The sequence below is a fragment of the Melanerpes formicivorus genome, unplaced genomic scaffold (genome assembly GCF_026170545.1).
Source record: "Melanerpes formicivorus ecotype bairdi unplaced genomic scaffold, bMelFor1.0.p_v2 SCAF_3, whole genome shotgun sequence".
NCBI classification, from domain to species: domain Eukaryota; kingdom Metazoa; phylum Chordata; class Aves; order Piciformes; family Picidae; genus Melanerpes; species Melanerpes formicivorus.
In genome coordinates, this window is record NW_027142355.1 from 7,622,443 (window position 1) to 7,766,621 (window position 144,179).

At 39.4% G+C, this 144,179-nt stretch overlaps 3 protein-coding genes across 12 annotated transcripts; 2 read left to right on the forward strand and 1 right to left on the reverse strand.

Moving 5' to 3' along the window:
* Positions 1-17,007: 17,007 nt before the first annotated feature.
* MOV10L1 (Mov10 like RNA helicase 1) lies at positions 17,008-52,488 on the reverse strand. 6 transcript variants are annotated; one of them, XM_068165999.1, is made up of 29 exons: positions 52,393-52,488; positions 49,805-49,989; positions 49,013-49,169; positions 48,466-48,578; positions 47,492-47,682; positions 43,895-44,032; positions 42,753-42,994; positions 42,440-42,635; positions 40,379-40,573; positions 39,624-39,735; positions 38,363-38,540; positions 37,769-37,839; positions 36,876-36,967; positions 35,633-35,691; positions 35,092-35,204; positions 33,459-33,555; positions 32,186-32,364; positions 31,548-31,694; positions 30,828-30,949; positions 29,933-30,032; positions 29,349-29,513; positions 27,345-27,518; positions 26,546-26,695; positions 24,934-25,041; positions 23,149-23,286; positions 22,273-22,364; positions 21,715-21,799; positions 19,919-21,282; positions 17,008-19,238 (listed from the first exon to the last, which is right to left on the reverse strand). In XM_068165999.1, exons 1-27 carry the CDS (start codon positions 52,475-52,477, stop codon positions 21,790-21,792), a joined length of 3,609 nt encoding a protein of 1,202 aa, XP_068022100.1. In that variant the 5' UTR covers positions 52,478-52,488; the 3' UTR covers positions 17,008-19,238; positions 19,919-21,282; positions 21,715-21,789. The 6 variants fall into 6 exon arrangements, with proteins under 6 accessions (XP_068022100.1, XP_068022117.1, XP_068022091.1 ...); XM_068166016.1 differs by having other exon boundaries at positions 19,919-21,799; positions 33,495-33,555; XM_068165990.1 differs by having other exon boundaries at positions 19,919-21,799.
* Positions 52,489-57,408: 4,920 nt separating this feature from the next.
* On the forward strand, positions 57,409-77,727 carry MLC1 (modulator of VRAC current 1). 3 transcript variants are annotated; one of them, XM_068166045.1, is made up of 13 exons: positions 57,409-57,488; positions 58,008-58,145; positions 58,850-59,033; positions 61,173-61,262; positions 63,288-63,341; positions 63,430-63,531; positions 68,952-69,053; positions 69,905-69,976; positions 70,410-70,526; positions 71,426-71,482; positions 72,516-72,638; positions 74,411-74,578; positions 76,283-77,727. In XM_068166045.1, the coding sequence occupies exons 3-13, from the start codon at positions 58,854-58,856 to the stop codon at positions 76,355-76,357; spliced, it is 1,140 nt and encodes a 379-aa protein (XP_068022146.1). In that variant the 5' UTR covers positions 57,409-57,488; positions 58,008-58,145; positions 58,850-58,853; the 3' UTR covers positions 76,358-77,727. The 3 variants fall into 3 exon arrangements, with proteins under 3 accessions (XP_068022146.1, XP_068022162.1, XP_068022155.1); XM_068166061.1 differs by having other exon boundaries at positions 74,462-74,578; XM_068166054.1 differs by having other exon boundaries at positions 57,487-57,524.
* Positions 77,728-83,421: 5,694 nt separating this feature from the next.
* IL17REL (interleukin 17 receptor E like) lies at positions 83,422-133,669 on the forward strand. Of its 3 annotated transcripts, none has more exons than XM_068164307.1 (17): positions 83,422-83,543; positions 102,221-102,248; positions 107,270-107,419; positions 108,051-108,160; positions 109,925-110,039; positions 111,459-111,503; positions 112,334-112,473; positions 112,638-112,709; positions 115,221-115,275; positions 118,704-118,867; positions 121,111-121,158; positions 121,807-121,864; positions 122,370-122,515; positions 127,637-127,696; positions 128,723-128,780; positions 131,031-131,085; positions 132,756-133,669. In XM_068164307.1, exons 1-17 carry the CDS (start codon positions 83,442-83,444, stop codon positions 132,781-132,783), a joined length of 1,434 nt encoding a protein of 477 aa, XP_068020408.1. In that variant the 5' UTR covers positions 83,422-83,441; the 3' UTR covers positions 132,784-133,669. The 3 variants fall into 3 exon arrangements, with proteins under 3 accessions (XP_068020408.1, XP_068020391.1, XP_068020398.1); XM_068164290.1 differs by lacking the exon at positions 132,756-133,669 and adding an exon at positions 132,382-132,506; XM_068164297.1 differs by lacking the exon at positions 132,756-133,669 and adding an exon at positions 132,382-132,506 and having other exon boundaries at positions 121,114-121,158.
* The last annotated feature ends 10,510 nt before the right edge of the window (positions 133,670-144,179 follow it).

The window sequence follows — 144,179 nt, forward strand, 5'->3', positions numbered from 1 at the left end:
GACTAAACCTGAAGTCATCAACATCAAATGATGGATTTGTTTTCACTGCTCTGCACCCTCCATAGGCCCTGGCTTGTCAATTCAACATTCAGTTGGCCTCATGGCTAGAACATGGAAAAGCTGTGCCATCTTCTTGCCCCCTTGCCCAGATACAATGGGTATTTGCAATGCAGTGCAGCAGAGATTTTGTGGTCACCAGCTGTGTCCAAGGGAGGAGGGCATGCAGAGCAGCAAGTGGTGTACAGTTGTGTAGGAATGGAGTACAGGTTGTGTTGTTCCCACACATGAGGAGGGGAAGTTACTAAGTTGCTATGATGAGGGATAGATACACTGAATTCTCTTGCCATAGGTATATTTCGGGTATTCATGTATTTTATCAGCCCCTAATATACAGGATTTCCATTCCAACAACAACAACTGAAATTCCTTACACACTTGTTGCTACGATGACACTGAGCAAGGTGAACTGACAGCCTGACTACAGCTCATCTGCAAAATTTGTGCACAGACTTTCAACATTGTAATCATTTCACTATGCCCTTCCTGCTGTTAACAGCTTGTCCTCATTGAGAATGTGGCTGAAAGACCATTTTCCTAATCCTGAGTTTGTTGTCTCCTTTTTGAATCCTCCCTTTTGCCCATCCAATTACTTAATTCAGAACAAGCTGCCTTTTTTGGGGGGTTGTTTTCAGATGCTTCCTGTGGTATTTCTCCTATCTTTGCTGCCTAAGCCCTTACCTCTTGTCTGCTATATAGGTGCTGACTCTAGGTGCTTCCTCAGGTTTTCCCACGAGGAAATAATGCTAGCCTCCAGTATCCATTTCTGAGGATACTGTAAGGTGTAAACATCTAGAAATGTTAAGAACACAGGAGCAGCCATCTCCTGTCCATCTAGTTCCTTGTTAACTCTCCGAGAGTGGCTGTAACTGGACAATTAGGGAAATATAAATGAAGCACCCCGCACTGCTGCCTTTTCCCTAACAATGTCCCAGCTTCCAACCATGTTCAGTGAATTTCCTGAGTCTGTGATGATGTAATACCCCCAAAAGGTCTCTTCTCAGAGTATTTTTTCTGATCTCCTGTAGAGACAGTGTAAATTTCTGGTATCCACAGCTGCTTCTTTTAAGAAATTCCACAGGTTTGCAGCCTGTCATGTCAAAACCTCCTAGTTCTGTTTGTTTCAAATATAATTAAATTTGATGAGCCCCCCTCTTACCTACCTCCTAAATTGTGTCTAGCTCCATACTTAATATAGAAAGAATCCTACTGGCATAGAAAAATAACCATAAATCAGACACTGTGAAATAAATATGACATTCACAGGTAATTTAAATTTCTCTTTTGAAGCTTGCTTCATTATGATACCATTATTGATTTAATTATATCAATTCTGTAATCTTGTTTGGCAAGATTCTGTCTGTATAGCAAGCCAAACAGACAGTCAAGATGTAGCAGTGCTGCCAGACCAAAATGTGGATAAATAGAAACCTGTAGCAGGGCAGAGGCTGGAATCTGGAAAATTTCTATCATAATTTACAGACCAACACCACTACCAGGTTTCTCAGCTATAGCATGCTGTCATGTATGCTGCTGGATAACGTAGACAATAATCAGGCTGTGATAATAATCCTGTGCTAATAAATATTTCACAAGCTGCTGGTAGGGTCGGAAATTAACTTACAGATCAAAGTGGAAAGTCATGTTATTAAATTCTAATTACCTCTAACAAAAGATAAAGAAAGGAGTATTATTTTTAGACAGTTTGAATAAATAACGTGGTATTATATGAAATATATAGATTCTTGAAGGTAAAGTGTGTGTCTTTTAAATGCCTTGTTTTCTGAGATTCTGGAAGTTTGGAAATTTAAAATCAACATAGTGAGAGATTGATTGCAGAATCGAGAGATTGACTGCAAAATCTGTCAGGGAGGCCTGTAACACCAGGAATTTGCCTTCTAAGCTGAGGGTTCACTATTCAAGATGCACAGTGAGTTTTTTCTGTTCAAACATGAAAGCATTTGGGTTAGATATTGCTGAGCACTATTCCTGAATCATGTAGGAGGAGAAATAACTAAATGTTACAGTGTACCAAATGCCGATATCCACTTCAAAATGAGATAAATCATTTCCACATTGTAGGTGTCCAAAGTTTAACACATGCATCCCACGCACTGTCTCCTACGTTAGAGCTTGTCCTAGTTTAGCCTTTTCCACAAGGGTGACTGTCACTTGCTAGTCACTTGGGAATTGCTGCCTTTTTTTCATCTAGCGGTTTATCGTCAGTCACACTACCATGAATTCTTCATGCAGTGCTCCCCCCCGAGGCTTTTATAGAAAGGATGCAGCTTCCCTGATAACATCGTGGAGGAGCAAAAGGCTGGTAAGCAGCTGTGGGGTGTTTCTTGCCTTCAGCCAAAGCTGTGACACTAATCCACCTAATCTTTACCTTATTAGCCCACCTTGGGAGCCACATCACTCACCAAGTGGTGGTGCAGGGGGCAGTGTGGCCCTTGTGCAGAAGCTACTCCATGGTTGCACAGACGCTCTTGCTAGGCTAGGTCTGCAGTTAATGCAGTCACAGCTCTGCAGGTACTACAGGTCTCTGTGAGCAGCAGTCATCCTTTTGGTAAGCATAGTCATGCCTTTGCAGATGCACTCAGTGAGATGAGATTGTATAGGGTTGGCAATGGCAAATGGCAGATGGCAGTGAGCTGTGACAGTGGATCTTACAACTGAGGTTAGGGTTTTGGCAGTAAAGTGAAGTGAGATGCCAGATGATAGTGAAAAGTGGCAGCTGACAATGCAGCCTGGCTATGGCTACTGGCACCGAGATGAGGCTTCGGCAGAAGAGGCTTTATGCTCCCTGTCAAGAAAAAGTGATTCTGAACAGCAAGATTTGATACTCTTGCTCACATTGGTGAATTTTTTTTTTTTTTCAGAAGTACATGTCTCCTTTCTAATGGATCTCTTCTGGGATTGTTTAGAACAGACTATCAAGTGGATAGAACTACAATGACCATGTAGTCCAAACTGCCTGACCAATTCAGGGCTGATCAAACACTAAAGTATATTATGAAGGGCATTATCAAAATGCTTCTTAAACACTACAGGTTTGGGGCATTGACCACCTCTCTAAGAAGCCTGTTCCGGTGTTTGACCACTCTCTCAGTAAGGAAATGCTTCCTAGTGTCTAGTCTAAACCTTTCTTGTCACAGCTTTGAGTCATTCCCATATGTCCTGTCGCTGGAGGACAAGACAGAAGAGAATCAGGGAAATTCTGTCAGGGAGAAGAGATCAGCACCTTGCTTTCCCTTTCCCGTGCTCAGGAAGCTGTCGAGAGCAGTGGAATCAACCCTCAGCCTCCTCCTCTCCAAACTGAACAGCCACCAAGTCCGTAGCCACTCCTCACAGGACATTCCTTTCAGCAACTTTGTTGCCATTTTCTGGATGCATTCAGGGACATTCACACTCTTCTTAAATTGTGGGGCCCAGAACTGCAAACAGTGCCACAGCTGGTGAGGCTGCACGAACACTGAATACAATGACATGATCTCCTCTTGACTGGCTGGTCATGCTGGGATTTGCCCTCTTGGCTGCCAGGGCACACATGCTTAACTGCTTTGCTCAGCAGAGATTGCAGTCAGCAAGGTTTTTTCAAATTCCACTCTCAAGCTTGCAAAGTAAAGGCTTCATCCTGCCAGGCAGTGGTATTAAGGATCACATGGAAAGCCATCATAATTCCAGTTCAGTGTAGCAAAAAGCATTTAAAGTTCAAGTAAACTTGTCACGCAAATGACTAAGGAAGTACAGATGAGACAATAATGCTTTCCCCCTCCCCCTTTTTTTTCATTAAACCCTAAGCAAAGGGGTGTAAAAGCCCCATTTTCTGCTGCTAGTCTTGCTTGAGTATCACAAGATAAAATACATAAATATCATGTGGAGCAAGGAACAGAACTCTCCAGGACTCATAAACCACTGAGTCTTCATCTTGCTGTGCTACACACCAGTGTCCTATTGCTTGTCCCCTCTCCGTGGTCCGATGAATCTTGCACTCTCTGCTGCATATTGGCTCTGCTTCAGCATGATGGATGGAGAACACCACTGCTGTAGCCTATTTTGTAGCATGATTAGGCATTTATTGAGAAGTACAGATTTAGGTTCTTCAGGCTAAAGTGGGCCTAAAGCTCAGATTTTTCACTTCCCAGGGAAGTGTTCTAACCCCTAGGTTATCACATTATCTACTTTGCTACAGGATGTCAGAATTTTCTTCAATGAAAAATAAAGGAACACTAATGTTGTAATTTTACAATGGCACAGAGCAATCAGTTATGCTCAGTTATCGTCTTGCTGTTTCTGTGCATCAGCCTTCAAACAGAGGGCATATTAAGAGGAAGCTGTACAGAAGAAGCACTGGAGGCATTCCTTTTCTTGGATGTTTGCTAAGGAATTGTAGCTGGTTGGGCTCTGCACAGAGCTCTGAGATCTGGAAGATAAGCTGTGCTGCCAGAAAGCTGAGCATACTTCTGCTGCCCTGCTGTGAGTTTAGGAAGAGAGCTGTGGAAGATGCTGCTGCAGTGGCAAGAGAGGCCACGCAAAAAAACAAACATGCAGGAGGAACAGAGCAGAGAACTTCATGCAGTTTTGCAGAAAAAGAAGGAAAGAGTCTGATGTGAGGGACAGCAACGCTGGTTCACAACCACCGTAAGGAACTTCCAGCATGTTTTCTTGTGGGTCTGTGATTCTGCACAGGGCTATGAGTATACAGCTGTCCTCTCCCTGCAGCATGGGTCAGACCTCTGTCTTGTTCCAGAGCAATGCTCATGCCTTTCACTGCAGATGATTCATATGGAGTTAACCTGGTCTTTCCAATTTTGCTACTGTACAGTGAAGACAATTCCAGGGAAATGAACAGCTCAAGCAAATGAAGGGGAGAAACAGTTCTCATCCAGGTAGTCTCTGCCTAGCCCTACATTACATGTCCAAGTAAACACATGAAAAGGAAAAGAGATGAGGAGAGGAGGTAAGTGAAACTCCTGCATTTTTATCAGTTTCTGTTCGTTCAGGTTGCAGTCTTTTTGATAGGGATAGTTTATTAGTGTTTTGAATCAGCTATTCTAACTTTGCAACTATTTTACCTTCTTGCATACATTGATAAAATTAATACAGGCCATAATTTTTTTAACACTTGTTTTTGTCTGTTTAATTGTAAAGAAATGAGAAGGAGCAGCTGTGCTAACATACTATTATTAATGTATCTGAAAACAGTGAGTAATCTACACAGTTCAATTATAGGGATCCCCATGTCTCCAAGCCAGCAATCAGAAAGATTTACATTTTAATAGGTATTTTATTCTGTAAAGGAAAATAAAAGCCCTCAGCTACCTAAGTCCTTACAATTAATTAGACACAAAATACTCCATAAAGATTGGCAGTGCCCTCATCCCAGGAGCACTAAGAAACCCCAACCCCAAATGAAAAAAGATGCTCTTTAAATAAAATCAGTACACATGTAACAACAGCTCACAATCCACAAAGCAGCCCACGCATTTGCAGGAAGTAATTACTCATTAGAACTGTCAGGCGTGGCTTGAATTTAAGCACATATGGCATCTTTAATTTCCACTGCCTGCTTTACCCTCAAGTCTATAGTTCTTAGGAGGGCACATTGTTTGGTTAAAGGATCCATCGGTATGTAGGCTCTGCCCCACAAAACCAAACCAAACCAACAACAAAAAAAATCGCCTCTAGTTTTCCAGTTAGAGACTGTGACAAAAGCAAGTCATAATGTGTTTTTGCAGTCTTAACATCCATAAGATTTTCAAGTCGTTGACATTTTGGTTTTGTGTTCCACATACACAGGTGAAGCCTACCCTGAATCTTTTAAATGTACTGGACTGCGCAGTAAAATTGCTGAAAGCAGTGAATGGATTTTTTCAGTCATGGGCCATGGCCCTAAAAGACTGAAGTACTTGCCTTACAGCCATGGCATCCTCCAGACACTGTGGAGCCATTACTGTTCATCCCATTTCACCAAGGCAGTAAAATCCCACCTACCAAGCTGTCTCTTGTTCTGCTGCTCCTTAAGTGCTGATCGATGGGAATGCAGCAGATTTATCATATTCTCTGTGTTCAGTCTCCATACTCAATTCCTTCACAGAATGATGAACTGTCTCTCTGATCTAGTGTTCCAAACCACAATTGCCAGTAAAGACAGAACCAAACAGTGTGCAGGCCCTGCAAAGTCATATGCCTTGGAAGACTAGCATAACTTCTGCCCTTGAGCTCAAGAAAATCCAGTCTCACAATGCACCACAGGGAAATGTGCTGGGAACAGCTCTGCATTCCCATGCAAAGTGTGGATTTGCCCCTATGAACTGCCGTAAGACTGTTAGGCACAGCATGAGCACCATTAACATTTGATTTGGGCCTGTCAGGCAAGACAGCATGCACCGCAGTGATGGGATTTTGTCTCAAGCCCAGCATACGTGTGGTGCAGATGTGTGGCTACTTCCCAAAATGCACCTGCTTCATGAGGTCAATTATTTTTTGCATATTCAGTTACAGAGTCTGGCTGTCTTTGTCACAACTTTTGGCAGATAACGCTAGGTATGAACTTGGGCATTGTCCTTGAGAGATATTCCAGCGTAAACTGAACCTGATAATGGAAAGACCTAGTGTCCAGATTATTTTAGCTGGTGACATTCTTCATTGTTAGAAGAAAACATCACAGAGAAATATAATGCAGAAGTAGAATATGATCTTCATTGGCATTTTCTGTCTAATGTTTGCAAATGGGCACATATAAATGGGAGATTTTCTGGCATTTACTTCTAGTTGTAAGCATATTTTCTCATGGATGCCAGAACATAAATTTTGAAACAACATTGTATACAGCCTCTGAATAAAACCAGTACTTTGCTTAGTTAATAATAAAGCTGGCTTTAATAATAATATAGCAACAAAGAGAATGAGTAAAAATAGAAAAATCATCTGCTTTTACTATGCAAGAACTCATAATCATATTTTTCCTTTTGAATAAGCTTTGACTATTGCCTATACAGGAATATTTTATCTAAGTTTCAGTTCAGAGATTCAGAAGTGACTGAAGTGAAGAGCGGAGGAAGGAAACTTCTTCCATCATTTCTCAAAAAAATTAGAATCCAGAAATGTGAGAAATTGAGTCAGTCCTCCACAGCAATGATCAGCGTTGATGTCACAGACACCACCTTAGGTAACACAGTGAAAACACCCATCAGGACCAGCCTGAGTCCAGCAGCAGCTGGCAGCACCTACCTTGCACCCTGCGGTAGGACTGCTGTGTTCCAGTGGTTGCCCTGACAGGAGTGCATGAAATCTGGCACAGATGAGACTCCTCACAACTTGTGTATGCACACTGTGCCTATTACCTCCCATGTCCTGTGTAAGCCAGGTTTACTATGGGCTAGCAGGCTGTCCCTGCACCACAGCACAGTGTTTGCACCTGTAGACTCAGTGTTCCCAGTTGCAGATCTGATCTGCATGTGTCTTCCTCAGGATGTCCAGCAGCTGGATCTGAACTATTGCTGCAACCAAACTGCCATCACTTAGAAGTAAGCCACAAACAGTGAAGTCCTTTGTAGTGGTTTGAGCCTTAACTGAGAGTTAAAAGCTCAAATGGGGAAAAGGCTGAGAATTTCTTCCCCACTCCCCACCTCCTCCCTCCAAACAGGGAGAGGAAAAAAAAGGGTAAGGAGCAAATCCACTAAACAACAACCTGGAGTCAGCTTAGAAGTAGAGAGGCAAATAATTTTTTTCTTCAAATTATATATATAGCAATAACAGGGGAAAAAAAAGGGTTCACAAGGGCAAGGAACAAGAATGGATGGGAGGGGGACAGAAAAGAATAATACAAAACCAGTCTTTCTCTGAGGAGGTGCAGAGGCAGCAGGGAGAAGGATCAGGTCCGGCCACGTGGCTGAGGAGCAGGAGGGCAGCTGCAGTAGCTCTCATCCAGCAGAGGCAGGAGCCAAAAAGGAGATCCCACAGCTATGATGTCCTGCTTTTTATACCCTAGCTGGGCAGGGAGGGGGAAGTGGAACAGACTCAGCTTTCCCAGGGGGGAAACGCCCTGCAGGGAGTGTAAAGTACCCGCAAGCCCTCCACCCTGCTTTCTTCTTTTGTTTTCAGAAAAAGGCGTTAACCCACCACATCCTTCTAGCCCATGCAGCGGACTTGTCCCAGCTCTGCACTGGTGTGGTAGTAGTTCATGTGTAGTGTGGAACAAAGGCAAAAAACCTGCCTGGGTTGAGGAAGCACAGGAACTACATTCCAAGGAATTTGGGGGTGATGGGCAATGCCACACAGGGCATGCAGTGCCTTGCTGTCTGCATCTCTAGTATCTAGATTCTGGGGCTATCTGTAGTATCCTAACCTCTTAGGCCCCCAAACTAATCAACACTAGAGTTGAAAATCTGAATATTAAATATATTGTCTGTAATTTACATCCTCTGAGTAGTTTTATTGGCAATGTAAAAATGGTGTGCAAATTTGATGCCTAATAGTATCACAAAGCAAACTGAACTGTTAAAGGTTTGAAGTAATACTGATTCCGTCCTGTTCCAGAGGTAAATCAGTAGTTATCAGTCCTCTTGTAAAGCACAGAATTGCTGCCAGGTTGTAAGGAATTGCTGCTTTCTTTGGATAGTCCAGGAAAAAGTATTTGGCTTTATTTATGTGATTATCAAATAAACATTCTTTTCACCTTCCTATGAGAAGGACACAAGTTTGAACAATAGAAATTCTAATTAGGTGTGAGAAAAAAAGTTGCTGTAACAATGGTCAAACACTGGGACGTGTTGTCCAGAGAAACTCTGGACTCTGTGTACTGGAGCTCTTAAAAACCCAGGTATACATAGTTTCATAGTTTCATTCAGGGTTGGAAGGGACCACAAGGATCATCTAGTTCTAACCCCCCTGCCATGGGCAGGGACACCCCACACTAGATCAGGCTGGCCAGAGCCTCATCCAGCCTGCTCTTAAACACCCCCAGGGATGGAGCCTCGACCACCTCCCTGGACAATCCATTCCAGGGTTTCACCACTCTCATGGTGAAGAACCTCCTCCTCACATCCAGCCTGAATCTCCCCACCTCCAGCTTCATTCCATTCCCCCTAGTCCTATCACTACCTGATATCCTGAGAAGTCCTTCCCCAGCCTTCCTGTAGGCCCCCTTCAGATACTGGAAGGCCACAATAAGGTCACCTTGGAGCCTTCTCTTCTGCAGACTGAACAGCCCCAACTCCTTCAGTCTGTCCTCATAGGAGAGGTGCTCCAGCCCTCTGATCATCCTTGTGGCCCTTCTCTGGACACCTTCCAGCACCTCCACATCCCTCTTGTAATAGGGGCTCCAGAACTGGACACAGTACTCCAGGTGGGGCCTCACCAGGGCTGAGTAGAGGGGGAGGATCACCTCCCTCGACCTGCTAGCCACACTTCTCCTGATGCAGCCCAGGATCTGATTGGCTTTGCGGGCTGCAAGTGCACACTGAGAGCTCATGTTGAGCTTTTTGTCCACCAGCACCCCCAAGTCTTTCTCCTCAGGGCTACTTTCCAGCCAGTCACTGCCCAGCCTGTATTTGTGCCTGGGATTGCCTCAACCCAGATGCAGGACCCTGCACTTGCTCTTATTGAACTTCATGAGGTTGGCCTGTGCCCACCTCTCCAGCCTGTCAAGGTCCCTCTGGATGGCCTCCCTTCCCTCCAGCGTGTCTGCTGCACCACACAGCTTGGTGTCATCAGCAAACTTGCTGAGGGTGCACTCAATGCCACTGTCCATGTCACCCACAAAGATGTTGAAAAAGACAGGTCCCAGGACTGATCCCTGAGGGACTCCACTTGTCACTGACCTCCACTGGGACATGGAGCCATTGACAGCCACTCTTTGGGTGCGGCCATCAAGCCAGTTCCTTATCCATCTAGTGGTCCACCCATCAAACCCATGTGTCACCAGTTTGGAGACCAGGATGTGGTGCAGGACAGTGTCGAAGGCTTTGCTCAGGTCCAGGTAAATTACATCAGTTGCTCGCCCCTCATCTATTAATTTTGTCACCTGCTCATAGAAGTCAACCAGGTTGGTCAGGCAGGATTTGCCCTTGGCAAAGCCATGCTGACTGTTCCCAATCACCTCTTCACTATTCTTTTGAGCGAGTAGTGACTCCAGGTCATGGTCATGGTCCTGAGCAAGCTGACCCTGGATGGGCTCAAAGCAAGGAGAATAGACTAGATGATCTCCAGGGATTGCTTCTAAGCTAAACCTATTTTATAACCTTATGTTACATTTGTAGCATATTATGTCTCTGTTGCATCTGGAAAAATGGCCAAAACTAGAAATAAAATAGGCCTTTGAGAGCTACTACAGTGTTAGTGCTGTGTAGTTGCTGCAAATCATGTCCCTACATTCCTGGCTGCAAATATTTTGTTTGTAAGTGATATTACCCCTAGGAGCTATTAAGGTAGGATTACATCTCCTGAAGAGCTGGATTCTCATCTATCAACATAACATGGTTTTCTTGTAATCCTCCAAATGTAACTGATGTAGCCTTGAGCACAAAAAATTTAATTCTTGTGCTATTGTTAGTTTTGGCAAACCTGCACGTACTGCTGGCCATGTCCCTGGTTCTGTAAACCCTGACACACTTCCTTTATTTTACTGCCCTACAGCCATGCTGAAAAAAAGTGAAAATATTCACTTCAGTAAGGTTGAGGCACTGCACATGTGAGCAAATAGTCTGCATTTGGACATCATCATCAGGCCAGTCGCATCCTGGGCTGCATCCAAAGATGTGCAGCCAGCAGATTGAGTGAGGTGATTCTGCCACATTACTCTGCCCTGGTGAGACCTCACCTGGAGCACTGCATCCAGGTTTGGAGCCCTCAGTACAGGAAGAGGTTCTTTACCATGAAGGTAGTGGAACACTAGAACGGGTTGCCCAGGGGGGTGGTTGAGGCCCCATCTCTGGAGATACTCCAAGTGAGGCTTGACAGAGTTCTGGGCAACCTGGTCTACTTGAGGATGCCCCTGCTTACTGCAGAGGGGGTTGGACTAGATAACCTTTGGAGGTCTCTTCCAAGCCAGACCATTCTATGACTCTATGATCATTTGGCACAAGTGGGCTCCAGTCTGGCTGAGCTCTTGCTGGGTGCTGTTGTCATCTAGGTGTAATAATGTAGAGGTCTCCAACAGCAGCTTGACTGTACTGAGCTATTTACTTTTGAGTAGAGTATCAATGGTTGAGTATTTCCCCATTATACATTATGTATACATAATGTATACATTATACATTATGCCTAAAATTATCAGCTACCATTATTGATCAAACCCCTTTTGCTCGTTGAGATAAAGACAACTGGTGAAGTTCCTTATACAAACTTGAAAGATATGAAACCCTAACAGCCAAGCACATGAGAGTGGGCAGGGAGGGTAAAGCTGTTAGACATAATGCAGAAAATGGATTTACACTAAATTAGAATTTCTTTGGAAGGCAGAAAGGTCAACAAGGGGGGAATGTTTTATATTCCATAGTTACCTACTGGACCTTGTTAAAAGTAACCACTCATGTGAAAAAAACACCAAATTACAGTATTAAGGGTATTAATCTCTATACAGTTTATTGAGGAATTAAAAATAATCTGAATAGTTCTAAACTTAAACAACTGCTTGAACCCTCAGAAAATTCTATTTAGTCTGAAAAAACCCTGTAATTTTACCCATAGGTAAAATGGGTGACTGCCCTAGCATGGGGAACTGCAGGCATGTTGTCTGCCCTGAGGGCAAATTGTAGAGAACATGCTGTATACAGTGTCATCACTAATGCCAACCAAGAAGATGAGGGCAGGCACTACCCAGTATGGAGGCTGTGGAATGGATGTGGCTTCTTCCTAACCCTACCAATATCAGATCATGGAATATTTTCTGCTGACAGGATCCAGTGGCTCTGCACAGTGCCATATTGTCTCTGTAGCTTCTTCTAACTGATGGATTTTGCTGAGAAGCCAAATAGAGCAGGTGTTACAGTGGGAACTCCAAACCCCACGTCTGAAGCAACTTGTATCAAATGCAGTTGGATAAGGTTACAAATTTGATTTATAAACTGAAATACCTGCTTGATGTAATGGACTTTTTGAAGGCATGTAGAAGGCAGAAAATATGTACTATCTTTTTTTGGTACCAAAAATTACAGCATATTAATAACTGTCATGCTGATTCACAAGCTGCTAGACATAGCACAACAACAACAACATCGGATGGAAAAAGTTTATAGGCTTAGGTTATTCAATAAAACTTCTGCTGGAGCAGAATTAAATCAGTATATAATAACCATTTCACAATAGAAGAAAAAGTCAAGCAAAAAACAGTCACATCAAGCCAGACAGGTAATATCTGCAGAAAATCTTATGCTGCCCTTTGGGCATGCAGCTTGAGTATCTGTGGGCTGTAGTCATGATCCTAAAGCCACAAAAGGAAAGGTAGTCTTTGCAATATTAGATCATGATGCATTTTCTTATCTGAATGCAATATAAACACACTTTTTAAAATAAGAAAGTGGAAAAAAATATTAAAGAAATGTCATAGTGGCAACCATCTTTAAGAATTACCCTGATTAAACCTTCAAAGACCTGACAGTTACCTGAAGAAAGAAACAAGGTGCTTGTGTAACCCTTGCTCTGCATCACACAGTGGAAAGCAGAAGTGACTCTGCCCAAGTGTGAAATACATGACATGGCTGTGGGAGTCAAATCAGGCTGCCACGGATTCGATCAGTCTGAGGCACTGCAGTCTGTGGGGCAATGTCTTACTTTGCTAGAGAAAGGGAGGTTAAGTGCCTCCCCAGGCACTGCTGATGCAGATGATGTCAGTGAGGTGTAAGAATTGCTGAGGAACCTGCCTCATTCTGCCTGTGCTAATGGAAGCACGCGGCCATTAACACATTATTACACTGCACACAAAAAATGCAGGCAGCTGTTCAAAAATTCACCATCAGTCTGTAATATTCTGCCAAAAGGGGGAAGAGATTTGATGAGTACCTGACCACGAGTCACCATTTAAAGGTTTTCAGCCCCATGCATACAAATACACACTGATGTGCATACAATGCACTTTCTGAAAAAATAATATACAAAATTCTTTTTAAATTATATTACCCCCCGGAGTCATTCATGGGATTATTCCTTTGCAGTCAGTGGAGAGAGGACAATGTCCTTATGCAGAGACTGTATCTGCACTAAAGCAGTTGTTTTTCAGAGCATCAAAAACGCTAAGAACTTTACTTTCCAGCTGCAAATAGTACACAGACACTTGGGGGGGGAAGTAATGGTTGGGGTAGCTCTTAGCTGGAAACTGGGATGATTTAATTTCTCTTGCTCTGATGCTCAGTTCTGCAATTCACAGTGTTTAGAATGAGTTAAGCAAATCAGCAGTCCCACAGGCAGGACTAGCTACACTGAAGCTGTGGGTTTATTCACAGTTGGCATACCATTAGTTGCCTAGATTCAGAGACACCCAGCACTGAGTCTTCCACAAATATCCCTAACCTACAGCACAAAAAAAAAAAAGGGGGGGGGGGGGGGGGGGGGGGGGAAGGGAAGGAAACTGTAAATAGATATTCAGTTGCCCTTTGCTTCTCAAATCAGTTTCAAAAAGCCTGAAGTCCATGAGGTTACTCACAACCTTAAGTTACATTAGTCTTTGGGAATAGAGTGCCTGAACTTCAATGACATGAGTGAATTATCTTCACAGAATCAACTAGGTTGGAAAAGACCTCTGAGATCATGAAGTCCAACCTATTACCTAACTCCATCTAATCAACTAAACCATGGCTCTAAGTGCCACATCCAGTCTTTTTTTAAACACTTCCAGGGACGGTGACTCCACCACCTCCCTGGGCAGCCCATTCCAATGGCCAATCACCCCTTCTGTGAATGTTTTTATCCTAACATCAAGCCTAAACTTCCATTGGTGCAGCTTGAGACTGTCCCCCTTCAAATCCATCACTGCTTGCCTGGGAGAAGAGACCAATCCCCACCTTCTTTGGGTTGGGGCCCTATCTTCCGATGATACTAGGTAATCCCTTGAGGAGTTAGTTTGACAGTCAACTGAAGGCTTGCTGACACAAACTTTATTTGGAACTTTGTCTGAATACAGATACCTGCTACCTCAGGCACTTGAGATTAACAGAATAAAAGCAAGAATGTACTTTTAAAGCACTCAATTTTCTTAGATGTTTAAGCCTACCAATGTGGGAGGTGAGAGTTCATTGCCAGCTGATTCTTTGTCTCCAACATTTTAACGGTAAGTTATTCAACATGGTCTCAAACATGTTCCTTTTGTAAATTAAGATGCAGTTCAAAGTGCTGCCACCAGACTGTTCACTTCATCATGGTGCATGCAGAGCCAGTTTTGTTCATCATGTGTTAGGGTTTTTTTCAGTATGTTCTGACTAAAGGTAGCAGCACTTGCTCTTGCTCAGCTAAATAGAGCAGTGCAAACACTATGAGGGTGGAGGGGGACCAGGAGGAAAAGCTATCTTGAACCTATAACTTCCTCTCATGCTGAGCAAACATGTTTCAGGCTGTCTCTACAGACAGGCCACAGGACACTAGAGATTGGCTTTGAGGTCCAGACCAAATCTTGTTAACTTCAATCCAAGGCAGATCTGTAGTTTAATCTGGATAAAGATTACCCAGCAATTTACAAATGACAGCATTAATCTGCCTGTAATGAGCATACTTTTATTTCTACTATTAATAAATTATGCCAAAATTGTGGTGATTTATGATAATCTCTTTATTCCAGGTGCACTTCTGCAGTGAGTCACTTAACCCCATCCTTTCAATTTTCTCTTGCTAGATTTTTCTGTGGTGGTAGCAATGACTCCACACACAAATGAGGTTGATGTACAGGACACTACCACAAAAGGCACACATGCTTACAGCGTATGACCACTTTGAAGACTTAATTTTAGGACATTCTGAAATACAGAGGGTGGTAGCATTACAGTTACCATTTTTAGTGCAAATGAGACAGTAACACTCACCTAGAATGTAATTAGGATGCCTTATAATGTAGTTAGAAATGCCTAGTACAACACACTTAAACAACAGCCTGATCATATTATACTGGATGAAGAAATCTGACTGAAGACACTGGCAAACAAGTTGCTTTAAAACATAATGACAAAGTTAATTGCATGCTATTTTATTAGTCTATTTAGCAATTCTGTAGATCTGGATCTTCACATCTTAAAAACATCAAGTCCTAAGACAGGTCACTCCAGCACAACCTGAAGACTACAGATATCTGGAAGAGTCAAGAGCTGCATCACTTGCTAGCATAATAGCAGTGCTGCATGTGCTGAACTTGCCTGCCCCAGCTGATGCCAGCACCTGCCCCTTCCAGCATGGGCTGTTGGGTCAGTGGCTGAAGTAAGGGGCCTGTGAAAACCAGCATGCTGTTTTAAGGATGGTAATACACCTCTAGAGAGTTACAGAGCTGATAATCACTGTCCTTTTCTATAGTAAGACCTAAACAGTCTTCAGAGAGCTGTCCCTAGTACAGAAACAATAGAGGTGAACACACCTTTTGGTTGCTGCCCTGTTCTGCACAAAGAATGTCTTCATTTCAGGCACTCTACAAGGAATGTTTACACTGGCTTTCTTCTTTTGCCTCACTTATCCCATGTGTGCTCTTTGCTCATTAATTTAAGGGAAGGCAAAAGGGGAAATTCTCACTACCCTTCTGTCCTTGCTGTCTTGTCCTCTTCACTGCCCCAGGGCATGGCTGTTAGCAACAGAATGGAAACCACCACAAGGCCCTTGAGTTTCTAAAATGTATTTTCAGCAAACTGCCAAAAGCTGACAATATGCATATTTTTGTGCTCATCTTGTCCACCCCTGCTGCTGCCAGGGATTTATATAGGCAATGCTCTGCTTTTCTGCCCCAGATGGCCTGGTGCACCTGCTCTGGACTGAGGGCAGGCACTTAAGTGCAGCAGGAACTGCACCTTGTTCAGGCAATGCTGCTCTGCCAGGCTGTGCTGTGGGCTGCTGCTCAACCACAGTCCCTCACCCTTGGACCACCCTGAAGAAGACCAGCTGACATAAAGGTTGCAGCATTAGCACTTCTCCTTCAGAGCAGATTTCTGTGTTATGGTTGTCATGGATTGAAATGAACCTGCTGCTGTTATTCATACCATGCTACAGTCATGCCAGCTTCAAAAATGAAAGTGCTGACTGGAGGAAAATAGTATGGGGCTTGAAGTTCAGACTGCAACACAAGAAGCTTCCTATTCTGGTTGCTGCTTCCATGTTCCGTGTTTTTTTGGTGGCTCCCTTTTCTACTGGGATGGCAGCAGGACAAGGAGGGATGGGGGAGCAGTTTTCTGGCTTGGGCTTTTGGCTCGCTTGCTTCTGCTTGCTGCTTTGTGCCATGCTGCTTCTGAAAATATGCTTAGGTAATTATGCATTTTGTACCATATTCTCTATTCTTCTCTTTTTGTCTCAAGCCCAAGTTTTTGAGTGTTACTTCTCCCTCAGGGAAAACAGACAAGTTTGACCTGTTTTGTTCTGATTCAAACCATTACACCAGTATATGTGGTTGCATAGAATAGAATAGACCAGGTTGGAAGAGACCTTCAAGATCATGTCCAATCTATTATCCAACACCACCCAACCAACTAAACTATGCAACCAAGCACCCTATCAAGTCTCCTCCTGAACACCTCCAGCGATGGCGACTCCACCACCTCCCTGGGCAGCCCATTTCAATGGGCAATCACTCTCTCTGTGTAAAACTTCCTCCTGACCTCCAGCCTGAATCTCCCCTGGTGCAGCCTGAGACTCTGTCCTCTTGTTCTGGTGCTGGCTGCCTGGGAGAAGAGACCAACCTCTGCCTGTCTACAACCCCCCTTCAGGTAGTTGTAGACAGCAATAAGGTCACCCCTCACTATTAGGGCCAAGTCTACTTTCCATTTGTCCCCCCTATGACCCCTCTAAACACATCAGAATATCGTGCTAGCAATCACCAGCCAGGCTGAGAGTAACTGGGATCATCTTCCTTGTATTCAACAGGGATGCATTTTGTGGCTTTTGAGCTGTATAATTAGGAATCCATGGATCTCTTAGAGAAATGCACTTCTGCTATGCTTCACTGCACTAAAAGGTGCACAAAAGGAAAGGTTTCTAATCACCAAAACCACACCCAAACACTCCAGCTTTTACTGAAGCAATGCTTTTTTTTTCATCCTAGCTTTGTGCTACTGAAGACATGGCCAAATCTGTTAAAACTTGACAAAAAGGATACATTTTACTAACTTCTCCCTGTGTTATCACCTGTATGGTTTTATGACACAACTGAGAATCCACAAAGCACTACACATCCACTCCCTCAGATTCAACGCTACTGCCAGCCATCCATGGTAGCCACATTTTTCTTCTCTTTGAGTGTATGAATGATTTCTTTATTACTCATCTCCATTATTCATTTCTGCCACCTCTGACTTCCCCGTTTCTCAACTTCCCTGACTTTGATACTATTTGGATGCACTTTTTCCCAGCTGAAAGAACTACAAGGAATGAAGCATGAACCAGAGGAAGTATTTACATACTTTTACTATTTACATTGTGCATCCTCCAAGATGCAAAAAGAAAAGCAGCAGTATTTCCTTTCAAGAGTTCTATCACATTGAAGTATATGAAGAGAAAATGAAGAAGGATCCAAGTTCTGTCCAGGAACTGTCTACAGTTCCTTCCCCTCAGGAACAGTATACATTTGAACAAATGCTGAACTCCCCATGTTTAGTTTGCATCACAACCACTTTAAACTGTTTATTAATTTTAAAGCAATCCTAAGTAACTCATGCAAGTCTCCCAGACTTGCAGTATAGGTCCTGTTGTTTGACGAGTGCTGCCATAATGAATAGCTTTCGCCACTTAGCAATACATCAAGGTCTTTGGAACTAGGCTTCTGTAAATTAAGTTTATCCATAAGCCTAGTAAGACTGCACCGAAACAGGCCTTATTTTATATGTGATCACTTGTGAGACTAATTTAATACCCATGGCATGTAACACCTCACATTAACATACTTTGTCATGTTATGATGTTCTGAGCTCTTTTATTAATGAAGCTTTTCAGTAGTTAGTAATCACCAAAGCATTTCATTTTGTGCTACTGTATTCCACAGATGTGAATCAGTTTACCTTCACAGCAGACACTCACTTTCTCAGCAAGAGAAAAAACAGTAGAATTCCAGTTGTATCATTTTCTCAAACACTGTCGTATTCCCTCTTGGGTACACTGCTTTCCAGTAACTTATAGAAGGGCTGTGTTCTGTGCTTCCAGGACAAGGATACAAACACCTATGGCACATTTTCCCTTGGCCAAGTTGAGTTACCCCAAACTTGTGTCAGTTTCTAGGCTTCCTCTCCAGTCAGGGCAAAGTGTATTTTAAACATGGATGAATAAAACCTCCCTTCAGAGTCAGTTCTCTCCATCAGCCTGAGAGGCAGCCTACAGAACTGAAACAAAACTCAGGCATTTATACTGTCAGCTGCATTTGCACCAGATGACAGAGGTAACTTCAGTTCTAGCACTTCTGTGTCATCTGCACCTTACAGTGAGGCAAGATGAAGAAATCATGAAAAGCACTGGAGAGAAACAAGGTTAGAAAAGTGACTAATACTCATTTTCTCCTTTTTTTGTGTATGTGTGCTTACGTTTAACTGAAAATTGTTTCCCCTTTTTTCCTTTGTTGACTGTATTCTTTCATTACCTAGGGTCTCTTTGTGATCCTATTTTTTTTCTTACTTGTCATTAGTAGTCTGTAGAAGCTCTAGACTAGAACTACTCACTTCTATCTTTTGGTAGAAGTCTTTCTAAACTTAACTTTTCAACAGCACTTTGTTCTCTATTTACACAGAGTTGTTCATTCCAAGGTCTCCAGTCTGACTTCTGTCCTTCCACAGCACACTGCCTCCTCACTTGAGACACAGAATGTTAAGGGTTGGAAGGGACCTCCAGAGATGGAGTCCAAAGCACCCTGCCAAAGTAGGATCATGTAGGCCAGGCAGTACAGGAACGCATTCAGGAGGGTTTTGAAATTCTCCAGAGGAGACTCCACAACCTCTCTGGGCAGCCTCTTCCAGTACTCTGTCACCCAGACGACTTTCTTTTGCTTTCATGGAGCAATACTCAGGAAGCTGGTTCTGAAATATCATTAAAGAGATACCAAATGACACTGTCTGTAAGTACACTTAAGCAGTTTAAAAGGATTATTACACTCCAACTCATCACCACATACTGGAAAAAACACCCCTCACAGCTCAGAGGCATACTGCATTTTCCTTACCACTGCTGTTAAAAAAGTTCAATTGTTTAAATAATCAGAGCATATAAATTTCTGCAAGCCTGGTAAAACCAGGAAGAATTGTTTCTGAATATGTGAATAAATGGTAATGTTCTGTCTTAGCTGAAAAAAGAGAAGAGTCTGTTTCTAATTAAGATTGAGATTACACATTATTCTGGTATTAGAGCTTGCAAATGCACAGCACAATGCTCCCTGACACCTCAAAGCTATTTCATTTGAGGAAGAAAAGCATACTGAACTTTCCTAACCTTGTCAAATCAAGGTTGCAGAAGACAGTAAATGGCAGGTGTAGTTGCCTGCACACTGTGAATTCTATTTCTTGCCCTGAGCTGGTGTCCCTACTGGGGTAATGGGTCTTATAGACAAAAAACATGGTCACACAAGGTCCTGAATACAGGTTGTAGCCACAGCCTCTTCTTTTTCTTTTATTTTTTCCCCCCCCTTTTCTCCTTTAAGGGGGATGAAAAATAGGAAGGATTAACAGAGCTCCCATTATATGCAAAAATACACATAGCATACCTGTGAAGTCTGGTCTGTGTGGCACTGGGCAGCATCCGGCCACACACGCATCTTGGACTATTGAACTGCTATGACTTTAATTAGGCTCACATCATAGGCTCACAGTTTGACCTTCAGAATATTGCTATGTAGTTGGTAGGGACATAACTTCTTTTTTTTAAAAGCACAGTTAAACAGCTGTTTGGAAAGATATATGGAACTAGTAAAAATAACAAATGAAACAAATACACTTGCCCAGCAACTCCTGCATCAAACAGTGACAGTGTGACCTGATCTACATTGCACCAGCATGGACAGTAACAGCAATTTAAGGGAACTTAAGCATTACAAATAGTCAATGGAAAACTGTAATAAGCAGGATGACACTAGTAAAGCCTTCATATTCTAAAATACTATTAGAAGGGCATACTTTTACTTCTATTTGTAATCTAAATGCAGCCACCTATGAGTTAAGCTACTTCTCTCAAAAAGCAAAGACCATCCACCAAGTGAACTCTCGCTGCCACAGCACAGGATTATGCTGCTGAGACCACCACAACGCAGAACATACTTCAGAGCTCTGCTGCAGTTTGAAACACTGGTGCAGTACCACATGCTTTGATTCTGGCAAGGAAATCCCTGGGCTCTTCCAATGGCTTGACAAGTCTTTTGAAGGTATTTAAACTCTTAAGTGCTTATGTTAAATTGGCTCAGGAATCGTCTGCTTTACAGAATTCCTCTTTCTCAGTCTCTTGCTTTTCTGAAGATGGCTATGTCTAATAAAATATTTGGAGAGAAGCTGGGGAAGAGAAATTTGTAACAGTGTTCCTGTGTTCATGTACCTCTGGTGTGCTCCTCAAGATAGTGCTTGTTTTGTAGTTTCTTAGTAAGGCAAACAACTAATAAATCAGAAACAGCCATGGCAACAGTTCACTTAATTTTTTAATTCCTGTAAACAGAACTAGGTAACTGCAACATGTTTTTCACACAAAATAAGACTTAATTTGCATTTCTCTTAAAGACACTCTCCAGTGACTCTCCGTTGCACCCAGCAGCTGATCCCTTTTTTTTTTAAAGCATATCCAAAAAGAAATTTATGAAAATTTTCGTCACTGTAAAAATGAAAAATTATTTTAACCATGAGTAAGAACTCAATCTGGTTTCTCCCCTCTTCCTAATTCTAGCTCATCAGCCCATATGTCTTCATGAAACTAGAGTATTGAAGCTAACACCTCTGGGACAACCAACTCTGCCTGCACATCAAGCTGCCAGAAGAAATTGTTCTAAGTTAAGAACACTGTTTAATCCTGTACAATTCCAATGGGTAGGTCTCTCTTCAAACAAGGTTTTTAGTAGCAGCTGGGTAAGCAGAAAGATGAGAAACACTGCAAGAGAAGGAAGACAAAGTTGTTTTGTATCACAGTTCACCTTCTCAGTCATTAATAGGCAGCAGCACCCATGGTGAAGTGAAAGGGTTAGAAAAACACAAAAATAGTATTAAATGCCTAACAATAGAAGCAGGAAAAGAAATCCCCCTTCTTCCTGTTCTTCAACATAAAGACAGTTTAAACTTGCTCTGTGCAGCCATCTCACTGAGGCAAACACTCCTCTGGAAGCACTTAAAGCACTGCTCTCTTCTGTTTCTCCATTAGCAATTTTCTTCCCTCAAAAATGTTTACTTGCCCTTTAAATTAAGAACTCTTTCAGAAAAATAAATGGCATGTATGACAATAAGCATTTATAACAAAATTACAAAATACTTGGTACAGTCCAGTTTTAGGAGGCCTTTCCCCAAGAACAAAAGGTGCTGGATTTACTTAGGACTGAATTTCTCTCAAGTATTCATAGTTTCAACACAGATGAGGACTGAATGCATCTTTAACACTGGAAAACTAGTCACACCTGTCAAATAAAAGAAATGAGATAAAAATTTTGCTTACCTTTCCTTGAACAACAATTTTGATTAAAAAGTTTCATCTAGTAGGTAATACCCATTTAACAATGCATTACATGTTACTAGAAGGAACATGTTCAAACCCATCAAGTAAACTTGCTTAATTACAGTAAAGTCACCATAAACTTTTCCCCTGCTCTTACCCCACCTCCCCAATTATTGTCAAATGCATAATGCATTATTTAGGGATATATGAAATACCAAAGTCATCAACAGTTCTTATTTAACACTCACTCTTCTTATGGGATGGGAGAAAATATGGTTACACTACATGTTATGTTTACAATACTCAAAGTAAAAATCAAATCTACTGTGATATCGCAAGTCATTGTATTTGTCATTCTTTCAAGTGATACTTGCTTTGGAACTGTTGTTAACTGATCCGTATCTACCAACATTAAAATGAAGACCACATACTCACTCCTGCAGGTGTTGCAGTTCTGAAGGTAAGTCACAACCCACATAAACTCTGTTCATCACACTGTATTCTAACAGTGCACAGAAACAGGGATCCTGCAAAAGAAAGATGCTTAGTTTAAATCATGCTGCTCTGTGAAGTGAATTTTCAAGTAAATTAACACAGCGCATGAATTCAAGAGATCTTTTCCAAAACCAGAACAAATGGTGAAAGCGTGGTGTGACACAGGAAGAAGGTATCTATAGCTGATCTAAGTTACACTTGCTGCACACAGATGTAAGGAGACTAAGCTTTCTAGTCAGACAATTTCTGGAATATTGCTTTCCTTCTCAACCAGAAAGACAGACATCTTCGCTGGTTTAACAACTCAACCCATGACACATCTTATTAAATATTGAGAAAAACTCACCTTATTCTTATAGCAGGAACTTGTATGGGGTGAAAAGGAGACCACCTCACTGGCAGGCTGTTGTATTTATTAAGAACAATCACTTCCACTATCCTCTATTTAAAAAGGGGCAACTGCATTTTGTGAAGAATCTGATTGCATAAGGTTATTCAGGACATGCTTATGGGACTTACAGGCCTCCGAATTTCAGCACTGAGGTTCTGACCCCTTCTAGAGAAAAAGGAGGCAGGACCCTGTATGCACAGATAATCATTACAATTTTCTCTGTGCTTGAAAGTCTGCTGTGTGGGTGCCTGAACTGTCCATGTTCATAGGAACATATGGAGTTCAGATACTCCCAAATGCAGACTGAGGACAGCATACCAATTATTAACATTCTAATCTGATGTTCCCTCACATCAGATAACCCTCCAAACCATTAATTTACTGTGGCAAATGCCACTTGCCACAGATCCAAACCCATAACTTACTTTCACAAGAACATGAGGATTTCCCACAACAATCAGCAAAGCTTTTGCTCTAGTAATTGCTACGTTAAATCTCTTAGGGTTAGAGAGAAATCCCAAACAGTGTCTGTCATCACCAAATAAACCTCCCTGAGATCGCACCTAAAAATAAACAAATCAATGAGTAATTTTAGAAACAAAATAAGAAAGCAACATACCAAGTGTAACTAACAGGGTATTTGCTTACTGCAGTAATCCATAGCTCAGTGTCAGCAATTGCAAAAGTTAGCTTCATAATCCAGATGTCAGATAGCTAGTTATTTCCCCACCAGTCTTACACAGGCTCGCTCTATACTGTACATTCTTGAACAGTCACCTCAGGAACTCCATGTTCTCAACACTCAAATCTTTTACTTAGAGACTTACTGCACTAAAATCACATTAACACTGGAAAATGTGAGTATATGCAGACTTTTGCATTCTGAACTGGATTCCATACTGTAGAAATACAGCTGTGTAGAGCCCACAATGCCCATGAAGGAAAGCCTAAATCCTCAGACTCAACTGTGTATACTGAACTGGTATCACTTGTAGATGTTCAAATGATGAACAGTTAGCCTTTCTCTAAAGCTTCCCAACTGTCTTTTTCACTATTCCAGCACAGATTTTTACTCCCATCCAGGAATTTAGTGTGCCTACAATGGTGTATTTGATGGATGTTGTCTCAGAACATGAAGGATTAGTATCACATATTCTGTTAGCAAGATGCCATTTGCAATAAGCCTCAGTAGCTATCAGCTGACTTACACTTCTCAACTCCACATTGATTCCTCCTTAGAAGCACAAAGAAAAATCCCATCAAGAGCCCTAGACAATATTCTTACATGCCTGAGAAAAAGGGGACATAAAGAAGCTGTTATGGTTTTTGCCTTTATGGGACTTTGAAGTGAATTCAAACACAAGGGATGTGTGTGTACACTGGAACAGTATCTAGCACTTGAGAGGCAACTGGCATACACCAGCATCTAATCTCTGCATCTTCAGAAGCATGATGAATCAGCTGCTAGAGATGGAATTCCATACTCTAGTCAACTTTCTGAAAACTATGACTACATCTTTGTCTCATCTGCAGATGATGTTTCATTAAAATCTAGACATCTGCTGAAGCATATTGGTTATCAAGTTTGCAAAAAGGTGAGAGACGAGGGCTGCCAGCTTCCAAATAATAACAGCAACTCCTTCCCAGTACTTTGTGACATAACCCTTTTTCCCCTTTGTCAAATGCAAAGGATGGGCTCCACAAAAACCTACAGACATCTTGTCAAACACCTGCATCTTCCCATATTTCCTGAATGCTACCTGTTGTCAGTACTTTTCTGAAAGAACCGCTCATTACAAAACGTGAACCTAAACACCTCTGCGTGATTATCTACAAAGCTCTAGAGATGCGGTTTGTGCTCTTATACCTTCACATTCACATATGTACTCAACCAAAACCAGCTTTAAAGCAAGTTAAAATGATGGCCTGTGACTAGTGCACTGCTGCAGCAGAAAAATTAGTATGGATTTTTCCTTTCCCCCAGCCCCTGTTTTTTCAATGTGTTCATAGCTCCAGATCCAAACAGATAGCACCTAGAAAAGACTTAACAATATTCCTATAATATAGCCAGCACAGTAGTGAAAGTCACCATTGTCACAGAAGTATCAACAAAGCTCTTTATTTTTTATTTTTAAAAGCCCTATGTCAAAAAGGAAACAGAATTATACATATACAAAAACTTCTTAAAGGACCAAACTAAACATACATACTGTTGATAAGATGGTAACTGTGTACTCCTGTCCTTGAAACATTTCTACTGTGCCAACTTTAATGTCTGCCAAATCAATACTTCTCAGGAGAAATTTAATTTTTTCCACCTAGCAAAAGAAAAAGTTTGAAGGAATTTATATTTGAGTGAATTATGTCAAAACTGAAAATGTACTACATTGACAAGTATGTGATTTAACACGGATGCCTACAGCAAGGTTAGCCATCATCTACTAGTCGTATTTTAAAACAGAGCTGTAACTTTCTCAGAATAGTATCCCACTTATTACACATTCAAAAGGAAATCAGATTTTTAATAATCCAGATCTTAGTAGTATCCTCTTTTTCCAATGTGCACTGTATTCAAAATCATGATCACCACATACGGCAGGGCAAGCAGCTATCCCTAGCCCCTCAGCAAGTCTCTGCATAGATTCTACCTCTGTTTGCCAGCTGTATCATGCTGAGTGGAAGGCAGAGGTGAGATGTGGCCTCAAGTACCCTCCCCAAAAGAGAAAGAAGTGTTCGTCTCTCACACTACATGCAGGATCAGCATATTACCACGTGCTAAATGCTGCCTGGAGACTGTACCTTAAGTGCTCTTAAGAATCTACTGAGAAATCATGCCTGGCTAAGCTGAGGATTACAGTCAGTGACTACTTTCTAATCAGCATTCCTGCAATACCAGTTGACTTTCTTGAAGCAGACATTATCTGTCTTACATGATAGGCTCATCATACCAAATACTGTGAAGTGTTTAGGGAGTATAAGAGGTTCAATCACATCAATACTGCATATAGTATTTGGAAAAATAAACATGTAACTAAACATGGGCAGGTGCATACATCTGACCAATAGGATAGGTAAAGGCAGATCTCTAATTTGCAAGTGAGATTTAATCAAAAGGGGTTGGTCTTTCCCACACACCTCTGTTTCCCCTAACTCAAGCATCCAATGTAATGATTACTGAGGTATGAGTATCAAGAAAACCAATATGCACACTGTTCAGAGCATCCTCTGGAAAGGAAAGATTTAATCTTCTGTTTAAAATGAATGCAGACATCTCATATGTAACCATTCTATGGTAGTTTTAAAAACAAAGCATGACATTTGAAGTCAACATTCAACATCCTCTAGAGGTTTAAATAGCAGCACAAACTGTCTGACTACACAACAGCTAAGGAGTCCCAATTCCTCCAGTTTCCTCAAAGCCATAACAAGGTGACACAAGACCTAGTTCACTACACTTCCCTTTTGTTCCACTCCTCAGTTCAGAAAGTGACAGAATCAGATTGTTGTTGGATAATAAATTCTTAACTTGCATCCTTTACTTCCAATGACTAAAAAATCTGCTTCCATCTCCAAAGCTGCAAGCAGATCTCTCTTTTAATAATCTGATTTTTAAAACAAACAAACAAAAAGAGTAGGATGCCATTAGTGCTGTCTTTTTCTAGATTTCAACGGAAACATCATTAATAATTGATAATCCACCATGCAATATATCACGTAACAGTGAAGTTTGGAGATATGCCTCCCTGCCTAACACCACAGCCACAATATAAAAATGACAAGATGACATACAGCAACTTTGAAGTTCTTAGACACCAGTTATACCTGTTTGTGATATGGTGTAATCACTCCAATATCAGCCACTGACACTGCAGCACTTTCATTTTTAGCAAGGTGGCAACAGTACCGCATTACCTGAACTGCTTCAGTTGCATTAAACCATGAGGGACTCTGACCTTCGCGTGCTTCCCTGCCCTGTATGAGAAGAAAGAAACAAGACAATGAAGACCACGTGCAGAAGAGACTACATATTAATACATTGCATCCTAAATACAAAAACACCTTGATTTTATATAATTTATTTATTATATACCCTGATTAAAAAAAGCATTGCCTAACTTTTTCTTTCTAAACTGCAGAATTTGTATGACAATAGTACTTTAAGTGTGCAAAGGAGGTTAATCAGAGTTGAGATTTAGAAGTGTTAGGCAAGTCAGTATCTTGCTTTTGTGCAAGGTAGGAGAGTTGAAAAGCAAGCCTCCCCAAGAGCTGGGTATTACCACTTTTTGCTGTCTTGAAAAGTGTAGAAACTTTCTTCCTTGAGTGCAATTTTCCCCCTACCTACTTTAAACCTCAGTAATTCCCTTAGTGGCTTGTGTTCATTCTAATGCAGCAAGCTCAAAAGCAATCTAAAAGCAGGTGACTGTAGCTCCATCTTGGTCAATCTGCTATGAATTTAAATTTCTATCAAAATGGCTCCACAACACACTTCATTGGGCAGCTGCTCAAGTAGTTGGTTTCTAACACTAGATGATTTTTCATATCCTTTAACTCACCTACATCATCAGCAAACTTCTGTAAGTCCTCCCTATTCATACTTTCACTGCATGAACATTTTACATACCCTTATTCCATGAAAAATTAATGGAAATCCCTTCCGGGGCAATTTGCTCCAACGCAACAGAGAAGTTACTACTGAATCATCTGCACAAACTTCTAGTTCCTTATCATAAAATAATTTAGATGGCAAGGCAAGCAGTGCAGAATGGGACCTGTAGTTCTTTGTGAGTTTTGTGATCTGGAAAGACAAAAACCAAAACATGTAACTGAAACAAGTAATTATGCATCACACTTCACAGTACGCAGCTCCCAAGTGATACTATCTTATCGTTCTCTAGCACTTTTCCAAAAGTTGCTGAAGAACTGTTTGAGGCAAAAACTGCAAGTGTGATGATAAATACTAAATAAAAGCAGTTATTGAAGGACCATGTCTTTCCCTTCCAAAGGATAAAAGAAAGAAAAACAGAACTGAATGTACACAATAGATGAGAAACATTTTATCTATAAGCACTTTAAGAGAGTCAGATTCTATTCATGGGGTTTCCATAGATGTAACTTATTTTGAGAAAATATTGACAGGTGGAAAGAGAGCAGCAGAAAGGCTGATAGTAGACAGCCTTAGGAATCAGAAGTGTATTTGTCTTTAAATAAAATAATGGCTTTAATGGGAGCATTCCAGTAAGTAATAACCAGCTCAAAAGAGAAACACCCGATACTCAACTCCAATGTGTTAACTGTTTAACGGGGAACTTTAGCCTAGTTCCTGATTGCAGACTGAAAGTAAAATAAATTACCACTGGATACAAATGAAAAATAATGATAAGGTTTATATAATTCATTGGATTGCTAACAGGATATAGAGAAGAGGCATAAACAGTTTGCTCACTTTTCTTCTGTCGCTTCTGCTTGCAACTTTTCTCTCTCCCTCTTTTCTGTGGCCTTGCCAAGGTATCTCTGTTTTGGTTGCAGTGTGAGAGGTAACCAGAGGAAGGAGGGAGTGGAAAAGGAAGTGAGTGGGTCCCCTGGATGAATCCAGGGGGGTCTTAGGAGTTTCCATGTTGTTTATAAATAGTAAATCTCTCTTTATATATATATTTAAAATAATGTTTTGTACATATTCATTGCATTTTGTTTTTCCAGATTGTAGTTTGCTTGTAAATATAGTTTCATTATCTTCCATCCCAAACTGAGCTAGTCTGGCAATTTTATTTTGGGGCTATTTTCTCCAAATTAGCTGGGGGCTAATTTCAACCCTCCACACTTAAAGGCTTAAAGCCCTCATACTTCCCACCCTCAGTATGCCAATTCTCTTTAAGCACTGCATAAAGATGAAATAATTAAAGTTTGCTGTAACAGATTTTAGGAGTAAACACAGCAGGTTGAACTCAACCTAAAGCCTAATCCCAAACACCCATAACTCCCTGCCTTCCCTGGTCATCTAGTCATCTTAGTAAGTTTACCTGTAGCCCTATATTTCAGATTCAGCCAAAACTTAAAGAAGATGAAACATCTGTGTTTATGTACTAATATTTATGTACTATGCTATCCCTGCCACTTTACACAGACATAACAAGAGTTTTGGGAAGCTATCCTTCAGGGGAAGGGGTGATAAAGAAACAAACCATTCATTTTTCCCTTCCCAAACCATGTTTGCAAAATTAATCTTTTGTTTAAATACAAGGCTTTGTCTGTCTTATTTTAAAAGCAAAAGTTGTTCTTGTTTATTTGTGGAAAATTAAATTATAAAGTTATGGTAAACGTGGGCAGAGAGAGAAGGGAATTTTAAGCCATTATTTAGAACTCTGTGCATCACATTCCATTTTTTCTGCTTAAGAATAGAAACCCCCTTCAAAGAGGGTATTTAACATACTGTAGGGCTCAGCATCCTTATTATTCAGAGTATATATTCAAAATAATCAAGCCTTCCTGGAGAACTAATGCTCAAGCTAAACTTATCACTAAGCATCAGGAAACAAAAAGGTAGTAAGGAAACTGAAGGAACCACAATCCTTTTTGGCACAGATGAAAACAAACAAACAAAAAACCCCAAAGAAACTGTTCTACTCACCACCAAAGGATTATATGCTCCAGAGGTACTAAAAGCATCCTCATCTCTCAGATATATCTCTCTTGATGTCAGTCTTTCCAGCAAGGATATATTTAATCCAAAAGCTAGTGCAATTTGAGATTTAATTACAGGCCCTAACTGCTTTGGATCTCCGACAAGAATTATCTGCATATGCAGTTAAAAATAAATAAATACATATTCTGTTAAAACAGTTATTAAAAAAAAAAAGTAGTTTCAGTAACATACACACTTCATAATTCAAAGGGCAATTTATATCAAGTATTCCTCTTTCCTAGAAACATGTAATCTGTTTGCAAATGAGGGACAGACCCAGGACAGAAGTACATTGTTGTCTTAAATGCTTTTTTGACATCTCCCACACACCAAATTGTGTCCTACCAGTGCAGACTTCTTTAAGATGCAAAACAATTTATGGGAAATGGATGTTGTGTATGAGTAAGACTACAAGTACACAGAATTTCATACACATTTGCAGGGAATGGCTGCATGCATTCTACACCACTCACAAAAACAATGAACAACATTAAACAAAAACATTTTTCCTATCAGTAAATGGTAACTACCTGTCCATTAGCTTCTGAAATCAATCCAATGGGAATCAGGCTTTCTGGTTCACTTGCTTGCCCTGCCTCATCCAAAATCACATGAGAGAAGTGCCCAAGCCTAGAATAAAGTAACATGAACCCAAAACAGGGCTGTTTGCAGATTAGTTCATTCTGCCACCCTGTGGTTGACCTCAGCAATTCTGTTAAATTCCTTGCCAACTGTACCAGGCACCCTCACATGAACAAAGGCAGGTGTTCTCAACACAATACAGAAAAAAGCCCACAGTAACTTTAATTTGTAATCTTTGATTTTGCTTACATACTCTGACATACAATATTACTGGTTGCCTTAAAGCATTGTTTATACTAAGGTTAAGACAGTGAGAAAAGCTTTCCTTGTTCTCAATTTGAGCTATTTAATGAGAACAATACACTGAGTAGCAGACACAGTCCCCAGGCTTTTCTTCTCACAAACAACTCAGGCTTCAGTGTCCTTTTACAAAGTTAAAACCAGAGGAATCTTTAGGTAACTGCACTGGACACAGCATTTGCTCACAGTTAGTAAAGGTGACTGGAAAAAAGCCAAATACAATGTCAATTTTTAGTGTGACAATCATTAGGAGCCAAAGTGACAGTCAATGACATATAATTAGCAAGGCTACTATTGGTAATGGAGAATAAGTTAGTGTCAATTTTTTAAACATTATTCAAGATAATTCTTAAATTTACCACTTAGAGTGTCTAAGCATTATCAAACCCAAGAGGTTTGCTAGGAAGACAATTTCAAAACAGATGCAGCATATGCAACAAACTGTATTAAACCAGCTTAAGCTACAGCACTAAGGGTATCCAAAAGCTCCAGATTTTGTAGCACCCAGCTATCTCTGTGATAGGAATATCTATAATATTCTACCTTATTCCTGTTTGATAAAACATCCCTGCACTGCTGCATGTGACAACTATTATTCTGAACCACAATGCTTTCTGAATATCTTCACCATCTCTGCAGTAAGGTTTCACTAGGTCATCAATTTGCTGCAAGGGAAAAAAAATCTTTTGTAAAACAAACCCCTTTCTGTTCAAACACTTCAGTGGGCATTTTAAAAAAGCCCACTGAAAACCATTTCAGAAGCTTAGTGAAACATTTGATACACCAAAATGAACTGTTTGCCTAAACAAAGTAGTCCATATGTAAGACATCTGTTTTCTCTTTGTTGTAAGGATCAAAACTGAATATATGGATGTTTCATATACATATATAAATCTATACATATACATGAAAGGCCCACAAAATGCCTGTGCTGCATAAGGAGGACAAACCTACTTGCTTACTTTACTGTGTTGGAGATAAAATGCCTGACTTCAGTAACACATGTTAAGATTGCTTTGTAAGAGAAAGCATTTTACCACAGAGTTAAACACTGCAGGGGAGAGGTTAAGGCTCATACAATCAAATTGAGGACCATGATCAGTATTTTCCGGTTCATCTCTTGGAAAGGTTGAAATAGTATGTTTGTACTTTGGATCCTAAAGGTAGCTAACTACACCAATAGCCACTGACAGTTACATTATTAAATCAGTACTTTTAAGATCAAAATGGAAGTTTTAACTGGTAGGTATCTGTAATATTTACCTCTGTTGACCTGAAGCTAGCATTAACTCGGACCATAGCTCCTGGCTCTAACATATTGCTTTCGTGCAGACGCAAGCAAATCAGATCTGTTGCAGCATTTGATGGTGCACAAACCAAAATTCGACTATCTGGTAGAGCATAATGTATCTACATTAAAAATGGACATAAAAAAAAAGTTGTTTAGAGAAGCAGCAATAGCTCAAACATGCCCATTTTATTTCATTGAACATGGAATCTGAAGAGTTTAGCATACACATAACATTCATTCATCCTTTTGTAGCTCAAGACCACCAGTCTTGGAAGTCATGGCTAAGTAGCCTGAAACCGAGTGTAGGGACAGCAGCATTTATTCATGGTTATCCCATTAATGTGTGTCTGTGCTTCACCAGTTTGTATTATGCACTGTTGCAATCACACATTAGATACTAAAGCTTTAAAGACAAAAATATTTGTAAAGAAACCATTCACCAGTTCTGTTAAATCAATAAAATTTTTTCCTCTTTCATGGAGCTACAAAAACTTATCTCAGAATATTTTGAAAACTCCTTGGGAAGAAGATGTGACAATGCTTGCAGAATTACTCTAAGTGTTCCAACACTGAAAAGATTAGAGATGACAGATTTGTCATCCACCATTACCTGTAAAATAGCTTCAATTACTGTTACTGTCTTCCCAGTTCCTGGTGGTCCAAAGAGAATGTAAGGTATTGGACGACATTCACCACTTAAGATTCTTTTCACTGCCAGTTTCTGTTGCTCATTCAACATAGGATTGAAAAATGCACTCTCTCTCTGTTTAAGTGTCACAGTTTCACCAACTAGAATCAAGATAAGCATATACTAAAACCTCCACTTAAATATTTACCATACATAGAGTAAAGCAATTCCAATTCACATAAAATCATTCTCTGTGGCAACAACTAATGAATTCTCAGAAATTCCAGTTTCATAGACTAGCATGTGGAAAATACACCATTAACATCTCAGAACTGTACTGGCTCTGTAATAAAACTGAAGGCCAGAAAAGGCCTGATTACATAGTCAATCAATCTGTAAAAACTGTATTCAAAAATTTTAGCATCAAGCTCACTTGTTTTCCCATAGGATAGCAAAGTTTCAGTAACTTCCAGTAACTGCTATCTCAAGGATCATACCAGTATGAGATGAACAGTGGTAAATTACAGCTACTAACATTTCTTAATTCTGTCTGAATTAATCTAGCCTCAGCATTCCACAACAGTTTATTAACCCTTGGACAGAAGTGCATTCTAGGTAATGCACTCTAAAGCGGTAGGATTCTGTAGTAGGTTGAAAGATACACAAAGTGACAAAAATCACCTTCTTTGGCCATTAGGTAAACTAATATTTGAAGTCATACTTTTCACAAAAGCATAGGAATGACCTGAGCTTTCTGCAAACTATTCTAAGTTTTGGAATCTTTGGCGGAGTAGCTGTCCCAAGGATGAGATGCAGCATCCCAGCTACAAACTGGTAACTTCGAACATGACCAAAGATTTACAAAAGTAAAGGACTAAGAAATTATAATTTCTTGAGCCCAAAACATATCACTAGATGTTTGCTGGCCTCTCCTTGCAAGTGTTTTGAAACCAGGCTAGATGGTGCTTTGAGCAACCTGATCTACCAGAAGGTGTCCCTGTCCATGATAGGGGCATTGGAACGAGATGATTTTCAAAGGTCCCTTCCAACCCAAACCATCCTATTATTCTGTGACCTAGAGATGTTTAAATAGTCTACAAAGAAATCTCCAATGAATATTTGCCAGTACTTTTCTAGAATTTGTCTTTAGAAGACAGCATGAGGACATTTAAAAGGTATCTTGCTCAGCCCTGGCTTACTGAAGTGATTGCAATCTTGAACTGTTTATGCTTGAATGTAAAGTACAGAAGTATACCAGGTGGGTTTCTTTGTGCAGCTACTTTTGTCACACCGGCTATGTCCACGTCCCTTGATGCTCTGCCTTTTGCCTGTTTGCTCTGCATTTTTTTGACCTGAAAATGGCAAGTGAAGATAAATGCATTTACAACCTTAAAGCATTAATGAAGATAGTTCTGTAATTTTTGAAGTTGCTAGGTTTAAATTTTTCACATTAAATAGCATTATCCCATTTAACAAAGTATCTGCTGTGAAAGGCAGAAAGACTGGTAGAAGAATGTGCTAGGAATTCTCACCTTAAATTTAAGATTTCTAAAAGTTTGGGTTTTGTGAATAGTAAACCTTTATTTTCCCAATATTTTGCAGGCTCAGATGATGATTATGAGGATTTTGAAGCCATGGCTAAATAACTTTTTCTTTCCACAAATGCTAACATTCAGACTCTATCTCACTAGGCAAGATGATGCCTGTATCACATTGCAGTATGGGAGAAAACTGCTTGTAAGGAACGTTGTGCCTGCAAGGTTCTGGACCAGATGCTTCAATCATCTTAATACTGATCTTAATCCAGTGAAGTGGTGTTAGATGTTGATTACTCCTTGTGCAGGACAGAGGTATCATCCAGAGATGTTTGCTGCTTCCCCAGTGCCATGACATCACAGAAGGTCTACAAGACTCATTCAGTCCTTCTGAATACTTCCTTTGCTGCTTACTCATGGGTGTATTTTTGATACCTCGAATAGATCAAGGGGAGGATCATATAGCTCTGGGTAAGCATGAGGGGTACAAGTATTGAACCTGCACTATCCTTCTAGTCAAACAGAAAGGCCACAGTAGAAGCAGGCATCTTGCAGAACAGTAACTAGCTATGCTGCTGCTCCCACCAGCACAGTGGCCTGTAACAGATCTCCACCAGAAGGAAGACCACCTTATGACTGGAAAATAAGAGTGACTAGGAATAGTCAACACTGCTAATCCAAGATGTTTCATGACTAACCTGATTTTATTCTGTGATGAAGACACTACTATGTGAACAGACTGTTATGTAGACAAAAGAAAAGCCATCATTGTAGCACTCCTTGACTTCAGCAAGGCTTTCAAAATAGTTTACTTACCACGTCCTAGGGCTACAAATAAGAATGATATTAGCTAGATCAACACATGTTTATACAAGGTGAAAACTGACTGAATTACTTGGGTCAAAGATTATTAAATCAAGAGTTTGATACTAAACTGGAAGTTGGTTAAAAAGCAAAGAATTCCAAGGTTGTTGCTGGGATCAATATTATTCATTATCTTCTACAATAAATTTATCTTGCTAGAGTGAGGGACTTATGTCTCTATTATTAAGGACTTATGTAGCAATGAAAACTAATCTAAGGCAAATCTGACAATTCCAGTTATAATGATACAGGATTGATGTTGTGTTTTTTCTTTTAGTATTTCCCATTGAGTGTTAGCTTAATAAAATCAGTTATCATATTGTATCATCATACTAGGCAAACAAAATCATGTAAGAAAGCAGCAGCATACAACTTTGATTCTCTGATATTCCATAAAGCAATTCCTTTCTAACAACAGCTGTACAGGCCATGTTTGTTACCAATCTGTGTGGTACTCAGCATTTTAAGGAACATTTACAGAATAAATACCTTACTTTCTTGCTGGGAGCATTGTTGAAGGTCATCAGCACCACAATACTTAGCAGTATTCTGGGTCTTGACAGCTTGTGGTGATTTTAAGACAAGCTTTTCTGGAAATAACACTTAGAATTTAGAGGAGAAAGAGAAAGTAGGTATCACCAAAACCGGTTTATTAGAATGTAAAAGTGGCAAATACCTGTGAAGTTCATAAACCAGGAAATCAGTGGCTTTTAATAAACTGAGGTAACAAAACACGACACGTCACTTTCTGTTAGTTTAACAGCACAGATTTTACAGTTCTACTGGCTCAAGCAGTGCACACAAGTTTGTTTCCACTCCTGTCCCCTGTGATCGCCAAATGAAGTAATTCTCATGACACCCAGCTTAGACTTACTAAAAAAACCCAACAAACCAACCCAAAACCAACACAGGAAACTCCTCTAAGAACAAGCTGCAACACATTCTTCTCCGTATATTCTGATGTGAAAGCAACATAAAACACAAGATTCCTCACAAATTCTCCAGACAGCTGAAGTCTACTAAAGTGTACCTTTTTCACCCAGGTGGATAGCTTGCTCAACTGCCATGTGGCATCTTCTGCTAGGAAGCCTGTTGTCAGAATACAGATTTGTAGGTTGAAGGTCAAGCTTACATTTCCATAAACTACAGCAGCACACACCTACAATCTATCTGGTATCTTTTACTGTGTGTCAGTGTATATAAAATAATATAGGAGTATTGTATCAAACCTACTCAACTCTAAGGAAGCATCTATTCAGAAATATGCTGCAGAAGTGTCAAACAACAGCTTTGCTGTTCTCTTGTTCTTCATTGAGACAAAGACGACCTGTTGTTCCAGACTTAAGTCTTTCACAGAATCACAGAATGATAGGGATTGGAAGGGATCTCTGGAGATCATCCAGTCCAACTCCCACTGTTCAATAGGTTCACCTAGAGTAGGTTGCACAGGATCAAGGCAGGTTCTGAATGACTCTAAAGACTGAGACTCCACCACCCTCAAAGTAAAGCTCCTTCTCATGTTTAGAGGGAACTTCCTATGTTCAAGTTTTGCATTACCTCTTTTCCTGTTGCTTGGCACCCCTGAAAACACACTGGCCCCATCCTCCTCATACCCACCCATTAAGTGTTTATAACCATTGGTAAGATCTTCCCCGAATCTTCTCTTCTTTAGGCTAAAAAGCCCCAAGCTTCTCAGCTTTTCGTTACAAGACAGATGTTCTAACCCCCTAATAATCTTTGCAGCCCTTTGTTGTATCCTCTCAAGCAGTTCCCTGTGCTACCTGAACCAGAGAACCCAGAACTGGACACAGTATCAAAATAAGGCCTCATCAGAACCTCCCTCAACCTGCTTGCCACATTCTTCTTGATGCGCCCCAGGATGCCACTGGCTTTTTTAGCCACAAGGGCACACTGCTGGCTCATGGTCATCGTCTTGTCCTCCAGGACTCCCACAAGAAAAAAAACACAAAAGGAAAACACCTCATCATCTCTCCCCCCTCCTCCCACAATTTCACTGCCTGGCATTTATGTAATCATCTCGAGAGGCTTAGAAGAATTCTTTGTACATAGTGACTACAGTTGCAGTCTTTTACCAATAAATGTGGTGGCAAAAATGTATTGATGGAAATAGGTTAAACAATTGGCAAGAGCTTAAATAGTTATCCTTCTAGCTGTATCCACCTAGGTAACCAGCTGACACTCAAGTATATTGAAAAAGCCACTTTACTAGAGGAATCATTAAATGCTGCTTTTTGGAAACTAACAAAAAATACCTGCTATGAACAAATTCTACATCCATTGGTTCCGAACTGTAAGTCTCTTCAAAGTCTGCATTAAACATAAGAGTAACGTCCTCATTACATATCTGTTGCAAAGATTAAAAGAAAAAAGAATTTAGTTTAAGTGATGAAGGTTTAACACTTTAAATACAAAGCATCATCTCTGAAAGCATCAAGCTCCCCCATCATCTACAAAAAGAACATCTACATTTATCTGCTATCAACATATTACTGAAATGGTTTAGCACGAGGGCGAAACTCCCTACTTCCACAACACAAAAGTGACGGGAAAAGTAACACAAAATTCAGGGTTGAGATAAAGAGATAAGAGTTTAATGTAACATGAGATATCATAATCATAATGCATAATTAATTAGATTATTAGCTAAGGTAATTTAACAATACAATTACTTTAGCTTAGCCTATTTGTAGAAGCAGCACAGTGAAATACAGGAAAAAAAAACCACAGCAGCTACCCAACTCCGACTTGTTTCACCACCCTGCCTGCAGAAAGACCCCAACACCCAATAACCCAGAACAGGAAGCCTCCCATGTTGCAATCTGAACTTCAAGCCCCATAAGGCTTTGCTCCAGTTAACACTTTCATTTTTTTAAACTAGCATGACTGCAGCATGGTATGAGTAACAGCAGCAGGTTCAACTCAGTCCATGACAATTACATACCTAGAATGAGTGCTTTCAGATCAAGTAAGGATTATGATCTAGCAAAGCCTAAGTCTTAAAATTTTAGAAGCAAAAGTCTTCAAAAGTCAGAAATACTAGCAAATACAAATCCACCACTCAGTATAGGTAAAATGAATCTCGCTTCTGAAGAGCCAGGTAATCTGCGGACCACAGTGTTTTCAATAGGAGATACACCTTGCTTACCTCAGTAACATAGCCAATGTACTCTATTACATGCTCAGAGTAGACCTGACTTTTCAGTATCACCTTATCACCTAATTACAAAGTCAAAAGACAACATACTGTTAAAAGGAATAGCACAATTCTCGTGGCAGCACTTATTTGTGATTAAACTAGGAATCTGCAGGATGATAGATGTTAACTGGCATCACTAGTTGCTGTAGCCCGAGAACCTGTTCTGAAATGCCACATGCAGTTGCATACTGCATTTTAAAAGGCAGCTACTATTGACACTGTAAGGCAACAGTATCTTGCACACTGAGTTTTTGAATTTCGTTTTAACTACTTTCCTAGATTGTCTGATAAACCTATTGTGTTGTATCACTACCTTGCAGAGATTATTTTTGCTGAAGCCTCGATTACGGGAACATGTAAAAGGACAGACACATGCAATGCTCCTTGAGACAGCAGCCAGTAAGACTCACACTGAGCTACTAAGTGCACTTCACCTGTTTAGTAGCCTACAATAACAACTTCTTTAAACAAATGAACAACGTTGTATTGCACTGAAAATATTGATCAACGTGCTATTTAGCTTTATCTCACATTAATTACTACCTGTAACCAGGCGAGGTCTGCCCTCTTCCACTCCTGGCACTTCCAACACCAATAAGTTTCCATTCCTTTTCAGAGTAACCCCACTCATGTTAAAATCTTTTATTTCCATTTCTGCATGGATCTCTTCAAGCCACAAGAGTGTAGAAAATTTGGGCTTGTAATTCTCTAGATTAAGATGCTGAAAAACAGAACAGTACACATTATTGTAGCTTTCACACTAAGGTACAGAATCCACTCTTTTTAACACTATACAAAACACCTTTTAAGACAGACTGCACAGCAACTAGGTTGCCAATTAATGCACCTAAATACACAGATCTATACACTAGCTAGTATTTTATACTCCTCCAGCAGTCAAAGCAGAATTAGCATCATCCCTGGGGCTCAGACAATAGCTAGTCAGCTGAAGAGTTAACTACCTCTGTTCCTACTCCAGTGACAGGTTTCAACATTTGAATTCAGGGCCACTCCACAAACTCAATTCTATCCTAAGCAATCCCAGAAAGCATAAAATCTATATACACTGGGCAGAGAGGTGGAGAGAGTTGTCAGTCATTGCCCTGGATGATGATTATGCAACTTATGGCAAGCTGAAAGAACTAGAACCTTTTCCCTCCAAGATTAATGCATCTCTCTGAAGAGGCATTCTCCAACAGTACAAAGGTCTATCTAAATAATGACTGCTAGAACCAAATGCTTTCTATTTGACACCTCACTTAAGGCAAATAAGCAGTGCTTTCTGTACCAGGCAGAGCAAGGTATCGTTAAAAAAGGCTGCCATTAATGACAGCCTATCAGTATAAAATTTCAGCTACTACAGAGTATTCTCATTTCATTTTTGAAAGAGGATCGCTTAATCTGCTAGCTTAATGCTGTGACCTCAGGCTTTGTGTGAGCTGTTTAGAAAGCAAATTTCTCAAAAATGCAAAAAATATCAGCCCTTAAAAATCTATGTGGGAAAAAAACCCAACCATTCCAATGATGCCTAGAAAGTGAGAATAAAGAATACGTTTTGCTTAGCTTCTGTAATACCCCCCCAGCAGTATATTTCTACTCCCTTTTCAATTGTTCATTTACACTTTCATGCTCTTGTAAGCTTGGATCCTGTGACATACAGACCAAACTCTTAAGTCTACTTGGTAACAGAAACACATCATCTTCTGTTACACTAAGGGCTATATATTTTTGTTAAATTAAGGTCATCTTGAACAAACATGCATACTTAAAATGTATTTTCTCATACAAACCTACACTTGCATACCTCTGCTAGGAGGGGCTGAAAGGTCAGGATGTCTAAACTCTGCTCCACACATTTTCTTAACTCATCTGGTATGGTATAATATGGCAGGAAACTTGGCAACTTTCTGGAAGTTCTGAAAGAAAAGTGCATGACATGCAATTTGAGAAAGCTGAATGACATGTGAAAACCAGGTACTTAACATGCTGCATCACCAAGGCTGTAAAACCAAAACACACAAAACAAGACAGACCCAACAATTTATTGAAAGTGACAACTAAGAAATTTGCTATACTGGGAAGAAAGATAAAGCACTCCAGTCACAGATTATTTCAAAACATTGTGTTTCACTGCATTTTCAGTTTAGGGTGATTTTCCTAACTAAGGAAATACTGTAAGTATAATGGAAGCTTATTTGCAAAAGGGATAGTTCTGAATGAAAGATGGGAAACATTGGTATCTTTTAGAAGTTGCTTAAGGAGCTAATACACTAACTCTCAGGAAACAATTTTTGTGTTTCCAATTTTTTCTTAATTACACAGTTGTTTCTTGTAGATTACTATGAAAGTGTTAGTCTCACTTATCACATTATACAAATTTGCAAAGAAATCAAGCAGTTCATTACTAAAACAATCTCTTCTATCAGTAACGTTCACAATTATCTTGTTTACAACATACATGTATGGTCTCCCATTTTTACAGTCTCTCTCAGCATTACATTGATATAAATATCAAACACAGCATTATTAGGTGTTATTTTCTGCTCTAATTCACAGTACCTTTTGTATTTAGGGGCAATCACTGTTGTCTTCTTTGGCTGAGGTTCAGGAGTATTTTTAGGCCTCCTCAGAGAAAATGGTTCCACAGGTGCTATTAGTAATTCTTCTTCATTTGTTACAGTGGCTTCAATACAGTGTCCAACAGTAACATCAGGAAAACCAAGCAACAGGAGTTCTTTACTGTACCCAAGGTTTCTTCAAGTAAGCAGAGATTGTTCTTAAAACCATCATGTTCACACTTGATTTTCCACACCCATAATTATTTTTTTTATAAATAAAACTGTAGATTATTTCAGTAACATATGAGAAATGGTAACCTAGGGCAACTCCACACATCTACTCTCCACCTAGAGTTCAATTAAGGTATAAATAATTTAAATCAACAGAACAACCAACCAAGACACATTCAAAAAAACAAACAGATGACAAAAACCCCGAACACTCAAATTTCATCAAAAGCTTGGGTAAAGAGCAAGATCCAACCCCTGTATGATACCAGGTGCAGAATGAATACTTCCACCACATTGAGTACCTTGGAATTACTGTTACTGTAGAAGATCAGCCAAATATTTCCTGAGGAGCCTGAAGCATATCCCTTCACTGCCTGCAGCAACAGCTTTGCTCCACCTTGCCTAAGGCTACACAGAACTGAACACTAACTATAAATACATCAAGTAGAGAAACTAGGAAAGATCCTTTATTTCTGAAAAATGGACTACATATGTAAGCAGTGTTGGGGAGTGACAGAGGGAAAGAAAAAACAATTCAGAGGGAACAATTTCTTCAGATTTCAGATATCTAATAAACACTCTGCTCTGAAATCACAAAAAATGAACTCATCTCAGCAGTACCCACAGCCCAATTGTCTCCTCGGCACTAACTACATGGTCCAACATTTGTTACTACGGGCCTGAAACAAGCACTTCCCAGAAGGATTCCAGTTTACTTTCTCTCTGTGAGGAGTACCGCTTTTTCATGTCAGGTTAAAGCTATAGCTTAGATTTCTATGATACACAAATTCAGTACAGACACTGAACTGTCCAGAATTACATCCTAAATTTGGAGTCTCTGTGGTCTCCTAAGAGGCCAGCAAGCATGTTAGCTTCATGCTGCAGCCTGCCACAGAGTTTCCCATGGAATGGTCTGTATTAGATTTTCAGATGTTATGGCATTTATAGGTCTCCACTGAAATATAAATTGTTCTACATTTAAAATTCTCCACAAAGGCATGCAACTTATCCTTCTAATTGCAGCTAAATTATCATGCTAAAAAATTTCTACCCCCTGCCTCACTATTTAAAAGAGTAACAGAATTAGTGTGAAAGTTAATGCAGTCTTACTTTCATGAACAAAGTAATTTGACCCTGTTTTCTCCCATTCAACTTTCAAATTATGATCAGCAGCTGTAGAGCTACAGCTCAAAGTAACAGAAAAGTACATGAAAGTGAGGATCCTACATGAAAGTGAGGATCCTACATGAATTCTGAAGGAGTTCACAAAAAGTCGTTTTATTTTTAACTGAATCCATAAAGTAATTTGTACAAAGGATTTTTGGTTTACAAGGTTCTTCTAAGATCCACAAACCACTTCCTCCGTAAGTTAAACCCTCAAGGGAGAAAAGCTTTTTTCTTTATTCTTTCAGCATACATAACCTGTATTTAATGTATCGGGAAGTGTGAGGTGCTTGAGATCAAGACATGTAGCAATATGAATGTGACATCAAGGTACCAAGACTGGAAGAAACATACAGATTTCCTGGAAGTTTTTGTCTGATACTAGCTCTATAGTTCATGGAGCAATGAGTTCTGGAATTTAGAGAAGTCATTTACTCCCTCTGTATTTCTTCATTTGCTACTACCATCTTCTTTCAGTAAAAATCAGAATCAAGCATTAAAAGCTAACCTTTTTCAAGGTCTAATGTTCCCATGTAATTTGCTATTATGTACTAGCTTTTATCTTCCTACACTAGAAAAAAACAACTGTGCCCACAGTAAGTGAACTAAGTCAATTTTTATGACTCATTTTCATTATGTTGGTCAGAACCAATGGTAAGATACTTACACAGCTGTGCATATGATCACTATGGGTATCTTTCCACCTGGTGGTACAACAATTTCTCCAGTAATATCAACATGCTTTACTGGCTGTTCCACATCACCTCGTTGCTCATTTTTTTCATTATGTAGATTTTCACATTTCACCACAGGAAAGTTTTCTTTTGCCCCTGATAAATGTGTGTCCTGATAATTAATTCCTTCTGTAGTAAATATTATAAAAATTTGTTACCACAATTGCTTCACTAACATAAATCTTCTCAAACAACCTTATGGGTGCAAACTTACACTTAGCTTCAAATGGTAACATTTCACTGTACCTGCAATGACTCCATTCTTCATAATGGATGCATTATTCAATGACTCATATGTTGCTTTTCCACTGTCATTACATGAATTAATTGCAGCTTTTGAAAGGGCTTCGTGATTTATTGGAAAGGATGACAGACAGGCCTCTGGTCTGTTCTCATGTTTTTGAGGAATCTGAAAACTGAATTGCTTGTGTTTCACCCATCCAGCTAATCTGCAGCTGATTAAGGACTGTGGAATAGTCCCTTTATTCCTAGAAGTAGTTATATGATAAATTACATAATTAAATGCATAGTTAATGTTCTTGTGAGGTTTAATTCCACTTCAGTCAAATACAACTGTGTGTATCAGGTTAGTTCATCACTATTTCATAACTGGTATCAGAAAGAAACTGCTACTGATTCTAATTCACAAAGACTAGGTCTGCTAAGCATTAGTATTTCTAGGATATATCAATTACCATATGAAGCATACAGAAATACAGCTAAAGTAACCTAAAATCTATCAAGTAACTAACTCTTAGAGCCTACAGCAACAAATAGAGATGTCACTTCACTTCAGTATCTATACCCAGATGTGAACCGCCCCCTTGCCCCCGCCACAACAAAACCACCTGAAAACCAAGATAAAGCTACCACCACAAGAAGCCTCCAGGATACACAAACATAGTTCTTCAACATCCATGCTAAATCAAAACAAAACCAAAACCCCCAATAAAAATAAAAAAAACAAACCCCACCAAAAAACCCTCAAGGCAATTAAAAGCAACTAGAAAAAAAATCTGGTCTGCTTTTAACACAGGGGTATGTAACAGTCCTCTTGTTCTAAAATTTTAAAGATGACAGCATATCTGTGGCTTAAATTAAATATGCTTAAAAGTAAAAACATTTAATTCTCATTTCAGAATGGATTTTATTGTGATTGAAAACAGATACTGGAATGGGGAGTCTCTAAGCACATAGATGCTCCATAAAAAGACTATCCTAAAAATATTAAACTCAATATGAAACTCTTTAATCCCACAGTATTTGAGGATTACTTGAAGACTATGAACTAAAAAACTCTACTATGAGAGGCTTCTTTACTGGAGACAGATTTACATACCATGGAGTGACAGAAAGAAAGCAAGCTTAGAAAAATCAGAAAGGCTTACTCTATCCAAATGATCATTCTTTTAGATTCCCCCTGCTTCAGAGTTCCAAAATCAGTTATTCTTGATACTTCCAATCTTTTGTCTCTCATTAAGATTTCATAGGACTCATCCAGATCGACTCCATTAGAGTGAGATTTTCTGTAAAATCAATTTGAGCTAGCAATTTTGAAAGACAGACTTCAGTTCAGCACAAATTTATGTAACAGTATACCAACACACAGTCACAGTATTTAGGAAGAACCAGGTAAGAAGGTTCATCTTTTTCTCAGCCATTTATATTTCCAAGGCAATTAGATTACCTTTACTAACTTAAACAACAAATTAAAACCAAGACTTTGTCATCAGCACAATAAACCATAAAAAACTGAAACTTTGGAGCAAAGATTAAAATTATCAAGAAGCTAGTTAATCTGTGCTGAAGAGCTGAATCAAATGGTGACTAAAGATGTCATGGATCTCTTTGGGAACTGATCCAAGATGCAACGGAGAGTAGCTCTTTATCAAGAGACTTGATCAGCACTGGAGCTTAAAAGATACACTGGAAGTGTTTCCAACATGCACCAAGCACTTGTGTTCTTACTGATACAATCTGAAAGCAGGAAACTGAGGAGAAACTTTAAGAAGCTGAAAGACAAAAAGCACCCTTAAAACTCCTATTATACATCCTACTGATGAAAAACGTCTATTAAAACTAAACAAAGTGCTCTTCCCTATCAGAGACAGTGACTAGAGCACCAAGCCTCTCAGTGTCAGCTACCTGTAGAAACCATTTGAAAAAATGGTTTCCATTCTACACTTTAGAAAATACTCAGTTAAACTCACATGAAAATATTTTCAGAATCTTTTTAATATTTACACATCTTAAGTATCTTAAGATTAGTTATCTAATAAAGTAGAAAATGACTGCAGCTGTTCTTTATCAGCTGCCTCAATTTCCTAACAAAGCCCACTAGATGTCTCCCAGTACAGCTGAAGCTGACTCAATTTTTTGATATGGTAGGAAATATGCTAAAAAAGTGAGACATCAACTCCAAGACCTGTTTTTGTAACGTGGCTTCTGTAATAATCTTCTGTATAAAATTAATGACTAAAAATAGGTCCAACTGAAAAAATAAGGAAACAAAATAAGTGAACAAATTGTACTAAATGGGCCGGTTGGATGAACCAGGGAATTATAGGCCTCTCAGCCTGACCTCAGTGCCAGGCAAGATCATGGAACAGGTCATCTTGAGTGCAATCACACAGCACTTAGAGGATGGCCAAGGGATCAGGCCCAGCCAGCATGGATTTAGGAAGGGCAGGTCCTGCCTGAGCAACCTGATCTCCTTCTATGATCAGGTGATCCACCTGGTGGATGTGGGGAGGTCTGTGGATGTGGTCTACCTGAACTTCAGCAAGGCCTTTGACACCGTCCCCCATAGCAAACTCCTTGCCAAGCTGTCAGCCCATGGCTTGGACGGGAGCACACTGCACTGGGTTAGGAACTGGCTGGAGGGCTGAGCCCAGAGAGTGGTGGTGAATGGTGCCACATCCAGCTGGCAGCCAGTCACTGGTGGTGTGCCCCAAGGATCAGTGCTGGGCCCTGTGCTCTTTAACATCTGTATTGATGATCTGGATGAGGGCATTGAGTCCATCATCAGTAAATTTGCTGATGATACCAAGCTGGGGACAGGAGTTGATCTGCTGGAGGGTAGAGAGGCTTTGCAGAGGGACCTCGACAGGCTGGACAGATGGGCAGAGTCCAGCATCATGAGATTGAGCACATCCAAGTGCCGGGTTCTGCACATTGGCCACAACAACCCCATGCAGAGCTACAGGCTGGGGTCAGAGTGGCTGGAGAGCAGCCAGGCAGAGAGGGATCTGGGGGTACTGGTTGATGGTAGGCTGAATATGAGCCTGCAGTGTGCCCAGGCAGCCAAGAGGGCCAATGGCATCCTGGCCTGCATCAGGAACAGTGTGGCCAGCAGGAGCAGGGAGGTCATTCTGCCCCTGTACACTGCACTGGTTAGGCCACACCTCGAGTCCTGTGTCCAGTTCTGGGCCCCTCAGTTTAGGAAGGATGTTGACTTGCTGGAACAAGTCCAGAGAAGGGCAACGAAGTTGGTGAGGGGTCTGGAACACAGGCCCTGTGAGGAGAGACTGAGGGACCTGGGGTTGCTTAGCCTGGAGAGGAGGAGACTCAGGGGTGACCTTATTGATGTCTACAACTACCTGAAGGGAAGTTCTACACAGGCGGATGATGGTCTCTTCTCCCAGGCAGCCAGTACCAGAACAAGAGGACACAGTCTCAGGCTGCACCAGAGGAGGTTTAGGTTGGATGTTAGGAAGAAGTCCTATACAGAGAGAGTGATTGCCCATTGGAATGGGCTGCCTGGGGAGGTGGTGGAGTCACCATCATTGGAGGTGTTCAGGAGGAGACTTGATGGGGTGCTTGGTGCCATGGTTTAGTTGTTTAGGTCGATTGGACACAAGGATCTTGAAGGTCTCTTCCAACCTGGTTTGTTTATTGTTAAGTTGTACTGTTGTGCAAAGTGATGTAAACTAAGGTTTCATCTAGCTACAATTTCAACCTATTACATATGTTACCTCCAGTGCAAACAAGATTATTTAATTTGTCACAGTTCCTCTGATGATATATGTACTATCCTTAACTATATTTCCTAGAGATGACACAAGGCAAGCTCTCCCAAAGACAGTAGTTGAGAGGTATTCAAAAGGCTCTTTTTGTTCTCCTTTGGACCTTCCAATTACTCAACAGTTTATACTTTGACCTGCAGAATCAGACTTGGTAATCCTAGCCCTGCTAGCACCAAGCCTCCCATGAAATATACAAATATAGCCCCAAAGTATATAAAGAGGCTATTATCTGTAAATTCTGTCACTCTCAGTGCTTAAGTCTGAGAATGTCACTCAGGTTGAACTCCATGTCCTTGCAGAACTGCTACTGCTTATTTTACATTTGAGTAGTTATTTACTTCACAAAATTTTGCTTCTTCACCATTCTGCATTATCATTTACTTTTCCCCACCTTTTCTGCAATCTCTTCAGATCTTCCTCTCACATGACACATACCATCTAAAATGCCTGCAGAACTTCCCAGTTTGATATTTGTAAGCCCAATGAATCTCTGCTATTAAGATCATTAAATCACTGTTTAGGACATATCTGAGGAATCACTACAATTTAAGCAAAAATGGATTAAAATCCCATCCATTTTACATCAGTTTTGCTGAGTATAGTTTTCAATCAGTGAAGTCCTCACTAAAAGAACATATATTAGAGGAAGTAAGGCAAGAACGGGAGCTTGGCATTTTTCTAAGAAAACCATTTTCTAAGAAATTCCTTCCTTGCCTAGTGATAACCCTGTGCTCAGCTGCTATTAGTTTTGCTTCTTTAGTAAACACAGATATCCCCACCGTATGGAAAGGAAGAACAAGCAAGGGATAAGCCAAATCACACAGTGATTTTCCAAATGATCCATCAAAATTTCTAGTCAACTAGTGATGAATTCACAGTATTTCTTACTTATGACATAACAAAATGTAAGCTGCAACAATTCATTTTTAGTTGTAAGTGGAAAGAATCAAAGAATATTACCCATTCTGGTTGACTGGCACCAGGCAAAGAGCTCTCCAAATATAACATGACTGATTGCTCTCCACCACAACAGCGTTCACTAGATCATGTCTACAAGGTGAATAGCCATCAGGAAGTTCCAGTGAATCCAAAGTAAAAAATATACTCTCATCTACTGTACCACTTCTTCCCCAGATCCCAGAAATGCGAACCTGTAACAGTTGGTTATCCAGTATTACTTGATATTAAGTTAACACACATAATACCATTACACAGTTTCCCCCTGCAAAAGTCATTCTAGCATTAACAGAGCTGAATTCTGAAGGTTCAGTTGTTCATAAAATAAGCATACAGCTCTAAGCTAAAACTACCCTGCTTGTCTCCAGATTTGGAAGCATAAAGAAACACAGGTACTTTAGGTAAGTATTAGGTTCCACTTAAGTGCATATTACAATATATACATTTGATTTAATCGTGTTTTGTGACTCACCAACTTATCTAATTTATACTTCAGTACTAGCACTCACAAGTTAAATTTTTTCCTGTATTTGACATGCAAATATTATTCAATCTATGCAGTTAAGGCAAATACAACATATCACAAACCTAATACAGGTATTTCTAGAGGTAACAAATTATTTTCACTAAAATAAAGGACAATGTTTGTTTTTAAACCAACCCAGATAAAATAATAAATTCTACACACATTAATTCATAAAAAGATTTTGAAAATCCACACATCCTCATAACAACCAGTAAACATCTAGTAGTAGGCGTTATCAATCCACAATCCAGTAAGTTAATTACTCTTCCTGTTCTAACCAAAATGCATCTGCTTTTTTAAAAGCTTTGGTATTTTAGAAAGAATCCTATGAAAGGATGACTTCATATATGTTGTAATAGAAGATCTACCAGTATTAGCAACTTAAAACCACCTCCAAAACATTACCTCACACAAGATTCCTCTTGCTAAAAACTATGAGCAGAACATTTACCTTGTCTACTTGCTTGTATCTCAAAGGCTTTACAGCAACTGCTTCACTGTTCCATGTTGTTGGGTTAATAAAATATTTTGCTTGCACCCAGTCACCTTCATAAGGTTTGAAGCCTAAGTGAAACAGAACATGTCTGAACTTTAATTGCTACTGATGAAACCTGCATTACTATCATACAGAAGTTATATAAAATGACCAGCCAGAACCATGCATTATTCAGATCCACTGAGTTCAAATTTCCCTTTGCAGTTCTTTCTTCAGTAGGCTATGACAAGCTATGTAAGAAATACTTGGGCAGACAGGTTCAACTACATAAGAGATGCTTGCTTACAGATAACAACTTACAAATAGTCATGTAAGCATAAATTCAGTGAGAATGAACTGGTAGCTTTCTTCACCCAAATCCCTATGTTTGCTTCACTACATATACTCTACTGGAACTTACATGGGGTGCTGATTGCAAGTTTATCAGAAGGTGCTTCTATCATAAATACAAAAAATAAAATAAAATAAAATAAAAAGAGCAAAGAAGAAAGCCCCTACACACCTTCACAGACGTTTTCCATTGCAAAAAAAGTATTCCGATTAATATAGCCACCATCCTTAGAGAGGGAGGTAATACTGCCGATTAATATTTTCATATTTAGTTCAGAAGCCTCACAAGTAGGAGTGGAGCTTTCCCATGTATTCTGGACAGCATCTACCTATTAACACAAACCCACATTGAAACAGCTGAGTCTTAGAATCTCCAGTTAAATAGCTATTCCTACCACAAATACCAGAATTTCAACTGTTTCTGGAAGTTAAACACCTCATCAGACAACTCTACACTGACTGTACCTCCTCATTTTTGTACACGGAAAACATGAGAAACAACAGCAAGTAACTTCTCTTTTAAGAGGTCTGCTGTATGCTGCAACACTGGCAGCTTCTAAATTACATGTTGATTTGTCAAATCTTTCTCATGCTTCCCTTACTTTAGGTCTACTTAAGACTTCATATAGACAAGAGGATGCCCTCACCCAGCAACCAGATTGTACACAACTGGAAATAGAACATCACCATTTCATAAAGCAAAACAATGCTATTTATAAACACTATGTGTTTCAGACTGCCTCTTAGTCATTCACTAATAATTAGATTAAAATAACACTAAGGAGATACTTTTTACAGACTTTACATATCACCCCAAATGCAAGTTTCCTTGCTTAAAGAGCCCTCTGCAAACCCAAGAATTTGTGTTGTAGAATTTGAGAGGCTAAACTATATTAACCTCCAAAAGGTGGTCTGATAGGATTTACAGACAATATTTGGACTACCATTTATTTTCACAGCTTACCCTCAAGGCCTTCAAGCCACCTGATGTTTTATCCTCTTCAACAGTGGCAGTAACTTCCTGCCCAACAGTCAGCAGCTTATTTTTTGAAACAGCATCCCTGGTGAAGATGATCATGTCATCTATCATCCCATAATCATGGCAAAATCTAGTCACTACTCCTTGCACAGTTTTTAATGCTTTATCACCTGTATCCAGAGGAAAAGTTTTGCACAAACAAATAATTTGTTTAAATAATTCTGTAACAAGAAATTAATGCTACTGAAAGTGCTATCCTTCCTCTCTAAAAGTCATTCTCTTATTCCACTACAATAACCAACAGTTGCCAATTAATTAATTACACATTTAAGACATTCTTTGGACACACTCCAGCACCTCAATGTCTTTCTTGGGCCGAAAAACTAAACACAATATTCAAGGTGCAGCCTCACCAGTGCCAAGTGCAGGGGAATAATTACTTCCCTAGTTCTACTGCTACATGACTTCCAACACAAACCAGGATGCTGTTGGCCACACCTGGCCACACTGCTGGCTCATGTTTACCTGGCTGCTGACCAAAGCCCCCAGATGCTTTTCTACTGGGAAGTTTTCCAGCCACTCTTCCCCAAGTGCATGCAGTTATTGTGATCCAAGTGTAGGATCTAGCACTCTGTCTCATTAAACCTCATACAACTAGACTCAGCTCATCTGTCCAGTCTGTCCAGAATACCCTGTAGAGCCTTCCTACCTTCAAGCAGATCAACACTCCCTCCGAGGTTGGTGTAAACTGCAACATTGAGTGTACACCCAATGCCCTCATCCAGATCATCGATAAAGAGAACTGGCCCCAATACTGAGTCCCAGGGTGCACCACTTGTGACAGTCACTCCATTCATAAACTGTGCCTTTGGCCCTGCCCTCCATCCAGTTTTTTTAGCCAGTGAAGAGTACCTCTGTTCAAACCATTAGCAGCCAATTTTCTGTGTGCAACGGTGCCAAAAGGTTTAGTAAAGTACATGAACAGCCCTCCCCTGATCTACTAAATAGGTTCATGTTGTCATAAAAGATAAAATTGGTCAAACAGTACCTGCCTTCCTTAAGTCTATGCTGACTGAGCCCAATCACATGGTTGCCCTGTAGGTACTGTATGACAGCTCTCCAAGATAACCTGTTCCATAACCTTCCCTGGCACTGAGGTCACATGGAGAAGTCTGTACTTGGTTAGCCAGGACTGCTGATAAATAATGGAAAGTGGCTTGGTGAGTACTTCTGCCGTCTTTCTCAGTACTCTGGGATGGACTGCATCTGGCCCCATGGACTTGGGTGTGTCTAAATGGTGTAGTACATCAGTAATCATCTCCCCTGGGATTATGGAGGTTTCATTCTCCGCACTGTCCCTGTTTTCCAGATCAGAGCCCTGGGTACCCAGCAAACACCCAATCTTACTATTAAAAAGAGTGAGGTAGAGCAGGCATTAAGTACCGCAGCCTTTTTCTCAATCTTTGTTATTGTATTTCTCCCCTCATCCCATAAAGGGTGAAGATTTTCCTTAACCCTCCTTTTGTTGTTGATGCATTTATTAAAAAAACACAATTTAAATGTATTTTACAGCAGCAGCCAGATTAAGTTCTACTTGGGCTTTGGGTCTTCTAATTTTCTCCATGCATAACCTCACAACATACTTGCAGTCGTCCTGAGTTGCCTGCTACTTCTTCCAAAGCTCATAAACTCTCTTTTACTGAGTTTCAGTCAAAGCTCTCTGTTCAGCCAGGCCAGGCCACTGCAGGTGCAGAATCCAGCACTTGACTATATATATTTAAATACCTTGAAAAACTTGAGATTGGAAATACCTGCAAGCTAAGCAGCTTCTCCCAAAAGCTGTTTTCCAGAAAACTCTCAGCACTGATTTCATGGAGAATCTAACACAGTTCAGATTTTCACATTAAGTTGCAGAAGTAAAGAAACTAGAACTAATTCTTCATGTTTGCAGAGATGTGGTGTTCCTTCTTCTGCTGAACCAGGCATTTGGAGTCTTTTTGATTAGAAGCAGGCTCCACTTACGTAGCACACATACTTTATTCAACAGTGAAGCAGTGCAACTTCAGGCTTAAGGATGCTAGCTAAAATTTCTAACACATTAGCTACACTCGCAATCAAGATTATTACTAGTGAAAGTAATTTTTCTTGTACTCTGTATTAAAAAACATAAGCCACACTTTTTGATACAGTGAATAATGGTACTGAAAGAATCTTGAATGTACACCATTCTGGAGTCTCACAATATCAGAACTACACTGTTATGTCCATTCCAAAGCCTAAGAAAGATGAAGACAGCAGAAGGCCCAAAGCATTCATCATCCCCCCCCAGCTCTTCTCTTGCATCTTACTTCCTACTCTTAAGAAGCAACAGTACAGCAAAATAGTACTGCTAGATACACTCCCACGTGCTCTGCAGTCAAAATGTCATCTTCTTTTCCTGATTTCCGTAAGGAAATAGGCCTTCACGCAGCCATGCTCGTGGAGAATGAAACCCCCAACACCTTCAGGGCTCTGAAGCTACACACAAGCACTGCACCTGGCACTGCAAACCCACGACGGGCCCAGGAACCTACCTGAGTCTGCCCATCTCTCCTCTTCTCCTTCGTCATCTGCACGCCTCCAGAAATAGGAGAGCGCCTTAGAGAAGAGTCCGAGCATGGTGCAACAGCAACGACACTGCACTCGGCAAACTACCAGATGCGCCCCTGATGCCCTCTTACAGCCGCGCTTCAAGCTCCTACGCACCAGTCCCGCTCCTCGCTTCTGGTCATGCGACAGAGCCGTAGCCGCGCGGCACGGCGAGGGGGCGTCGTTAAGAGCTGATAGATTTTTGCTCAGGTTTTGGGTCCGGTAGGGAGCGAAGGAGAGCACAGCGCCCCCTGTGCTGGCTGGGGAAGACGCGCCCTGGCGTGGCGTCGAGCGGAGTCTGCTCGCTGTTTCCCTCCGGCTTAGCTGCTCTTCGGCTTTTCCCGGGTGCAAGGCGCTCCAGCTGCGGAGCTGCCTGACCACAGCCCGGCCGTGAAGGAGCCGCTTTCCCGCTGGCCCCGGCCCTGTCCCGGCCCCGGCCCTGTCCCCGGTCCTCTGTGAGGAGATGGACCTCTGAGGTGTCTGTGGACCGAGGTGTAGTCAGCTCCGCAGCCCTGGTGGCGGGCGCGCTGTCAGCACACGTGGCACAGGTCCCTCTCCTGATTGTGCCAAGTGTCGGCACCTTTGGCAGAAAGGGTGCGAATGACCTCCTTCACTGGCTTTTAAGGGCGGTAGGGATTGAAGAGACATTAAAGGTGGTATTATGTGTGGTCACCACAAAACGCTTAAAGCAAAGGGGTGCAAGCAGCTGTTTGGTTGCTGGTGATGCTATCTGCAGTTGTGGCCATAACGTATGAAAGGTTTTCCATGTTTCTGAAAGGGAGGGGTCCTCAGAAGGCAAACCCACAGGCAGGCTGCCATCTTACCTGGGCTGAGGGCTCTCAGTGCACTTGTGTGGCAGTAGGAATAAATCTGACAGGGAGTGTAGCATGGTAAAATGTAGTATGCACATGCAGATGTCATAATGTTAAATTGCTACTACCTCAGTAGCTGCCTGCTTCAAAATCATAGAATAAACTAGAACATTGTGAACTTGTCTAACAGCAAAAATAAGTTGTGGGGATTTTTGTTTGAGTGTTCTTTTTATGTATTTATGTATGTATGTATTTATTTTTTTTTTTGCCTTAATACCAAATACCATTAATATAGGAGCTGCTATGGTTCTGGAGGAAATAAAATCTTCCTAACTGTTGCTTGCTTTTTCAATAGTGGATATAATATTGCCAGTACTCTTCACACAATACAGTTTGGTTATCTTGTATAACCATTTTAAAATTTTTGTTTAGCAAGTCTCTTTTAAACACTTCAGAATACAGACTTAACCAGGTTGGAAAAGACCTTTGAGATCATCAAGTCCAACCTATCACCCAACACCATCTAATCAACTAAACCATGGCACCAAGCACCTCATCCAGGCTCTTTTTAAACACTTCCTGTGATGGCAATTCCAGCACCTCCCTGGGCAGCCCATTTCAATGGCCAATCTCTCTTTCTGTGAAGAATTTCTTCCTAACATCCAGCCTGAACCTCCCCTGGTGCAGCTTAAGACTGTGCTCTCTTATTCTGTCACAGGTTGCCTGGGAGAAAAGATTGATCCCCACCCTTCAGGTAGTTGTAGACCCCAATAAGGTCTTCCCTGAGCCTCTTCTCCAGGCTAAACAACACCAGCTCCCTCAGCCTCTCCTCATAGCCTTGTGCTCCAAACCCCTCACCAGCTTTGTTATCCTTCACCGGACATGTTCGAGCAACTCAGCATCTTTCTTAAACTGAGGGGCTAAGAACTGGACACAATACTCAAGCTGTGGCCTAACCAGTGTTGACTACAGGGGCAGAATGACCTCCCTGCTCCTGCTGGCCAGACTATTCTTGATGCAGGCCAGGATGCCATTGGCCTTCTTGGCCACCTGGGCACACTCCTGGCTCATGTTCAGCTGGCTGTCCACCAGTACCCCCAGGTCCCTTTCTGCCTGGCTGCTCCCTAGACACTCTGTCCCCAGCCTATAGCACTGCATGGGGTTGTTGTGGCCAAAGTACAGAACCCGGCACTTAGATGTGTTAAATCTCATGCCACTGGACTCTGCCCATCTGTGCAGCCTGTTGAGGTCCCTCTGCAAAGCTCTCTTACCCACTAACAGATCAACACCTGCTCCCAACTTGGTGTCATCTGCAAATAATACTGATGATGGACTTAATCCCCTCATCCAGGTAATCAATAAAGATACTGAACAAGATTGGGCCCAACACTGATTCCTGGGGAACACCACTACAGCACAATTTGTTGATGGGCTCAGTATTCCAGTAAATTCAATGGGAACTACCACATAAGACTGATGGAGGATATGACTTCAGGAAGTTGGGCAGAGCAGTACATAATTTTATGGGAAACTATTTTATGACTATTAGAGAAAGACAGTGTAGTCTGTGATTAAATTGAGACTAGCAGTTGTCTTCAGCAACCTTTTCTACTCATGGTTACTACATTCAGGCAAAGAAGGAGTACACTGGAGATTGTTAACACTTCTATAGAGTTCTGTACAATTTCTAGACCAGAAGAAATTCTGATTGCCAGGAATTACACTAGTGTCTTGTTGTGAAGTAATTGAGGTGATGCTGTTGGGAGGAGAAATATATGATAGTTGTCTGTGGTCAGTGATGATTTTAGAAAAAATGCCAAGGAAGTGATAGCCTCCACTGTTAGATACATTGATTTAAAACAGCATTTGATTTTTCCCTAAGGGTCTTGTTGAGTGTTGACAAAGAAATGTTGGTGGGTATAAATGTGACAGGTAAAGAAATTGTTTTTCTAGAGGAGGGGAATGGTTACACATGCATAAATTCCTGTATGAAGATCTTGTAATTTATAATAGCCTTCAAGGCTGTGCTTCTAGGGAATCTTGCTGCAAAAAAAATTGCCAAGGCAGAAAAGATCAGTGTTAAATCTGGATGTCCTTTAAAATCTTAACATGATGTCTTATGAATAAAATTAGAAGTGTTTTTTAATAGTATTTAATACTGTATATACTGATCAAAGCTGTTTAAACTCTTCAGATGGTGGTTCATATGAAGGGCTAAAATAAAAAAAAAGGTTATATTATACTAGGAGAGCAAGACATATCTTTGAAGATATTTGACCTACATTTTGCTCTTGGTTTAGTACATGGCTCAAAACATAAGTTGGGAAATGAGATTTGAGGATCCAGGTAAATAAAGTGCTTCAAAGAGCTGATTTTAAAAGAGATGAAAATATTGAACAAGGAATGCATATATTGAATGAAAATAGTGTAATTAAATATTGTTTGAAAAAATATATAGGTAGTGTAGCTAGTAAAAATCTGAGGAAGGGTTGATCAGCATGGTAAACAAAACTTTTGCCAGAGCTTCAGATGCTTTTTGTGTTTAGATTTGGGAATATCTAAGGCATGAGCCTGGGTTCAGTGCTAGGGACACTGGTCCAGGAAAAAAAAACCATTTTTAAAATTAATTACTGATACAGAAGAAGCTTTATTCAAGTTTATACACCTTTTTATTGTATCATGCCTTGGCAGATCCCTTATAATTGTCAATCTGTTTTATATCTTTGCTGCTTACTAGGGGGCCATGCTTGCACGGCACTGCCATGGCAAATTACCTAGCACCTGCTATAGCTGCTTCAGGCAGTCTGAACTTGTTCAGTGATCATTTTAGTGGTAGGAGTAAGTAGTTCTTCATAGCCTTTCATGATTTGATGTGATTTGTCACCCCATGACATCTTTTGGCCAAGCTTAGAGTACAGCCAATTGATTTGTAAATTTGTAAATATGGAAGCCTTTAATGTTCCCTTGATGCTATTTTGTTTCCTGTAGTCTTTGTAGAGAGTTCCAATACACTCTTTAAAATTGGTAGGAATGTTTGTACTTCAGCTTTGTACTTGAGCTAGCATCATAAGGTCCTGGTCTGTGAATTGGACTCTGTCTGCCAGATCTTGCCTTGTGGTATACACAAAAATGCCTCAAGACTTTTTATGGAATCAGAAATGTGAAATGAAGTGCCCTTGAAAGTTTTTAGAATGAAAATTGAACTGTGGCTGTTGAGGGTTTTGTTGATGCGAATGCCAAATACAGAGGATACAGGAACTGTGTGGTGAACCTCTGTACAAAAAGCAAAAAGGCAAATACTGAGAATGCACCACAGGGGGGGCAGAAGAAATTTCAGCATAACTGGAGAAAACACTGTGTGTAGTTCCACACTTGAAAGGGGGAGCTTTCAGGTGCAATACTGGCTGAAGCACTTGGAATTGTGAATAAAAGTTTGTAGGGTTTGAACCCTGCTTTGTTTAGTGCTGTAGGATTTAATAAAGTAAATGCCTGAATATATAATCAGTTTTATGTAAAAGTTAAGCTAATCTCCATAAATTGGTGAAAAGGGATAAAATATGATTCTGTTTTATATCTATGGTATTTTGTATTAGAGCAAACTGGTACCTAGCATTCACTGAAAGAGATGTGAAGTGTTGCCTATTTCACATTAAATCCTAGTCTTTGAAACATTACACATAATGTATTTGCATAGCATTTCTTTGAATAGAGGAACAGAAGGGCTTAATTACTTAAGGCCATTTTGCTTGGTTGCACAGTTGCTTTTTTTCTGCCTTTCTTAACACAGTTTACAGATATGTCTAGCACTGTTTATGGTGTATTAATTTCCATGTCTCAGTCTGTTAAAACAACTGTAACATTTTAATATTTTTTCAGTATTGGCCAACATTGTGAGAAGAACAGAATCTACAGTCTCTGCAAACCGAGAAGTATTGCTGTTCTAAATTTTTTCTAGCATGCTTTAAAGGTGATGCCCTTCAAAGTACTGAAGATTTAATTGTGTTTTGATTACAAGAGTATTTAAAGTTTAGACAAAAGACCCTGTCATTGCTGTAGCTGTCAAGGTGCCAACATCTTCAAGATAAAAGCATTCTTTTTCCTTTTTTTTTTTTTTTTTTTTTTTTTTGTCACTGCTTAATAAGCAGGAGGTCTGGAGCCAATGTACGCTGCCCATTGTGTGTCACTGCTGCCTGCTAGATTTAAAATATGTTTAGTCATCGTGGTGTTCTGTAAGTATGAATGTCAGCGTGATCGCAGTGTACAAGGTTTGTCTGAACACTCTAGAAAACTAGGATTTGTAGGAAAAGATAATGAACAGTTCTACAGTGAAGATAATTTTCTTTATATATTTCTAACCTCTAACTTTCTAACCTCCCAGTTTGTTGGGGTACTTGAATACTTGATTTTTTATCTGTAGTTTTTTTTTCTAGTGGGATACTGCATTATAAGGAGATTTTGCTTTTGTGAAACAAAAAATAGATTGTCAAATACTGTTATCATTGGCTGTTATAATAACTAATGCTGATAAACTATGAGGAAGGTTTTAAGATGCCAAGTAAGGAGTAGTACTCAAATGAGAAAGAGGTTTGAAACTTTTTTAATTTGTTGGTCTGATTTGGAAGCGGCCGTATGAGAATGTAGTACAGTCATTTTCTAGTGTGTTCTGTTAATTAAAATTCAGGAGGCATTTTCCTGTTCCCTTGGCTTAACTGAAGTTTTTGCTGTGCTTTTGTTCTGTATCTGAATAGATGTTGTTGAAAGCCAAAGTGTAAGGGAGAACTTTTCAAAGACAGCATGACTCACTGAACGGTGAGAATATCACAAAGTGTACAGGCAGCTGTGTTCACAAGACTGTTTTAAACTGACAGTTAACTTTTCAGTTGAAGGTAAGCATGAAAGTTTTTAATTGTTGAAAAATCTGCAGTAACTTAATTCTAATATAAGATACTCCTCAAGGTATTCAAACAGATTGGCAAGCAGTGAGATGAACAAAAATAGGGCTAAGTGAACAAGACAAATGATTGATACTGGGTAAATTAGAAACAGTTTGCTATGGCTGGAGTTATTGTGAGTTTATGAGTTCATTGCACTCTACTGAAGACTGTCATTTTAGATACCTGATAAAAAGTGTTAAAATCAAGTGGAAGTTAATGTCTAAAAATGTTTAAATATGTTTTCTCTCTTACACTTAAAAAAAAAGCAAAGCAGAAAAAAAACAGAGCAGAGCTTTGATTATAACCTTACCATCAAACTAAACAACTTCACAACGATTCTTAGATCTTGAAATAAAAGACTATTGAAGTATCATAGATGTGAACATTTCCATTTTGTTAATATTTATATTGTAGTATTATGAACTGTGGCTAGAGGATGTAATTTACTTATGGTATACCAGGAAGTTCTTAAAATGCTTGCACAGTTTGGAATGTATTTACAGTTCATAACTAAATACTGCTTTTATTTATTTTATCTTATATAGACAAAATACTGCTCTAGTACTGATCTAAGCATATTAAGGAACTAAGTTACACATTTGATCTTTCTTCATCATTTACAATTTCACTGTTATTATTTAATTGCCATTGTAAAGTGTTATGACCAGGGAAGACAGTTACAGAGAAGAGTTCAGCTATGATAGGATGCCAACTTTGGAACGGGGAAAACAAGAGAATGGAAATTATATGCCAGATACCAAATCCAGTGACCTTCAGCTGTCAAAGAGGCTACATCCTTGCTTTAGTTACAGAACATGGATCTTTTCATTGCTGATGGGAGTAAGTACTTTTAAAGTAATTGATGAAGTAAATGGTACAAAATTAGAAAATGCAGGTGAGGTCTTAGTGCCCAGTAACCTGTTTTGTTTCACATAATTTGAGGACTCAGAATTTCATCCTTGAAGTATTGAATATAAATATTTGTACAGAAAGCATTATATTTAGAAAATATAGAATGTAACAATTAATTTACTAATGCTATTCTTTGGATAATTCTGTACTCAACAATCAAAGATGCTATGTGAAGGCTGATTTTTATCTTTAATATTAATCATGTAGCATAAATAGAGACTGAGAGGTAGAGGTAAATACCAACCCATACGTATGGATAAACAGTGCCTTTTGGTAAAGGACATGGAGTATCCTGATCATACATGTTCTTTTAACGTGCATTAGTACATGTATAGCATATATTTTATATTATGCATTACTTTAACATAGTTAACATGGTACTTAACTGCCAAATTTAACTTTCAGGGTTCAATAGTCATGTAGTTAATTTGGTAGAATCTTTACATGATGAGGTATATACTTGTGTTTCGCACATGAATGCCCCAGTGATTTGTCTTTTTGTGTCACTACTAGAATTATAAGACATCTTTTGCATGCACTTCATATGCTTCTTCCAGTTCTGAGCCAAACTGATTAGAGTTTATTCAAGCAATTAGAATTTGATCTTCTTCTGTCAGCTTGTGTGGTTTTAGGACCAATTTTTATTAAGAACTAAAAACACTTCACTGTTAAAATGGTCTTGGTTTTGCACGGTGAATAGAAGTATTGCCTTATTTTCATGGAAACTGCTGAACATACTTTTTCATTTCTGGCTATATGCAGAACCTGGATTTCTTTTTAAGTGTACTATAATATAAAAAGAGAGCACAAGAAGAGCTGTCTCTCTGTGCATTAAAGTTTCTCAAACTTAATTGTCAAAAGGGCAATTGTCTTTAATTAGATCTTTCCGTTTTCTGAGTTGTTGTGAATGATTTGAACTACTAAAGTTTAATGATCATTTGCTGAAGCCATATCATCAAGAAGCACAAATTTTCTTGATAAATGAAAATGCAATTTTATTACTTATCTAATCCGAGGCATTCCATTCAGATTTTCCTCCCAAGTATTAAGTGGTTAAGCTCTCTCAGCTGTTCTGAAAGACAACCTCTGTATGCTGAGCAATCGAAGTTACAGTGAAGAGAACCATCTGCTTCAGGGAGCAGTTGCAAACTGTGACAGAGTGACATCAAAGCAGCAGCTAGTATGAGCTGTTCTTTAGGGGGAACAATTCAATGTGATTCAAGCACAGTTTCAAGTTGTGTTCTATAAATAACTGTTTTACAAGTTTGCCAGAATTTGCTGTGTCTGTGCTTACAAACATATGTATGCTATCCTTATTTTCTGTTATTTTTTGACAAGGACTTTTTAAAGGCCCCCATAATTTTGTAATATGAAAAAACCCCAGCCAAATAAAATGAGTCATTCTGTCTCTCATTCTTCCCAGCTGCTTCCAAGAAATGCCTACTGAGAGAGATTGCAAGCAAAAAGAAAACATTTTAGTAGATATGGTAATAGTTTATTGCAGAGAGTGTGACTTGGATAATTATGAAGAAACGAAATAGTTAGCAAAGGAGTAGGAGGAGCTGAACATTTACGTATGTGCCACTGGACCAAAGCAGGAAGAGGGTTTGGAGGGAGGCAGGAATCTAGGTGGAAGAATCTTCATCAGTTTATCCTAATACTACTTTTACTTTGTTCTACTTTGCGATTGCCCTTCTTTCCATATGCATAATGAATGTTAGTGGAACCAAGTAGAGAATACAAAGTAGAGGCTTAGTTGAGGTTTCTGAAACATTTTTATCATGGAACTCTAATTACCTTTAGAGCATTTTATTAAATATTTGTCAAGTCAAAGCACAATGCTTGATTCAGATATAAATATATTGTTCAATATTAGGCTTGAAAATGAGCAAAACAACTTCAGAGCTCAGAACGTTTATACATTTTTCTTCAAAATTATTAACACAAACCCCCCATTTTGAAATGTTCATCAGTAGTTTAATTTGCAAGGAATTACTGGTTTCAGTCTGATTAGTAGTTGCTTTTAAAATAGTTTTATTCATACAAATTTATCTTGTTGCTTTGCAGACTTGCCTCCTTATTACTTCTGGATTTTCACTATATCTGGGAAATATTTTTCCATCTGAAATGGATTATTTACGTTGTGCAGCAGGTTCAGTAAGCATTCTTAATTATTTGATGTAGAAGTTTGACAGCAAAATCAATAGTAAATGTTTGTGGGTTTATTCTGTCTCTCATGCAAAAATTAATTCTGTTAACAGTTCATTAAGTGGGTTTTTAACCCATGTTCATTCTTGTTAAGGGAATAACAGTTGTCATAAAGACAAGTGGTTTGTGCTGCCATTTTTATTCACTGCTTGCATGCAGTAGTTATCTGCTTGAACAGTTTTTCTGTGCCTGATTTAATGAAAATTTGCATTGTTATGTATTTGGAGAATTTGCTGACTAAATGCTATTAAAATATATTTCAGGTTATACTTCACACTATTACTTTTTTGGTTTATTTTGCTGTATCTTTGCACCAAAGCAGACTAAAGTTCACTGGAATATGATTATTTTGTTAGTAAAACATACATTAAAGAATCTGACATTTTCCAGAGTCCAATATTTTTTACTATATTTTGAGGATATATTTTTTTTTTTCCTACTGTAGTGTATATTGTTAACTTACACTTTAAATATACATGTGTAAAAAGAGTCTGATGTTCCTGCTTTGTTCACTGCAGAATTCTGTTCTGTCACTGTAATTTTCACAACTTGACTTGCAGATTTAACTTAAGTGCAAGACTAATGTTTTACTTTAACCAAACATGTCCCAGAAGTTGCTCTGTGAATAAGTTGCCACCTTGGTTTCTTCTAGAAGGGTTAGAATGATGTTGAAGCAGCTTTTGAAGTTAATATCTTCACACTGATGTGTTTTTCTCTGCAACAGTAGCATGAATTACTGAGATGTTTCTTTTTGTGTCCCCATTCTTTCCTCCTTCAACTTTGTATTTGTTGAGAATTTCCAAAGATCAGGTAGATGGAAAATGTTATCACATTGGATTTGAATGGCTTGCTGTAATTGAAGATGTGCTCATTTGGTTGTCTCTATGTGAGCGAGGTGTTGCAGCTCCTACTACAGATAATAGTCAGTATAGTTGGAAAAGCCTAGAGAGTTATAAAGCCAACTGACAACCAGGTGTCTAGTTTAGCATGAGCTGAATTGCTCTAGACCTTTTTAACCATCTTGTGTAGTAGTAGGATTTAGTGGCCTAAACGTTCTTCTAGGGTATCAGGACATAAAAGGATTCTTTAATTATGTTAAATACAGGTCATTCAAATGTTAAGGAAATGCTGCCAAGAATTTAAAACATCCCTATTAAATGGCTCCATTGTTAAGCTATCAGTGCTCAGATGTGTGAAAAGATACTTACTAAAGAAATGCAGTGTTTGTTATGTGACTTATTACTTGAATAATCCATAAACATTTTTACTAATTTTAGTAGAGTGTGTTTTTTAGTTATTTATTAGTATGCTGTAACATTAGGTATTTGTGTTAGAGTTGAATCTGTAGTGGTACCATATCCATTGTGTTGGGGAGCAGCTAAGGGATAGAGAAGTTACTTTGTGAGACTTTTCACTTACGCATATTTTTTCCATTTACGCCTGCCCTGAAGTATAGAAAACTAGTTCCTGATGAACATAGTGGAGATCCCTGGCACAATTCTTCAAGCGTAATTTGGCTCAACGGATCAATTTTTACAAAATTCTTCAGGACTATGTGGAGACTAGCCAAATTTTAGCTTACACAACCATGACTCTGTCTGTCTAAAGGAATGTGGAGGCCCAGTTTGGGAGTAGCACTTTTTCTACTCAAGGATCTCAGGCCTTCTAATTCAAACTAACAAAGGCATCAAATGCCTTATGAAAAGGCTTACTCTCATTCCTTTACTCATCACATTGTGCTGAGTAACTACTCAAAACTATGAGATGTGGAAGGCATTTAAACCTCTTGTAATCCTCAGGTACCAGTTGCAATTTATGAGCTCAGACAACAGTAACTTCCTCAGAGCTCCTGATCTTCTGCTTGTCTAAGTTAACTGAAATGTGAATTCAGACCAAATAAAAGACATGTATAGAAATATATATAAAATTATTCATGCAGAATATCCCACTAGTCTTCTCTTTTAATTTTCCCAGTGTATTCCTTCAGCAGTTGTGAGCTTTGCTATAGCCAGGAATAAAATTAATGTGGTAAGTATAACATTTTATTGGTAATTACTACTTTTTCTCCCCATGTGATTGAAATGAGAAATAAACCCATTTCAAAACTGTTTTTCAGATACCAAATTTTCAGATTCTGTTTGTTTCTACATTTGCTGTTACAACAACATGTTTAGTTTGGTTTGGATGCAAACTTGTCCTGAATCCATCAGCTATAAATGTAAGTTCCTAAACCAGTTACTAACTAATGCTACACTTACCTTTGTTTAAAAAAAAATAAAGAGGGTGAGTTTGATGGAGATCATCTGTAATTACATTGTTGTCTATACCTCTGCATTACTACTTTGTGTGTGAGGGTCTTTGATGTGAGATCATCTATCAGTAACTTTTCTGAGTAAGACAAGACTGGAAGATTGACATAGGAGATGAAAACATATGGCTGAAAGATGTATGGTACTGCTAATTCAGAGGAGAAAATTGAACATGAGTTAGCTAATTTGTAGATTAGACAGTTTGTAGGATCTTTTTTAATGTTCAAATTTTGTTGAACATTTTTTTTGTGTGTCATCAACAAAGAGAACACAGCAAGTGCTCCCTGGATTTGATCCATAACCTTTTTTAACATCCACCTTTGATGGGCTGAGCCAAACAAAAATATAAGGTAGTTTGTTTTTTTTTCCAGTTGTTGCAGGAGCAGGGAAGTCATTGTGCCCCTGTACTCAGCACTGGTTAGGCTACACCTTGAGTACTGTGTCCAGTTCTGGGCTCCTCAGTTTCGGAAAGATGTTGAGTTGCTGGAAGGTGTCCAGAGAAGGGCACCAAGGCTGGTGAGAGGCCTCGAGCACAAGCCCTATGAGGAGAGGCTGAGAGAACTGGGGTTGTTTAGCCTGGAGAAGAGGAGGCTCAGGGGAGACCTTATTGCTCTCTACAACTACCTGAAGGGTGGTTGTGACCAAGAGGGGGTTGGTCTCTTCTTCCAGGCAACCAGTGGCAGAACAAGAGGACACAGTCTCAAGCTGCGCCAGGGGATTTAGGCTCAAGGTGAGGTGAAAGTGCTTCACAGAGAGAGTTATTGGCCATTGGAATGTGCTGCCCAGGAAGGTGGTGGAGTCACCAGCCCTGGAGGTGTTCAAGAGGGGATTGGATGTGGCCCTTGGTGCCATGGTTTACTAGTCCTGAGGTCTTGGGTGACAGGTTGGACTTGATGATCTTTGAGGTCTCTTCCAACCTTATTGATTCTATGTTTGTTGCCTTTTATTTTTAAACTACAGTATAATGTTATGAGACCTCTATATTACATGAGTATTAAACATGAATAAATGACATAGCAATAGGTATTATCATTACCATTGATGATTAATAATAACAGGCTGTCACAGAGTAGCAGTACTCAATACAGCACATTTTGTGTGAAGGTTAATGGCTGCTATCATGTGCTACTGTTCAGTTCTTCTCCCACTATCTTATCAGCTATTGTGATACTAATAGCTCAGCAGTAGCAATGGCTCCATATAATAATATAGCAAATCTGAATTAGTGTTATTAATAAAAGACTTTTCTAGAAGAAAAATAGGTAGATGGAGTTTGCTTTGGAGTTATCCATGCTGTTTTAGTAACACCTGGTTAGCTCCAAATTTCAGTATTGCAGAGTTTCTAAATGAACTGTTTACTTCCCCTTAGGAAATCCAGTGTACTAGGCAAATATTTACAAATCAACTTTTTAAATAGGTAGCAAAGCCTAGTTTCACATTTCTCTGACGCTTTCTTCACTGCAGTCAGAGCTGTGGAAACTTAGTACTCTGGACAGTCAGATCTCTTGAATTCAATCACTACTGGTTTTAAATGTGAGCAGCTTTGCCCTGTATTTGAGGGGATAATGTCATGCCCCCTAGGCTTCTGTGTGGATCTCAGATCCATTTACACCAGTCAGTTCTTTGCACAGCCTTTGCTATCTTAACTGGTAGTGTAGCAGATCTCTCATGTATTGACTGCTGAAGTGTCTCATGCAGTTGAGGCTGGTGGTACAACCTCTGCATTTCCTTTCCCTGGTAGGCAGGATGACAGCACTGTCAGGCCAGAGAAGGGCTACGTCTGCCCAGGAAGGGTGGGCCCAGGAGTCTCATCTTGTCACCATAATAAATAGTTGTTTTGTTGTGAACTCCGGTGTGACAAAATCAATTTTATTATGCTCTTGAGAAGCTTTGAGATGGTCCTGTGTCTAAGAGCTTAGATTTAGTTACTTTTTAAATGCAGAGTTTTTATTTTCCATAAAATTTTACCTTTTATTAAATGTTAACAGCTTTTCAAGGCAGATCAAACCATTTGAAAAGAGATTATATGAGACTAGAGAAATATAAGTGACAAATGCTAAATTTATAACAAAGCAGATTCTCTCTTTGCCAGTTGTTAGTTATCCACAATAATATCCACAGGACATCTTGGTTATGTGGTTTTAATTCTTTTCACTTGCCTGTTGTGTACTTATTTTGTGTTGTAGCTCACTGCATAAAGATAGGATTAACTGTGTGCAGAGCTGGCTCTGAAGCTTTTTTGAACCTTTCTATCATAAGCAATTATCATGGTGCTGACTTGCTTTCCCCTCTTTCAGTGAGACAGTCTCACTGGTAGCTCACTGCCAGCTGTTTTCAATTACTCAAGTGGTACAAGGGAAAGACCATCTCTTTAACTGTTTGTTCATTGTCACATTTATTTTTCCTCCCCATGGGAAACTGCACAAGAAAATAATACTAGGTCTGTCAAGAAATCACTGCTGGTAGTTTAAAAGCAATAAGACTCATAAAAAGGATAAGTTTATCCAGTTAAGACAATATTTGACACCCCCACTTCCCCTTCCTCCCCCCCAGTCCCCTCTAGAAAGGACTAAATTAAATAGATAACTGGAATACAAGATACAAGCCATGTCTTAGACTTTGGTGGTGTGACACCACTCCAGAAGGGGTAGTTCTGTAGTTAGTGTGCTATCAACATGAAGGATGTAATATGTGAAGGATGCAAGCTGCTGTTTCTGGCACCCTGTTTATTCTCAGCTCTCAGAGTAAGAAGGCTGATGAACAAAAATGAGTAGAACCCTGTGCATGCTGACCACTGCAGTTCAGGCCTGAACTTAGACACCTCCTTTTTTGAAAGTGCTGTGAGATATTCTGCCCAACTGCTGCTTTTACTGTGCATGGGTGAGAGTCCCAGTCCTGTGTCGTACATCCCATTCATGCAGGCAAGTTCAGTATGCCTGAGTATTTCAAGTGACAGTAGTAGCCAGTGTGATTGAACCACACCTCTATAGATTGATTGGCCTAGTTGCTTTTGGGGTTCCTTCTCTTGACTTTATAGAGTAGGTCTCCACTAATATTCGTGAAAGCATAGGCAATATGGGCACACACACATACGGCAAGGTAGTAGCTTGATTTGCTTGCCTAATCATAAGCACATGTCTCCAGTATGCTGGCTTGCCCTGCCTTTGTCCAGCTGCTGGTCCAAGCCCTCTTGGACCTCATCAGTCATCTTTACGTTCTCTGTCATTATTTGTTAGACCTGTGCAGGTGTCTTGAAACATCTGTAGAATATCTTAAACCATGTTAAAAATATGCATCTAAACAACTGTATTGAACTTTATATTGTTTAATTTTGAAATTAATTAAACTCTTTCATAAAGCTTCAGCGAACTGCATTTTAGTAGCTGGTGCAGGTTCAAGAGCAAATTGAGTTAAGGTTGTGCTAATCTTCTACTTTCTATCAGTTGTATTTGTGTGTTCCTTAGTCACAGAAGAAGACACAGCTTACTTGGTTCTGTACATCTGGTGATAGATTTTATGTGCAGTAGTAGTTGTAGAGATAATTTTCTTTAGTGCTTAGAAATCTACTACTGACTTTCCCGTTGTTAGAGATGGTATTAGGAGGTACTTACTTCTAGCTTTACCTGGATTTCAGTTTAAAAAGTAAAAACAGCAAAGCTAACTTAGCTCCCAAAACTGGAGATAAGATTTTTTTTTTTTTTTTCCCTTTGGTATAGAGTTGAACTAATTTTATGAGTGGAGGGCTCTATCAAATATTCTAGACATGTCATATTGGATAAAAATACTGAAAAATAAAAGGTTAAATTAAAAAAAAAAATCTAATTTATTTACTGTTACTGTTTGAATTCCTGTTATTTACTTCTTATACCTCACACAATGAGCTAGTCCATCAGTGTAATTGCCGTGCTTCTGGTCTCAGACTTGTATATCCAGTCAGCACTGCACTGTATAGTGTGGCCTTGCCAGCCCATGTCGGTGCCAGCGCTGTGTCAAAACATGTCCAAATCATGGGAGTTTACAGGTGGGATTAAATTGTTCTGTAGGCTATATGTTTGGCATCTCTTCTTTTGCCAATAATGTATTTATTCTTCCTGATTTCACTTTCCCTAGAAGCTTACCACTATGACATTTATTGCTGTTTGTGGCTCTAGTATAACTGTACAGTCCATTTGGTACTGCAAGGCACAGAGTTCCAGTTAATGATTTTCTGAGGAGGATGAATTTCAGTGCTCAAAAAAGTCTCTCAAATCTGCTTCTTATCATCTTTTTCAAAATACATGTGCTGAGAGATATGTGCTAGAGAAAAACTGATATTTGATCATCTAGAAAACAGGTCTGAGGTGAAAGAACAAATTAATTCTGTTATAAGTTATTGTATAGAGGTTTGCTATAATTGATTATGTTCTGAATGGAGTCAGTTGTCCCTAAACTTTTGATGCTTTGCCAATGGCCTAACCTAAGCACCAAATGTTTTCTTGGGATGCCTGTGATAAAACATGGTGCTTTTGAAGACAAGTGAGGGAGATCCACTCTGCCCAATCTGTGTGCCCCTAGAAAATGATTCACCCCATGCGTGGTAGGTATCTACCTCTTTTTATGAGGTAATACATAACCAAAAAGAAATATTAAGTATTGCATTCACTTATCTGTCTCTTGAAGATGAACAGTGGCAGGAGGAATTGCAGCATCCATGTTTTTGCACAATAATGTAGTCTGTTAGACTTGAAAGAGTTATGAAACAACACAGGCTGTTCATCAGTGCTCTACTAGCACTGGGTAGAGCACAGAGCTAGGATTCTCAGCCCAATTCTTTGGAGTGTCTTTTCATTCAGCATTAGACATTGTATCACACCATTTGGATTGCAGCGTAGGGGTTGGGTGCCTGGGACCCTCCTTCCCCCAGTAGTAGCTTCTTTTAGCTCCTGGAGTAGTCAGGCTTGCTTTTATTTGTCTTCCTTCTATTCCTGTGAATATTCCATGATTTGCTGCATCATTGTTTCACATGGGAGGTCCTGCAAACTTCAAACATACCGGGTGATTATCCCTTTTGTCATTTACTGCTCCTCTGGAAGACAGTGATAAAAATACTCAGGCAGATGTTTCCCATAAGTGAAATAAATGTTTCTTTCTTATGTTAGGAATTCTCAGCCTACTATGTAGACAGGTAAGCATTATCTTAGAACTCCATAGAGAACCAAAGCAGTTAACAAGGTGTGTAATTAATAGATATGCCTTAAGTTTCACAAAAATTAGCCTGTTAGATCCTGCCCCATCCTTTATTTTTATTATGGAAGATCTAACTAATTTATGTCTGGGATTTTACTGGCAGATAAATTTCAACTTGATTCTACTTATTTTGCTGGAAATCTTCATGGCAACTACTGTGATCATTTCAGCTAGATCTACTGAAGACTGCTGTACGAGAAAGAAAGTAGGTACCCTTAAGGATTGAAACTGCCATTTTTGTGTGAAATGTTCATTTTTTTCCTGTATTATATATATATTAAGAAGTTACTGGCAACGCCAAGATACAACTTCACACTACAAGGTAAACCAATTTGAATAATAAATACAAATACTGTAATAAACAGTAATAGCCTCTTTTAAGAGTGCAGTGAGCCCTCTGTAAAATAACCTGTTGCAATCATACAGCATAAGGTTATTTGAATATCTTATGAACAGGCAAATGTTCTACCTCTGTTTTGCAGGACAAAACTAAAAGACATATGAAACATTACAATACTGTGACCTGCATGTATGTTAGCAATGTGTGTCAAGCCTGTGTGGAGAAAGTATTTGTCATTTTGATGATATCTGGACTCTTGATTTCAGGCTTTGCCACTATAGATAAAATTCTCTTTAGTCACAAGTACTCTCCCAAATCCTACACTCATTTTTTCACAGGAGTATTTCTTTTAGGTAGCAGTGAAGTAAATGTGTTGTGCCATTTTGTGTTATAGAGGAAGTGCTGCTTGCTAGATATAGTGTACTGTCCTCAGGTACTGCATACCCTCATAAATAAAATCTGAAAGGTTAGGAAGAATGTATGTGGAAAAGGGAAACGAGATGACCACATGTTAAATGGTGATTGTGTAACAGCTGATCTGAGACTACCTCACTGTTTTTTTAGTGTGATTGATACGGTCTGGCACTGGTGAAAGCTGTAATGTGTCACTGTGAGTCCTGACAGCCCAACCAAACACTGTGTGCCACTATTAGAATCTGTAACAGGTTGTGTATTGCTTTGTGTTATTTTTTTGATCATGATTTTTTATTCTTTAGAATGCTGCATATGACAGTAGTGTCATTTTGAGCAATATCAGCTTTCCTACTCGAATTCTAAAGTCATATTCGGTAAGAAAAGTGTTGTTTCCTTTCATTACATCAATTTGTTAAAGCCGGGGAGAGATCAGTGTAGGTGAGAGTTGGAAGAATAAAGACAGAAATAAAGGATGTATCTTAAAATGTTTCCTTTTAGAATATTGCAGGATGAATGATAACTTCCATATAGAATACGAAAGAGACTACTTAATGATAAATGGTGTAAACTGAACTGTTGTTCAGTGGAGCTAATAAAGGAGAGCATAAATCTGTATAATGAAGCTGATCTTGTTTTCACTTAAGCCAGCTGGAGTTTTGCCAAATTTTAGATCTGAAAAATATTGATTTCATGCATAGCTAATAGCATAAATATATTTTTTTCCTTGCAGTGAGTTCCTGTCTCTATACAGATAAGAAGTTTGGTGTTTAGCTGCACTATTAATAACATGATTGCTCTTTGTTTTAGGTAATTGAGGTGATTATTGGAATTTCATCAGTATTTGGTGGAATAATTGCTTTGAATATGGATGTTCTAGTCTCAGGTCCATATCTTTCAGTAACATTCTTTTGGATCTTAGTTGCTGTAAGTAGTGCAAAATGAAGGTACTCATTGAAAACAATGTATTTGACTTAGACATATATAATAACAATAAATTATTTTAAAAAAATTTCCATCCCTACTGGAATACTCATTTGGCACTAATACTAATAACAGTTCTGGCTTGGCAAATGAATTAGGGCTTCAACATACTTAATATATTTGTGCAATATGTTGTTCTAATTTGAATTACAATGCTTTGGTTCTTATGAAATGTTCTGATACATTTTCAGGCCTCAGTTCCATAAAATGGAAACGAGTAATAAAGGTACTAGAAGTGAATTGCTTTGTAAAATAAGTCCTAGGTTTTAGAGTGTTTTGGACTGCAAAACCAAATGTTGAGTTTAGCAACTGCATGGTAGAATCCTTAGAATATCATCTTTAGTCTGTTAGCCTCAACTGTCTTGAGAGAGCCTGAAACAGTAACTGATAACTCCTGTGTCTGGTAACACTGTACCTAGGAGCAGTGGTTTTCTGTGCTAGACGGTTTTCTGTGCTACCCTTGCTTACCACAAATGGAACCAGCTGAGAGAGAAGACAATGAGCATTATATTTATGTATGGCTCCCATGTCTGAAAAATCCTTCACCATGAGTTTTTCAGCATTTGGAATTACCAAAGATCAGTAGGGTCCATTAGGTTTTTATGTAGAAGTGTCAAGTTTTGAGGATAATCATATTTCAGTGTGTGTAAGTTTAATACACACTACTGATTGAATGCAAATTAAATGAAGATAAGTTTTATCTCCTTTTGACTAGTTGATTCCTAACCTTTTAAGAACAGTCAGGATGTGTTCTGTGACTAGTGGGAATCACTGTAACTCAGCTGTAATTTTTGTAATTTTGAAGTAGGTCAATATTTATTTTGTTCTGCTTTTTTGTTTAGTGCTTTCCAAGTGCTATTGCAAGTCATGTAGCTGCTGAATATCCAAGTAAATGTCTGGTAAGTGTGTAAAATTCTTGGATTTTGTCATTAGAGTAGAATAATGCTAGGAAAGTGTGCCTATGGTACTTGGTACTACTCATATTTACTTTTATTTAGTTAATTGCTGCAAAATGTGACAGAAATATGAAGCAAAATTTTAGGCTGATATTCCTGAAAGGAAATCCAGTTTTAGAAAATAATTGAGAGTTGTTTGTTGGGTTTTTCGTTTTGGGTCTTTGGGAATCAATATTACTATAGGAAAATAACTTGTCTCATATGGTATGCCCAGAACTGCTTTCATAATACTGAGCTAAGGTCCTTTCCATTTTTTCTCCTTTCATTATGAGCTGTGGCTTTTGAAAAAGGAAAATTAGATGTGTAGGCTGCACTGGACCTGGAGCCAATTTTAACCAAATTCCTGATTGCATGACTCGCAACAAGGACTAAGAATATTCAGTAGAGTGCATTTATTCCTTGACTGTCCCAGACGTGTACTTAAGGCTTCTTAAAACATCTGTTCTGCGTTATGGTCAGGCAACCATATTTAAGTCTGTAATGATGCATGACCACAACTGAAGTCAGAAGTTGATCCTGTAGGGATGATATTTGAATGAAAACTTGGCTGCTATTGTATGATAATAAATTCTCCTCAAAGCACTAATATTTATTTGCATAGTTATTTTAGGTTGTAAGCCTGCAGTATCTGCTGGTCGCTCTTGTTATTGCCTACAAACTAAAGAATAAGTGATAGTTCTGAAGTAACTCTCTAAATTGAGTATTGGTTCCTCTAACTGCATATGAAAAGCACTTTTAAAGTCAGACAAAATCCCCAGCATCCATATTAAATGGAAAATCGATTACAAACCAGTATTTTGGACAGGAAACAACTTATTAAAGCTTTTGCAGTGTGGATGGCTCTTAATATTTTGTCTCGTGTACGTAATCTTAAACACTTTTACACACTTTTTATGTTTGCTTCAGGGGGTAGAGCTCACAAACCAGTGTTGCAGGATTTTTTTTTCTTATTCAACTCTTTTTTTTTTTAATATAGGTTGAGGTCCTGATTGCCATTAGCAGTGTTACCTCTCCATTGTTGTTCACTGCTTCTGCATACTTATCCTTCAGTATCATGCAAGTTGTTGACATCTTCAAAAACTACCCACCTGCTGTTAAAGTATGTATGTTCATGCAAATGAGAAGTTAAGATCTATCTATTATGCTAGCAACACAAGAATGAGTTAGTAAGTGTAAGAAGACCAGCTGCTGCATTATTAAGCAATGTTAATAAAATGTGACAGAAATTATTTAAAAACTCTTACTAAACTTAAGATAGAATTTAAAATGTGTTAAATCTATTGCCACCTTAGAATTTTAGTTTTAAAAAAATCACAGAATCACAGAATGTTAGGGGTTGGAAGTGATCTCAAAAGGTCGAGTCCAACCCACCTGCCAGAGCAGGATCACCTAGAATAGGTCACACAGGAATGCATCCAGGCAGGTTTTGAATATGTCCATAGAATGCGACTGCACAACCTCTCTGGGCAGCCTATTCTGGTGTTCTATCACCCCCACAGTGGAAAATTGGATGTTATTCCAAATAGTAAAAATAATATGTAATATGCTGGACTTTTTTGTTTTAATAAATCTGTAGTATATAAATTAAAGATCCTAGGTTTACTTGAAGAGTATGTTGCCTGTTTCTTAGGATTTCTACCAACAGTTGGGATTGTAAGATTACACCTGGATTCATTCAAAGCCTGGATTCATTCAAAGCCTGGATTCAGGCAGAGAAGAAAAGGGTTTGCAGATCTTAGATTATTTCAATATGAAGAGTTTATCAGTGCATTGCTGAAGAGCTTTCTAGGGCTTTACAGTCCCAAGTGTTCAGCAATCTGTGATGATGCTCAAATGACCATTTATGGTGATTAAAATCAAGCTTTTGGGTGTGAGTTCCTGTTCTGATCTGGAGGAGCATAATAGTTGTTGCACCTCCGGAATTGGTCACAGCTTACATGTACTCTTTACATATCATCTCCTGTCACACAGACAGGAGCCTGGACTGTACATAGACAGTTGGTGTGACACTGCAGAGTGTTTCTTATATTTTTATGCTCCTGTGTGTCTGGACACAGCAAGAGTGGGTTGCTCTGCAGAGGAGGGTGAACAATGTAGTAGAAGAAGTTTAGACTCGAGGTGAGGAGAAAGTTCTTCACCGAGCGAGTTGTTCATCATTGGAATGTGCTGCCCAGGGAGGTGGTGGAGTCACCGTCCCTGGAGGCATTCAAGAGGAGATTGGATGTGGCACTTGGTGCCATGGTTTAGTCCTGAGATCTGTGTCGATAGGTTGGACTCAATGATTCTCGAGGTCTCTTCCAACCTTAGTTACACTGTGATACTGTGATACTGTGAAGGTGGCAGCAAGGCAGACAGTGTCCTCATTGGCAAGGAGAGCAGTACTACAGTATCACAAAAAAAAGGCAGGTCTGGCCATGGTAACCAGGTTCAGCCAATAGTTCCGTGGTTGCCAGACAAGTCCATAATAGTGAGGCAGATTCAAGGTCAGCCAGGAATTCAGGTCAGCAGGGCAAGGTCAGAATCAGCAAGGCAGAGGGCCAGATGCAGGCATAGCTATGACATGGCTCAGGTCAGAACCAGCAGTGAGGATCTGTATTTTAAAGGATAGTGTCCTCAATTCTTTTCTATTTCTAGAGGAAAAGATAATTTGTGAAATGAGCATTTTGTTTAAAATTACTGATTTGTTCTACATTGAGGAAACTCAAGCACTGAAATTTTAATTCAAATTTTAATTCAAGCTTCATGCTGATGTAAACACTAAATTGTAATTTGAGTTAAAAAGAAATCTAGATACAAATCCCAAGATTATGGGGGCAGGAACTGCAGAAAATATTCAAGTAGTTAACAATGTATTAACATCTGCATTTTCAGCAATCTTATGATGTACTCCTATTGCTTCTGATGTTGATGCTACTAATTCAGGCATGCCTTACTATTGGAACTGTAATACAGTGTGTAAATTACAAGACAAAAATGAAACTACATGATTCATCATGGGCAGCATCACAGGTTAAAAAGCAGGAATACAGAACAACAGAGGTATGTATTTATACCCAGTATAAAATTTTTAAATCTATATTTTAAAAGATTTTTTTGGTTAATGTTTCATGTTACTTGATTTAGATTACAATTAAAAACTGCTCTGTATAACTGTGAAGAGGTTAAGGCACTGATGAATTTTGTAAGAGATAATATTTTGCGGGTTAAATGGTAACTGGGGCATAACAAATACAGTATCTATAAATCTGACATGTCCTGTTAAGAGTTGTGAGGTTGAAGTCGTCTCTGGTTTTATTTGTAGCATGGGCTCTCCATCACAGGCAAGGTCCAGCATTGTGCTAAGATAAAATGATATACCACAGGATGCTAATCGCTGTTTATATGTTTGAAGTTATAGAAATGGTAAATTAATTTACTAAGCTGAATTAATCCTCTGAAGTTCCCTAAACTTTGCATGGGAAGAGTTAAGAGCCTGAAGTGCAGTAACAGCACTGGGCAAGCTGAGTGGGTACCTGTGCTGGACAGTGTGATGTAGTGTGAAGAGGAGGGTGCCTGGAACCCCAGGTCTCTCCACGTCCTAACTACACTACCAAAGTTGGTGATAAAGATCAGAATTGGTATTTCTCTCCTACTCTTACACATTCAAGCTATCCTCTCAGATACCGATTTGGCACATACTTTTTTAGAGCATGTTGATGCCATTATTACTAAGAGCACTTTTCATATAGTCATTCAGGGCTAGAGTGCTATTTCAGGGTCTGCATTGGTTAACTACATTGATCTGCTATCACAGCCCTGTAGTCCTTAGGCTTTCCTCACCTCTCTGTATAGAGCAAAGTCCTGTATCCTTAAAAATAATGAGAGAGTAGTTTAGATTAGCTGGATTTAGGCCCTGCTCTAGAAAGAGCATATGCATTGAAATAGCACTGGGAGCAGGGACTGAAATTTGGTCAAGTGATTATGTCCCCTCAGGCTGCTGAGGGTACTTGGCTTAGGTTGGTTGCTTTCTGACTCTAGGTCTTTAGAGTTACATTCCATGCAAATAATAAAGTACAGCAGCACTTCACTCTGGCAAGTCACATTTTGGAGCATAGGTCACAGCATGGCTGAACAGATCTGTTCCAGTGATTGACCTTTTTCTTTTTCTTTTTTTTTTTTTTTCACATTGGTATTCCTAGTTTGTGCGTCTCTGAGAAACTGAGTGAGTTAAATGGTAAAAAGCAGCACTTTGTCCAGCAAAGCAACTCCTTTTGGCATACTTTATTTGAACACACAAATAATATTACAGGTGAAGTTGTAGGTCCCTTTGGATTCTTGGAAGTCTGTGTCCCTAGGAAAGACCTTAGTTGGCTTGAGTGTATGTGGACAAGTCTTGCTTCAGTTGCCCTGTAGGGGCCTACTTCTGCCTTAGAGATTTAGGCACTAAGGTTTTCCGTTGCATTTTAGCAAAAACCTTGAAAAAATATCCTAAGTAACATGTTTAAAATGAGAATTTGGCCAAGTTTCTTTGACTTGTATGTCAAGTGTTGCACAACTTAAACTATTTTTTTTCATATCATAAATGTGTACTATTCAATATACAAACCCATACAATTTACAGAATAGAATGTTTTAATAGCTCTGACTGTAATTATTCATATTCATGTTCTCTTACATTTTCTCAGATATGTATTTGCTTGAACCTAATTTTTTAACCAAAACATTGTTTCACGTTTCCGTTGTCTGAATTTTGTTTACTTTTAGGTTTCCAATAACACCTTAAAGGATTTTGACAAAGACAAGGCCTGGAAAGCAGTTGTGGTACAGATGGCTCAGTAGTTTGGATTATGCAAACACAGCCAATACAGTAAATCAACTGTTTGAACTAAGGCTTAAAAACTGTTCAGTTTATAAACAGCAATATAGAAGGAGCTGAGGAGTAACAGAGTAAATAATGTGTCTTTCTAACACTTTTGAAGTATACTAATAATATTTTAACATGTCTATCTTTTCTTTTGGTATCTCTATTCTGGTGTTGCTTTAGAAGAAACCTTCAGAAAAAAAGTTAATGAGTCACATGGATTTATGCTGATAGCAAAGTAAAATATGACAATATGTAGTAGGCTTCATGTATTTGCAGGAGATTGTTGTAACTGCAGTTATGCAGTCAGTGTAACCGAGAAATGCTTTTGTAAAGTTATGAGTACAAGTCATAATTGATATTTTTGCTTATACTTCACTTTTGTAGGAGTTGTAAAGTTGTTTTGTGTCTTATTGCTTTTATATAAATAAAAGTCTTTATTATGTGGAAACTCAAGAATATGGATTAATATCCTAATTGGAGAGGTGAAAGTAGAATATTCTTTCCCATTAAGCTTCCATTTCTGGGGCTGTTAAAGGGGGAAGGGGCTTTTTTTTTTTGAGTGTGGAGGTCATTCTGCCCCTTTACTCTGCTCAGCTAAGACTTGGAGCAATACATCCAGCTCTGTTGCCCTCAACACATGAAGGACATGGACCTTGGTGAAGCCATGTTGGCTGTCTTGAATCACCTCCCTGTCTTCCATGTGTTCCAGTGTAGCTTCCTGGAGGATCTGTTCCATGATCTTCCCAGGGATGGAGGTGAAGCTGACAGGATGGTAGTTTCCAGGGTCCTCCTTTTCACCCTTTTAAAAGCTGGCTGTAATATTTCCTGCCATGTATCCAGCAGCTGCAGAGGAAGATTTTTATAAGGTGAATGAGCTGATTTAACTCAATTGTGAAAGGGATTGTCTCCTCTGGCCTGTCTCCTTGTGCTACCTGTTACTGGTATCTGATTAAACTGGCAGAAAATGTATCTGTTACAACAAATGAATAGTTTCATGATGATTAACCAGATTAACACACTGCAAACTTATAGTGGTCCTCTCAAATAATTTCATACCAACTGGAGGCAGAATTGGATTTCTGCCAGATTGGGCATAGACCGACAGAGGACAGTACTTGTCTTTCATTAGTACTTCCTTTGTCCTTTACCATCAATTTCCTTGCCTATATTTTGGGTCTTATTCCCTTTCTCATCTTCATTCCTTGGTTGAAAAAGTGCACTTCTACATGGTCTGTGCCAGGATTTACAACTTCAGACTGACCACGTTATCAGTTGGTTTATGTGTAGATCGCTGTCAATTATAGTTGGAGTTAAATGAGTTTCTCAAATAAAAAACTGAGTGTTTTGTGATCTGAGTCTTTTGTTTCTGAAGAGTCCATGAGATCAAAATAATAAGATCTAAATTAGTTGCAGAAGCTGGAGTAGTCAGTCTTCCCTGGCAACTGATTTGGTTTTATAATGTTTTCCTATTTTTTTTTTTCAAGTGATAGAAGTACTTTTGTTTGTTTCTGAGTGGGAAGTCCCTCAGGGAGAAAGTGACAGAAGAAAATGTTAGTGCCATCCATTTTATGAATAGTAGTATCTTAGGCAGAGTATCTTCAGAAGTTGAGAGTTGGATTATTTTTCTCTTCCTTTATCCTGTGTTATCTGTCTAATACTAATATGAGGTATTTTACAGTAAACCGTTTTTCTGCCCCTGTATTTATAGGAAAAATAGCCAAGGAGTGAAGTAACAATAATATATCTGAGTGTGTTGTGATGAATCAGATTCATGTGAGGGGAAACCACATCTGCTAGATTTAAGCAGTGAAGAAAGGGATGTCCATGAAAACAGGTTCTGTTGGCCAGTTGGTTTTAATCCGTGTTTTGGCAATATCAAGTTATGACCATCAAATATAAGCAAAGATTGCTTTTCATACTTTTTCAAGAAAAGAAAGGTGTACAGGTATAAAACACCCTCACATGATACTTATGGGAGTTCTTCTTGTACTCTTTTTTTTTTGTTTTGACATTTATTTTCTACATAACATTTCTGTTTCATTTTTTCAAAAAAATAATCCCTTTAGTGAACAGGTTATGATTATTCCTTTTTGACCAGTAAACATAAACTGTTTCTGGAGAAAAAATGTAAAACAGAAAACAATTTAATTTTTTAGAAACTATTTTCCCCCTAACTTACTCAGTTTTTAAAATCTGATGTATCTCCCAATCCAAGATACGCTTTTATATAGATTCTTGGTAGTAGCTGTTTCTTTGAAGGGCAAAGTGTTTAGGCTTAAAGAAGCCTTGTTCTTTTCTGCTCTGCTGCTTGTGACCCATGGAGGGTGAGATCCAGATGTGCAAAGTTTGTTAGGGTTCTTACCACCTCTATGTTCTTGAAGGGAAAAATAAGAATGTTAAAACACCGTATGCGTTAGATGATTTTCTTTTATATTGCATATTGCATAGTCTTGTGATTTATGCCATCAGACTTAAAGCATCAAGAAGGAACTTGGAAATGTGTTCTGTATTACCAGCTCTGCTTCCCAGCAACTGCAAGATGCCAAGTGCTTCTGCGAGGGCTGGGTTGCTAGAGGGTGCGCCGACATGGCTTGTTTTCAGAAGTTCCACTAGAAGGGAGATACCTATGGAGTGTCTCCTACCTCTATACCTCTATGCTATGTGTATAGGGTGTAGCTTCACTTTTCCTAGTGGCCTCTATTGACAGTGCAAGGATCCTGACTGCTTCTTGACTGGTCCCAGGCTTGTCATTTAACAAATAACCAGGATTAATAACAACTACTCCACTCTTATTTTTCTAGGCAGAGGCCTTGACTCACTCAGGCTGAGTTCTCAGGATATGTTCTCTTTGCCAACAGTCGTGGTTTAAATTATGCATCATGTTTGCTGCTTGTTAACCCATTTCCATTGAAGTCTGTGGAGTCTCACTTATTTCAATATGGTTAATCTTAAATTTGTTTCTTTTTGTATTTATGTTCTGTCCAACATCTGATCTATATAAAAAGTTATATAAAATCAGAATGATTTTATCTGCACTGTATAAACACTGAAGTTCAAGATTGTAAAGAGAAGTTAAAAAAAGATCATTAAAACTGCAGCCTACTCCATACTGTCTGCTACTGCACTGATTTCCATTAGGACACCTGTGATACTTCAGAATGATCTGCCTAAAAAACTCCAAGTCACACAAAATTTCTCTTTGCTCTGAAAAAGTTTTAAAGCATTACTTTTTAAAATTCAGTTTAAAATGTGGGTACACATGTTCAGCTGAAGGATTGAGATGGTACAGTACAGGACAGCAGATATGTTATCTTAACAGTGCTGGTGTTACTGCTACTTATAACATTTTCAAAACTTTTTTTGAGGGCTACATAGCATCACTTTATTCATTGTAAAGACTGGCACTGTGGCAACTAACTTCCCACTTCACTGTCATCTGCTGGTTCATGCTTTTCAAGGAAATGGTTTTCCTAGACATGGTCTCTCCAGAGTGGAGTAGAGGGGGAGAATCACCTCCCTCAGCCTGCTTGCTATACTTCTCTTGATGCAGCCCAGGATACGATTGGCTTTCTGGGCTGCAAGTGCACACTGGTGGCTCATGTTGAGCTCTCATCCACCAGCACCCCGAAGTCCTTTTCTTCAGGGCTGCTCTCAAGCCAGTCACTGCCCAATCTATATCAGTGCTTGGGATTTCCCCGACCCAGATTCAGGACCTTTCATTTGGTCTTGTTGAACCTCATGAGGTTGTCATGGGCCCACCTCTCCAGCCTGCCAGGGTCCCTCCAGTGGGAATTTCCTGAGGATGAACTCAATGCCACTGTTCACGTCACCAACAAAGATGTTGAACAAAATTGGTCACAGTACTGATCCCTGAGGGGCTCCACTTGTCAATGGCCTCCACTAGGACTTGATACTTAGCTGTTTTTTCTTTTAAAGTATGAGAAATACCTTACAGTAAGAAGCACCTTGTGTTACCAATTCATGTGGCATTCACGATTTAATGGTAAGGTTGTATACCTGTTGGTTTTCTATTTTGAAGTGTATGGTTTTTACTTGTAATATCTGTCATGACAACTCTCTTTAATTTTCTCCCTCTTGTAAAAGTGTTGTGTTTTTTTACTATACAGTCACAATGGGCCAAATTTTCACTAAGTCGTAGAATTGTTTCAGCTGGAAAAGACCTTTAAGATCCTTCAGTCAACCCACCACCACCAAGGACATTAAACCGGGTGCCTTTTTGGAATACTTCCAGGGATGGTGACTCCACCACCTCCCTGGGCAATTTATTCTAACACCTGACCACTCTATTAGTTAAGAAATGTTTTCTAATATCCAGTTTTGCTGAGATGAGGCTATCAGATTGGTGAATCCATATATACCACTCCTGAAAACCTTCTTTTCCTCTGTGTGCTTAGAGGATATAATTTGTACATGGTTTCGTCTTAATTATTATTAATGACAAATGCCTTGCTTTGTTTTTGTTTTACTTCCCAGTGCTCCTAAGGTGCTACTTACTTTTTAGATTTTGGCTGGTTTATATCATAGAATCATAGAATCAATAAGGTTGGAAGAGACCTCAAAGATCATGAAGTCCAACCTGTCACCCAAGACCTCATGACTACTAAACCATGTCACCAAGTGCCACATCCAGGCCCCTCTTGAACACCTCCAAGAATGGTGACTCCACCACCTCACTGGGCAGCCCATTTCAACAGCTAACGACTGTCTCTGTGAAGAACTTTCTCCTCACCTCGAGCCTAAACTTCCCCTGGTACAGCTTGAGACTGTGTCTTCTTTTTCTGGTGCTGGTTGCCTAGGAGAAGAGACCAACCGCCTCCTGGCTAGAATCACCTTTCAGATTGTTGTAGAGAGCAATAAGGTCTCCCCTGAACCTCCTCCAGGCTAAACAACCCCAGGTCCCTCAGCCTTTCCTTGTAGGGCTTGTGCTCGAGGCCTCTCACCAGCCTTGTTGCCCTTCTCTGGACACGTTCAAGAGTCTCAATGTCCTTCTTAAATTGAGGAGCCCAGAACTGGACACAGTACTCAAGGTGTGGCCTAAGTCTTATATCCATATATACTTGACCAGTGCACTAATAAAGCTTTAAAGTGCAAAAGGTCTATATTGCAAACGTATAAAAGGAAGTACTTCCTATTATTTTTTTTTTTCTTTTCCCCTATAAGATGGAGGGAACACTGGGAGAAGCAGGACAGTACATAATTTGTCATCATCTGTTCTTCAAGAATGAAGTAATAAAAACATCAAACACAAGACAAATATTGCTTAAAACATAGGTAAGGTGTTGTGAGGAACAATAAATAATAAAAATTTGTTATCAAGAAATTATTTCCAGTAATTATTATCAAGAATTAGAGTCCTATTTGAGCAGGGAGCCTAAGAGCTACATTTCCTATGCATAGATGATAGTTCTCAAAACATATGGCATGGGGTTATTATACTGCCCAGCTTTTAGTGGGTATATCAACCTAATGGGGGTTCTCTAAATTGACATAATAGAATAAATTCCAGGATATAAATCATGTAGGAATAGAAAAGTAGGTTGTGCTTGTTTACGCATGATTTTAAAAAAAGCTTATTGTCAAATAAAGTAAATAACAATAAAGTTGTTTAATTGTGTATCTCATTACTACAATAAGTTTTGAAAACCAAAATTAAATAGGTGCACAGAGTTGCACAAGTTCAGGTAAGAAAGGTCCAGAAACAGATGTTAAAACCAGTGATGTGCACATGCTTTTTAATTCAGAAAATCATTAAGATACATGCTATTGGAACGTGGCAGCATATAGGTTAAAAATAACTCACAGAAATAGCCTATTTAAATGATTTAATATTTTTCTTAAGCATATACTACTGATTCTGTTAGGCATGAGAGAGTGGACTGGGTAGACCTTTGATCTGGTGTACTTTTATTTATAGATGAAAAAAAATGGTTAAAAATTAGCAATCAGCAAGTTCAGTACCATGATTGATACTACTCTATATGTTCTGACAGTAAAGTCTTATAACTGGACTCACAAGTAAGTATCTTAAAATACAGATATAGTAGATACAGTGGTAGAGCAGACATTGTCTATTTGGTAAAGCCACATCCTAGCAGGTGGTGTGTTCCCTACTTTAGTTGACGTGAAAGGTTTTGTGAGGGCTTTGGGGAATTCAGTTCTGACACTGTCCTACTGAAAGATATCCCTGAGTTGTGAGCAAGACCTCTCTATGAAGGACTAACTCCCTATTTCACCTATACACACCACAGATACTCCGTAGTTCATATGGAGGCTGTTTTTTGGAATACTTGCTCCTTGTGATGGATAGTGGGACGATGTAAGGTAGCACCCAGGAAGGTGTTCCTGGGCATTTTGTTATGGTAACATGATGATTTGTTGTGACTCACTGGTACCCTGCTTTCAGATCAGGTGATGTACAGCTTATTTAGCAAAGTGTGAAGACTTCCCAAGTGTGTTTAAAATCCCCAAACTGGAGGTAGCCTACAGAACCAGAGGCTTCCATTGATAGAAACAAATAAGTGAATTAAGTTCAAGGCACAGATTCCTGCTCATGATAAACAAGAAACCAGTAATCCAAGACACCCACCCCAGCAAAGCTGATTTTATTCAATGCATTAGAAAGCCAGGAAAATAAGTAGGCATAAGAATGCATTTGGATTGCAGTGAACCTTCTTGCTGCATCATTGTAGAAACAGTTCCCACGTATACATAGAATTTAAAGACAAGAAATTTGCTAAAACTGTTCTAAAACTGACATGAAATCCAGAAGAAAAAGGCTTTTAACTGTGTTTGTCAAAAATTCACATTTCTCATTTTTCACTGTGAAACATAAGAAATTAGTTGAACATGCATTATGTTTGTTTCCCACAACTAACAATTTTCAGTCCTTGGAAAGTTTTAGAGGGAGGAGCTCAGAGGTGCTGTGGGAGGGACTAAAATTCACATTAAAGTTTTGGCACAAGAGGGAGAATTGTCAGAGCAGAAGGTTTCTTCCGAGCTTTTCCCTTTCCTTTTTTTTTTTTTTTTTTTTTAATTAGGATGATAAGTATTCATGTTCAGATTCTGCTAATAATTCTTTTTTGGCATTCTGATTGTCACATTATTCCCAGGATTGAAGAATGTGGGCTTTCATGTTCTCAGGTAATCTTATACTTGTTCCTATTTGCTATCTATTAATACAGTAGTTGTATGCTGGCAAAGTAATTGCCAGAAGAGTAAGAAAGCAACGATGGAAAAATATTTCAGCTGTTCTAAACATTATATTCCTGTCATTCTGAATTAAGTATCCAAAGCAGCAAAGATTCCTGTTAGGAATGGAGTGAGAAAATGCATCTTCCATAATTTTCAGCTGCTATTGTTAGTACCTTTTTAGATCAATCTTTTGCATTTGAAAGAAAAAAACCCACCACTTCAGTTAATATTCAATACTTTAGAGAGTCAGTTTTCACAACAGCAGCAGTGTTTCACAACTGCAGAGGAGGGAGGAAGGGAGGTTTGAAATTGCAAATTGTGGTAGGAATATACAAAGTACTGACTTTCCCTGTTAATAAATGAATTAAGCTTGAGAAAGAGTAAAACCTGTCTCTCATTTTGTGGGCTGAATGCAACTGCAATATTACATTTAATGACTTAGGTATGTGCATAAAAGTGGAATGTGAACCATACCATCTCTTTAATAGCTCTGAATTTTGTGTGTTTCCAAATATACCCACAAAGGGGCACTATGGAGATATGCTGCTTCTGCTGGCATTCAGAAAAGGTAAGAATAAAATGAAAGATAAAGAAAAAAAGGTTAAAATAATAGGGAATCTGACTTGCAGTCTTAGTAGAGGGTAACTATGTGTTTGCTAGGGAGGAGTGGAACTGGTGGCATGAAAGTGTCTGTACAGACTTCTGCTTGAAGATGTCAGTGTTGAGGACAGGCAATGAGACATACTAAAGATTGTCTAGATGTGGTGGTGCTACCCAGATATAAGTTAGTACCTAAATTGCAGTAATTTATTCTATATTTTATATATGTAACTTAGAAAATATCAGGAATAAAGATATTTATAAAATACTAGATTGAAGGAGAAATATCTCCTCTATATTTAAAGTTGTTTAATATTCCCACATTAAATTCTGTAGTCTATCCACTTAGATAACGTTTTTAGAATAATAAAATAAATAGCCATAAAAGATTAACCTCTAGATGTACTTTCCTGAGAACTTTTCAAGAATTTTCACGTGCTCATGTTTATGAATGCCAGCACAGGTGTGTTAAAAAAAAAAAATGCTTCTTGGTCTGCTGCAGTGAGAGTTTAAAATCGAGATTATTTACTGTTCTAATTTATCCCTCCAAAGAGTCTATGACTATCAGACTCAGCATGTAAAAAAAAACAATATCAAGGTTTTTGTTTTTTTCAGTGGGATCCAGTCTAGGGTAGAATTTACCTCTGGACAACTTAAAGGACACTTTTCTCTGTCACATCTTAAGTATATATCTAAAGAAGACGGATTCATAGGATGCCTAAAATATAGACAAACCCCTGAGGTTTGGTGGACTGGCTCCCATTCTTACAGTTTCTCCAACACTTAAGGTTGGATTACTGGGAGTTCTTTCTTTCTTTACTGATTGATTTATTTTTAGTTTACATGGGAAAGACATTTCCAGTATAATGGAATCAATCAATCAATCATTTGTGATGGGAAAGATGGGATTCAGTTCATGTTTTCTATGTAATGCTGCTTCTAGTTGTATTCAGTGAAATCTTGAATGCATTAATGACTTTTTAGGACAAAAATGTTTTCTCACTGGGAACACTAATGATCTCAACAGGAAAAATTACTGCCAGCAGAGCATTTTCAGTTTAGTGCAAATCATTGTAGCTGCATGAACTTTAGAGTCTCATGACTAGCTTGTCAGAGAAAACTTCTTCCTTTTCCTTTGGAAGTACCTTCAGTTTCCCTACGTAATTGACCAGAATTTCTGGCCTCAACCCCATTCTTCCATAAGTTATTTTAAAATGGAGAAGTTTATCTTCTCCATTATTTGTATCTCAGTGACCTAAATTTATAGGGGCACTAAGCAAATGTTACAGTTTGTCTATGTGCAATACAGGTGTGCTGCCCTTGGCAATAGCATTTCGAATCACGAAGTAAAGAATGAATATAGGAGTTTTCCCCTAGCAATTTTCTTAATGTGCTAATGAGATATTCTAATTTGTGAATTATAAGAAGTTTTCTGTAGCTCCTATTGTTTCTTTGTTTATGAATTTCTCCTGTAAGTTTTTATAGCAGATTTCTCTTCTGCCAAGTCAGCCCTGAAATTATGAAATTATGTGGTTCTTTCTAAAGCAATATGGGAATAAAGCAATGAACTTGCCTTGGTTTTTTTTTGTTTCCTCCTCCCCCCCCCCACCCCTGCCCCCGAAACTGTTGAGTTTGAGCAGCAAACTAGATATTAAGGTGGCTATGTCCCCTGAATATTTTTAAGTAGTGTTGACCTCCTTTGGTACTCCTTATCAGAGCATTGGTTGTACTTAAGAGGGAAATAGTGAAATGAATGTTTTGAGATATGTAACTTAAAAGCTCTTCACACTGACCTGTTTAGATTTTGGAACTTACTTCAGCTTTACATATCATTCTTACTTTACTGGGAGTATTCAGCAAGACCTCGCTGCATTGCTTTGTATAAGGCCATATCCAAGCTTCATTATTGTATACAAACTCTACTTTTGTTCAGTACAGGAAAAGAAAAAAGCCCAAACATTAGATGCTTATGAAAGTACTACAAAAAAATTCAAACAGCATGAAAATATACTATTGCAGGCTGAGTGATGGTGAAGGAACAACCAAGCCTTTTAATGTAATATGATTTAGTTCTTCTTCCTTATTTTAATGACTTGGCTTTGCAGCTTGTGTGATATTCTGGTATGTCATGGTTGAATACAATGGGCTTGGTCTCCATGCCTCACCCAATAGCAAATATGGTTATCAACCAAGTTTCCCTGCAAAAGCCTAGGGGAATCCCAGCCCTACTCATTTTACAATCGACATTGTTTGCAGACTATACACAAAAGAAAAAGCTTACGCTAAATTTGACTCAACAGCTGGTAAAGACCAAGAGCACTACATTAAAAAAAAACAAAGCAAAACAACATACAACCCAGAAACTATGAAATTGTATTTGTATTGTCTACCGTTAAATGTAGTAACATTTTCAAAGTCCATTGATAAAGAAGGAAACCCTAAACTGAATCTGGGGTTTCCCTGCAATTATGAGAGTTATTGGCAGCAAACTCTTGATATAGCTGCTGCCTGTTCATGCTATGTACAGTTAAAGTATGTGGTGTTTCTATACTGGATATTTATGCCATAGATCAGTCCATTGTTACTGAATACTACACCAGAGGTAGAATACAGCCCTTAGGCCACTGACTCAGCTGACATTGATTGGCATTCTTTGTTCATTGTTAAGGTGATCAATTTGTATCATAAAAGTGATTTCCAGCCTCTAAAAAATGGTCATAGTAATCTAGGTGAAATTAATTTCTACTCTAAGATCTGTTTAAAAAACTAGTTTTAGACGGGAAAATGTCATGAGATTGATCAGAGACCTGGATTTCTTGAGTGAGAGAGAGAAATAGTGTGAAGTCTTGACACAGAAAGATGATTCACCACACACTTTCTTGTGTCTACATTGATATACCCGGTGACTGGAAGAGATGAATAAAAATAGAAAACACACCTTTTGCTAATATTTGCTGAGATGCAATACAATCCATGAGACCATGCCCTAGACAGAAGGCCTGGGGTTTGCATCCCTACATGTCATTGACTCGCTTGTGTGGCCCTATTCAAGTAATTTCCTTTCTTCCGTTTTCACAAGTACAAAATTGTGCTGACCTTTCTGTATTATGTCTTAATTATGTGTTTTAATTAAGTGCTCTGAATACTATAATTAAAGTGTTAAGTATTCATTAGTCAAAGCAGTCATACTTAAAGTCAGGAGAGCTGCAGTTTAGCAAGTTTTGTTGACTTACCTCTTGGACTGTGTTTTACTTTTGCTCTTATGGTCAAAAGTAGCTCATGGCAAGAGATGCTTAGCTTCTATTTTTTCTACTGTGTCCTATGCCACTAGTTGGGTGCCATCCCATTTCTTCACCCCTGAGAAAAATGCAGCCAGTGACAGGTACAAACAGGGACTTAGAAAATTCTCAAGTGTTCTTCATTATTAGAGCATCTACCACCACTTCTTTTAGAAGAGGAGATACAGAGAGCTTTGCAATTCAGAACTTGCAAAAATTCAGCAGTAACTCTTGGGTTTTTTCTTTGTCACTTCTGCCTTCCTCAAAAGCTCTGTAGAAAGTTTACAAAGTCTGGAAAACAATAAGCCATTGGAGTAGCAAAAGCAGGGGCACTATAGACAATCATGAAAGCTGGAGGCACGAAATTAGAAGATGTTGGAATTGGCCCTGACAAAGCATCCCAAAACTGAAACACAACGCAAGTGCTAGAAGCTTCACCACCATGAGATTTCAAACTGTTTGTGCAATCAGTACCCATAGCAGGGGGGAGACACAAAAAAATGAAATAAACTAAAAAAAAGTCGATGAATTTTACCTCATGATTCTCTCTGAGCCCTGATCTTGCAGAAAGAGGATGTTCTTCAACTCCATTTAGACCCAAAACTTGGTGGTGAATATTGTGATTTGGGAGTAGGTGCTTTTCACAGCTGCAGAATATTGCTGTCTGACTGATTTTCAATTGGGAAGCTGCTTGTAAGTTATCTAGGAATTAACTAATCTAGAAAGTACAATTTTTTTTAGGAATGTTAATAACCTTAACAAAAAAATGTAGCATGACATATCTGGAATTTTTGCAGTAAAGAATCAAAAGAAATGTGCTGCATCAAAAGAAATGTGGCCAGCAGGTTAGGGGAGGTGATTCTGCCCCTCTGTGCTGATGAGACCCCACCTGGAGTCCTGTGTTCAGCTCTGGAGTTCTCAGCAGAAGGAAGACATGGACCTGTTCAAATGGGTCCAGAGGAGGATCACAAAAGTGGTCAGTGGCCTAGAGCACATCTATGGAGAAAGGCTGAGAGATTTGGAATTCAGCCTGGAGAAGAGAATTATTGTGGTTGTCCAATACTTAAAGGGAAAGACACAGACAGTCTTTTTAGCTTGCTGTTTTTACAGGACAACAGGTCATTGTTTAAAACTAAAAAGGGGCAGATTTAGACTATTTAAGGAAGAAATCTTTTACAGTGAGGGTGGTGAAATAGTGGAACATGTTGCCCAGAGAGGTGGTAGATGCCCCATCCCTGGAAACATTCAAGGCCAGATTGGATGGGGCTCTGAGCAACCTGATGTAACTGAAGATGTCCCAGCTCATTGGAAGGTGGTTGGACTAGATGACCTTTAAAGGTCCCTTCCAACCTAAACAATGCTATGATTCCGTGATAAGCTTAATTTGTACATTTACTAAAGCTGGCAATGCTGTACCTATTACTTTGTCATGTTTATTTATATTGCCCCATTCTTCCTTTCTTGACAGAACGCCTATGCATGGGAGAGAACCAGGGATGATCAGAGATAAGCAGGACCAAAAATGGGGTTTAAAAGACTTCTTTCTAAGGATAGCTTTGGATACTAACCTGTCTTTTTGGCTCAGCATTGAGATGCTAAGCCTCAATCCCAGCTGTGTATGTAATATGGATCTAAGAAAGGAGTTTCTTCCTATCTCTGATTGTAATGAATTTGATTTCTGGGAGCCATGAATTCCCACATGGAATGCTGTGACTACCAGGCTGTTCAAACCAGGAACCAAAATTTAAAGTTCTATGCATTGCATTGCCATCCTTCTCACAGGAGATCTCTAGATTTTAGATATCAATTCTGGCACAGATATCTGTGTAGTAGTTTTCATACTCTTGGAAAAATAATTTTCCTTCTGATTTTTTTTTAACCTTTATTGGCTGGTGGTTTTTTTTTTTTTTTTTTTAACTAGGAAATTGTTTGCCATCCTAAAAGACACAAAAGAGAAAATATGGCCCAAACAGCAATGTGTTGCACAGGAAATTCCAGACTAGTTCTGAACTACTTGGCTAGGGATGATTGTAGAAGCAGTAAATTTATGTATACTCAGATGTGATATGGACACATCACAGCCCTGACCCTGCCTTTACAACTGTAGGAATTCACTGGGCCAGAATTTTCTGAGGTCATGAATAAGCTGGAAAGACACAGTAATTAATGATGCTGAGCATTGGAATAGATTGCTGTAGGGCTTACAGAGGTCTCTGCCTAAGAAAATCTTTCATATGTCTCAGATGAAGGTCATTCATTCTTCCTAAGACAGAAATGCAGAGTAAAGGGCATCTTGAATTATTTTCTATCCATAGTATCTCTGCTTTCATTAATAATTTTTTATTTTTGTGGGACCTAAAGGTGGACTTTCAAGTCATATTTAACTTCTTCTGAACAGTTAACAGACCCAACAATCTGCCTTGCTGTGCTGCAAAATATGCACTGCCAAAACTTCATGGAACATACAGTCTCATTCAGCAAGTGTCTGTGCAAAAATGGAGACAGTTTTAGTCGTACTTTGCAAATTCTCTGTGGCTCTTTCTCTTGCAAGAAGATGTTTCAAGTAATTGTTTTGAATGTATGGTAAATTTCAATAATTTCTGGAAAACTGTTTGTCTTGGAGTTGCCTCTACTTGCCTGCATGTTTTCAGAAAGTATGAATCACAAACAGCATTGTACAGTACCAGATGTACATTCATTGTCTTTTTGTGGAAAACTTTAAGGAAATAGAATTTATTGCAGTTAATACATTTCACTGTCTCCAGTTCTGTTTTTCCCTTTCATCCCTACATATGCAAACTTCCTTGATCTTTTTCCTACTTCCTCATCTCCTTGACCTGCTGTTCTTTTTTCCATGACTGCAATGACAGTTTTCTCCAATAATTTTCAATTTTGATATTTTAGTATTGTAATTTTCCCCATTTTTTAAATTTACATTTGCAAGTCTCATTAGATCATGCTTAATGCTTAGTTTTTGTCAGTGGTATGTGTTCTTTTCATTTTTTCACCATCATTTTAAATGTAAAACTTTTTGAGCATGGTCACATCTGTGTTACCATTCAGTCTGCCTTTTGTATCTCATTTTCTCTTCCACATAGGGGCAAAAAACCCTTCTTAGGTGAATGTGTGGCATAGGTGGTTTTCAGTGAGTAAGGGCTATCATTAAAAATGAGACATAGGGTGAAGCAACATATAATCAGCCTGTGAAGGTACTAACAATGATGGATTTAATAAGCTGAGGCCATGCCCAGGAATTATTGCTGCCTCTAGGGACAACAGCATGATCAAGAGAGTCAGGTTAAACAATGCTGTTGTTTTAAAGTTAGTAGAATCCTACCTTTTTGGAACACCTTCTTTTGGACATCTGCCTGCTTTAATTGGACTGTGCTAACTTTAGCAGCTGCAGAATGTAGAAGATACACAAGATAAAGCCAAATACATGATTATTCCAACTTCCCTCCCAAGCCCTGAAACATTAAAACCAGAAATAGACTTTTTTAGTAATCTGTTACATGTTTTATTTTATATGAATTACTGTTCCACAGTTCCACATTTATTCAGAGAAGGGCAACAAAGCTTGTGAGGGGTTTGGAGCGCAAGCCCTATGAGGAGAGGCTGAGTGAGCTAGGGTTGCTTTGCCTGGAGAAGAGGAGGCTCAGGGGAGACCATACTGCTCTCTACAACTACCTGAAGGGAGGTTGTAGCCAGGTGGGGGTTGGTCTCTTCCCCCGGGCAGCCAGCACCAGAACAAGAAGACACAGTCTCAAGCTCCACCAGGGGAGGTTTAGGCTGGATGTTAGGAAGAAGTTCTTCATAGAAAGAGTGATTTGCCATTAGAATGGGCTGTCCAGGGATGTGGTGAAATCACCATCACTGGAGGCGTTTTTAGGAAGAGACTGGATGAGGTGCTTGGTGCCATGGTCTAGTTGATTAGATAGTGCTGGATGATAGGTTGGACTCGATGATCTCAAAGGTCTTTTCCAACCTGGTTAATTCTAAAATTCTAATTCTAATTCTAATTCTAATTCTAATTCTAATTCTAATTCTTTTTGTAACTAGCTTCTGTATCAGTTGTCTCAAACTGCAAGTGTTTCAGCTGGAATGCACAGTGTAGAGATTTTCAGTAGGGCTTTCCTGTTATAGTAGGGAAGGCATTTATGTAGGGTCTGATGTAAGATTTCTGATGTAGGATTAAATACTTTCAGATGTCACAATAATAGAAGTGTGAATAGTTAGAAAAGAATTCTTTCAACATTTTTCAAGCAGACAGACACAAACCCTGATGTTTTTCATCTTCATGTACTAGGTTTTCCACATTTCACTGTGGTGAGATTCTTTCTGTAGCTCAAGCAAGCATGATCAGATCTAGTTGGGCAACTTTATCATTAAGTCTGTAATGGAAGCAGTTCTTTAACCGATACTGTTGCACCAGGAATGAATAAGGCCTCTAATGACATACCACTGCTTCTAGCGTGGCCCAAGGGATCATTTCTATGGCCTTACACAGCAGCATAAAATAAGGACAGAATAAAGCCAGTCAACATTTAATAATATTTCTGAGCAGGAAGAACTATAATCAGGGTTAGTTCCCAATTTACTTAGATTTGAAATTTGTTTATCAAGAAGGGGGAGAAACATGGTTTTTTAATGGGAGCTACGAGAACCAGAAATATGTGCTCCTGAATTTCTCTCCAGGGCTTTGAAGGGTGTCCCACCCCTGACACATGGCCTCTGATGTCTCAAAACTGTTATAACAAATTATTGCCAAGTTCGCTTTTTGATTCTACATTTTATGTGATCCATGCTGGCAGGGTTAGTATTAGCAATTTAATTTTTCTTATTAAACCCCTGTGCCCCTGACTTCTCAGCATAGTATCTGTGCAACATTTACCCATTCTATGAGCCTGTTCCTTTCCTGTGATTCTGGGCCATTAAATGGAGAAAATGAGAAAGCATCACCAATTTGTCATGGCAGTATGAGAAATCTGCATGCTCAGTGTGATGCTGCCTTAAGTTAAGCAATGGAAAAATTAAGTACTGGATTTGACAGGTGCCCTGGAAAACCCTCTCATTTTGTAGGCAGCATGGCAAACAGACAACTTATGGTTCAGAGTGCTTCAGGTTAAGGAGACTGTTGCATCTGACTGTCCCTTGAGGTAAGGACTGGAAAACTAGCATGTAAAAGCTGGAACATGCCTGTATTCTGCTTTGCTACTATTTCCAGTTTGAAAGAAGCTAGGCTTGAACTTTGTTAATTTAACCTCTGTTACTATTAAATCTTCTCCAACCACCTGCTATGTAGGGGGATGTGTGAGTCTGACAAGCGAGTTTATACTATCCCAAAGAGCTCCGGCATGAGCTAGATGTCATTCCAATTTCATTCTGGCCAGGAGCTAAACACTAAACTGGAAGCATCCAGGGAGCTTTCAAATCAGAAAAGGAGGTGCCTAATAAGCTTAAATACCTCTTTTGTTAGGTGGCAATTAATAGTGTATTATGGATTAGCTGAGGGAAGTGGGGTTGTTTTTTCTGCAGAAAGGGAGACTATCGCTCTCTACCTGAAAAGGGGTTGTAGCAAGCTGGATGGTGGTCTCTTCTCCCAATTGACAAGAAGAATGGGCTCAAGTTGCATCAGAGGAGGTTTTGATTTGGTAGTAGAGGAAACTTCTTCACTGAAAGGGTTATCAACACTGGAATAGCCCCCCCAGGGAAATGGTTGAACCCCCAGCTCTGGAGGTGTTTAAAAGACACATAGATGTGGTGCTACGTTGTTGCATTGTTGTCCGTGTCAGCATTTGTTGTAGTACAGGTGTTCGATCACCCTGAGCACAGCTTCCAGGATAAACAAAAATACCAAGGCCAGTGAAGGAGGGGGAGGAGGTGCTGGAGCAGGTGTGTTGCCTTGCAGCCTGTGGTGAAGACCATGGTAAGGATGGCTGTCCCTCTGCAGCTTATGGAGGACCATGTTGGAGCAGATATCCACCTGCAACCCATGAAGGACCCCATGCTGGAGCAGGTGGATGCCCAAACCAGGCTGTGACACCATGGGAGTCCTACACTTTAGCAGGCTTCTGGCAGGACCTGTGGATCTGTGGAGAGAGGAGTCCATGCTGCAGCAGGTTTGGTGGCAGGACTTGTGACCCTGTGGGGTACCCATATTGGATCAATCCATTCCCGAAGGACTGCACCCCATGGAAAGAGCCCATGCTGAAGCAGTTGATCGAGAACTGGTGCCCATGGGAAGGACTCACATTGGAGATGTTTGTGGACAACTCTCTCTTGTGGGAGTGACCCCATGCTGGAGCAAGGGCAGAGTGGGAGGAGGAAGGAGCAGCAGAAACAACAAGGGATGAACTGAGTGCAACCCCCATTTGCCATCCCTCTGTGCCTCTAAGGGAGAAGAGGTAGAGAAATTGAGAGTGAAGATGAGCCCAGGAGGAAGGGAAGAGTGGGTGAAAGGTGTTTTAAGATTAGGTTTTATTTTTTCATTATTCTACTGTGATTTTGGTAATAAATTTAATTAATTTTTCCCAAGTTGAGTCTGTTTTGCCCATGGTGGCAACTTGTGAGTGACCTCTTCCAGTCCTTAGCTCAACCCACATGCCTTTTGTTGCATTTTCTCTCCCCTGTCCACCTGAGGAGGGGCAGTGATAGAGTGGCATCCATCCAAGGTCAACCCACCACAACAGGTAAAAAGTTTTTCCCCTCCTAATTCCAAGTTCATTTAAATCAGTAGAAAATTTAAATCATGTATTCATTTAAATCCACTCACTCAGCTGTAGTCCTCCACAATTTGTGAATGTGAGCAGGGTTGCATCTGTCATTTATAAATGTCACAGTGTACAGTAGATCACTCTTCTGTTCCTGGGACTGACTCCAACCATAAGTAAAGTGAGTAGTTGCCTAGAGTAAAATGACGAGGGGTTTGCTGTGTATGCCAGAGCACTGGAAAGCCAGGCCTGCAATATCCCCTCTCTTTTGCTGAGCAATAGTGCTAGTGTATGAGACAACAGTAGCTGGAATAGAAAAAGTCTTCAGGAAAAAAAAAGAAAAAAAGAAAAAAAAGAGAAAAAAAAGAGATAATTCCAGTTGCCTCTAGCAGTAGCAGGGGGAACAACTCTTTTCCTAGAGGGTCTCTTCTCATAATCTTCACTTCAGTTCTTGCTTTGCTCTTTTTCCTTTTCTGTAGCAATCTCACTGCCCACTGGTTCCAGTGACTTTTGAGATGGCAAGTCTCAGTGCTGTTAATGTGGCTGAGGGACCATGACTAAGTTTTAATTGGAACCTCTTTTGTGCTACAGAGGTAATGCTACCATCCTAACCTCAAAGCATGGGATTATCTGTGGTTGTCTAGAGAGCTTGTGGAGCCTATGTTCTCCAGTTTTTCAAGAAATGGTCAAAGAAGTGGCTGACTTCATCTGCTGGTGGTGACAGTGCAGCTTCTATCTGGAGGTTTGACTTAGTGACCTCCAGAGACCCCTTTGATCCTAAATTTCTTTAATTCCATTTTGCCATCCTCTGTATGAGATCTGCAGTCATTCACTGAAATAACCATTAATGGTGTGTTAGAATTGTTAGACTAGAAGTGCTGACTTGGTAGACTAGTTGTCCTTTCAAGCAGCTGAATGATCTGAAATTTTTGACACTCTGTGTATGGGATGGCTCTGATTTGTACCAGCTGAGGGTATGGCATTCAAATAACATTTTAATTATGCCTTGTGTATTGTATGCAATTCTGTTTTCTCAACAACCTCTGTTAACATTTTAGGAAACATGACATCAAAATAATTGATTTTTAAATTTTATTTTCTTCTTTTCTTAAAGAGAAAAAGAATGAAACTAGAACATATTGTTGGTTCCAGCAAATTCTGCATCTACTGCTGGAGTTGAAGCATACAATAGAAGAGGCAGCTTTTATTTCAGCCTGTCATAGCTCCCTTTGGTCCAATAAATTTAAAATCAAGTGTTTTTTATGTAAGCCCTATTTGTGTGGCAGCATTATTTTTACATACAATTCACTGACAAAAAAATACTAAGGAAGAATATTCTTCCCAGTTGTGAGAACTCAAACTGTATTGTTTTGACTGGACATTTGCTTAAAGAGTAAATGCATGTCACTGCAAAGAGTTCCCAGAAATATAATTACTATGCTGGTGACTCTTTTACTTCTTCTGCTCCATAATATGGATACTGGACAGTCCAGTTAAAATATGGGAACAGGATTCCTCTGTATTCATACAGTGCAGGAGGGAATACATACTGACTTAAAATCAGAAATCTCTGTTATACCTGAATAGTATCAGGTAAATAGAAGGGGGAGAATGTAAAGGGCATGAGTGTTGTGTGCTCTGTGTTGCCAAAGTGCTGCTAGACTGCTGTGGAGGTGTTGGCCTTGTGATAAACAGCAGGCTGTGAAGAACAGTGTCCATACTTCAGCATGTGCATGTGCAATGGCAAATGGCACAGGAAACAAAAATTGGTGCAAGTCTGTGCTTTAGACCACTGTAAAGCCTTGCTGAAGATTGTCCAATAATTTTCAATAAACCAAATAATCTCTCTCCTGTTTGTTTATTGTCAGTTCACTATTTAGTTGAGAGCACATTGACGTGGAATTAAGACAGGCAGATGTCACCTTACTCTGTGGGACACAAGCTAGCTCTATTCCAGAAAGTGTATGACATTCTTAGCACTGTGTTTAGCCTGAGCTTAATATCCCACTTCTCAGCTGCATTTATCCTCTCAGATTCAGCACTGCACTGATGTGGCAAAATATTTTTTTCTCAGCTTGGAACACATATGGAGAGACTCAGAGCTGGATAATGCACAGGTGTGACTCAGATGTTTTCTTTTTAGCATTTTGTAAAAAGCCCTAGCAATGCCCAGGCACTCTTGTACAAGTGGTAGGTTAAAGTAGTCCAAAATAATGCTTTGTCCTAAGTTCACGTGCCTATTTCCTCTCTGCATGGATATCAGTCCAAATGTTTCCTTCTGTGATTGCTTAGCTGATCCTATTGCATACTGTTCACGTTTCTAATCACTACATTGTCACTAAAAGTTGAAGAACAAAATTTTTTGCCAAAAATTAAAAAAGATCATCAATAAGATAGTGTTACCTCATTGATGGAAGTAATTATATATGACATCAGAACTAATACAGATACTCCTTTTGAGAAAAGTTTTTTTGAGAACTCTGTTATCAGCAGTACTAACTATGAATTTTTAGCATTTCTAATTTTATGTATTATGTGTATTAGTAATTATAATTCCTCTGAGTCTCAGTAAATATAACCACTTCCCCCCCCCCCCCCCCCCAATTGCCAATTGTCTTCTGTAGGTCTACTATTTTTCCTTTTCACTTGTTTCCAGTACCATGATTTTTTGTTATAAATACCCAACCATGATGCAGTTTGGTAAGATACAATGGTGGCCTTTGTAAGAGTACATTGAGAAAAGTCCTGTGAGGTTTCAATACCCAACAGCACCAAGGATATATCCAATGCAAAGCCATTATCTCCTTTGCCTGTGAAAATAGCTCTGGAAAAAGCTAAAGTATACTCAGCTGTTTCAATTTGTGAAGTAGCTGTCCATGGCTCAGAGAACCTCTATCTTTATGGAGGTGATTGAGATCACATTAATATCGTCAGGTTTTTCACTAGAGGCCATAAGAAATAATTTAGGACTCTACAGGCTCTTCCCTGCATGAACTAAATGGAGTTAGCAGATGGAGAAAGGATGACTGCTGATGGGCTGCTTATATAGAAAGGAGTGAGTAGTGCTCTCTCTGATATGACATGCTTGTGGTGCTCCCAGAGATAAAGAATGTTAGCACTTTACAAGGCACCAGATAAACTCTGCTAGGAAACTGTCCTAAGAACTGTGTGTGGTTCTGGTCATTCCATTTGGACAGATGCATTAAAGTAGAAATACCTGCTGAGAAGGGTGGTGGTAAGAAGGAAAGCCATTTTTTTAGAGAGGAATAAAATAGTTGGCTTTTATAGTCTTATGAAAAAGCAAAGAGTTATATTACTGGTTGTAGAGAAATGGAAAGTAAATTCCAGGATGGAAACCATTTATTTAAATGAAAATATCACAATCAGAAGTCAATACAAGCTAACTCTTATTGTGTTTGTGTTAAAAATGAAAATATTTGTTGCTGGTGGAGACAAGGACTTCTGGAATGGCACACGAAAGCCTGGCTGATTTTAAAATGAAGCTTCCCTAGTTTTTGAAAGATGATGTGGTACCTGTGGTTTTCAGGTGACTAGGCCTGGTGATCTAGAGATCCTTTCTAATTGTGTGCAAAACAAGATGGATTTATGCAGAGCATCTCCTCTTGACTGGGAATCAAAACAAACACGAATGAAGCAATCTTCTTTATCAGCCTTTCGGTATGATTTGAGCAACAGTTACTGCAAGATTGCACTTTCCCTGTGTTGTAAGAATATGTACAGTCCCATGCTTACTTTTAATTGTGGTCAAAGAACAGAAATTGCTGAAATAGAGGGAAACATCAGAATATGGCTGTGTTCCTTTTTCTTCAGTTGGACCTGAAGTAGGATGTAAGTGATGGCTTTGCTACTGAGGATCTCTAAAGAGGGAAAACTGTTCACTCTACATTCACTGACTTTAATGTCTCTAATTAAGTGTCAGTCTAATTCAATGACTAATTCACTCACCTTATTTAATGAATGCTAAGTGTGTCTAAATTAATAAATATATTTTAAGACTTTTCAGGCATATTACTCTTTCTTATCGAGTTATGGAAGAGCTGCCACCAACTTGATCATCATCAAGGTACAATGGGGCTAACATGTAGACTATGAAAACAAATTTGCCTCAGACTCTTTCCTGTGTGACAGAACATTCAGGGGAAAATTTCCAGAATTCTGCACTTGATTCAGTGCCTGGGCATCCTAGAAGAAATGGAAAGCAGGTCTAATATTTATTTCTTCTCCCTGGCAATTTTAATTCATGAAAGCACTTTCTATGCCCCCAAATCCAAGTCTTCCTCTGCTGATCTAACTTTCTTCTCTGCAATCTTTAAACAAAGCAATATTATATTGCAATTGACTTACATTGAGTAGAAGTTGCTGTGCTAGCTAAAAAGTTGGCACCACACCTTCTATTCAGAATGCTGCATGTTCGTGGTGTCTGTTCAGATAACCTCTAGCTACAGTTGAGCAACACCTCGAGTGGGGAAAACCCTAGAGAAATAGGAAAATCCCTAACTGTTTGTGCATTGTGTAAGGATATTTTGCTTAGGCACTTTGCCAAAGCAGATATGAGTCAAAGATGCTCTCTGCATAGGAGTAAAATGTACTATCATGTTCAGAATCTTATTTTTGCGTAAAAGACACCCACGGCATTTGTGAAAGAGGAAGAAAATTTCCATTCTGGTTTTAATGTGTTATGTTTTTCTATTGCATTCATCACTGAAAATTCCTGAAAACAAAAGATAAAGAAAGTGGGAGAGGAACTTGGTTAATTTATTTGACTTCTTTGAGACAATTGGTCTCTGTCAACTATGCTGCAAAATGATTTTAAAAGAAAATACCACCCCATGCCTCCTTGGTCCTGCAGAATTAAAAGAAATACTTATTAAAAAAAAAAAAAAGGGGGGGTGGGGAGGGGGGAAGGGAATTTAGCTGTAACCAAATGGCTATTGTAACTGACAAGTGCTTGAGAAAATGTTTGATTATTTATGTAAACCTTCCCAAAAGCACCTCACCCACAGCAAAACCAAATACCCTAGAATGAGAAAACACCTGCCTCCCAGAACAGAAATCAATGATACTTCTTTTATACCACCATGGATGAGAAGATAAATGCAAGATCTAACTGGAAGGTGGTCAGATGGTAGGATCCATCTGAGCAACAGCGAAAAACAATAATTAATTAGGATAGACTGGAACCTAGTGGAGGATTTCTGCATCATCCTACAGCAACACAGAAGTGAGTGGGTTTTTTCATGTTTGTAACTTAAGAGAATTTGTTCACATACAATTTGCATTTTCCAGGTGTCATAACAGGGGCTCCAAAGCACTGGCCTTCTTTAACTGAAATGCTGAATCCTCAGAGTTTTGTCAGATTTTTGCTGCCTAATTGAATGGGATCCTGTGGTTGTAACCAGAAAGAAAGATTACAGAGGTTCAACATGATTTTCTAAAAAGTATTTACTGGCAATTGGGAACTCTGGCAAGCTACCTTATCAATCTGGCTGCAAAATGGAAAGTTAAAAATATGAAAGGATTTGGTAAATTATCAACCTTATTAGAGATTAATTTATTCCAGTAAGCAGTGGCTCAAAAACCAGTTGGTCCAACAGTTTGGTTTTCTAGAAAACCGTCTCTTTAAGTCACTCACTTTTTACAGTTATTTTGTATATTTTCCTATTCCACTCCCTAAGGCCATGGAGAACCTCGGATAAAGAGACTGATATCAAATTGTCCTTCTGCATAGTCTTGCAGGGTTTGCTTAGAACTAATTATAAATTAGAGCTTGGAAACAGCAGTTGTTATTTGAGCTGGCGTGTTCCACTTCTATTGACTTAGTGTTGCACTCAGTTATTTAAGAAAGCTGTAGTTTTCTTTCTATTGATGAGCGTGCATTGGGAGAATTGGCAAACTACCAACAAAGCCTTTTGGGGCTGGGCAGAAATGAAAAAAATGACATGTAATTCTATGAACATGTTATAGCAGAAATGAGGTCACATGAGTTACATTTTTCAGTCCTTCAGGGGGCTTTGAGGAATTTATGAAACTGTTGAAGTACCCCAGTTTTAGAACAGTTGTAAAGAAGTTTGATTTCCCTTATGGGACTGTAGAATAGTTTATATTGGAAGGGACCTTTAACAGCCACCAAGTCCAACCCTCCTGCAATGAGCCAGGACATGTTCACCTAGATCAGGGTGTTCAGAGCTCCATCCAGCCTGACCTTGAATGTTTCCAGGGAGGCAGCATCTACCACCTCTCTGGGCAACCTGTTCCTCTATTTCATCGCTCACATTATAAGAAGTGTTTTTTTCCTTATATCCAGTGTGAATCTACCCTCTTTAAGTTTAAAACCATTATCCCTTGTCCTGTTGCAATAGGCTCTACCCTGAGGATTATTGTGTAGAAGCAGCCAAAGCAATGCCTTCAACAACATCACAACTAATTTTTATGATCTTCAGGCTATGAAAGTGTGTGACCATCTCTGTCTTTTTATAAGTGGTTTAAAATTCCACCTTTTATGTATCTGCACTTCTATGAGTCACAGTGACAAACTGCCTGTTGTAGAGGATTGCAACTTAGCTCTGTAAGTGCTTATTAAAAATGAAAGTCCCAAAAGGACAAAGCAATGGAAATGAATCCATGTTAGATACTTGTCACTGTCTTTTTAAATGTCTTTAAAACCAAGCATATCTAGCTGAAGATGAAGAGCAGCAATGAAGGAAAGAAAACAAACTTCTAAGCCTAAGGTGGCAGCTGCTGCAGGGTAGTGACCATGCTGTCATTTCTGACCTGTGGCAATATGATTTTGCTCTACAGCTGTGTTTACAAGGACAGATGTGTTTATGTGGATGAAAGCCTCATGGAAGACCAAGCAAAAGCGCTATTTTATGATATATTAATGTTTACCCAGGCTTCAGTCCCTGTGCTTGTCTACAATTTGAGAACTTCCAAAGGTCCACTGAGAGAATTTTACTGGCTCTAAGACTCGCAGTGTGTTGGTTTATTGACAAGACCCTAAATGACTTAAAAAGTCCAATAACTGCCAGTCAGTTTGAGAGCAGAGGAGATAAGGTGGTGCCCGCTCCTTCTGAGGGTGAGACCAAGGTGTTTCTGTGAATGACATACTGATTTTGAAGGAAAGCAATGGGAAACGTATGGCGTGTACAAAGGAATACTGGTCTAAGTGCTGTGTCAGAAACTTGAATGCTGGAACTGCAGAAAAAAGTATTTGCTGGATATGTAATGGCCTCTATTTAGAATGTCATGGATAGCAGTAAAAATATGATTTGCTATTTTCATACCCTGCAGAATTTTAGTGTGTAGTTAAGTATTTATTTTACTGTGAAAATAGGTGTAGGCTGTCTGAAAGATACCTGGAATCTTGTTACAATCTCAGTGTCAGGTTCTCTTTGCCTCTGACAAAAACAATTCCCACTTGAACATGATCAGTACTGTGCCTGAATAATTTCATTTTCAGGATTCTGAGCCAGATAGTTCTCAGAAATATAAAGGGAAGTCTTATTTCTAAACTTCATTGGCAATTACTGTAATATTTTCTTCCACTGGCCTAGTGTGATTTTTAAAAAGCATAATAGTTACAATGTCCTAGATAGCCTCCATTTAAATAAATAACTTGGTTTCTTTGCCTTGGTATGAAGCAGTCTATAGTAAAATAAATAAGAAGAAATAAGCTTTTGGTTAGTGTGTGTGGCAGTACCTCATAAAATGATGTATCTATTTGATAGAATTGTGATAATTTTTATAACAATTACACCTCAGTAGAAACACATGAAAATAAAGATAATGCTGATCCTGTGTCCCTATATGTATGAGGCTGTCAAATGTAGTAGTGATGTAAATTTTCACAGTATTTGAATTGGTTTTGTTGTTTTGTTTTACCTTGAAAATTATTTCTGTTGTGGACTGTGAATATGTTGGCTTGTTTAAAGTATGTTCATATTTGTGTACAATGACTAAGCTGTATTTATTTTTATTGTTACTTCAGCTTTTATAGTATTTTTGTTTCTATTTGCAGGGGATTCATTGTAAAAGCAAACCTTCCAGTGAGTATACTTCATTCACATTTTTATTACATTTGCTTTTGCAAAATGAAGGTAATTTATTGCAGATAAAAAAGCCACTTTCCTGGTGACATCAGATCCCTGTCATGACAGGGTGTCTGCCACCGGTTTCCTTGTACAGACCACTGAAAATTGGTAGCTTCTGATGATAGGTTAATAATGACTTTGCATTCTTGTTTTATGGTTTTCCTTACAGTAGATGGTTGATGAGAGAATTTTCTTAGTTGTTTCACATGTGTTTATTGTTTCTAGTTATTATTATTGCCTATGGTAAATAATAGAAGCTCTTCAATTACCTGTACCCTGAAGCATCCATCAATTACTCCTCCACCGCACACAGTCTCTTGAGAGGGAAGTAGAAGGCAGCTGCACTGCAAGCAGTCCTCTCTGAGAGGATTCTGCATCAGCATCTCAAATGCTTGTGACTCAGCATTGCAGCTACTCCCTGTCTGTGAATTCCATGGCATGCAGGTCAGGAAAGGCACAGTGGAAACAAGCAGTGCTTAGAGCTGGGCCTCTGGCTAGGACTGTCAAGACTCAGCTATCACCATTCCTACTCTGGAAGGATGGCATTCATGGGCTTTATGTTGAGGCAGAGAGAAAGAACATAGCAGTGGAAGGGATGCAGTTAAAAGGCCCCCATGGAAAAGTCTCTAGTCTTCTGCTGGTCAGTAGAGTGGACCACTGGTGGCTAGTTCAAGGAATGAATCTTCTTGGCATTAGGCAGCTGAGCTGCTAGTTAGACAAACTAAGTGGAACATAGAAGAAATGGGGGCATTGACCTTTGCTCTACCTAGCTAAAGCTTGTATTTGTGCCCTCAGGCAGCACAGGCTGAAAAAACCAAACTCTTCAACTCTGGTCCTAAAGGGAAGGGCACCTGCTATACTGTTGGTTACGAGTTAAAATCTTTGCTGGATGTTACACAGTGCAGATCTAGATAGTAGAGACTCTCTGCCATGAGGTGGTGATTTGTTGCACCTATCTTATGACAAGGTGATTTATGTGCTGGGAGAGAGGAAAGAAGGGTTCTCCTCCTCTGTTGGCAGCCAGAGGTGCTTAGATGATGCTCATAAAATTAAACTAGATGGTTTTCTCTTAGCTGAATATGGACTCTGAACACTGAAGAATTTGAAGTAGTAATCCTTATCTTTCAAGATGATGTATGTGAAGCAGAGTTGGTTGTAGGTTTTCAGTGCTGCCTGAAAAAGACTTATCAACTATCTTTAGTGCAAGTGACATGTAGAATGACTCAGCCTTATAAGAGTGATGAAAAAAATATTTTTTCAGTCTTCATTCAAATTCACTTGGTAGCAATGTGTGTGTACTCATTTTCATACTTCCTTTTCTGTAGGAATTTTAAAAATTATTTACTATTTGAGATAAAATTACCCTAAAGGACCTTAACTATGTAGTAGAGCGCCTTTGCAGTAGTTGTTGATTTTAGCTGCAACAGAAAGATTGCTTTATTTCCTAGACTTTTCAAATATCAACTCAGTAGTATTTGACAACAGTATTTGCTCTGCCTTCTGCCTTTTGCACTTCTAGATTACGTGTAGTACAGAAACAAACAAAGCCCCCCACATATAAGATTTTCTGTTGATTCTGGACCTGTTATTAATGGAGTTTTTCTGCAAAATTTCTGCCTCCCCCAGCCCTGTTCTCCAATATAATCTTCTTGCCTAAGGCTTTAAATTATCCATCTAATCATTTCTATGCATCTTCACTGCTCAGCTCTGGCTCCCGTTACCCAAGTGTACATAACGTGTGTTTTGCTGTTGTGACAGCTCTGGGGTCATTGCTGCACCATCAGATTAAAAACTAATCTCCTGTGGTTGTGCTGATGGCAGAACTACAAGGAAAGTGCCGACATGTTGAATAATAATCCTTATCTTCTTTATGCCTGGGTTTATATGTGTCCATAATAAAGCAATCTTTGATTAGAGCAACAATTCCTCTCTCATGCAGGGCTAATTACAGTTATAATTCATAAACATTAAATTTAGGCATGATTTACTCAGCAGATGGTATGTGTAGCAAGGTGTCTTCTGGGATATAGATCAAACTGCTTGTGAGAAAAGGAGAGATTGTATTCCACAGAAAATTAGGGGTGTGGGTGGTAAAGATAATTAGGTAAAAGTTTACTAAAGAATTAGTCAGAAATTAGTCTCATACTATGATGATTTACAGAATGAGAATTATTTTTGTTAGCTCTTCATTGTATCATGTTTGTTGTGAACCAAAACAAATAGTCTCAAGCATGATACAGTCCACTCAAATTATAATTAATGAGTTTTGTGGCATCTCGTGCAATTCTGAGAATGTATCATAAAAATCATGCAAAAATATCCAAAGTGGAAGAGTAATTTAATTTTATCCAGTGTATTATTTATTTGTTCTCAATTTGAAGCTAGACACTGTGATCAAGAACAGTGTCCCTGTTTATGAACAGACAGTAGTCTCTAAAACTGCATCTGCCAGATACTAATGCTGGGGTCAGAGTGGCTGGAGAGCAGCCAAACAGAAAGGGACCTGGGGGTACTGATTGACAGCTGGCTGAACATGAGCCAACAGTGTGCCCAGGTGGCCAAGAAGGCCAGTGGCATCCTGGCGTGCATCAGGAATAGTGTGGCCAGCAGGAGCAGGGAAGTCATTCTGCCCCTGTACTCAGCACTGGTGAGGCCATACCTTAAGTACTGTGTCCAGTTCTGGGCCCCTCAGTTTAAGAAGGACATTGAGATACTTGAACGTGTCCTGAGAAGGGCAATGAGGCTGGGGAGAAGCCTCGAGCACAAGCCGTACGAGGAAAGGCTGAGGGAGCTGTGACTGGAGAAGAGGAGGCTCAGGAGAGACCTTACTGCTCTCTACAACTACCTGAAGGGTGTTTGTAGCCAGGTGGGTGTTGGTCTCTTCTCCCAGACAACCAGCACCAGAACAAAAGGACACAGTCTCAAACTGCTCCAGGGGAAGTTTAGGCTCAAAGTGATGAGAAAGTTCTTCATAGAGAGTTGTTGGCCATTGGAATGGGCTGCCCAGGGAGGTGGTGGAAGCACTGTCTCTGGAGGTGTTCAGAAAGTGATTGGATGTGGCACTTGAAGCCATGGTTTAGCAGTCATGAGGTGCTGGGTAACAGGTTGGACTTGATGATCTTTGAGGTCTAAGAAAATATTTTTTAGAGCAAAGAGGCTAAAACTGATAATTGCTTATCACATTATTAATAATTATGAAAGCATTCTGCAATATAATAACCTCCCAATTAGCTGTTGAGTAGGTTGCTGTTGCCTCTCAAGATGCTTAATGGCAAAAAAGTAGGACCATGGAGTGCAGAGTCAGGTGTGAAGCATTCCTTTTTTCTGACTTTTGATACTTACCATGCAGGACTTATTTCTCCTGATACTGAGTGTGAGGGCACCTTATGGTCTGACAGATTCAAGCCAAGATATCACATTTATGTCAGCCTATCTTAGTGTCCTGCATGTATTAGTATCTGATCCTTGACACTGGGCTTCAGCTGCAAGTGCAGCTGAAATGAAAGTGGGGATCTCATCATATAGAAAGAGGTCCTGTACAGGTAATACACATTTGGTTTTTACATTTAGAGCACTTTTCCTTCATTGGATGGGTAAGTATGGATGAACTTTGCCCTTACTTCTCCATATCCTACCTTTCTTTTGTGAGAACTGTGGATTTGTCTTCCATGTGAACCAATGGACATACATGATTGACAACAATCCTTGGTTAGACATTGAGGGATTCACACTTTCCTGATGATTAAAATTGTGTGTTTTAGGGTAAGCTCAGTATTGTCACACTGCTGTTTCATACAGCTCTGTGCCATATTAGTTGAAATCCTTTTAGAGGCATGTTAAGTAGTATGGCTAATAAGAGTCAAATGTCTCTCTGTTCTTCCAGCCTCTCCCCAGGGGAATGTACAGGGAGATAATTTGTTTTATTTGTGTGTCTTTTAACTGTCATGCTATGTTCCAAAGTGAGAAGGATAAGGAATATTTCAAAGAAATTACAACGATGTAGTTACAGCTAAAATGAAGTGTGCTGCATCGGACAGATCCTAGTTCCCTGGTTTTTTGTTCTGCTAATTTCTTGCACTCTTAAATTTTTAGGACTCCTGTTTATGTGTGGTAGAGAAGCTCAAGGAATGTGCTGGGGATTAAATCTACTTTACCAACATAAATAAGAACTGGTTTTGGTGCAAAGCAGTCTAACAAGTAAAAAAACCCATGAAAAATGGCTGATGAAATTAGGGGCCTTAAGAGGTTTTTTTTTTTTTTTCTTTTACATTATCCTACTGTTGGCAGCTGTTCAAACTGGTATCCTACGGCTTTGAGATGACTAAATTTCCATAGGGAAATAAGACCAGACACAGTAGCTCTGTTCTGTGCCTGTTATTTACACCTTCAAGAAGGCCTGGTTAATACCCTGGTTTTGCTGTTCTGGTATGAAACTGAAGGAAATCCTATAGGTGAGGGACTTGTCCATGACTAGGAATGCAATAGTGCCCTCTTGTGTGAAAGTGATATTTCAACAGCAGTTGAGACCATCAGTCAATCCTGAAATTAAAATACCGCCCATAAGAGTGCTCACAATATACAGATAATGGTTTTGAAAAAAAATATATATTAAATAAACTATTAGAGTAGCCATGATCTAATCAGACTGGATTAGACTGTTAGTCTAGGTGTGTCTGCCATCCTTGACTGTTAGAAGTGCGATTCCTTCCTCTTGTGAGTTAACACTTCCCTAAGTTAGGACTTTTATTATCCAATCCCAACTGTAATGTAGTTCTTTTCAATTCCCCCCATTGCTAGTGAAGCCAGCTAGCTACGTTGACCACACAAAAGTCTTATATAAAGTATCATCTTTGCTGAAGTTAATGGTGACTTTCCTACTGATTTTGGTAGAGTTGGAACTCCACGCTTGGTGTATTCTCTTCTCCTGATATCCTGTACACACTGAGAGTTCACTGACTTTCTATTTGTAATTGCAGGTGGCATTTTTAACAGTTTCTGTCATGATGCTCCAGCATCTTTATCTTCCGTGATACTGAAAAGTATGAAGATCTCAACAGTGATGAAATGTGTCCAAGGAAGCCCATGCTCTCTTCATTTAAACATTAAAGGAACTCTGAGTCTAGATGGTAGGAAGCAGATTTGCTACTGAATAATTTCTGTTTACTTTTAGTTTATATTTTGGTCTGTATCACAATATTAGTGTCCAGTCATACCAGAAAGATATTTTTTGATGAAACTATTTTACTACAAACCAGGATAAATCTGTGACCTTTCTCAAGGGAATGAGAAGTGAGATAATTGAAGACAATTGAATTTTTGCTTCCAAAGTAATGTTCTTAATTTGTTTTCTACCAGTGCCCCAAGCATATTGTTGCCCTTTTCTTTCTTGCTCTGACATGTGTGCATGTACACGAATACTAATTCTGTCTGCTCTGGTAACTCAGACATGAGTGACTGCCTCAGCAGAAAGGGAAACTGTTTATGTGCCTGAACTTACAATTCTGCACTAAAATGAAATTAAAGTATTCAAACTTTCTGGGCATAGTCTATGATTATTAATACCCTGCCATTCAGGTGCTTAGTATGTTACCATTTAGATATTTCCTGATGTGTGTTCTACATAAAGCCCCAGAGATAAAATACCTATGCCTTCCACTTATAAGAAAAATGTATGATAAGGTATATTTTAATTTTTATTTTGTTTTTCTTAAAGATGATTAAATCAGATTTTTGAAATCTATTCCTAACTCATTTCAGAGAATATCCGTGGGCTGGAAATATGCACTCTTTCACTGGACACACAGCAATCTCAGTGCATAAATGTGAGATTTGCTGGGAAAAAAAGCAAGATGCTTAATGGAAAGAAGGTAGGTTCCTCTTTTGGGTTGTTTTTCATTTAAATGTGATCAGCCTTTGGAAAACAACATACTTTGTGTCTCTCTTATTTTCTTCTTTTATTGGCTTTGTGGAAAACTGCAATGAAATATATGCTTCGGCATTGTTAAATGAAGCTCCATAACAAAATGTATGATTTTAACCTTTAAATTCAATTCTCCACCAGTTTTGTACTTCTTTCACTTATGTTTTTGCAAACTAAGATGTCTCTGCAAAGCCTACATTTCATATAAATCTCACAAACTTTCTTTTTGTGCCCACTAAATTGTTGAGAAGCTTTTATAACTCAGATTTCTAGGAATCACAATGACACAAGACTTTTAAGTGCATATGTATGATTTATATAAGTATAACCATGTCTATAGAATGTATGCATCTAGAAGACAGCTAAATGCCTGAGCACTTGTGTATGTCTGCCCTAAACTCATGTTAATTATTGCAACAGCAGAGCACAGTTTTTTACTAAACTAAACTCAGGAGTATTTGTATTGAAATTTGCAAGCAGTGGGAAAAACCCCAAACACCATCCTTGATCAGCAGTTTTAAGTTCCAATTACTGGTGGATAGCAGTTATTAATCCCATACAAAATGTGTTACTTCATGCGCTGTGTAAATGTTATATTGATTGCACATGTGAAACAAAGTTCTCCCAAACTGCAATTGCAGTTTATGCTCTGTATCACTTGATCAAATGCTCCCAGAGGCCAGCAATGAACAATTGGTAGCTTTTAGAGTAAAGTCAGTTTATAGGCAAGAGTCAACATACATCACAGAATCACAGAATGTTAGGGGCTGGAAGGAACCTTCAAAGATCATCCAGTCCAACCCCCCTACCAGGGCAGGATCACCTATACCAGATCACACTGGAATGCATCCAGGCGGGTTTTGAATATCTCCAGAGAGGGACATTCCACAACCCCCCTGGGCAGCCTGTTCCAGTTTCTGTCACCTTCACAGTGAAAAAAATTTTCCTCGTGTTTACGTGGAACTTTCTATGCCTCAGTTTCCACCCATTGCCCCTTGTCCTGTCATTGGGCATCACTGAAAAGATCCTGACTCCATCCTCTTGGCACTCACCCTTTACATATTTATACATTAATGAGGTTACCCCTCAGTCTTCTCCAAGCTAAGGAGCCCCAGCTCCCTCAGTCTCTCCCCCTAAGGGAGATGTTCCACTCCTTTAATAATTTTTGTGGCTCTGCACTGGATTCTTTCAAGCAGTTCCCTGTCCTTCTTGAACTTAGGGGCCCAGAACTGGACACAGTATTCCAGATGCAGCCTCACCAGGACAGAGTAGAGAGGGAGGAGAACCTCTCTTGACCTCCTAACCACACCCCTTCTAATACACTCCAGAACAGTATTTGCATTCTTCGCCACAAGAGCACATTTCATGTGCTGAAATTTTCTCAGTTTCAGTTCAGTGACTAGCATGGTGACATAAAACATCATTTACTCTCCAAATACCTTATACCAAACAGGAAAATACCCAACATCAAAGCATGTATGGAATTTGATAGTTACTGCTATCAGTGAGAGAATGACTTGCTATAACTGGACCTCAGTTTTTGTTTCCTAAATTACTTTTTGTCTCACAAACTGACTCTGGAGTGAATAAATTTGCTGAAGTTGCCACTAGATGTGTAAACAACTATTTTGTTCCCTATTCTTATAATGTTTGTGCTTGTAAAAAGCCTGGAAGTTACACACAAAATTGATGTTATTAATGTTTTAAACAGGTACAGATTCAAACCAATTGCTTTGAAGTCAATGTAGCACAACACATCTATGTGACCATGAAAACAGTACCAAACTACTGTGAAGTCAAGCTGAGACAGGAATACTATGTTGAAGGTAGGGAAACATGTTAAGCCAGATGTTTTTCAAGAAATATCATTGTAAAGGGAAAAATACTCAAATCAAACCTAAAAATACAAAGCTAAATCATGACCTGGGATACAATGATCTGATTGATGGTACTTATTCTACATTTTGATATTTTGTTTTGTGCATATAAATGTCTGAGTTGCTATAATAAAAACATCAAACCCCCAAAATGAAACAAGAGACCAGACTCAAAAAGTACATGGGAAACTGAACTACACTTTATGGTTGTCCTAATTTGCCTTCTTGTGATGGGCATGTGCTTTTCTGTGCCTGCAGGTTCAGTCCTGCATGCTCTGTATGCATAAGACAGAGCCTCTGCTTCTCCTCATAGTTAGGCCAGGTAGTTTCAGAGATTAAGGAAAGTTTAATAAGAAACTGTGAAGAAATTTCTCCTTACTTTCATTAGATAACTGTTCTATTGCCTGTTTTCACTGTCCTACCTTCCCTCCTCCGGAGCCTGTGGGCTCTTGCCCTTGCTTGGTGCAGGATAATGCCTTGCACACAGTATTGGACACAGTGTGGCTGTTTCATGCTTACATAGCAGTAAAGCCTTCTGGTATTTAAAAATCTTTTTGTTTTCTTTATAAATCTTGATTCACCATTGAAGTAGATATATTCTTTGTGAATAAAGAGGAGGGAAAATAAGGTTTTATAAAGGCCGGACTGAAGGCACTTTACAAGGGTGAATAAACAAATGAAAATATTAAATATTTGTCTGAGGAAAAGAACTGTGTGGGGAAATGAGAGCAGAATGCTGCTCTAATGTTGGCTTAAGCATGCAGAAGAGAAAACACTAGGCAGCACATTATAAGCTGATTTAGTGTGCTTAAATCAAGATTTAAGTTTTGGGGACGCAGATTTCAGATGTTCTGAAAATGTCACCTAGGGTCTACTTCTGGTAAGCTCCCAGGGAGCTAAATTGGGAGGGTGTATTTTTTTGTAAGCCTACAGTAGAGTCAGAATAGCAAAAATACAATTACTTATACCAGAGGAATAAGCCTGGAAAACAACAGCAGTAGCTTTCAAGGAAAGGATAACTGCAGTTATTGCTACTATTATTATTACTTAAGATACTGTTAGGTACTAGGTAATGAAGTGCAGTGTTATATCCTAGATTGCCACCTTAAACCACTGCTGAGGTTTTCCAGTAGAAAATCCACACTGGTGAGATAGCTCTCTTAAGGCAAGTCATGATATCTTCTCTGTGTGTGGTTAGTGTACTTTTTTTTTTTTGCTTTTTCTCTACAAGTGGATGTAAATCTGCCTTTCAAGAGGGGTATAAGAGATAGGTTGCCCGTTGGGAAGCTATCGGATAATTTGGCAGCTTATCTACACAGTTGTATAAATAAAGCAGCAGTGAAGAAAACTCTGGCTTCTATTTTGCAGATTGCAGGAACAGTGATGTGGGAAAATATATTCCAGCTTGTTTGGGTGAGCTGATCTTCTATAAAACTTAAAGCTGTGAGATATTTCTGGTGACCAATGCAGTATTTCTAATTCTAATTACCATGTAGTTGATAGATAATATCCTGGAAAATATATACTGACCTGGAAATGCTGGATAACAGATAAACCTATTGATGACCTGTTTAATATTACTTAATACTTTTGGAAGTAGATTTGTGCCCTTTTTATGCACTTGGATGGCTGTATTTATTATTTTTTTTCTCTAAGGCAGATCTCACAAATACATTGATATTAATTTGCCAAACTTCTGTCCAAGTTTTGGTATACCCATGAATAAAACCCCTCAATACTACCCATCCACCTATAGTATTTCTCTAACATAGTTGCATATATTTTCTGTGTAATGAAATTGGAACCTTGGGATAGTTAGTTCATGTTGTAATGTTACTGTGTATTTCTAGTATTTTTACATGAACATATGTAATATTTCAAGTTATAAGGTTGAGGTACAATCTGTAGGTGTCCCGCCCTCTTAATTTAGCACTGCCAGTGCTAATTTAAAAACTGAATAATATTAACATTTCTTCTCATGAAAACTGTCTTATCTCATAAAAATAAGAATCCTTGTAGAAATACCAGGATAATAAACAACCAAAGTAAAGTAAACCAAACCAAAACCAACCATCCAAAAAAACCCACAACCAACCCCCGCCGAAAACAACCCCCAAAAGTAAAATTTAATCTGCATCAATTTATGAACTATATTTTGTCCCTTTCATAAAGAAATAACAAAATCAGAAATAATGAAGTAACAAACAAACATGATAATTTCATGCTTGAATTTTCTTTTTCAGCTGGAAAGTTTGAATTTAATGTAGATAGGGCAAGGAAAATTATATTGGTGAATGTGTCCAGCTCTCTTCGAGATCAAGATTATTACGTTCGCCTGTGCCACAAGTGGTTTACCTGTGAAGATGCAGGGGCGTTTTCTGTGGTGAGTTAAAGCTCAAAGCAGTTTGTTGAACTGGTGGGGGATATGACTTGTAGGTAGAAATATTAATCGAGATTATAGTCATAGGAAATGCCCTTCTATATCTTTATTTAGCTTTATTAATGTAATTTATTGTCCTGGATTAATGACTGTCTCTTTCATTTCAGATAAAAGGGAAAGAATCTTTAAAATCAGTTTCTTTGAAATATTCTCAGCTACTTCCTTGTCTTTGCATTGAGGTAATACAGTCTGGAATTGGTGTCTACTTGTTTCCATTTAAAATAATACTAAAATAAAATAATATTGTCTAGTATTTGTGCTAAGAAAAAGGCTCCAAACCTAAGATTTTTACTAAGACTTCTCTGACCTTATGATTATGCAAATACGGAAGAGATTTCTTTTAGGAAACACCAATTAAAACATGGAGATAAGGAGAAAATGTGATACAATTTACATTCATTTATGGAAAGTATTGTGTAAGATTAATTTGATTCTTTATAAACAATGAAAAGGCAACATTTAATCTAACTGAAATTTCATCATAGCGTTTGATACAGTAATGCATGAGAAACTAAAAGAGGAATTGAGGAAGCTGGAGACAGGAAGAAGATTTGCATGGTAGATAATACCAAGTCGGAGGGCTAATTTCAATAGTCCTGTTGAATGGGGCTGTGCTTGTAAGAAGGTTATTTAAGGACTACACTTAGAGCAGTTCTTTTATAAATGTTTTCATCAGTGACATTGGCACAAAAGATGGGAATGTGTTAATGAGATTTACTGATAATACAGTTAAGAGATGTAATCAAATTTGAAGAGAGTCAATATAGTTGAGATCTTCATATGGGAAACTGCCAAAGGAGGATGAAATGCACATTCATGCACTTGTTCTAATAAAAAGAGGATTTTCTGTAAGATGAGAGTTCTCATTTAGAGATAACAATGAAGGAAAAGGGCTCTGGGTGTAATAGTTCATCACAGGGCGATTAAAATAACAGGATTACATGATGTAAATATGAACAAAGATACAGTAGGTTAGACTATTTTAAACTAACTGCGAAGATAGGCAAGACTTTCTTTCAAATACTGTAGGTAATTCCTGCACCCATTTCAAGAAAGATTAACTAAAATGGAAGGTGTACATAAAATATCTAGAATGGTTGTGGAATGGAGAGACTGTCTTATAAAGGGGATTCAAAGAACTTGTCTGCATTAGCCTGGTAAAACACATGCAAATAGAAATATGTTTGTTGTCTAAATACACATCAGAAGGGTCACTTACAAGGAAAAAAGACAGTTTTTTTTAAGCTAAAGTCATTCTGGCCACAAGAATGGAGGGGTATAAAGTTAGGTCCATTACTATATTCAGTATAGCTACAGATTATTTTTTTTTTCTGATAATATGTGAAGTGAGATTTTGAAATATCTTTCATTATAAAGGAATAGAAAGTCACCAAACCAATTAAAAATTATCTTGGCATGGTGTAGAGATAATATGTGACCCTGTTTCTCAGTGAATTTTGGAGCAAGATTTACCTTGGGGTCTAAGATGCCTTAGTTTAGATGTCCAGATGTAGATACCTACGTGAAGAATAAATCTTATGAGGAGCCACTGAGGGAGCTGGGGCTGTTTAGTTTGGAAAAGAGGAGGCTGAGGGGAGACCTCATTGCTGTCTACAACTACCTGAAAGGACATTGTGGAGAGGCTTGTGCTGGTCTCTTCTGACAGGTAATTAGTGATAGAACAAGAGGGAATGGCCTCAAGCTATGGCTGGGTAGGTTTAGACTGGACATTAGGAAAAAAAAAATTCACAGAAAGAGTGGTCAGGCATTGGAATGTGCTGCCCAGGGAGGAGGTTGAAACACCAACCCTGGATGTGTTTAAGGGTCATTTGGATGTGATGCTTGGGGATACGGTTTAGGGTGAACTTTGTAGAGTAGGGTTACTGGTTGGACTTGGTGATCCTGATGGTCTTTCCAACCTGAATGTTTCTGTGATTCTGTGATTTGAATTGAGTGTCCAAACACATATAGTCAATGGAGATCTAGACAATACAGTTAGTTGCTCAACTGACCAAATACAGATGGCTATTTTTGGAAATGCTGGATGGCACTGTGGCCTCCATTGACTGCATTGGCTAAAATCTTAATATGGCTACTGTAATAGTGTGTAGACACCTAAAAGCACGTACCTTAATATACAGTCTGTACCACATGGTCTCTTCCACATCAAGGGATCTGCTGAGCAAACAGATGACAACTGTAAATTATAGAAAGATTTACCCCTGAATCTAAACAGGTTATTATACCAGCCATGCACATATATTTGCACATTGGGTTGAGTTATTCCTCAAACTTTAAGGATATATCTTTTATCATAACAAAGACCAGGAGATCTGATATGATTCCTGAGTGTCTTTTGATACCCCTTTAAAGTACTGACACTGTAAGAAACTTAATTAAAATAAATCTGGAAGTCTTTCCAAATTAAATCAGGCTAAATATATGAATCAGAAATAGTTGGAATATAGAGCCAGAAGGGATTACCTTAGTTTGTCAGATCCAATCTCCCTCATGATGAACAATAAATTAGATATCTAATGCAAAATATCCTTAAAAAAAAAGTATTTCCAAAGCTTTCTAATAAACATAGCAATTTTTTTCCCTGGAAAGTTTTCTGTCACATTATGTCTGAAATGTTGAAAGCCGGTGTATCTGAGAATCTGTAACTAATGGCCACTTTTGGGTTGTAGGGTTGGCTGGCAATTCCAGATGCAAGGAGGACACAACTTTGCCCCTTTAAAAATGGCAAGTATTGTGTGATTACTCTTTATCTGAGTGATTTTCCACAGCTCCAGTAGTATGTCATGATTTGAAATTCACCTAAGGTCAAAACCATACATTATGAAAGTTCAAGGATACTTCATATTGGTTTGTTATACTGTGGGCAGGCAAAATAATTTACTTTCAGACCAAATAGTTCACCAGCATTATGCCACTATAAACACTACATGATTTTCTAGTAATTTCCCACATTTTCATAAGAGACACACAAACTGGCCAGAAGGAAGAAAAGCCACTGAGATCAGCTTTGAAATACTGATGTGAGGAGGGGGCTTCAAGGAGAGATTTGACGAAGGTGTCTGATACTCAATTTAAAGGAGGGAACGGAGAATTGAAAATGAAGACAGTTAACTTCGTATGGGAGTACCCATACTTAATGGGAAATTATTCACAGAAAATGTTCCAGCAGCATCAGAGTTTGTTCTGAGATGGCAGCTGAAAAAGGAGTTGTCGTTTTATGTAGGCATGGGGTGAAATCTTTACTAGGCGGATATTAAAAAATGTAGCACAACTTTTTTCCCCAGGCTATGCTAAGAATCTCATTTAAGGATTTTAGTATTTGATGTAAAAGCACAAAGTGAGAGAGAACCACCAAGTCACAACAGTGCATCCTTACGAAATTCAACAAGGGCAGGTGTAGGGTACTGTACCTAGGGGGGAATAACCCCATGTATCAGTACAGGTTAGAAACTGACCTGCTGGAAATGAGCTCTGTGGAAAAAGACCTGGGAGTCCTGGTGGACAATAAGTTGCCCATGGGACAGCCATGTGCCCTTGTGACCAAGAAGGCCAATGGCATCCTGGGGTGCATCAAGAAGAGAGTGGTAAGCAGATTGAGGGAGGTTTTCCTCCCCTCTACTATGCCTTGGTGTGGCCTTATCTGGAGTACTGTGTCCAGTTCTGGGCTCCCTAGCTCAAGAAGGACAGTGAACTGCTTGAGAAGGTCTGGCAGAAAGCTACAAAGATGATTAGGAGACTAGAACAACTGTCTTGTGAAGAAAGGCTGAGGGACTTGGGGGGGGTTTAGAATAGAGAAGACTGAGGTGGGAATCTTATAAATAGTTTTAAATAATCAAAGGATGGGTGTCAGTCTTTTTTCAGAGCCCAGTGACAAGACAAAAGGTAACAGGCACAAACTTGAACATAGGAAGTTCCATCTAAACATGAGGAGGAACTTCTTTTTTTATGAGGTCAGTAGTGCACTGGAACAGGCTGCCCAGAGAGGTGGTCTGTCTCTGAAGTAATTAAAAACTCACCTGAATGCTGTCCTGTGCAACCTGCTCTAGGTGAACCCGTTCTAGCTGAACCTGTTTTGGCAGGGCTAGATGATCTTCACATATCTTTTTCAGACCTCATAATTCTGTGATCCAAGCTCCATTAATTAGCATAGATATTCACTACAATTCTTTCACATTCTTGCAAGGCTGATACATTTGGCTTGTGAATCCCATGATTCCTTCCTTTTGTACTGTGCGTACTCCTTCATCCCTTCCTACTGTGGTCGTTGTCCTCTCTGATGCCATTGAATCAGGGCTATGGGGATAGCTGAAGCATAGATTACAAAGCTTTGTATTGTCAGAGGACAGGGAGCACAAGTTTTGGCACACTGAAGCTCTAGATCCTTATTTCTGTCCACAAAGGAAGTTCCAATGGAGAATATTTGAAAACTTACAGCTCTGCTAAGTGAGTGTGAGAAATACTGTTTTACAGCTGTACCTTTCATTTACTCAACTACTCTCCTTGCAGAAATCTCAAACAAATTTTTTCAGTCTCTAGCACCCAGCTATTTAAGTATATAAGGAATTCCATCTTTTGAGCCACACTATTTTCTTTTTAGGTATTTCTATTTTGTAACTGACATCTCTGTTTGCTGGTGTATCTCTATCTCACTAGATATCTGTATCATCTATATCATCTATATAATCTATACCATCTATCTCTTTCTCTATCTCTATCTCTATCTCTATCTCTATCTCTATCTCTATCTCTATCTCTATCTCTATCTCTATCTCTATCTCTATCTCTATCATCTCTATCTCTATCTGTCTCTATCATCTATCCTGTCAGTGAACAGAACCTGAAACAAATGTGAAAAATCTTAATTGTAGTGCAATTTTCTTAAAGATTAGTGTTATACTTACACTATATCTATGTTATTTTACACTCTTATCACATGCAAAATGTAGTTATGAAAACAGTAGGAACTGTTGAGACCCAGGACTTTGCAGCCAGGTTAATAAATCTCTAAACATTAGCTCAATGATCTCAAATGACTCAATGATCTCGAAGGTCTTTTCCAACTGAAATGATTCTGTGATTCTATAATTTGGACACATAGTATTTCCACTCTGATGTAGACTGTGCTTTACTTTGCTACATTTTCATTTTCTGTTCACTTGTTAATCGTCCAACTAGCTACAAATTCAAGTTTTGCTTCACAAATATTTGCAGAAATGGATTTTTCTCCTGCTTCAAACGTTTAAAAGGAAAAGGCAAATCTTTCCAAATGGCTCCATTAAGTATAATAAAAACCTGCCTGGGTGTGTTCATGTGCAACCTGATCTACGCGAAGCTATTTTGGTCAGGGGTTGGACTAGATAGCCCTCTGGAAGTACCTTCCAACCCCTACCATTCTATGGGTTTTTTTGGTGATTCTTTGAACTGAAATATCAGTTTGAGTTTCGTGATGAAAATTCTTTCATCCGCATGTAGCTAAACTGAAAAGAAAGTCAATACACATTGACTAATTTGACCAATCAAATAAATACAACAGATTTTATTTTATAATAATCTCTGTTTAAGATATTCCTCAGTATAAACTGACTACTTCTGAAATTACAGTGTGCCCAGTACACATAGAAAGACTTATATAAATGCTTTAGAAAATATATTATGAACAACTTGTACAGCTTTATTATTGAAATTCTCGATGTTCAGCTTGAAGGCTTGACTTTATCTCTTACTTGTATGTTGTGTGCATGTAAGCGCTACACAAGACACACAGAGTCTGAGTCTCCAGTCAGTAAAGTATGGATTCATTCAATTTCACCATACACAGCTAAATGAAGGTCCTTGATTAGGAGTTTTCTTGTTTTACACTGCTTCTGCGATTAATGCACTTCCACTGCAGCCTATGTGAGAGTGAAAGAGGAGTCATTCCCTGGTGGTGGCTATCCATCATGTAGTGAGAAATTGGTAAGAGGTCTCAGGCTGGGGTGAATTTAAGTATGACACTGTTAAAATGTGAAACACTTTGTTTCTGATTGACAGAAATGAAAAGAAAATGGAAAAGCAATGCTTTTGGTTTTAGCACTTGCATAGGTGCCAGGTTTATGGAGTATTTTGATTCATTTGGTGACATCCTGAATAATGTTTCCACTCTTTATGCACAGATACGAAGATGCTGTGGGATAATATTGTTTACAACCCATTGACACAAACCCTAGCTTGGGAGCCAGCCTGTCCTGTGCTTGTTGTGGTTAACCTGTGCAGATTAATGAAGTCTAACAACCACTGTGAAGATATACAAAACACTTCCAAACGTTCTCCTGAGAAAGTAAGAGCTATGCAGATTTATTCTAACTCAGACTGAAGTCCATGATCAAAAACGTAATGTGAAAAGCTAGACTTTGGCATGAGAGTAGTTGCCAGTTCCTCTCTTATTTGATACTTAAAACTATTCATGAGCATGATCTGTTCTTGTACAGTAACCACATGATTTATTCAAAGACCTCATATTAACTGACTCACTATTAAGAAATAAAAAGTAGAGATGACTGTGAAGCTAGTAATTTTTGCTAAATTCTTTGGTGTAAATAAGGTCTGTTTTTCATCTATAGTAGAAGTGTGATTAATTTGACTTGACTTTACTGTCCAAAAGGTAGGTGTTCAAACCTGTGCTGTTCATCTCAAGATTCCCTTTAAAGTAAGTAAGCGAAACAGACATTTAGAGAGGACAACTCTTCTCATCAGATGAAAGGTGTATAAGAAGGATTTCTCTGTGAACATAACTTCCTTTTGCTGAGTATGACAAGAACCTAATGTGATTAGATCATATTTGGCTATTCAACATTTAGACACCTGAAATGTAAGTGAGATGTGTTTAAATCTGGCTGGAGAGATAACAATACCTTGGTAGGTCATGATTGTTTTGTACTCTATTCAGATCTCTTTGAAGTCCCTCCCACAAACTAGTTCAATATCTTGAAATTGTTGATGTTGAAATAATTGGGCTCCTCAGTTCTTTCGGCACTTATGTTCCAAAGTTGAAAGTTTTCATTGCATGTAGCTAGATATGTTTAATATTTCAATCTGAAGTCTCATGATACTAAGTGCACTGGATTTATGAGATAGGCTTTCATCTTGAAAAGTAGGATTCAGGCTCATTTTCCAGTAAATGAGGTAAAACCAGGAAAAACAAGTTAAAATACTAATTCTTAATTTTTGAAACTCTATGAGTGTTATTCTGATAACATGTTTTACGGGGGATGGGGATGATGCTGACTAATGCCTGCTGAATGCTTTTTTGATTAGGAAGTCCTGGCCAAGTGTTTAGTGATTGTTTAGATTCAACATTTTATGGGTTTTAACAAAGATTTGATCTTGCAAAAGCAAAAATATTTAATTTTATTCATGTGACTGGTCCCTGTGGAATTCCTCATCTGCTGACAACAAGCACAACTCATTGCTTACAGAAAAGAAAAAAAATTAAACAGGAAAAGAGATTAAAAAAAAAAGGGAAAAAATAAAAGGAAGCCTAAAATAAGGTTTTGCTGCTAATGGTCATATCTATTACACAATCCAACAACACAATCCAAGATAAGTTTATTACAGATGACAAATATTTTCCTGTATTTATTAATATTCATGGACAGAGTGAATTTTTCCTTTTTTCCCCTAATTCATCCTAAAAGATTGTGCTGTAATCCTTAAGAAGATCTCTCTAGTGTGCTGGAGACTACTGGAGATTCCTCACATAGTACCAGCTTCTACACAATATGATGCTCTCTGGTACCATGCACATGTACCGATTTATGCCCTAAAGCTACATAATTCTTCTCTCTAGTTAGGGTGGGGCTTTTTCTGTTGATGACAATGCTGTCTCCATATCTGAGACTCACACAGATTCATACAGAATTACATTTTGTGACCCAATTGTAGAGATACCCAAGGACAACCATTATGTTCTTCTCAAAATGTTGTAGGAAAGAGGTATTACTTGGGTCATGATACTGTTTGTTGTGTGTAGCATCCATGACTTACATGGGTAGTAATTGTTTATATAAGACAAAGCTTTTTATCGTGAAGCCCTTTGTGGGTAAACATTTGTTAATCAAGAAAGCAGCATTTCATAGTGATTATGTGTATACCTAAAATTCAGTCTATGTTTAAATCTTTTCTGGAATAGAAATATGCAAAATTGGAAAATTTATGCACTGAAGGAGGAATAACATGTTTAAATGTTCTGCTGAGTTGTTGATGAATGGTAAATAAGGGAATGAAACAAAACAGCTGTGTAATCAGAATTTTGCACATAAGCCACCACAGAATCAATTAATTTAGCTCTAGTGTGTCTGAGTGAATTAAAAAAATACTAAGAGTTACAGATGAAAAAAAAAGCAAATTGTTTAGTAATCCAAAGTAGTGATTGTTTCTGTTCTTATTATTACTTTATGTCATTAGTTTCCTGGGATGTTTACAAAGTAAACAAGCTTATTCCTTTCTCGGTAATCAAACTGTGAAAATTTTAGGTAATTGACTTTGTGAAACTAGCTAATGCTGAGTGTTTTCTTTTTCAAGCAGGTAAAATATTCTCGTGTGGACACTCACCCAAGACTTTGCATGAAGGTAAAGGGATTACTTTGTAAAACACCTATTAACTGCATTCTTTCTGTCAGCTCTAAAAAAAATGAGGTGCTAACATTCTTTAGGATCAGTATTTAGTTTCATACCTCTGATGAATGGGAAGTAAGACTAAAGGAAATGTGAAAGATTAGATCGAAAAGATATTCTTGGGAACTGCAATATCAGTGATGACAGAACACAGGTCAGATGATGCTCTCTGTTTTCTTTATTTAAGAAAATCAGGGAAAAAATATTTTAGGTCAATGCAAACTCTGAAGCATGCAATAAAGTTGAGGTATTTCCATGTTCAATATTTGGTAATGAAATTACACTACATTTACTGAAGTACCTTTTATAACTTTAGTTGAGAAAAGAATGCCACACAAGATTAATATAGGCATGTTATTATTTTCTTTTAGTTTACTTTTAAGTCAGTGGAACTACATGTTTCTGTAAAATATGCATGTGCATACATATCTGAAGAACTGGGGGATCTAATTTCAATCGAAGGTTGGAACATACCACAGACCAGAAAAGCTGTGAATTCACCTTCCGCTACTTTCTGGAATTTTCTGATCATCTCTAGTTGAATCTGTAACCACAGATTGAAAATTAAAAATCAGTTTTCCTAACAGATTTCTCTGCTTTCAGTTTACAACCAACCAAGGCGCTTGGGTTAAATGCCCATTTGCACAAGGAGAATTTCCAGGTAAATATATATTGTAAAATGGAATAATATTAAATTGTGAAAAATATTTACAACAGTCACAAGACATGAACCTTCTCCAGTAAACAAGCAAGAAGAGCTCACATAACTGTGACTTCTAGATTATGTCAAAGAGATTTGTCAGTTTGCTGCTTCTGTGTATCTCCAGCAGGAGACTTGACAGGGTGCTTGGTTGCACGGGCTAGTTGATTAGGTGGTGTTGGATGATAGGTTGGACGCGATGATCTTGAGGGTCTCTTCCAACCTGGTCTGGTCTATTCTATTCTATTCTATTCTATTCTATTCTATTCTATTCTATTCTATTCTATTCTATTCAGATCGAGTGCTTATCAGTGTAAAAAGTAACATTTGAGGATCAAAACAATTGCTTGCATATCATTTGATGATGCTTCACTAATTAAAGAGGCATTTATTTTAAATATAGCAATTCAGAATAAAATATATAGTTCCTGTACATCTAAAGGTAAATCTTTTCCCCTAATACCAGCTTGGAAAATGAGAACTGATGCAGTTGAAGGAAAATTACGAGTTTTCTTCACATCCCAAACCAAGGCACAGTTCTCAGTGCTCGTGTGTAACAGGACGCAGCTGGCCTCATGTGAATCAGCTGGGATGCACCATTCAGTCTCTGTGGTTTGTATATATTATTTCTTAAGCATTGTAGGAATTTCAAACATACGTAACTGCATTTATTTTATCATTCCACTTATTGCTTTGCACCTTGAAAGTATTAATAACCCCATGCGTGTTCATATTGTAACGATTACTGAAACGTTTTTAAAACATGTAGTTCTAATTCTGATCTCACACTGAAGCAATAAATAAATAAAGATGCTGAAATCAAATGAGTCATAGCCAAGGAAGTGACTGTTGAGTGGAACATTAATGTTCTTTTAACATCATTTTTGTGGTGTAGTATTTATGTTCTGTATACAGCAAATGCTAGTGTTGGTATTTCATATATGGGTTCAACTGACCTTGCAAATCTTATATCGTGAAATGTGAGACTTGAGGCACAAATCACCTGACCTTGTTCTCATGGGTGACTTCAATCTGCCTGACATCTGCTGGGATCTCAACACAGCAGAGAGGAGACAGTCTAGGAGGTTCTTAGAGTGCATGGAGGGCAGCTTCTTATCCCAGGTGCTGCGAGAGCCTACCAGGGGTAAGGCTATGCTTGACCTCCTCTTCACCAATAGGGAAGGGCTGGTGGGTGATGTGGTGGTCAGAGGGTGTTTAGGGGCCAGTGACCATGAGATAATTGAATTTTCAGTATTCAGTCAAGCTAGGAGGGGCAGCAAGAAGACCTCCACTCTGGACTTGCGGAGGGCAGACTTCAGGTTACTCAAGGAACTAACTCAGAGGGTTCCTTGGGATAAAGCCCTTAAAAATAAAGGGCTCCAGGAGAGCTGGACCTGTTTCAAGGATGAACTCTTGAAGGAGCAGGAACAGGCTGTGTCAATGTGCCGGAAGATGAGCTGCCAGGGCAGACGGCCAGCCTGGATGGGTGATGAACTTTTAATGGAACTAAGGGAAAAAAAGAGGGTGTATCATCTTTGGAGGAAAGGTGAGGCAACCCACGGAATGTTTACGGATGTTGCTAGATCATGTAGGAAGAAACTTAGGGAGACAAAAGCACATTTGGAGCTCAAACTGGCCTCTGCTGTGAACGACAACAAAAAGTTCTTCTATAAATACATTAATAGCAAGAGGAAGGACAAGGACAACCTCCACTCCTTGGTGGACATGGAGGGGAACGTTGTACCAAAGGATGAGGAAAAGGCAGAGGTACTTAACACCTTCTTTGCCTCAATTTTTACTAGAAGGACAGAATGTCTTCCAGACAGCTGGCCTCCTGAGCTGGTGGAAAGAGCCAGGGAGCTGCACAGTTTCCCTATGTTCCATGAGCCGGTAGTTGGAGCTCTCCTCAGCTGCTTGGATCCCCACAAGTCCATGGGACCAGAGGGGATCCATCCTAGGGTGCTGAGAGAGCTGGCAGATGAGCTGGTTAAGCCACTCTCCATCATTTTTCCTCAGTCCTGGATCACTACAGAGCTCCCAGAAGACTGGAAGCTGGGAAACGTGGTGCCCATCCACAAGAAGGGCTGGTTGGATGAACCAGGGAATTATAGGCCTGTCAGCCTGACCTCAGTGCCAGGCAACATCATGGAACAGATCATCTTGAGTGCAATCACACAGCACTTACAGGATGGCCAAGGGATCAGGCCCAGCCAGCATGGATTTAGGAAGGGCAGGTCCTGCCTGAGCAATCTGATCTCCTTCTATGATCAGGTAACCCACCTGGTGGATGTGGGGAGGCCTGTGGATGTAGTCTACCTGGACCTCAGCAAGTCCTTTGACACCATCCCCCATAGCAAACTCCTGGCCAAGCTGTCAGCCCATGGCTTGGACGGGACCACACTGCACTGGGTTAGGAACTGGCTGGAGGGCCAAGCCCAGACAGTGGTGGTGAATGGTGCCACATCCAGCTGGCAACCAGTCACTAGTGGTGTGCCCAAGGATCAGTGCTGGGCCTTGTTCTCTATAACATCATTATTGATGATCTGGATGAGGGCATTGAGTCCATCATCAGTAAATTTGCTGATGACACCAAGCTGGGGGCAGGAGTTGGTCTGCTGGAGGGTAGAGAAGCTTTGCAGAGAGACCTTGACAGGCTGGACAGATGGGCAGAGTCCAATGGCATGAGATTGAACACTCCAAGTGGTGGGTTCTGCACATTGGCCACAACAACCCCATGCAGTGCTACAGGCTGGGGTCAGAGTGGCTGGAGAGCAGCCAGGTAGAGAGGGACCTGGGGTGTTGGTCGATGGTAGGCTGAACATGAGCCTGCAGTGTGCCCAGGCAGCCAGGAAAGCCAATGGCATCCTGGCCTGCATCAGGAACAGTGTGGCCAGCAGGAGCAGGGAGGTCATTCTGCCCCTGTGCACTGCACTGGTTAGGCCACACCTCGAGTGCTGTGTCCAGTTCTGCGCCCCTCAGTTTAGGAAGGATTTTGACTTGCTGGAACGAGTCCAGAGAAGGGCAACAAAGTTGGTGTGGAGTTTGGAACACAAGCCCTATGAGGAGAGACTGAGGGAGCTGGGGTTGTTTAGCCTGGAGAGGAGGAGACTCAGGGGTGACCTTATTGCTCTCTACAACTACCTAAAGGGAAGTTCTAGACAGGCGGATGATGGTCTCTTCTCCCAGGCACCCAGTACCAGAACAAGAGTACACAGTCTCAGGCTGCGCCAGAGGAGGTTTAGGTTGGATGTTAGGAAGAAGTTCTATACAGAGAGAGTGATTGCCCATTGGAATGGGCTGCCCGGGGAGGTGGTGGAGTCACCATCATTGGAGGTGTTCAGGAGGAGACTTGATGGGGTGTTTGGTGCCATGGTTTAGTTGTTTAGGTGGGTTGGATTGGTTGATGGGTTGGATGCGATGATCTTGAAGGTCTCTTCCAACCTGGATGATGATGATGATGATGATGATGATGATGATGATGATGATGATGATTATTGACAGTTTTGATCCATGCTAAATCTCACAGCTGCCAAAAATAACTCATCACACAAGTAAGATAGGTTTTCAGCCAAATGAGCTTTTTGCTTTAGCGGGCTGTGTGACTACACAACTGCTTCTTACAACAAAGCTGAGGAGAGAGGAAAATGATGAGTGAGATTTCTGTTTGCCTCATTCCTCTCTTGAAACTGGTTCTTGTACATTTTGGGTGCAGCACTGTGGATTGCCTTTGCTCTCAAACCTTGCCTACCAGAATTACCTTGGCCTGACGTGAGGCCTGCTGAGAAGTACATCTGAGAAGCGGGTCAAAGAATGGAAGAGTGGCTGTAGCATTATTTTCAAACAGATGAATGTTAGCAGGATTGTTGTGAAAGATATTTAGAACAGTCATAAGACATGAACCTTCTCCAGTAAACAGGTGAGAAGAGTTCACATAACTGGCTTGTAGATTATGTAAAAAATATTTGTCAGTTTGTTGCTATGAGCTACTAGGAGAACCATGCTGAAAGATCCTGCTTGCTCAGCAGGCAGCTTGTCAGTGGTCTTATGTTCACCAAAAATGTGTGTTCCTTCTTTCTGTTCCACTGATGTGGTATGAGATGTCATATGATGGATATTGAGAAAGGTAAGAAATCTAGATGTGTGATTTCTACTGTTATTCTAGACTGTGCCCATTGAATGAATTCTTCTTTAGGGAGATGTGCTTTAGAAGACACAAGCATGAGGTAGCTTCTAAGCTTGTCCTCCTATTTAGGATGTATTGCAGCTGTACTTCTTTCTTTGCCATTGCATGCCAGTACATGCTGCAGTGGTGACTTTTTCAAGTACCTCTGATGCTTTTAGTGTGCTGGGTGAACATACCAGGGCTAAGTGACAAGGAGGACTTCTGAAACTTAAGAAAGTAGACACTGAAAACTGAATTTATTTTCTAATGAGTTGGGTGAGGCCTTTATTACATCTCTGGTGCTGAATATAACAGAACAGCGGATAAAAACAGAGGTTCCCAACTCAGATTTGCTGTTCAAGCTGAACACTTTCTTAAGGAGAACATCACTGCTCTTGTAGGAGATCCCAGAGCTGAATAATAATGGGTGAAAGCCTAGTGGGTAAAAAAAGAAAAAAGCTATCCTAATCAACATAGATGACAGAGAGCACTGTCGGTGCTATCAAGATTCTGTTCAAAAGGGGCAAGATACTGGGGGAAATACTATATTACTGGCAAAGATGGAGATCTGTGTGGTAGAAGAATTGTCCAGCGCTATGTTCAGTGAACACTTACAGTGACATTTCCCTTCAACTGGTTTGTAGTTTAGGCTTTCAGGTTTTAAAGGCTCCCTTGTGTGACTTGCTAAGTGGGAAGTGTAATGTTAGAGCACTGATAAATTACACCTAGGTATTGAAGTGTGTGTTTCATGAAGGACACTGATGCATTTAAAAATACTGTTTTCTTCCCTCTGGTACAAAGCTGTTATGTCCTCTGCTACTATGACAGGATAGGAGCCCACATAAATTACATACAGTTCCTATCTTAACATAATAAGCAATATAGACAAAGTTTTCAACAGGACTTATCTCTGTGTTCCCAGAAACCAATATTCATTCGCTATCTGGTTATCTCTGTTCACACGTGCTCAAAAAAGAATGTATTCACCTCTCACCACCACATTTGCCCTAAATTATTTTAGGAGTTTGTCACACCAAAGGGGGTGGTACAGGATATGTAGCTATTATTGGAGTAACTAACATTATTTTGTGGACGAACCATAAACAATCAAACATTAAATGTCAGAACAGTCATTTAGGACAATTTTACCCTAAGGCTGAACTTGTTCCCAGCATACAATGTAATGGGAAATCCAGAAGAACTCTGAAGAAAGGGCTATTCCTCCAACTTGTGTACACAAGGGAAAAGAAGTGAAGATGCTCATTGGCTAACATGGTGTGAGCAGCCATTGCAGGGATGGTACCCTGCCTTATGATGCTTCATAAAATGCAGGAACATTAGCCCTCCTACTGTGCTGTCCAGGTTGTGCTTGCCAAAACTATGCCAGCTGCTTATGGTCATGGGATCTGGGGATATCTCTGCAAATAAACAGCCTTCCATTATGAACATGTAGCATTATTGGTAAGCAAACCAAAGAGCTGGAGAGGCACAATACATTTTCAGTGTTGCAGGATACAGAAAATGATTGGTGTTTTTTTTTTTTTTTTGTTTGTTTGTTTTCTTTTCATTAGGGAGATTCTGTATCAATCACTATGTCATGGGAAATGTGTGAGTCAATGATTTGCATTCAGGTACGTGTCTTAATTTTGCCAGGTACTCTGTAAAAAACCAAACTCAAATAATTAAAAAACCCAAAATAAACCCAGCAGTCACTCTCACTCTTTTCTCCTCCCAGATAAATCTGATTACTGCACAAATGGAGTTGACAAAGAGCATTATTTATATCTTGATGTGCTGCCACCACATCTTGTTGAGATGACTTTAATTAACAGAGAAGTTGCTCTCTATGATCCTGCTCCTTTGTCAGTGGGAGATAAAGGGATAGCATAATGAAATTCTTAACCCTGTCTTTATATATTCCTTAGTAATAAAATTTCCAAGGTGTCAAAAGATCCAAGTAAATCACAGCTGAATTTTTCAAGAATTGACACTATCTGGAAAAGGTTATTCGGGTAGAAAATGGCACAGTAAGTGTATAGTATGCTAGAATTAGCACTTCTGAAAGCAAATTATTTCTGACAGTTTTGCATATTATTTCTGTAGCTGAACTTTATTAAGACAACATTAATAGACTGATATGTTTATTCCTCTCTGAAGTTAAGGCTCTCAGCAGAGACCAGAAAGAGAGAGACTGACAGATGGAGCTGTGAGGCTGCAGCAGCTGCCCTGGAAGGCCCTTGTCAGCTTCACTTCCTAATGTTAGAAAGAAAAGGGGAAAGATAAAAGTGACATTGGCAAGTGCCTTCTGTGTAATAAGGATTGTTCTTCTTTCTCTAGTGAAAAATCAAATTTACTGGTAAAACTGACATTTTCCTGCATAAATAGTTTACTTTGTAACTAAGATATTATCTGTCAGTATACAGTTTTCCTCCTCTCCTCCAGAATAATCTGCAGTGCTTTATCATTTAGAAACCTAAAATTGAGTTCAACTCACTAAATACAACTAGACCAGCAGCGTCTATATGCATTTATTTAAAAAGAGATTAAATAGTATAGTCATTTGAGTAAGCTAACAGAGCAATCTCATTTTGTCAGGATAAATGTTTAGTAACAGTTCTGCTGAAAGGAGAATAAGTCTCAATTCTTTCTTTTAAAAGGGCTGGAGGACAGATGTAGATTATTCAGTTCCACTGCAGATCTGTGATATCAACTGCGGTAAGTATGAATGATAAGAAAAGAAGAATTAGGTCTTGACTGTGTAGAAGAAAGCATCTCAGGTGAAGTCTGTTTTCCTTGGAAAACTGAGGGTGGATTCACCAGACTGAATGTGGATACCTGCTGATGAGCTAGATATGCTTACCCTCCTTTTAGACAATGAACTCCTATTACCTCAACCAGCTTTTAATTAGCTACTGCAAGGGTAGCGCGTGTGTCTGTTTTCTCTGCTTCCTGATTGACTTTTCCATCCTGTTCAAAGTTTTGCATGCCACACCTGTATTTACCTTGCTGTTGGTACATGATGTAACTAGTTAAAAACAATCCTTGGTGAGTAGGCACATGGTACTGTCATTGTAGCGATTGCTGCACAGCCCTACACTTAATTCCCCACCTGTGTAAATGGGACAGCAGTTATTCCCTGCACTGCAGAGGTGTGGTGAGGTTTGAAGCACACTCAGATATGCTCACAGAGTCAGAATATTCCAAAAACTCCCAGCCCTGAAGGTAAGGTGTTGCAGAAGCTACTGAGTTTAGAATGAACTAAGGTTGTAGGGTTTACAGTGAAGAGCGCAGGAGTGCATTGACTAGATATACTAAGTCTAAAAGGTGTCAAGCTGAGAGAAGGCTCAACCTGAGCATTGCCAAAAGCACCTCCCTAAACCTATCCACCCACCCAACCTCCCTTTCCAGTTCATTGTAAACATAATGATTGCTATGACAGATCTTCTCTGCTGTCTAGAAATACCTGCCACTTAACTGTAGCTTCTGATTTGGAGGTTGGATATTAAAGAGGAAGGGGCTTGAATGTAGTTATCTGTGCAACTACTTGCATAATGCTAGTTCAAGTTTCTTCTGCACTTAAAAACTCATACCAAGCCCACTCAAGTGAATCTAATAATCAGAGTGTTGTGATTCATGTAGTCTGCATGCATTTTCCTTTTAACAAATGCGAAGAGTATGACAAAAGCATGTAACATAATGAAAGGATTCAGAAATGGCACTCTGGGAATTCCCCTCTAACTTACAGTAGAGAGAATGGTTCTGTGTTTTAAATAGTGGAACAAAAAAACTGCCTAAATAACATTTTGGGCACAGTATTTGATTTATATGAGGAACTTTTTGTCAAAAGGTTTTGATAAAGAATTTCTGGAGATTCAGACAACAATATGAGAAACTGTGCATGTATCAAGAATATCAAACATAGTTCATGATCACCGTGGTTGTTGTGTAGAGGGTATTAACCTCATTCTTCATGGATTCTGCCATGCTTTATAGTTTTGGGATAATGCAGCCACATCAGTGAATGGATAATTCTACCTCTGTCAGCTGACCAGGAGAGGGTTTGTGAAACCATCCTCTGAGGCCAATGGTACAATTCAGTGTCAGAGGTGGGACACTGAAATGGGTGGGTCCCACTTACTGCTGTAATTTTTATATTCTTAATGACTTATCCGGAGTTATCAACTGCTTGTCGTGTGTATAATTTTTAATGCAACAATAGTAGCAATACTACTAAGGGCTCTCACATTCTTAAATGCTTATTTTCTATAACAACGATATTTCTTCAATAACTAGCTTTATAGTATCAGGAGGTGATGAAAATTGAAAGTTTCTTAATGTCACCAAGGGTGACGTCTTACACTGGGATGCTATTGTGTTTGAGCTAAAGATGTTAAGAAAAACAGTCCACATAAAGGTGAAGGGAATTTGGATTACACAAAATGTCAGTGAGAAATAATCTTATAATGGCTCAAGGAAAATATTTAGTGCATATAAGTGCATATAAGTGTCACTACTGAAGATACCAAGCAATGATGACAGTATCTATTGTACATACAAAAAAATAAAATCAGTGTATCTAACCATCATGGAGGTTACTTACTCTCCAGCTGCAAGAGTTTACTGGCATGTAGAATGAATTATAATGCAATGCGCTGCATTTTTCAATCAGGAGCTATGCTTTGGAATTAGAATGGCTTAGCCTTGTTTGCTCCACTAAGGATGGAAATGGGAAAATTGAATGTATTATTTTAATTTAATATTTTCTTTTTTAAGTTTTATTTTTTCTGTTGGCCACTTTTCTGGATTCCATGTAATGTAGCCAAACATTCTGAGACATTATTTCACCTATTATAAAAGAGCCTTATTTATTCTGAATGAAACAATAACTCAGATCAGTTAATGTGACCATTATGTGAATCATAATGAAAACCAGTTCAAATGTAGATTGTCATTTTGTTTCTTCAGCTTTTCTTGGTCGCACATATGGTGATGGAAACTCAGCAAAGGCCATGACACACAGGTATCTATCCAATGTATAGTTTAAAACAATCTCTGAGCACTGATAGAATTTTTAATCCTGAGTATCAGATTCTGCTTTCTCCCCTTTCTTTTTCTCCACTGAAGACACCTCTTGCTCCTGATACAGAATCACAGAAACATTCAGGTTGGAAAAGACCCTCAGGATCACCAAGTCCAACAAATAACCCTACTCTACAAGGTTCATCCCTAAACCAACTCCCCAGGCACCGCATCCAAACAACCCTTAAACACATCCAGGGTTGGTGACTCAACCACCTCCCTGGGCAGCACATTCCAATGCCTGACCACTCTTTCCATGAATTTTTTTTTCCTAATGTCCAGTCTAAACCTACCCAGTTGCAGCTTGAGGCCATTCCCTCTTGTGAGAAGAGACCAGCACCAGCCCCTCTACAATGTCCTTTCAGGTAATTGTAGAGAGCAATGAGGTCTCCCTTCAGCCTCCTCATTTTCAAACTAAACAGCCCCAGCTCCTTCAGTTGCTCCTCATAAGATTTTTTCTCCAGGCCCTTCACAGCTTCCTTGTCTTCCTCTGCACTCACTCCAGCACCTCCACATCTCTCTTGTATTGAGGTGCCCCAAACTGGACACAATGCTCAAGGAATGGCCTCACCAGAGCTGAGTACAATGGGACAAACACCTCCCTACTCCTGCCGCACACAGCATTTCTAATACAGGCCAGGATGCCATTGGCTTTCTTGGCCACCTGGGCACACTGCTTGCTCATATTCAGTTACTCATCAATTAGAACCCCCAGGTCCCTTTCTGCCAGATGATTTTCCAGCCACACTTCCCCAGCCCTGTAGCATTGCATGGGATCGTTGTGACCCAAGTGCAGGACCTGGCATTTGGCCTTGTTGAAGTTCTTGCTCTCTGGTGTACCACAGTGCAGCCTGGCATCAGAGGTAGCTGCCTTTCTGCCAAAGAGAAAGGACAAAGGGAGACAAATACATAGGAGGACTGAGAAGTTTGTAAAATAATAAGACAGCTTTTAAGAGCCTCGGAACAATCTCAAATTTGCTCCATAAGACATTCACATTGTTAGCATCTGCCCCCTGCTTTTCTCCCTGATATTTGGGCAGATCGGACCCTTACTGTGCTCTCACTCATTAGATGTATCTGCTCAGCTGTTCCAGTGCTTCTTTTCATTCCCACAGCCCTTTGCAAAACACTTATTCCTAGATTGTAAACAAATCAGTAATTAATGCAGACCATAGGTATATGATTTATTGGACCCTGAGCTCTTAAAAACAGTCTTCCTTTCCCAATACTCTTTCAGAGGCAACCTAGAAGAGGGGAACAATCTAGAACTCCAGAAGGAGCAGAGATGCTCTGAAAAGCCCTTGTTCAAAGATAGGAAAAAGATGCAGCCTTGCAGAAGTTCTGCAAGTCATGTGATTTGAGAATGGGCTACCAGCTTTGCTTCAAGGCAGTGTGTAGCTTTCTCTTTGTCAGAAGATACCATTCAGAATAAAGTATCTTGGTTTTGTACAACTGTTCATCTAACTGCTGTTTGGACTGTGATAGTCAAGTCCAAACTGCATACAAATGGTTAGATGTGTTATTTAACTCAGCTATGTATGGCTGCCATGAATTCTTTCTCATGTCAGTGAAAAAAAACCAAGGCTTTTTCCTGTTCTCTTTTCCCCCTAGAATGAAGAGTGTGCATTCCTTGCATTGAATTTAACAACACATTTTCAAGGTCCTTAGTATCTTCTCAATATCAGGTTGTATTTTGGTATAACTTGCAAATCTTATTTAACTTTCCATGTTGTTTTTATTGTGCCTGTTCATTACTGTGAGATTATTCTCATGAGTGAAGAATTTAGCAAGTTAAACCTATTCCAACAAGTTCCTAAGAAGCTAGATTATAATTCCTCATTTGACAGTATTTCAAAACAAAATATGTCTTAGTAAGAAGAAAAATGTGAACATGATTCTCTCATTATCAATCTTGTATACAGTATGCTATAAATGAGTACTTCCATAGTAGTGTTGCGTTCCTATAGAAAAATAATTCAGGTTTTCTTATTTTAAACTTTACTTTGAAACTGTAAGTAAAAGTTTTGGAGAAATGAATAGAGGAAGTTTTCTCAGCTTTTTTACATTATCCTTCTTTGCAATTTCTTCTGTTCTCTGATGCCATCTTGATGATTTCACCATGACAAACCATATTTCTTAAACATATTTAACAACTGTTTTCTGTGTTTGCATTTGTATTTGACTTGGAGATAACTTTCCTATTTGTCTGAGCAGGTACACGTCTTTGGTTTGATACCTATTTAAAAATGTCATGAGGAAATCCAGCCTAGAAAGAATTGCTTTAGTGGAAAGAATCAAAGTGTTTTTTTCCCCATTATATCAGTATTTATACTCAGTTGCTGAAAATATTACACACTGTAGTGGTTATCAAACATTTGGCCCTTATTTCACTGAATACTCCTGTCAAATGTTCTTGCTTCCTGTTGTGTAACAAGGAAATAAAAGCGACCGAGAGATCACAAATCCTGAAACCATGTGGAATTGCTCATATGGGAGCAAGAATATGGGTGGGGGTCTGGAACAAGATGCTGATCAATAAAAAAATATTTTCCATCTGAATGTGTTATTTTGGGGTTTGTTTCAAGACAATTGTGATGTAAGAGATACATCTGTTATGTTGTAACACAAGCTTTTTTGTGGTGCCCTAAAGAGGATGAATTCTTCTTGGCTCCTTTGATATCAAAGCTTCATTCTGTAGATTGCTTATGCAAGCAGTGCTACAACTGCAAAAGCAAAGGTGTCAAGGTGGCTTTCCTAAAGCATTTAGTTAGTTGATTTAGCTGTGAATAGAAGCACTGATCTGTTCAGACATGTTTTTCCTTTAATGCACTCCAGAGTGCAGCCAGAAGGAAGACATTCAGCCATTTAGCTGAGACAGCTTCATAACATTACTCTCCACTTTCCTCCAGTGGGAAACTCTGTTTTTTTTTTTTTTTTTTCCCAGTGAGAAAGGTTGATTTGTACAGTGTGCTTTTTATTGCAGCAAAGTCTATGATCCACTTTTTGAATATGTCCTTAGACCGAAAATGAATTAAATTAGACAGGTGTAGCAGGATCTAAAAACTTAAACGTAGTAAAGACAAAACACCACTTCCAATGACAAGTTCATCTGAGTTCCTAAAGCAATGGTAACTGTACTGATGCTAGATTCTTTCGAGGATAAGATGCTGTTTCAGCTGCACAAATATGAAGATGAGAAGCAGCTTCCAGGTCACAAGCCCTGGTCCTCATGGGTGATTTCAACCACCCGGATATCTGCTGGAGGGACAACACAGCAAGGCACCAGCAATCCAGGATGTTCCTGGACTGCATAGAAGACAACTTCCTCCTCCAAATGGTGGAGGAACCAACAAGAAATGGTGCTATGCTGGACCTTGTTCTCACCAACAGGGAAGGGCTGGTAAGCAATGTGAGGCTCATAGACGGCCTTGGCTGCAGTGACCATGAAGCAGTTGAATTTAACATCCTCAGGGCAATCAGGAGGAAGTATTCCAAGCTCACGACCCTAGACTTTAGGCATGCAGATTTTGATCGCTTCAGGGATCTGCTAGCCAAAGTGTCGTGGGACAAAGCCCTGGAGGGAAGAGGGACCCAGGACAGCTGGTCAGTATTCAAGGACCACCTCCTCTGTGTCCAGGAGCTCTGTGTACCAACAAAGAGAAAAGCAGGTAAGAATGCTAGGAGGCCCGCCTGGATGGGCAAGGAGCTACTGGACACACTATTACTTAAAAGGAAACTCTACAGGAAGTGGAGGGAAGGACAGGTAGAACAGGGGGAATACAAGGAAGCTGCCCGAGCAGCAAGAGTCCTGGTCAGGAAAGCCAAAGCAGAGTTTGAGTTGAATCTAGCCAGGGAGATTAAAGGGAATACTAAGAACTTTTACAGGTATATTAATGGGAAGAAGACGACTAGGGAAGGTGTGGGCCCCCTCAGAAAGGAAAATGGTGACATGGTCACATGTGATGAGGAAAAGGCTGAGGTACTTAATAACTTCTTTACCTCAGTCTTCACTGCAAGGGCCTCTAGCCACACTCCTGATGTTATGGAAGTCAAAGCCAGGGACGGGGAGGAAGAACTGCCCATTGTAAGTGCAGATCAGGTTCGTGATCGTCTGAAGAACCTGAAAGTGTTCAAGTCCATGGGACCCGACGGGTTACACCCACGGGTACTGAGAGAACTGGCAGATGAGGTTGCTAAACCCCTCTCTATTATATTTCAAAAGTCCTGGCAGTCTGGTGAAGTCCCCACAGACTGGAAAAGGGGAAACATTGCCCCCATCTTCAAAAAGGGCAAGAAGGAGGAACCAGGGAACTACAGGCCAGTCAGTCTCACCTCTGTGCCTGGAAAGATCATGGAACAGATCCTCCTGGAGTCACTACTCGCTCAAAAGAATAGTGAAGAGGTGATTGGGAACAGTCAGCATGGCTTTGCCAAGGGCAAATCCTGCCTGACCAACCTGGTGGCCTTCTATGAGCAGGTGACAAAATTAATAGACGAGGGGCGAGCAACTGATGTCATTTACCTGGACCTGAGCAAAGCCTTCGACACTGTCCCACACCACATCCTGGTCTCCAAACTGGTGACACATGGGTTTGATTGGTGGACCACTAGATGGATAAGGAACTGGCTTGATGGCTGCACCCAAAGAGTGGCTGTCAATGGCTCCATGTCCCAGTGGAGGCCAGTGACAAGTGGAGTCCCTCAGGGATCAGTCCTGGGACCTGTCTTATTCAACATCTTTGTGGGGGACATGGACAGTGGCATTGAGTGCACCCTCAGCAAGTTTGCTGATGACACCAAGCTGTGTGGTGCAGCAGACACGCTGGAGGGAAGGGAGGCCATCCAGAGGGACCTTGACAGGCTGGAGAGGTGGGCACAGGCCAACCTCATGAAGTTCAATAAGAGCAAGTGCAGGGTCCTGCATCTGGGTAGAGGCAATCCCAGGCACAAATCCAGGCTGGGCAGTGACTGGCTGGAAAGTAGCCCTGAGGAGAGAGACTTGGGGGTGCTGGTGGACAAAAAGCTCAACATGAGCTCTCAGTGTGCACTTGCAGCCCGCAAAGCCAATCAGATCCTGGGCTGCATCAGGAGAAGTGTGGCTAGCAGGTCGAGGGAGGTGATCCTCCCCCTCTACTCAGCCCTGGTGAGACCCCACCTGGAGTACTGTGTCCAGTTCTGGAGCCCCTATTACAAGAGGGATGTGGAGGTGCTGGAACGTGTCCAGAGAAGGGCCACGAGGATGATCAGAGGGCTGGAGCACCTCTCCTATGAGGACAGACTGAAGGAGTTGGGGCTGTTCAGTCTGCAGAAGAGAAGGCTCCGAGGTGACCTAATTGTGGCCTTCCAGTATCTGAAGGGGGCCTACAGGAAGGCTGGGGAAGGACTTCTCAGGATATCAGGTAGTGATAGGACTAGGGGGAATGGAATGAAGCTGGAGGTGGGGAGATTCAGGCTAGATGTGAGGAGGAGGTTCTTCACCATGAGAGTGGTGAAACCCTGGAATGGGTTGTCCAGGGAGGTGGTCGAGGCCCCGTCCCTGGGGGTGTTTAAGAGCAGGCTGGATGAGGCTCTGTCCAGCCTGATCTAGTGTGGGGTGTCCCTGCCCATGGAAGGGGGGTTGGAACTAGATGATCCTTGTGGTCCCTTCCAACCCTGAATGAAACTATGAAACTATGAAACTATGAAACTATGAAATCTCTAGCAGTATATCTTCTCTTACTAGTTTCACCCATGGACATACCAAAGAGAACGTGACCAGCCATAGCCCTAAACACTTTGGTACTGTTTTACTGGACAGCTTGAATGGTGAACATAGCCCACATGTCACGTAAATTAACTGTCTGAAAGGAAAGAGTTCATTCAAAGGCAGTAGTCTAGGCTTCCATAATGGATGCTGCTGAGATAGGCATTTCCTGATCATTTTTCATTCTCCTTGGATACTTGTTTTAGAGGGAGCCTGGACAACTTAGCCTAAGTGACCACCAGTAAAACATTCCTGCTTATGGCAATTTTTACAAATAATCCCCAACAGTATTTCCATATGTTTGCTCAGGTCTGCCTGTTTGCGTTTTGTGTACTGTAGCATTTCCCAAGCTGATCTTTAAGAGTCCTATTTCTAATACACTACTTCAGGTAAACATTGTCACTTCTAATGACAACATTCCTGCTCCAGAGACCAGCTCTTGCAACCTCAAGTACCCTACACATGAAACACACTGGAAGGAGTTCTACTCAGGTGATGCCTTTCCTAGAGAAGTTGAGCTCTGCATGACTAAGCTACCAGACACTACTGACCTTATGACACTACTGCTACAAAAATAGCGGGTTTTCCCCGCCTTTTTACAAGGCATACTATACATGGGTAGGTCAGTCCTGAAAGAAGGTGGTATGAAAATCTTTCCCAGTGCTAAAAGTATTCATTTCACTCTGCCCACTTAAATGTTTTCTTTTTCTCACTCAAGCTATGCAACAGTTTTGCAACATTGACCAATGCACAAGTGAAATTTGTGGTTCACCAACAGCTTTTGTGTAAGAGGTTCTCTGATGGTATATGTACTGAAAGAGAAAGGTAAAAGGCTAAAGAAGGCCCAGGGATAGGACAACTAGATTAAAGATGGGAAAAATGTATTTTGAGCCATCTATGGGCACATGCAGGGAGAAGTTTTCAGCAGGAATCAATGTATATGAAGCCTGCAGAAAGAAGCCCATAAAGGGTGATGGATGAAGTGAACATGCGAAAGTGGAGGAAGAGATGATAGAGGTGGGGCAGGAGAGGTGGACTGGAGGGGACAAAAGTGTGTGAGACAGGGAAGGGAATGGGGAAGTAAAGCCAGCCAGCCAGCTGAGGTTTGATTCACATTGCCAGCACAGATCTACTCCTTACTCAGAACCTCCAGCTAAAATGGGAGTGTGAGTGGAGAATGACTGGGCAAGTACTGCTCTGTATCAAGTGTATCTTACCTAGGTGCTTCTCATCTGTATCCCTGTCCTATGCTGTCTTGTCCCCTCCTTCATGGAGCACAATGTCATTGTGAGTGGGAGGCAAACAGACTCAGAACCTCCTTGTGTGACAGGGAGTCCTCTTCAGTGTGCCTATGGGCTTCTTAGTCATAACAAGGACCCAATTTGCTGGGTCCTCAGCAAGTTACCTTATGCCTCAGCTTCTAAGCGCGGAACATGGGTTAGAAAAGTATGGAATCAGCCTGTCTATTTTTTTCCTTTCCTTTTCAATGATAACAGTCCTAACAGTGAGGAGAGAAAGCAAAGGTGTGATTCAAATGAATGGAGTAACACTGAGTTACACAACTTAATAGTCCTTTCATGACTATTTCCCCCATAAAAAGAGCTTGACAGAGCTCTTTCTTTCTTTCTTTCTTTTTTTTTTTTTTTTTTTTTTACATTACTATAAGTTTACTTTTAAAAGTAGAAATTTTGCTTTCTTTAGTTACTTAAGATTATAATGAATCTTTTCCTCTCTTGCAGTGTTGGACTTCAGTGGCAGACAGCTTCCTCTCCAGTGACTCTTTCTCTTCTGTTCTCTATTCACATTCTTTGTGAAATCAGGAATATCTTCCTACATCTCTAGTTTCTACTCAATTGATCTTTTAATCTGCAAGACCTCAGCCAGCTGAGTGCATTCAGATTGGGCAGTTGCCAATTCACCCTGGAAGACTTGGTTCTCTGTCTGCAGAGATCAATTTCATAATAATCCTTAAATGCTGTGCTTGTTCCATTGATGTATTTTTTTTATCTACCCATTTTCTTATCTGTGCACTTTCTGGGTTAACACTGATGAACCTTTCAACCATGAGTGTCTGAATGTCTCAGAATATTTCTAGGATGTGCTCTGAGATGTCTGTGTATCTGAGTCCTGGAAAACATTTAACTGTATTTGTATGGGAATACGTCTAAATTAATAAGATTTACTGAAAGGCAGGATGGATCATTTTGAGCACAGCACCAGTATGGTTTCCAGACTAAGGTAATTTGCCAAGTGAGAGCACAGACAGCAATCTGGTATCTGTTCTCACCTTGCTATACAAACGTAACTTCAGCCTTTTTTGTGGATATATGTTCCATAGTGTTATTTGAGCTGTGTTTCCCAAATTTGCTCCTTCTGTCTTGGCTTATTGCAAGTATGAGACTGATCTTAATTTGTAAACTCAAAGATGATCTGCTGCTACTGACAAGAGAATATTCACCAAATAGCTAGTTGTTGCTGGCCAGGTCATCCCCACTTCCAAAAACAATTGCTGTAAATAGGGCTTCTCAACCTGTCTGTAAAAACTGCAGTCAAATCCACTCACCATTTTTCTTCTCCTTGGCTTCATGTCCATGTTGCTGCAAAACTTTCAGATGCAATCTTATTCCATTGCTTTTCAATTTTGTTTGCTGATTTTAATTCCTGGGAGCTGATCCTCTGCAGCTCCATCTGGCCTCCATGTGAGAATGAGCTCACAATTTTTTGTACTGGATACCTTGGGGGAGATTTTGGTCTTTGTGGCATGCCTAAAGTCCAGTAAAAGCCAGGGTCAAATCAAGACCCTGTGCCTTCACATCTGAAGTATGTATTAGCTCTTTGATGACAAGCAATCTTCTGACTTCAGTGAGCAGAACTCCTGAAGTTCAGTGTGAGGTCTTTTTTTCCCTCTACCTTTCTCTAGTCCTAAAATGGCTGTGGAGATCTGCTCCTGAATTAATGAAATTATTGATGAGTTTACCTCTTTCTCACTTGTCCTGCTATTTTTCCTTGTGTTCCATGAGGTGGCACGCCTTTGAGGAGGCAGCCTTTTCAGTCACAGCCAGCTGGAACTAACTTAAAAGAATACTTTGGAGTGACAAACGCCAACAGGGCAGCGAGGTAAATGTCTTCCAGTTGCTGCAAGGTCTTATCAGGCACTTGAAAGTGTACAGAGCAAACTGTCAGGAAACTGGGTCTGAAAAGACATTATTAAATGACCCTCAGTCTTTGGGGAATGTTATTTTCTCTGTCTAAAAAATATTTTATAGTCCCTAGGGTGAAACTTTGTTATTCCAGTTTACTTCAGGGTTCTGATCATTCACATTACATACACATTAGTTCACTCCTGGGCTTTCATTTGGAGCAAACCAACTTTTCCCAAGATAAAGCATGAGCACAGCTGAGGCTTTAGGGTATTTTCCCTCCCTTTGGCAGTTGTGGATACAGCCAGTCTGCTCTTGAAAGAGCCCTGGAACGTGATATATACAACCTAGTCTGCACAAACTGATATACTGATATTGCAGACTAGGGTTTACTCCATGGAAGAGATCACAATGGTAATGAAAAAAACATTTGGGAGGCTGTTTATCACTTGTCATTGTCTGTTTGGTATGGAGATGTTGGTTAACATGGAACATAGATGTACAAAAACTGCATTTGAGTCACTGCTGCAGATGATGGAGCACCCTGGTTCCTGACTGGATGCTCCACTGTACTTCGGCTTAGCAATTCTCTTGTCATCATTACAGGTGAAAAGTAGTGACTGTGTTTGAAGAATGTAAGCCACCATTTATGTTTCTGGTATTTTATAACATTTAAACACTACAGGTTAATTTGGTTTAGATTCTCACAAGATTTCATACTCTTTCTCCATTAAATATTCCAGTGTTTTGTTTCCAACTCACAGAAATGAAGATCCATTGCATTCAGTCTTTCCTGGAGATATGTTTGTGCAAGACTCAGCATACTAGATACTGGATAGCAACATTCCCTTATCTATATATTACAGTCTGTAAATAAACTGCTTTTAAATGTAATAGGCAATTTGATGGAATTATGAAAAACTCCAGCAAAGAGGGAGAGTCACTTAAAGAATGTTCATTGTAATGTAGTTCATGACCACAATTCCCATCCCATGTCTAATCTGGTGGTTGTGAATTTTTGTGAAGGGTGTGTATGTATTCATGTGTGTGAAGTGTGAGACAAAGAATGAACATCTCTTGATGAAACTCTTGCATTTTTACCTGCCTTGTGAACCATTGCTTGACAGAAGCAATCACTATGCCTGCCAGAAACAACACCACTCACTGCTCACTTAGTATTATCATGAAGAAAACATTTTGTTCTGCCCAAGTAACGTGGGATCTTACAGACCAAGTCATCTGTGTTAATTAGTAAATCCCAGTCAAATACAGATTCCATTTATCTTTCGTGCTGATTTTTGCTTGGCAGTATGTGCACACTACTGGGTTGCATTTCCCAGAAGTACAAAAGCTCTTAATTCTCCTGTGAAGTCCAGTGATTCATTTCCAGGTTAGCAGAAAGCAAGGTTTTAGACTATGAATCATACAGAACAGATTTTGAAATTTGGGTAATTAGAGTTATTGCTCAGAGAGTACAAATGCTATATATGGTATCCAAGCACAAGAAATCAGTCTGTTTCTCACTAGGCAAATTTTGATGGGTCCCAGATCAGGATATTATCAGCTTCCATGCTTTTTCTGTCATTCTTCCTAGTTCCCCTAAGGCTTGACTTTAGGTCTCCATCAGTATGTCAGGGCAGGATTCAGTCCTGATATTTTGTGGGGGTAGTTACCTTTTTATAGTTGCCAGGACTGTGTCCTGTGACAAAGATGCTCCTCCTTCAACAATATTGTATCACATGAGGAGACAAGTCACTTCCCTTTATGCCATCTCAAAATCAAGTTCATCCTTGTGGGGTGGGGTGGAATTATGGGGCTGGAGCTAGAGGCATACATTCCCTTTTTACCATACAACTGCATTTTCTCTCCTGTTCTTGAAGCACACCTGACTAACATTGAGAATGGTGGGGTTGAAGAGCCAGAAGTAAAAAGTACTGTCTGGGGAATGTAGGAAATCAAAGATGGAGGTAGGAAATGTTCAACATTTTCCACTGTAAATCTCATCCTTCCTTATTTGTTGCAGAGTACTCCAAAACCATTCTTGACAAGTTAGCCAGAATTTCAGTGCACACTGTTAGCAGAGCTTCTCTGCATCATTACTTCCTCCCCACCCTGCCCCCCCCCCCCCCCCCCCCCCTCCCCCATTTCTAGCAGTCGTCTCAGGCTTCCCTGACTTTGTAATAAGGACATTCAAAAGCTTGTGCTGAGTTAAATCAAAGGTTCATCTAGTTTGTACTCTGTTTTCAACAGGTCCATCTGCAGACGGCCAGGACAAGCAGAGGGCAATGTCCTCCAACTTCAATGCCCATTTCTTAAGAGGTGTATGAATGAATTTTTGTGTGTTTTTCTTATACAGATTTGCTTAACTTCTTTTTTGAAGTCACATAAACTTCTCAGATTTTTCTTTCTTTCTTGTGGCAAGGTACTCCATAGCTTAAGCAGATGATATGAGAAGTATCTGTCTTTGCTTGAAAACTGTCATCAGCCACTATATCATTCACACAGCTCTATTTGTCCTCTAGCTTTTGTGTTGAGAGGGACAATGAACATTTTATCTGAACTTATTTTTGCACAGTTCTTATGTGTTATTGATCTCTATGTTATGTCCTCCTGATATTTATTTATTTATTTATTTATTTTTTATATATAATTTAGGTCTACTTAATTGTTCTTTACATAGATTCACTTGAACTGTGCACAATATTTAAAATATGAGTGCCTCATGAAGTTATACGAGGGTGTAGTGATGTTCTGTCCTGTTCTTTGTTCCCTAGCTAATGATGCTGACAACCACACCCTTGTTTTTAACAAGGAGTACAAAGAACTGAACTGTCAACAACAGAGAACTGTTAGAAATCTTAGATCTCATTCCTTAGTGCTTATGGCTAAATCATATTTTAGGACTATATCACAAAAAATGCAGTTTTAAAATTTGTACATATCCTGCTTATTGTAGACTGGACAGGGAGAAGCTTTGTTATTACTTTTCCTAAGCAAAAACAGAAAGAAAAAAAAAGACAACTGCTGACACTTCCTTTGGTTTTTGTAATGCTTCCATGCATGTTAATATGTCTCTGTGCCAATCTGCTGTGAAGACGTAGAGAAAGGTTGTTCACTCCTTACTGGATGTTTGTATGGTAAGTAGGTTGTTGTTTATGGTGGCACCCATGTGCTGTATTCAGTGTTGTACTTCTGTGCTCTTTATTTAGTCAAATTTTAAGGGAAAATAGTCCTCATCCTCCAGTTCAAATCACTTCTATTTAGAGCAGGCTGTATGTGACTATCACATATGGAATATGATTTGTATTTTTTTCTGCCAAATAGGTACCTTTAGAAAAGTTTTGCAACCTACAAATTAGAATAGCTCCTTCTTATTTTTCTTGTTTTTACCAAGTTACCATAGGCCAGCACATCAGAGGTTAAGACTCAGCTGGCCACTAGACAAATGAGAGATGCTCTCTATTAACTCCTCTCCTTTCCTAAAGGGAAGACAAAAGGAATAAGGGAGAGACACTTGTGGGTTGGGAAAAAAAGCTTTAATGAAACAATAACATTAAGTCTGTATAAATATATAGAAAAACAACATCAAACCTGACCCCACTGATGGCTGTTATATCACCATTGTCACTGATGCTGCTGAGCAGGCACTTGTGAAGTCCCAGACTAGATTCAGCAGTAGATGAGACTGGGTTCAGGAATTGGATTCTGCAACTGGATTCAGGATCTCAAGGACTGGGATCAAAAGGAGAATGGACATAGTCCTCCTCAGATGCTGGCCATTGAAGAAGAGAGCTTGACCCTTATGATTCCTCAGCTTTATACTCAATATGACATATAGGGAATGGAATACCTTGTTGGTCAGTTCAAGGTCACCTGTCCTGTCCACTCCTCCCTGCAGGTGTGACCTCTTACTGCATTCCCAACATAGCACACAAGATTTGACAGTGACCTTGGTCTTTATAGAAGCAAGTATAAGCAGGAGCCTTTCTGAATACCAATCCTTAGTAGTAGCTATAAACATCAAGAATTACCACTTCTGGAAGCTGACATTACATTCAAAAATATTGTGAGGAAAAAAAAAAAAAAAAAAAAAAGCCCTTAGACATTTTATTGCATTGTGATGACACATCTGTTCCCCTACTTTATTTTGCC

Coding starts and splice junctions, on each gene's coding strand:
- MOV10L1 (XM_068165999.1), bottom strand. CDS start 52,477: ATGCTCGGACTCTTCTCTAAGGCGCTCTCCTATTTCTGGAGGCGTGCA. Junction 29,514..29,932: donor TTTCAGAAGCTAATGGACAG/GTAGTTACCATT, acceptor CTGCATATGCAG/ATAATTCTTGTCGGAGATCC. Junction 27,519..29,348: donor GAGCATATAATCCTTTGGTG/GTGAGTAGAACA, acceptor TTGTCTTTCCAG/ATCACAAAACTCACAAAGAA.
- MLC1 (XM_068166045.1), top strand. CDS start 58,854: ATGACCAGGGAAGACAGTTACAGAGAAGAGTTCAGCTATGATAGGATG. Junction 63,342..63,429: donor CCAGGAATAAAATTAATGTG/GTAAGTATAACA, acceptor ACTGTTTTTCAG/ATACCAAATTTTCAGATTCT. Junction 69,977..70,409: donor GAATTCTAAAGTCATATTCG/GTAAGAAAAGTG, acceptor TCTTTGTTTTAG/GTAATTGAGGTGATTATTGG.
- IL17REL (XM_068164290.1), top strand. CDS start 83,442: ATGATAAGTATTCATGTTCAGATTCTGCTAATAATTCTTTTTTGGCAT. Junction 122,516..127,636: donor TGCACCATTCAGTCTCTGTG/GTTTGTATATAT, acceptor TCTTTTCATTAG/GGAGATTCTGTATCAATCAC. Junction 131,086..132,381: donor GCAAAGGCCATGACACACAG/GTATCTATCCAA, acceptor ATACTCTTTCAG/AGGCAACCTAGAAGAGGGGA.